General features: G+C 41.2%; 3 long non-coding RNA genes, 13 other non-coding genes and 2 pseudogenes across 18 annotated transcripts; all 18 read left to right on the top strand.

Annotated features, from left to right (window-relative positions):
- Positions 1 to 7,212: 7,212 nt before the first annotated feature.
- LOC118908794 (uncharacterized) lies at positions 7,213 to 21,661 on the top strand. The gene is made up of 4 exons (XR_005023344.2): positions 7,213 to 8,331; positions 11,736 to 11,776; positions 12,914 to 12,946; positions 21,574 to 21,661. It is a non-coding gene; the product is annotated as an uncharacterized LOC118908794 (long non-coding RNA).
- On the top strand, positions 12,401 to 12,467 carry LOC118908843 (small nucleolar RNA SNORD109A). Its single transcript, XR_005023387.1, has one exon. It is a non-coding gene; the product is annotated as a small nucleolar RNA SNORD109A (small nucleolar RNA).
- A 266-nt stretch (positions 21,662 to 21,927) lies between the features above and the next one.
- On the top strand, positions 21,928 to 22,019 carry LOC118908827 (small nucleolar RNA SNORD116). Its single transcript, XR_005023375.2, has one exon. It is a non-coding gene; the product is annotated as a small nucleolar RNA SNORD116 (small nucleolar RNA).
- Positions 22,020 to 24,574: 2,555 nt separating this feature from the next.
- Positions 24,575 to 24,668, top strand: LOC118908831 (small nucleolar RNA SNORD116). The gene has a single exon (XR_005023379.2). It is a non-coding gene; the product is annotated as a small nucleolar RNA SNORD116 (small nucleolar RNA).
- Positions 24,669 to 27,216: 2,548 nt separating this feature from the next.
- On the top strand, positions 27,217 to 27,310 carry LOC118908833 (small nucleolar RNA SNORD116). The gene has a single exon (XR_005023381.2). It is a non-coding gene; the product is annotated as a small nucleolar RNA SNORD116 (small nucleolar RNA).
- Positions 27,311 to 30,171: 2,861 nt separating this feature from the next.
- On the top strand, positions 30,172 to 51,170 carry LOC130681471 (uncharacterized). Of its 2 annotated transcripts, XR_008994649.1 has the most exons (6): positions 32,774 to 32,898; positions 35,552 to 35,662; positions 40,744 to 40,874; positions 43,340 to 43,470; positions 48,455 to 48,565; positions 51,048 to 51,170. It is a non-coding gene; the product is annotated as an uncharacterized LOC130681471 (long non-coding RNA). The 2 variants fall into 2 exon arrangements; XR_008994650.1 differs by lacking the exons at positions 32,774 to 32,898; positions 35,552 to 35,662 and adding an exon at positions 30,172 to 30,242.
- LOC118908829 (small nucleolar RNA SNORD116) lies at positions 30,491 to 30,584 on the top strand. Its single transcript, XR_005023377.2, has one exon. It is a non-coding gene; the product is annotated as a small nucleolar RNA SNORD116 (small nucleolar RNA).
- On the top strand, positions 33,146 to 33,239 carry LOC118908832 (small nucleolar RNA SNORD116). Its single transcript, XR_005023380.2, has one exon. It is a non-coding gene; the product is annotated as a small nucleolar RNA SNORD116 (small nucleolar RNA).
- On the top strand, positions 35,907 to 35,999 carry LOC118908828 (small nucleolar RNA SNORD116). The gene has a single exon (XR_005023376.2). It is a non-coding gene; the product is annotated as a small nucleolar RNA SNORD116 (small nucleolar RNA).
- LOC118908826 (small nucleolar RNA SNORD116) lies at positions 38,496 to 38,590 on the top strand. The gene has a single exon (XR_005023374.1). It is a non-coding gene; the product is annotated as a small nucleolar RNA SNORD116 (small nucleolar RNA).
- Positions 41,104 to 41,196, top strand: LOC118908848 (small nucleolar RNA SNORD116). Its single transcript, XR_005023392.2, has one exon. It is a non-coding gene; the product is annotated as a small nucleolar RNA SNORD116 (small nucleolar RNA).
- LOC118908830 (small nucleolar RNA SNORD116) lies at positions 43,713 to 43,807 on the top strand. Its single transcript, XR_005023378.1, has one exon. It is a non-coding gene; the product is annotated as a small nucleolar RNA SNORD116 (small nucleolar RNA).
- LOC118908835 (small nucleolar RNA SNORD116) lies at positions 46,369 to 46,463 on the top strand. Its single transcript, XR_005023382.1, has one exon. It is a non-coding gene; the product is annotated as a small nucleolar RNA SNORD116 (small nucleolar RNA).
- Positions 48,812 to 48,904, top strand: LOC118908847 (small nucleolar RNA SNORD116). Its single transcript, XR_005023391.1, has one exon. It is a non-coding gene; the product is annotated as a small nucleolar RNA SNORD116 (small nucleolar RNA).
- Positions 51,171 to 51,420: 250 nt separating the features above from the next.
- LOC118908825 (small nucleolar RNA SNORD116) lies at positions 51,421 to 51,514 on the top strand. The gene has a single exon (XR_005023373.1). It is a non-coding gene; the product is annotated as a small nucleolar RNA SNORD116 (small nucleolar RNA).
- Positions 51,515 to 54,130: 2,616 nt separating this feature from the next.
- On the top strand, positions 54,131 to 73,082 carry LOC118908798 (uncharacterized). Of its 2 annotated transcripts, XR_008994642.1 has the most exons (8): positions 54,131 to 54,251; positions 55,400 to 55,492; positions 56,511 to 56,633; positions 57,823 to 57,937; positions 62,405 to 62,534; positions 65,866 to 65,995; positions 66,721 to 66,823; positions 67,509 to 73,082. It is a non-coding gene; the product is annotated as an uncharacterized LOC118908798 (long non-coding RNA). The 2 variants fall into 2 exon arrangements; XR_008994643.1 differs by lacking the exon at positions 57,823 to 57,937.
- LOC118908837 (small nucleolar RNA SNORD116) lies at positions 54,463 to 54,544 on the top strand (annotated as a pseudogene).
- On the top strand, positions 56,841 to 56,916 carry LOC118908839 (small nucleolar RNA SNORD116; annotated as a pseudogene).
- Positions 73,083 to 101,473: the final 28,391 nt, after the last annotated feature.

Raw genomic sequence — 101,473 nt, 5'->3', positions numbered from 1 at the left:
TTTTTTTTATTTTGGTATCATTAATCTACAATTACATGAGTGACATTATGGTTACTAGACTCCCCCCATCATCACATATTATGTTTTTGTTGTCACAGTTTTCATCTTTTTATACTGTATATGCATTAACAAATTACTATTAGTTATTTTTAATACTTTTGCCCTTTAACTTTTGTTCTAGAGTTATAAGTCATTTATCCATCACCATTACAACATTAGAGTATTCTGAATTTAACTATGTATTTTCCTTTACCAATAAGTTTTATACTTTCATATGGTTTCCTCTTACCAAGTAACATCTCTTTTTTTTTTCATCTTGAAGAACATAACATCTTTTAACATTTCTTGTAAGGCTGGTGTAGTAATGATAAACTCTTTTAGATTTTGTTTGCTTGGAAAGTTCTCTATCTCCCTTTTAATTCCGAAGAACCACTTTGCTGGGTAGAGTGTTCTCAGTTAGTAGTAGTTTTCTTTCAGCACTTTGAATATGTCATCCTGTTCCCTTCGGGGCTGCATGGTTTCTGTTGAAAAAATATTGATAACCTCATGTGATTTACCTTGTAGATAACTCTTTGCATTTATTTTGCTGCTTTTAGGATTCTCTCCTAGTCATGAACTTTTGACAAGTTAAATATATTATGCCTTGGTATGAGTCACTTTGGGTTCTATTTTTTTAGTATTCCCTGGGATTCTTTGATGTGGATGCCTATTTTTTTTCCCATGTTAGGAACATTTTCAGCCATCATTCCTTTGAATAAGGCCTCTACTTTTTCTCACTCTCCTCTGCTTCTGGGACCCTTATAGTGTATATCTTACTCTGTTTGATGGGGTCCATAAGTCCCATAAACTGTCTCCACTTTTTTAGTCTTCTGTTTTGTTTTGTTTTGGCTTATCTGGATGGATTCTAATGCCCTTTCTTCAGTTTCATTGATCCTGTCTTCTACTTGATCTACTCTACTTTTGAACCCCTCTATTGAATTTTTCAGTTCATTTGTTGTATTCTTTAACTTTGTGTTTTATATTTGGTACTTAAAATATTTTTCTCTTTGTTGAAATTCTCACTTTGTTCATGCATTGTTCTCATGACCTCAGCATCTTTATCACCATTATTTTGAACTCTTTATCAGCTGTATCCCTTCTCTTCATTCCATTAAGATCTGTTTCTAGATGCTTGTCTTTTTGTTTGTTTGTTTGGAACATATTCTTCTGTTTCTTCATTCTTCTTGCCTCTCTGTGTTTCTGTGCATTAGCTAAAACAGCCACCTCTTCCCATTGTGACAGAATGGTCTTATGTAGGAGATGAAATGGGTTGGTCAGCCTGCCCAAGCTTCTAGTTGTCTCTCAAACTTCTGTGATTATCTAATCCTCCTCCTTTGTTCTTAGTGGCTCCAGTAAGTGTGGTTGTGCCAAGATCCAGTAATGTTCCAAAGAAGAGGATCACAGCTATCTACCCTTCCAGGTAGAAACTGGGAAATAGATGTTTTGGCTGCTCCCTCTTTTGTGAGCCTGGGTGTGTAGCCGTGCCACACGGGGTTCTCCTGTGCCTGTCAAAAGCTATTTCTTTATTTTCTGTAGTCCCATAAGCCTGTAATGCAAGCTCCCTTGGCTGTTAGAGCCAGGAGATCTTGGGGCTGTTCCTCAATGGCCATCACAAAGGCTAGGGCACCACATATGTGTATAAAACCTCCTTCCAGAAATACTGGTAACTTGGTTTTATTATTGGAGTGGGCTGGAGGGAGAAGCTGTGAGACATGTGTGTCTGCTTCCCTGGTCTCTGAGGAAGATTGCAACGCGTCCTTAGATGCCTCCTAAATTAGAAGACTGGCCTTTAGACAGCGGCTTTTAAAGTACACAAATAAATCTCTCTCAGGCAAAGACTGAGACAGGCAATTTTGCGTTTCCTCTATGCTGATCCCTGGGATGACGGACTTGGTGAATGTTTGCACACCAGTTTTGAGAATTCTTTATTTGCTGTACCCTTGTGAGTCTCATGGACACAGGCTTCATTGGCTTTTAGAGCTCGGGGTTTTGTGAGCCCATCCGTTTTTATAGGAATCTTAAAAGTTGGGTGCTAGATATGGGATCCAAGCCTTTTGCTCTTGAGGTAGAAGCTAGAAGTTGGGAATTCCCTCCGTTATACGGTGCTGTGCTGGGTGTGAGGTTTATGGTAAGACTGTGTCTTAGCCTTTCCTGTTGGTTTCCTTGTGGATATTTTCTTACTTGTCTGGTATGTAGGAGCTTCTTAACTAGTTTCTAGATGTCTTTCAGAGGAAATTGTTCCATGTGTAGTTGTACATTTGGTGTGCCCATGGAGAAAGGTAACCTCTTGTAGCATCAACTTGGTTTACCCCAAACTCTAAAAATTTTGAATCTTGTTCCTCAGTCAAAATTTTAACTTTGCTCTAACATTGTTTTCCCAAATTTGAAGTGTTCTTTTTAATAATATTTAAATCTGGTTTTCTTATCATTGGTTCAAGTACTGCACTTTAATAACAGTAAAAATACTTTTGCTAAATTTCTTCCTGAGGTGTGGAACCATCATTCTAAGGTTACATTTTAATCCTGTGATTTCATTCTTTCAAGTAAGGAGGCTTAAGTTTAAAATTTAAGTAAGAACATATAATTGTGGAAAATTAGAGAAACTTTCATTCTACATGAATGTATAAATCCTTCACTATTTACTTTTTTTTTCTTTAAAGACATTTTATTGTATGGATTTCTAATTTTGCTTATGGTCAGTGAATATATTCTATATCAACTGAATGATCTTAAGGCTGGTTTTTGGCTAATTCTGGCTTATCTTGATGAATGCACCATAGCCACTTAAGAAAAATACATTAATTCTAAAGTTGTTTGCTATAGTGTTTTATAAATGTCTGTTAGGTTGAGATAGTTGAGACCATTATTCATATCCTCTATTACTGATAGTCTATCTTGTTCTATAAATTACTGAAATAGAGTTTAAATCACCAACTGTGATCTGGATTTGTCTCTTACTCCTTTCATTTCTCTTGGTTTCATTTCATGTAATTTGAAGCTCTTTTAGTCACATGAGTATTCATGGTTGTTATGTTTTCCTTAAATTAGCCTTCTTATATTAGTAAATGTCTCCTTCTCTGGTAATACACTCTCTTGAAGTTGATATTATCTGAAGTGTATAGCCATTCTAGCCTTCTTATACTTACTGTTTGCATGGTGTAATTTTTCATCTTTTTTTCTTTAAAGTTTTGTCGTTTGAGATACTGAATAGCCAGGATATGTTTTAATCTTTAGCAGTTGAGTGTTTATTCAATTTATATTTAATATCATTATTGAAAAGGAGGATTTAAGTGTATCGTTTTTATTTGTTTCTTCATAAGTGTGAACTCCATTCCATGTCTTTTTTTTCTATCCCTTCTTATTGCCTTCTTTTTGATTGTTTGGAAATTTTTTGCAGAATTCTATTTTCTTCTGTCTTTTAAATTCTACCACTTTGAATGTTTTTAGTAGTTGTTCTAATGGTTTAAAAATACATATTAATTTTTTCAATCTTTTAAGAGTAAATATTATATCACTTCATATAAACTTTAGACTCTTACAACCATATATGCCCATTTCCATAGTCCCTGCCTCCTTTTTGCTAGAGCTGTCAAATATGTCTACATGTACTATAAACCCAATAGCCAATTGTATAATTGTTTTAAGTATAATTTATTTTAAATTATTTAAGAGGGAAAATAATATTTCATATTTACTGAATATTAACCAGTTTCAGTGTTCTTCATTCTATCCTGAAGACCCATGTTTTCTTATGCTATCATTATCTATCTTCCCAAAGGACTTCTTTAGCACCAGTTCTACTGATGATAATTTTTCTTAGTTTTATTTTATCTGACAGTATCATTTTTTTTAGTCTTCTTTTTTGAGGGACATTATTACTGAGTATAGATTATGGTTTGGCTTTTTTCCCTAGTACTTTAAAGATACTGTTTCACAATTTTCTGGCCTTCACTGAAAATAACCATTTCCTTATTTGGGTATGAGTATAGAAAACAGAAGTTTTGGCAAGTGAAGTAGAATGTGATAAATACTTCAACAAAGGGTATTTATGAAGAACTGTTAACTAAACAGTTTGTTTTTATTTTCACTCTCTGTTTCTTTTTCACAGTTTTGATAAAATGAGCCCCTTCTGACAGGGCTATTTGTTTTGTTTATATTCTTATTTTACTTAGAAAGACAATAATGTAGTCTTTGTATGTAGTCAATAGGAAATACAGGCCCATATTTTTAAATGGTTGGTATTGCTTCAATGGTGTTTATAGTGAAAGAATAAGTTAGGGATTGAATGTGTGACTGTGTTAAAGAGAAAAAACAAGGCAAAAAGATTGTTGTGAATTGAAGATAAATATATAACTTGTTTAATTAATTGATAACTACCATTATACCAAACAATAAAAATATGGAATATTTTGTGAATTCTGATGTAAACATTTGATCTGAGTTCTCTTAACACAGTACTTATCCAGCTTTTGAAACACCGTATTTTTATTGAAGATAAGTAGAACATAGGGACTTTACAACCTCTAAATTTGGGAAAGATGAAATTAATCTTTCAATTGTATCTGTTTAATTTGAATGATACAGTTTTCACTTGGACTCCCACCTATCAACTCTCATAACAATCATACAGGAAAGGGGAGCTGTTTTAGTTTTTGCAGTATATACTATCACCAAAATATACTGTGCTTCTATGATTTTATAAGAACTTTAGAAGTAGTATTCCAATAGACATGTAAGATAAATAACTTTCTGTGGAACCAGAAGTGCTCAGTTTTGAGAAAAGACACTTTAAGAGATGCCATCATGTCTATATCGATTCTGCCCATATTCTATACTTATCTAATTTCTATTTATATATCTATTGACTTAACTTCCATAATTTCTATATATCTGATCTACCTATAAGTCATCCGTCTACTTATCTATCAATCATGCATCTTACTGTCTATTAGTTTGTCAGTCACTTACCTGTTCTGCCATTAGGCGTAAGAGGCAGAGGAGCAGAGCAGAGGAGACTGCGGGAGTGACCTCCCATATGAAAGGACAGTGGTGACAGTGGTCTTTGAGGTGATGATGTATAAAGGAGAAAGCAAGAAGGGAGCATGAGGACTGAGGGCCGGTAACTCAGGGACCCACCCCAACCAGAACTCTGGCCTTATTACTGTGCTTGCATTCAAAAGTGCAAAATAGAGCTTCTTACATCCTGAGTCATCTTAACATGAGAAAATTTAAACTAAATATGATGACTAGTTTTTTCAGGGTTCCTATACATCCGTATTTTAAAATTCAGTTTTAATTACATGGAGTTATCATCTGAGTCTTTGTTAAACTGAAAAGACAAACATTTTCTATAAAGGGCCAAATAACCAACAGTTTCAGTTTTTCAAGCCTTATCACCTCTGTGGCAGCTAATCCACTTTGCTCTTGGATGGAAGCAGCCAAACACAACATATAATTGAATGAGTGTTACTATGTTCCTGTAAAACTTTATTTACAATAACAAGATGTGGTTTTGAGATTACCAGCCCCTGAACTAGAACATTGGTTTAACCAGAACCTGAAAAAATTGCGTTAACTCAGCCACATGGTGAAAATATTCGAGAATGATTTCCCCATTTTATTTTCATGAAAATTACTTTTGCTCCTTTGCTAATTCTCATTCATTAGAAGTGATATAAAGGAGTACTGTATAACAGCATAACCCAAACAATGTAAACCCTTGCATTGTATAAGGGGTTGGAGTGATATGAACCCCTTTCCAGTATAACCAATAAATTATATTTCAAAATCGAATATATTTCTCCCACATTCCATCTATAAAGTCCCCAAGGAAATAGTGTCCAGATTATTGTCTGCCTTCTTTTCCTCTCCAGCACAGTTTAAATCAAAACATTGTTTCTTAGCTTCCTTGGTAGTATCCACCTTCCCTGTGCAATGACTTCAGTCTATTTTGACTTCATTTGAGCAATTGTAATTGTTTTAACATCTCAGAATAGGATTCCTGTATTCCAAGGCTGTTATTTAACCTAGTTTAAAAAAAACATGAGTCAACAATATACATAGCCAATGAATAAAATCTTTAATCCAATTAAACTGTACTCCAGGTTTGTTCTTGTTTGCCCGTTATCTACATTGCAGGGTTTACAGAAGAGGAAAAGAAAATCTAAAACCTGCTAACTTAAAATTAAATTTGGGCTATTTCTTATTTTGCAGTCAATTAAAAAAATATATGTATGCTTACTTGGAACTTATATGACCAATTTAATGTTAATATTCTATAAAAGACTCAAATTAATTAGAAAAAGACAAGCATCCCAGTATAAAAGTGGGAAAGCACATACATGAATAAATCATAAAAGAAAAACATTGTGAATGGCCAAGAGCATATACAAATATGCTCACCTTAACAATTTTTATAATTTGATAAATATATGAAATAATTTTAAATTATTATAAATATATAATGAAACAATTAAATATGTGTATATATACAAATATACACACAGTAAATAAATCAACAATTACTTTTTTCACCTATCAGATTAACAGGTACATTTGTGAACAAAGCGAGGAGAATTTGGGATTCCTGGTGTTTTACAGTCTTTCCAGAAGACAGTGGAAAATATGTATCAAATGGAAATCAGCACATTTTGACTGGCAATGTTATTTTTAGAAATTTATCTGTGGGTTATAATAGGAAGTGTTCAGATATATATGTAAACTCAAGGGCACTCATTGTGACATTAGTTATACTTGTAAAATTGTGAATAACCTGTTTATCAAGTCATAGTGCTAGAGAAATTAGTGATGATACATTTATCCAATTGGATTGTATTCAGTTATATATGGTAATGTATATATGATAATAATAGTGTTCAAATTATTTGATATGAAAGTCTAGGTTTTGCTGAAGTTCATTTATCCACCAGTTGAATACCAGCTATGTTCATGACATTAATATTCTATTTCATTCATGTAAAATGGTATACATATGTGCTTGTTTGTATATAGTCAATAAACCAGTTTTATACGAAGAATTTTTTAAATGTTGATAGTTCTGGTCATTATTGTACTGTTTCATTTGTGTGTGTCTGGTCATATATGTAGTTTCAAATATATATATATTTCAATTATATATATAGCATTTACTGAGTTCTCAGTATATGTACACATGCTGAGATAAACATCAGTTCATGGATTATCTCAGTGTTCATAATAACCATACAGAGGAGGATATTTATTCTTCTTTTAAAGATAAAGAAATAGGTGCTGTTTGATTTTGTAATCCATCCTATTATTCACAACTTAAAAAATAAAAACAGAACCCTATGGTGTAACAATTTTTGGAAGTTAGTTAAAATATTTATAGCTTGCTAAATACATTGAACAAAACCATGTTTTGGGGGGAAAATGTACATTTTTGAGGTCATGTTCATTTTCCCTGTGTCTTTAAGTTCAGAGCCATGAGAATTTTCAAGTATAGTTCCTCAAGCTAAAAAATGTAAGTGTTCAGATACTACAGGAATTGGAGAAAATGATGAACAGCACATTGGTTTGCGGAGAATCCCATGGCATAAAGCTACAAAGAATGACCTCTAGAAAAATGGGGTACCAGTGCTTAGGAGATGGGACACTGTGTGTTCAGCAGGAACTGTTTCATAGATAGAGCACTGAAATGCCATGGCGGCACAGATCAAAGTCCAAAGAGAAATGGCAAACAAGAGGAGGGCCACTGAATGGAAGAAATCAACTTTGGAATAGACCTGATGATAGGTAATATCAAGACAAAAATACTGCAGATATTCAGAAGTCCAGTTAGTATCTCTGAGTGATGAAGAACTCCCCACCTGGTACAGATTTAAATATCATAATCTCCTGTTAGAATATTAGTTTCCTATTATAATTTAGGACAATATGATCTACATTCTAAACCATCTACCTCCTTTGAATATGTATTACATAATCAGTTCACTCTTCCCCAGTTATTTGTATTCATTCTAATTATTTTCTAAAGAAAATATTTTGTCTTGAAAGTGTAATTAACAAAATGATAAGCAGAGGGAATTGTGACACATTTTGCCTGTCTGTGCCACAACAGTGGCTACAGTATGTTTAGAAATATGACTGGTTTATAATGTGAGTGATCTACTATGCTCTTTCTAACTTTGCCTTTTTATCTCCTGGTACTTTGAGGCAAAATGGACTGCATAAGATACTCGCTGTTGGTGCTCTAGAACAGTGAAATGCTGAAGGAGGAAGATAAGTACAGAAAGAGAAAACACTCATCGATAGGTAAGGCTGAATCTGTCAGAGAGGACCGCTGGGTACATAGCAGTGAGCTACCTCTGGTTTTGATCTTGATACAATTTGGGGATGTTTGGAGATGGCAAATATCTTTAAGGGTGAGGAAACTCATGATGATAAGATGTTTATAATGTTATTAAACTAGCTTGTGAAGGAATGGATGGATAAATAGGGTGGAAAGTAAGGTTCTTTAATAACAAAGTGTAATAAATGTAAGAATGATAGACTATAAATGAACATTTAGCAATAATCATAATTGTTTCAACCAGGAACCATAAAATGATGATAAAACTTTTTGGCAAAAATTTGAAGAAAATGGGATACTTTTATACTCTGTGATTATCTCCTCCATGGTATACTTGCCAGTTACAAAGAGAAAATAACTTCCTATGTTAGAGAACCTGGCAGACATCACCTGAGTACCTATCAGTAATAGGGCCACATGACATCACTGATTAAAAAGCTCTGAGAAGAACACAGCCTTATCTCTTTAGTATCTCAGACAAAAGTACATAAACCTGAATCTACTCATGATGAAACATCAGACCAAAATTAAGTGACATTTTATAAAAATAAAACTGGCATTTATTCTTCAAACATACTAATGTCACTTAGAAAATGTTCCAGACTAAATTGGACTAAATAGATGTGAAAACTGAATACAGCATCGATTCAGGATTTCCATAAAAGACATTAAGAGGAAAAATTGGCAAAATTCTAAGAAAGTCCATCAAATAGGTTATAGTATTATATAAAGCAAATTAATTGCCTAACTTTAATAGTGATTCTGTGGCTATGTAACAGGAAATTCTTGTTTTTAAGAAATAAAATGATAAGATTTAGGGGGTAAGGGTACATCATAGATGCAATTTCAAAATTAGATAATATGTGAATATACATATTTCAAAAAATAAGTAGAGAAAGTGAAAAAAGACAAATGAATATAGTATAACATGCTAGCAAATACAGAATTCAGGTGAAAATTATCCAGGAATTATGGATACTCTTGAATCTGCCCTTTAAGTTTGAAAGTAGGTCAAAATGATAAGACAAAAGAATATGTAAAACAAGCATGTGGCTTCCAGTGTATATACATGCTCAGGAAATAGGAAAATGTAGAGTAAGTGCATGAATGTGTGATACCAGTGGGCCTTATCTGTACCTGCCTTTGAACCATTTACATTAGAACAAGTCTTTTTGAAATTATCAATTTTTTCGTAGAAGAAAAATTTCAAGGTTCAAGGTTCAACCATGTTGTACCATTTATCATGAGTACTCCATTCCTTTTTATGAATGATAATATTCCATCATGTGACTGTATCACAGATTGCTTATCCATCAATCAGTCAGTGGGTACTTGGGTTGATTCCACTTTTTGTCTATTATGAATAATTTTATTATGAGCATTTGTGTAGAGGCTTTTGTGTATACAAAATTTTAATTCTTTTAGGGGTGAGAATATGGTTAACTTTAACATTTTGAGGAACTGTCTGATCAGAAATTTTAAGATTATATTTGCTGCATTTGAATAAATACAAAAGTCTGTGCAGAGTGAATATTCCACTGAATAGTGCCCATTGACTCACTGCTCGTTGATTCAATGACTGTATTTATTTTTTAACATTGCACATTTTTGCTTTTGTGTTCTCAGATAGTAGGATGGTTCAGATTGGTAGAACAGATTGCCACAGAAATATACTGATTTTCCTCATAATGTTCACATGGAACTACAATGAAAAACTTTCTCTTATGGGGTTAATACTAATGTAGCCTCCCTTGCTACATCATTGCCATCTTCATTTTCCATGATTAAATCAAGTGGTTCGGTATGTTTTAGGGTCATGAATGCCTGTGTGATGGGTAACTTCAGATTCTGTCCTTTCTCACAGCCAAGCAAGCAGAAGGTACCCTTCTGAGTGAGTGTGCCTGGATCATATAGTCGTACATTGTGAAAAAAACTGAAGAAAATAAGAAGCAAAAATCACTGTTACTGAACAGTAAAGTGTTAACATTCTAAGCAAATAAGAGTTGATTTCCACTTTTTCATTTTAATGCTAACCTACAGGTTTGGTCGCTTTGAATGCTACCAGTCTAGCAGGTATTAAGCATTTAATCTCTGAATATCTAATTCTTTGGTTAAATGGTATTCCTTTGAGTGCATGCCTGCTAACAAACATACAGGCTTAGTACCTGAGAGTGTGGAATGGGTGCGTGAATGCTAGCCCTAATGTTGTGTCCCAGCCTTTTTTCTAATATCCTTTTCCAGTAAAAAAAAACAATTTCCATTTATCATATGAAGTTTAGCACCTGTTTTTTTACCCTTGCCATTATTCCATTATCTCTTACTTTCAGAATAGAAGTCTCACAGCATCCTTGTCACTGGGCCCTTCATTTTACCCAGCACAGCATTTTCAAAGTCTTTATTTGGTGGAATATAACTTTAGAATTTCTCATTTAGAGAGAAGGTTGCTATGCCACTAATTTATATAGCATCGTACAGAGGATTATTGTCTACTTGCAGAGTGAAGAATTAGGAGACAAAATAAGTGAAGAAAGGAAATGATAAAGGTGATAAAGGACCAAGCAACTATGATTTGTGTAGCAAGGAATAGAAGTGATACAGTTGACCCTTAAACAACATGGTTTTGAAATGTGTGGGTCCATTTATATGCAGATTTTTTAAAATAAATGCATTGGAAATTTTCTTGGAGATTTGTGACAATTTGAAAACACATTTTCTTTACTCTAATTACTTTATTGTAAGAATATAGTATGTAATACATGTAACATATAAAATATGTAATAATCAACTTTATGTCATCTGTCAGGCTTCTGGTTAACACTAGGCTATCAGTAGCTTAATCTTTGGGGAATCAAAAGTTGTACGTGGATTTTTCGACATAGGTGTTACAGAACTAATGACTGTATTCTCTGTGCTGTACTTCATCCCCTAAATAATTTATGTTATGATTGAGATTTTGCGCCGCTCACCTATCCCGCCCGCCCACCCCAACCCTCCCCCATGGTAACCACCAGTCACTTCTCAGTGTCTATGAGTCACTGCTGTTTTGTTCATTTTATTTGTTTTGTTGTTAGGTTCCACATATCAGTGAAATCATATGGTAGTTGGGGTGAGCATTTAATAATGTACGTAAGTGTCAAATCACTATGTTGCATACTTGTAACCAATATAATGTTGTATATCTACTACAATTAAGAAATGTCAAAAAAAGTTAAGTGTGGATTTTTCACTGTGTGGGAGGAGTCCATGCCCCTAGCCCATGTTATTCAAGGGTCAACTGTACTATACAACTACTTATTGAACTTTATTTTAAAATGAATTTTGTGTATATTCTGATCTGATTTATATTCCTTGTGATGTTCTGCTGCAGGTCAAAGGCTGGAACAAGGTACCTCGCTTCAAGGAGCAAAGGTGAGAAGCTACTCTGGTGCTTCTCAAATTTTCTGTATGTGTTGTGGCCAGTGATGTTAGAAGTTCTATGGGCTCATTCTTTCTGATGATCAAGGGAGATTATTTTTATGATATATTTTTCACCCATAGATATGTGCACTTTGTTAAAGGAATCTTCATTATTGTTTCTTTCTGTTATTAAATAAAAATCTCTTTTTGGAGTAACCCTAATCACTTTTTGGAATCATTGATGTATCTCCTTTTGATACTATTCTATAGTGTATGAAAATAATCTTGTAATGAAATTTAAATATGCCAAAATATTTAATTATTTTTTATCACTGGCATATTCAGAATATAAATCTTCCTACTCCTATTTATTCTATAATCAAATCCTTATTTGCTACTTCATTTACAAATGTTACCTCATTATTCCTTGAAATTTTTGACTAATTTCTTCCCAATAGATTTCATTTAATTTTATTAGAACACCCCAAGGTCATGTGCCTTTTGTGCAATTTATATGAGAGTCTATTTACTCATATATGAAACAAAATATCTACTGTACAATTTTTGTTCTTTATTCATAAGGCAGTATATAAGCCTGGCTATAGAAATGCTTATTTGTTGGGAGGGTGCTCATCTGGATCAATGATGAGCACAACTGTCTGAGGATGCTGAGGGACTCATTCCAGATGTCAATCTGAGGTCCAGATGAGTGGCCCTTTAACAGGACAAATAAGACTCTCAGAGCCCGGCTCAATTTGGTGACCCCTCAGTGACAACAAAATACTGTTGTGAGCATGCCTCTTCTTCCTTTTGGAGCAAGGCATTAGGATCCTCCCTTATGAGGCAATATACAACTTTAGATATGCTGTGACCTAGACTTGCTTCATTTTGCTCACTTTGAACAGAGTTGTAGATAGATAATTGTGTACTGGAAATATGTTCTTGAGTAATGAGTGAGGAAGCAAAAGAAAGATTGAATTAAGCAACTCATGGGTACTGCAGACTCATTAGTGTGAGGCTAAAAGAAGGGAACACTGCATGCCTATGTATTAACTCTTGACAATGGGATCAATTTTAGTGCTTTTTACTGTTGAGTGTGTTCTAAGACTATATTTTTTCTTGTCTTTCTGTTATGTTTTTCTGAGTTAGAAGGGCTGGAATGAAGTCTTCAGAGAATCAGCAGTGAGTAGCTACATTAGGATCCTTTAAATTCATGTCATGTGCTTCATGTCGTATCCTGAGGACTCCATGTTCATCTTTTCAGTGGATATTACTGGATAATGTCTTCACAGTGTGTCCTTTTCTTTGGTGAGTGTTTCCACCCTTATTTCCAAATTTAAAATTTTATTTAATCTGAGTTTTGGGTGGACTGATGAATATAGAATTTTGGAAAATCGTTGATTTGTTTTACAGTTTCATATTGCAATGAAATATCATTTAGTGAAATTAATCTGTGAATTTCCTTAACAAATTATGATTTCAGAATGCTGATCCTGTAACTAAGATCATCATAGATCATTTTGGTCAGATCCATAAGATCATGATGGATCACTATTGCTACTCTTCTCATCATTGAGATTTAATTAGTTTTCTCAATTTTTTGACATGGAAAATTATGTTAACTTCCACAAGATCTTTATAAGGCCACGAAGGTTTTACATGATAAGGAATAATGAAGCATTTCATCTTTCTGAAACACAAAAATATTCAATTTTCCATGCTATGTTGGCCTCACAAAGGATATTAGGTTGGGTTAATCAAATGGGGAGACAATGAAATTTCATACATTAAATCATTAATCATTATTTGTTGTTAAAGTTAAAACAACTATCAATAAGAAAAATATCTTATCTGTGTATTCCTTGACTTGACTATATAGAAAGTTTTGTGCTACCTGGACCTGGTGTTTAATACTTTAGGAATAGATAAACTGTGATGTTCCTTGAAAAAGTTCTTATCACAAATGATTTCAAGTAGTAATTATTTTTGTGTTCTTTTTACACTTATTTATGTATATATTTTATTATATGTATTCATTTCTCCAGAACCTAGCAAAGTAATTCAAATGTGCTCAATAATAATGAATAAAATAGCCATGAACACTAATAGTGGTAGCTTCAGGGAGGAAAAGAGCCCTACCAGATACTGAGATGGGCTCTACACTCCAATCATTAAAAAACATTCGAGGATGAATATGAGTGACAGGAACACTAGAACGTATTTTGGTCTAATGAATAGTATCCTACAAATACCTACTTGTGTATCTGCACATGTCAGTGTGTAAGTAGATTTGTGGCATATGGCTACTGCCTCAATGTAAAGAAGTATATCAACATATAATATTCATGCTGTAAATGGCAAGTATTAAAAATGCAGAACCCAGTGCATTTTAAGAAGTGCTTTCTCTCTAAGATTAGGGACAAGACGATGATATATGTCCTATCACTTCTATTTATGTTGTTCTGCAAAGTCATAACCTATGTAATAGGTCAAGAAGAAGAAAGAAAATTACATAAAGGTCAGAATTTAAGAAACAAAAATTTTCTTGCACACATGATTGTCTGTATTAGAAAATCCCAAGGAATCTATATTAATACTCCTAAACTCAAAACTGAGTTTAGCATGTTTGTAAAACATAGGGTCATATGCAAAAGTCAACCATATTACTATATGCTAGCACTGAACATCTGGAATTTGAAATGAAAACTATTTATAATAGCACAAAAATGAGTTAACTCAGTATAAATCTAATAAAACATGTAGTATCCCTATGATGAAAACTGCAAAACAATGATGAAAGCTATCAAAGAAGACTTAAATAAATGCATTTAACATGTTCATGACTTAGAAGTCTCGGCGTCTTGTTGGTTACCCCAATTTCATGTGTAGATTCACTGCACTCCAAATAAAAATCACTATAGACTTCTTTGTAGGTATCAACAAAGCAATTCTAAAATTCGTATCGAAGGCAAAAGAACCAAAATAGCAAAAGAGATTCTGAGAAATTTCTAAAGTCAGAGAACTCACACTGTCTTATTTTAAGGCTTTCTATAAAGCTATATTAAAGAAGACAGTATGTTGGTTAAGGAATTGACACATAAATCAAGGAAGATAATGATATCTGTGGAAGATAGTCATGGAAACAAGATACCTGGGTGGTTTCTGGGATACTGGTGATGTTTCTTTCTTGATCGGCATGTTGATTAATTGCTGTGTTTGGAAGTTGCAGATTTATTGAACTGTATAATTTCATGGATACACTTTGCTATATCTATGATGAACTAGATATAGGGATCTTGAAAGTTACTTGGCGCCTGGTGATTGATGTCCTTAGGGTAGGTCAAGGGCGTTCTCTTTTTAATGCAGGCATTTCATTAAATCATATCAGAGAGTAATTGTTTATATATGCATATTTTTACATATTTTTGTATTTTGTATTTTTCCATGTGTTTATTTACTTATCCATTTTTCTCATGATAATGTGCTAAACAACTCAGAAGTATTAAATATTGAAAGTATTTTATTCTGGTAGTTTCCTTTGATATTAAAAATCTTTTTTAAAAGTTACTATACAGTAAATTTTACCTCTTTTTCTTTTGGTGTACACTTATTTGAATTTTAACACATGTAAATTCATGTAGCTATGACCATGACCAAGTTACAGAATTGTCCTTTAATACTCCCAAACTCCCTTGTGCCTTCATAGTCATCCACTCCCCATACCCTTAACCCCTGGTAATTGCTATTTTTTCTATCCCTATAGTTTTGTCTTTGGGGAATAAAAAAGTACAGTATGTAACTTTTGAGGCTGTTCCATGCAGCATAATTTCCTTGAGATATACTGATGTTGCTGCTTGCATTGGTAGTTTCTTTTTATTGCTGAATAATATTCCATTCTCTGGATATGCCACTAGTTACTTATCCATTCCTTCTTTGGATGGCATTTGCATTGTTTCCAGCTTTTGTTTATAAATAAAGCTGCAGTGAAGAATCATCTGTGGGTTTCTGTGTGAACCTGTTTTCTCTATAGCCAGATCAACACACTTTTTCTTGACGTGCCAAATAATACACATTTATATTTGTGGAACATATAGTTTCTGTCATAAGCTACTCATCTTGGCTACTGTAGCACAAATGAATGGGTGTGGCCGTGTTCCAGTCAAACTACTTACAATAGTGGTGGTTAGCCATTGGGACATATTTAGTCAACCCTTGCTATCGAGTAAGTACTCAGGATTGGGTTTGCTATATTGAATAGTGAGTGTATGTTTAACTTAAAAGAAACTGTCATGTTGTTTTCCTGAGTATCTGAGCCAGTCTACATTCCATCCAGGGATGAATAGAACATCTTATTGCTCTGCATCCTTATCAGAACTTGGGATAGTCATTACTTTTTGTTTTAGCCATCCTTATAAGGTATGTTTCACCCTAATGACAAATGGTGTTGAACTTCCTTTTTGGTGCTTATTTGTGATCTATATATCTTCTTTGGTGAAGTTTCTGTTTATATCTATATTTGAAAAATCAGTCTATTTCTTTCCGTTTAGGTTATCTCTGATTGTTTTCATCAACATTTCTTAGTTTTCAGTATAAAATATTTTCTATATTCTGTAGATTTATATACCTAGTAGTTCATTATTATTGGAGCTTTTTTAAGTGTTGTTTTAAACTTAGATTTCCAATTGTACATTGCTAGTATACATAAATACTTCTGATCTTTGGATTGTGATATCTATCTACATATATGTTAAGGTTATCTCTGTTTTTTAATTTTTTTTACTTTAACTCAGTGAATAAATCTTACTCCATCTATCCTTCTTCATAATATAATTGTTTTGAATGAAGTATTCCCTCTATATTCTTTGTGAACATTGCCAAACAATGATAGAATTTTTGCCTTGAGCTATAAAACTTTGAAAAACTCAAAAGGGAAAGTATTTATTGTATTTACTTAGATGCTTTCCCTTGTGGCTGCTCTTCATTCCTGAATATCCACATTTTCTTCTGTTACTATTTTTCTTTTGTCTGAGAAACATTCTTTAGCAATTTATTTACAACATGTGTCCTGGCAAAAAGTTCTCTCTCCTTCTTTTTTTCATCTGAGAATGTCTTTATTTCATCTCTATTACTGGAGAATGTTTTCTCTGAATGTAGAATTTTGGTATGATAGTTATTTTATTTCCACTCTCAAATTACTTTGTCACTTCTTTCTGGCATCCGCACTTTTCAATAAGAAAAGTATGTGAGCACAGCAGCTGATTTAAAGGAGAGCCCGTACTGCCATTCCCTGTGTCAGTGCCAAGTGAACTTGGTCATTAGGTGGCATTTGGTGGGGAAGGGTCTTGTCGCTGCAGGGTGTGGATGGGAAATGGGGCCCTGCCCACAGTCTTTGCTGGTGTACATGGTAGATGATAGGAGAGGTCCATGGCCTTTATTCAGAGTAGGGCATGTAGAGTAAGCAGTCTTCTTTCCTACAGGGCTGTCCATTTCACATAGACCTTTGTCTAGAGAGAGCAATTTTTTCTTTCTCTCTTTCATCATTTCTTTGACTTTCTCCATTGACATTTTCAGGTGTGGGATGCTGTAGTTACCAGGGTAGGCTATGTAAGAGGTCTAAAAAAAGGGTCTTAAAAATGCACATCTGAGTTGTTCTTCAAGCCCCACATTCCTAGTCAGTCAGCCTTCTTTCCTCACCCTTTCAAAATTTGTCAGTTGCTTTATATATTTTTTCTAGGTTTTTTAGTTTTAATTAGAGGAAGGAACAGGGTGGAGTGCATTTCATTTACTCCATCCTATCCAGAACTAGAATTCCTTGCCCACATTTTGATAGTTCTTAATTTTTTTTCATTTATTTGTATTTGTGTGCTTCCTAAAAAAGATAGTTTCTAATACTTATAGGAAAAATTACATTTTGTTTTAGCAACAAAGAAGATTGTAAAATAAAAATCATTTTTCTCTACTTTCCAGCCTAGTTTCCCAAAAGGAAAACTGTTCGGGATATGCTAGGCTAGACTCACTAAATTGTTTATGACACAGATTCTCTATTTGAACACACATACAAATATGCATAAACACACATTTTCATATAGTTGAAAGTTTTCTGGAGGACTGACTTGACTTAGAGTTTGAAATCTTTCTAAAATACTGTATTTGAAAAAATCTCTAAGTCCTTATTAATAGGTCAGAATCAGTATATTTAAAAAATCAGTGTATAGCATAATTATCAGTGCCATAAAAATATATATCTTATTTTAAGAATATTTATCTTTATTATATTTCCTGTTATAAGCAAGAAACCTACTATATAGGCATATGTTGTTTTATTATGCTTCACTTTATTGAGCTTCACAGATACTGCATTTTTTACAAATCGAAGGTTTGTGGCAACACTGCTTTGAGCAAGTCTATTGGCACCATTTTCCAACAGCATTTGCTGACTTCATGTCTTGGTCACATTTTAGTAATTCTTGCAATATTTCAAACATTTTCAGTATTATTATATTTGTTATGGTGATCTGTGATCAGTGATCTTTGATGTTACTATTGTAATTGTTTTGAGACACCATGAACCATGCCCCGTATAAGGCTGCAAAGTTAATTGATGAATGTGTGTGTTCTGACTGCTTCACCAACTGGTTGCTCCCCATCTCTCTCCCTCTCCTGAGGCTTCCCTATTCTCTGAGACACAACAATATTGAAATTAAGCCAATTGGTAACTTTAGAGTGGCCTCTAAGTATTCAATTAAAGGAAGAGTTGCATGTCTCTCACTTTAAATCAAAAGCTAGAAATGACTCAGCTTAGTGAAGAAGGCATGTCAAGGGCAAATACCAGCTGAAAGCTAAGCCTCTGGCACCATTCAGCCAAATTCTGAATTAAAAGGAAGAAATCTTGAAGAAAATTTAAATTGCTACTCCAGTGCACACTCCGTGATACTGGGATGGTTGGCAGAGGCATTAGGCTGTGGTGCTGCATTTGGAACCTCTTCTGTTTGACCTCACCACACAATCTGCATACTTCATGGCCAAACGTGAACTGTGCTGTATGTATCTATTGATGAAGTCAAGATGTGGTGGACATTGGCCTGGACAGGAAGGGAAGGGCAGGTAAAGGACAGATCATAATGTGATTCCATGGGTTTCCATGTGAAAAAACGTCTTGTGTTGTCCAACTGCTGTCATTGGCTTTTCCCCAGCAATTTCCCTGGGCTCTGATGGGGACAGCCAATGGTAGCTGCCATATAAGGTTTCAAGGTCCATGTATGTGGTGCTGTGGTAGTTGAGGTTTATTCAGTTTGTACATCCTTTCCAGAGAAGTGGTGCTCGGTGGTTCTTGTCCTAGTGCACCGGCCGACAGCTACCAGCTAGCAATGCCTGCTCCAGATTGCTTAGGTGAACATTCCCTTTACCCTTGGCCACCTGGGCCTGGAACTTCCAAGATGAAAGTGTACCCCAAGAGGACCCACCTTTCCTGGCACAGGTGGCTCACATCTACTTCAGAGGGTCTTAGGTACATCCCCGGAAGCCAGAGGGCATGGAGGTGGTGAGGCTATGATTCCAGGTGCACTGCAATGGCCAGATGTCCACCTTGGAAAACATCCATGACTTCCTGTGGGAAGATGTGTTCTATTTTTTTAATTAAAGTATTATTGATACACAACATGTTGGTTTCAAATAAGATGTGTTCTATTATAATTCTTCCTCTTACCTACCTAGATGAAGTGTTTGAGTTCTATGAGGATTCTTGTGGTATTACTAGTGGGAAAGGAGGGTCATATCCCACGATTGACTCATGACAAGTTGAAATCTTTTATGGTTGTTCTTCCTGACACTCACTGTGCTTCCCATGTGGGCAGTGTTTTAAGTTACTTCATGAGGGATTTGTCTTCCAGGCATGAGGATTCTATTTTGGACAAGACAGCTGAGTTGTTGACTGTTTCCACTGAAGGAAACCATGGGAAACCAAAAGTGAGGACTGTTGGATGGGAATGGGTGCTAATTTCAGATGGGATTCCCCTCAGTCATGGTGGCTGAAACCACAACTTTTTGTCAGGTGTCCTGTTGACCTGCTAAAGGAATGATGGCTTAGTTAGCATGAAAGAGCCCCTGAGCTGAAGTCTTTTGCCACTTTAGATTAAGTAGGCCATTTCTATTGTAGTAGCCAGCTACTCAAATGCCAGCCTTTATGTTGCAGATTTCATTGCTTCACTGTTCCCTGAGATTATGTCGAGTTAAGGTAACCACTGACAGTTTGCATGGACACAGTGTCGACATTAACATCAGATCCATGGTTTAAAAAAAAGGTGTGCATGGAGTATGTCAGAAAGAGTGGTTATGAGATATGACTTGATGGCCCATTTCAGTAGCCCTAGTGGTCAAAAGAACATCCCAGCTTTTGTAGTCACTAATCTGCTGTTGGGTGGCAGTACTTGAAGTCAGGGATCTATGAACAAAACATGTTTTTTCAGGTGCTGAGTTATCTGCATAGAACACGTACACATACTTGCATAGATTCCTGCATTCTTGGTGCCTCCCGTCAGATATAAATGAGGGATAGAGGCAGAAAACAAGCATATGAAAGATTTAATGTAAGGAAAACATTGGCATGGATCTTTATACCTGAGAACTGTGTTTCCTTCTCAGAGTGAATTTCAATTCTCTACTCTTCTTAACTGGACTTGGAATTAAGTCTTCTCATTGTAAAGGAAGAGAATTTATACACAATGATGGGTGGGGTTGGGGCATGGGAGTCCCAAAGGGGTGTGGACAAATGAAAAACTTTTTCTTTGCTAATGACAGAAAACATTATTTGCATCAAGTTTTCAATTAGATGTAAGATTTCATAGAGATAATGTGGTGAATTACATGGTCCACAAACCAACAATGACATGTGTGGTAATACTACAGTAGAAGATGGACTTGTCAACTGGCTCAGTGGTTGCAACTGGTTATGGGTAAGAGAGGTGGTGGAAGCCAAGCATACGCTCCTTTAGAGAAAGACACCATGTGTCTGAACATTTCCTTGGAGGTCCGGGAATGCAAAGCCGCTGGGTGTGGACATGCCACGTGCCTGGAGAGGAGAGGGTCCTAGTTTCAGTGGAGCTGTTTCCCAGGTCATGGCGGGAGAAGATACATCCAGCCGGCTGCCCTCCGCTCTTGCTTGAGGGCCTCATGGCTTAATGAGTATGAACGAATGCCTGACCTGGACCCCTTGGGGCACTGAAGAAGGGGCCAGGCTCTCTCAGGCCAGGAGCCATTCCCTCAGTGATCCCAGCCTGTATGTCGGGGATGACCTTGTTTCTCTGGTGGCTGGCTATTCTTCCAGTGGAGCTTTCCTGTGTGTGTGTGTGTGTGACAGCCTGCAGGGACCCAATGTTCATGCTGACATCACAGGCACAGCCTGAGTAAAGTGTGTAGTAGAGTCCATGTGCTAGTGTGAGAAAGTGCGTGTGAGAGAGGGAGTCTGTAGCTATTGTGGCAGCCCCTAGAGGTCAAAGGTGGTATCCTTCTCTTTGAAGTCACCAGTCTCTGGGCTTTGCAGGCAAGGCAAGGGGCCAGGATCTGTGCATAGCCTATGCTTTTTCAAAGGTGGAGGCCCCCACATTCTCATGCTTATGCTCACACTCACGAACAGACCTGAACAGCGACCACCTCTCGTGGCCTCATGCACACCTTCCATCCTACCTGAGGGACAGAGGGACAGGATAAGCAGATACAAGTCTACCCATGGGAAGCTGTCAGCAGCAGATCTTGTGGCATGAGATCCTGGGCAGGTTTCTCAGGCACGCATGTAGTTTCTCAACACTTCTCAGGTGGACATGCCATGCGAGGCTCACTGTTGGCAAAGAAGCGAAGTCCTTCCTTTCCTGCGAGGACCAGCGGCACATGGGAGTCTCAGGCAAACCGAGGCCAAGCTAATGAAGGTGTGTGTCCCTTTGCCCCAGCTTCTGCTTTTGGCACTAGGATTTGGTAGAGGTGCCAGAGAGGCTGCTTGCCAGCGCATGCCCAGGTAAGTATGGCTGTGGCTGTAAGACTGGACTGCATGTTCCTCTCTCAGTGGCTTTGTTGGGATGATCCAGGCTGCCACAGGGGGTCTGAGTTCACTAGCTGACCGGCTGAGCACCCAGCCTGGCTTGTTATATTATCCAGGGTCCCAGAATGGGCTCAGATCGATGATGACTCCCTCTAATGCATTCCTTGGAAATCTGAACAAAATGAGTGAGAACCCTCTTCGTCGTTCTCATCAAAACTGAGGTCCAGCACGTTAGCTCTCCCAGGGACCCGAGGAGTCAGGGACAGCTTCCTCAGGTCACACGCATGCAAGCACTGCCCTGCAGCTCAGCATAGGAGAGAGTGGCGTGTCCGGGTCAGGGCCTTCACGTTGTTAGTTTGGTGTCCATGAGTCTGTGGACCTTTGTGGAGTGGCCAGTCCTGGCTGGCATGGTGGCCAGCTCCCATCCCATCTCTAGGCTAGGCCGCAGGGAGCGTGCATTGGCATAGTGCTCATGAGCCCGGGGCTTGGAACTGCTGTCCAGGGCCCTGCTGCACACACAGCCCCTGTGGTCTGCGTGTGGAGCAGAAGGACAGAAGATTCCACTGGTTTCTGATGAGATCCCTGGCTCACTCCAGGAGCGATACCTGAGCTCCCCTTTGCCTAGGTGGGGAAATGGTGGTGTGCTGTGGGGTGTGGGGCCATGGGCAATGGACATGGTGTTGGCACATCTGGTGGCAGCTGCCCCCCTTCTGTCTCCTGCTTGCCCAGTCTAGGGGCTGGTTGCCCAGGCGTGGACTGTGCAGGAGACCTGGCACTGAAATCGTGAGGCTGTTTAACCTGGTGATGTGGACTGGGATAGATGTACACAGACAGGAGAGGTCACAATGTGATCACATGTGCTTCCATGGGATGTAAGCTCTCCTGCTGTGTTGAATGCTCTTCAAGGCTTTCCCGTCATATCTGTGGACCCTGACGGGCCTGCCTGTGGCTGTGTTCCAGGGAAGGCTTAGGGCCCTTGTGTGTGGGAATGGGCTGATGACCTGTGGTCACTTGACATTTCATTCCAGAGTAATGGAACTCCACAGATTTCTTCTTAGTGGCTTGAAACACTGCACTGGTCCTCGAGCACTATCCGGACATGGCTGGTGCTGACCACCTGTTATACTTTGGTCCTGACGCTCCACCGCATTGGCACTCGGATTTCACGATTTCACATGGAAAGGACTACTCGAGGACCGTCTGTTTACCCTGGCTCATGTGGCTGACGTTTTCTCGCGGAGGGGGTTGCATGTGTCCATGGAAGCCTGTGGAGTGGCATGGCGGAGACTGAGGGCTGCTGTCCCAGACTCACTGCCGTGGACAGATGCCTGCCTTAGAAAGTGTCCACGTCTTTGGATGCAGGTGATCTATCTGGTCTCAGTCTTGCGCTTGGGTGTGGATGAAGCATTTGTGTCCTGTGAGATCGTTTGTGGTGCCAGTGAGCCAAGGGAGGGGTCATTGGATGCATGCCCTGAGGCCCCACTCTTTCAAAGTCGCACTTGGTAATGGTAGTGCCTCCTGAGAGTCACTGGCCCCCATGGATGCCTAGTGGTGAGGCTTCGTGGTGGCAGAATTGCCTTGCATGCTTGGGGATGCTGCTTTGGTCCACAGAGTCCAGAGGGGTAACGTTTCTTGGCATCTCAGGGCCCCAAAGTGGCTGCCTGAAGGACTGCCAGATCCCTGACAGGGAAGGTGCCCTGCTTTCCCTGCATGTCTCCCTGGGTCTAGGGATGTGAATACATCCCCCCTCCAGGTTTCCCAATGGCCCAGTGAGGGCAGGAAGGCCTGGTCAGCATAAGCATGAGCAAGGCCTTCAGTCCTTGGCCCCCTGTGAGGGATAGAGGCTGTTACCAGGCGCTTGTGCATTCCCAGTGCCACGAGCCTGAATCTCGATGGATTCCTGGTTCCTGTGCTCTCTGGGCTTCCGTGAAGGTTCGGTTGCCCTGTCACAGGCCGTGGGGCACAGTGTCCATGTTGACTGTCATCCCCAGTCAGGGAGTGGTGGTGCATGGGGTCGGTGTGCTTTGGTCAGAGATGTGGCTGTGAGGGAGGCATGCCGTGGCCTGTGTCAGTAGGAAAGAGAGGTCAGCGCCTGTGTCAGTAGGAAAGAGAGGTCAGCAGTGCCACCCTCCTGTTAAGAACACTGGCCTTTGGCTGATGGTGGCAGACCATGAGGTCTGGCATCTATGCACGGGGCTGCCTCATGTCGGCACACTCACATGCTCACACACGCACCCACGGTCACACTGGCCCACACCCATGAAATCACATCCGCCTTCAGACATTCCTAAGGGACAGACGTGCAGACAGGAGTCTTACCCAGGGGAATCACTGCATGGGTGTGGTTCCCTGATGACCTGGGTCCCTTTGCCCATGGAGCACGTGATGTTTGTTCACTTGGCAGATGCATTGGCCAAGCAAGGCTCACTGTCATGAAGGAGGAAGACCTTCCTCTTCTTTGATGAGTGTCCATGTGCAGCAGCCCCAAAGAGTTGTCGCCCAGGGTGGGAACCACCCCCATTGATATCTCACGATGGTAAGCATTCCCCTCTGTGCCAGAAGGTTGAGTGGTTGCATTAGGATTCGGGGGATCTCCTAAGAACTGCTTGTTCCTGTGAGCCCTGTGGAGTGCAGGGTTCCACTCCAGGGATGGATGGTGGTTCTTGCTCAGGGGTATGTTTCTGGGTCCTCCAGGTGACTGTAAGTCTCCCAGGCCATCGGGTTGCCTGCTGAGATGCCCAGCCTGCCTTGCAAAGGCTCCAGCATCCCAGAAAGTGCTCGGATCAATGATGACTCCCTCTTAAGCATTCCTTGGAAAATCTGAACAAAATGAGTGAGAACTCCCTACCGTCGTTCTCATCGTATCTGAGGTCCAGCACTGTGTCTCACCCAGGGCAAGCAGGAGAGAGGGATGGCATCCCCGCAGTCACAGGGGTGCAGATGCCAACCTAGCTCGTCAGCTTTAGGGAGCCTCCCTTCTTTGGGCCAGTAGTGTTGCTGCATCAGTTGGGTGTCTGTGGGCCCCAACGTGGGGCGTTGGTGGAACTGGTCCACGTTGGTAGGCACTGTGGCCAGCTCACACTTTAGATCCAGGAGACTGAGAGTGTGGCCTTGGCAGAGTCCCAGAGAGCTCATGGCATGGATGTGTGCTGGCCAGGTTACTCTTTGAAATGCACTCCCAGGGTGGTGGTGTAGGCGCTGAAGGCAGAAGATTCCACTGGCTTCTGATCAGAGACCCTGGCCGGGCACTGAGCAATCCCTGTGCTTGGCTACCAGGCAAGGAAATGTGAATAGCCCCTGGGGTTCGAGGCAGAGAACAGATGCATTTGGCAGCAGGACTGCAGCAGATAGACCTCTCGTGTTTTACCTGGCCACCAAATGCAGGTGCCAGGTGGGCAAACATGGACTGTGGCATGAATGTGGCACCACAGCCTATAGCATCTGCTGGGCACAAAGGGCAGAGCATGGAGTGGACATGTCAAGAGGATGGGTTGCAGTGTGATTGCATGGGCTTCCATGGCATGCACAGTATGAATTGAACCTGGCGTAGTCCTCAGCTTCCCAGGGATGCGTCTGGGTCATGATGGGGATGTCAGATGGTGCCACCCAGGGGGTGCATGTGTGGGGTCTTATAGGAAATGAGTACTGCTCACTTGGTGTCCCCATTCCAGGGTAGTGGTGGATAAATGGTCCTCTTGCTAGGGCCTCGAAGAGATGCACTGGTTCATGGCTGCCAGCCAGCCACCCCGATCCAGAGGACTTAGAAGAACAGGCCCTTTGAGCCTTTGTGCCCATGGGAGGAGAGCTTCCCAGGTGAAGGTGTAACTCCAGGAGGGACAGCGTCTCCTGGCATTGGTGGCTTCTCCGTGTGGCATAGGGTTGTGTGGGGACACCTTTGGGCAGGTCAGAGGCCGTGAGTGCCACAGTCTCAGAACTGTTGTGTGGACAGACGTCCCCCAAGGACAAAAACTCATCTCCTTGTGCGGTGGATGTGTTCACTTGGTCTGCAAGCCCTTGTCATCCTGGGTGAAGTGTTTGTGCTCCTAGAGTTGGTCTGTGTTGTCATCACGTCACGAGAGAGGTGCCACGTGGCATCCAAAGCACTGGGCTCCTGCAGCCTCCCGATTCCTGGTGGCCATCCCCCTGATGCCCTCAGCCCTCGTTGTGAACTGTTTTGAGGCCACTTCTTGGGGACGACGCCTTGTGGATGTGAGGGGGAAAGTTTGCGAGATGCAGTAGTTGTGTGGTTGTTGCCGCAGATGTCAGCAGCCTGAAACATAGCGGGGGGGTGGGGGCGGGGGTGGAAATGCCGGGTCCCCACATGGGAACATGCCCTCGGGAGAATCGGCGTATAGCCGGTCAGGGTGGCTCCAGTCCACCTGCTCCTGTTGGCTCTCCTGCCTTCCCTCTCAGGGCCAGGTGTGCTCTCTCTGGTAGGGTGCACAGGCACCTGTCCTTAAGTCACTTGGCCCCTTCAGAAGGGACGGGCTGCTTCTGCCCAGTTGCAGGATGCCAGGGGTGCCAGCTCTGATTTCCGTGGTTGCTTTGCTGAGGTGGGCGCTCTCTCTGACTCAAGTGCAGTTCACTTGGGGCATCTGGCAGGGACACAGAGGGTCTTGGTTGGCTTCCGATCCATCATCAGAAAGAGGATGTACCTCATTTGGCTGTGTTTGGTACGCAGTGGCTGTGAGACAATGAGCACATGGCTCATTAGAGCAGCCCCTAGAGGTGAACCTTGGCCTTCTTCCCACCAAGGCACAGGTTGGTCTTCTGCCCTTAGGTGGTGAGGTGTGAGGATCGGGATCTGTGCACAGGGCTTGAGTTCTCAGGTTCTCTGGGCTCCTCCCATGACCACCCAGCCACAAAGGCATGCGTACATACCCCCACGCAATGTCTTGGTACCCCTCTAGGCTAAAGTCACCCAAAGGGTCAGCTATACAGGGTAAGCAGAGGAACGTGTCCGTCCTGGGGAAAGGTTGGCATGGATCTTGCTTGAGACCCTGCATATATTTTTCCAGCTAACAGGAAATTTCTCTACACTTCTCAGGTGGACTTGCCGTGATGGCTGCTACAGGCAAAGGGAAGGCGAACATTTTGTCCAGCATGGCCAGAGGCATGTGGGTATTGACACAGCAAGCCCAGGGGGCACCCCAAAGCTGTGGATCGCCCAAGGCAGTAAGCATCCCCTGGCCCCAAGAACTGCCACGCACTCTTGAAGGACACAGAGCCGCCTTAGACGCTACTCCTGTGCACTTGTGCCACGATGGGCGCGGTGCTGCCTCCAGAGTGGTCTGACAGCTCCTCTTGATTAGTAACGAGCGTCTGCATTGCCCAGGCTGCTGGGGGACCGGGAGGGGATTGCCAGGCCTGCACTGCCTCCCAGCCCGCCTTGATACACTTCCTTGCATCACTGGTTGTGCTCGGATTGATGAGACTCCCTCATAATGCATTCCTTGGAAAATCGGAACAAAATGAGTGGAAACTCCTTACTGTTGTTCTCACTGAATTTGAGGTCCAGCACGTTTGCCTACCCAGGGACCAGAAGGTCAGGGACAGTTCCCCTGAGGCCACACTTGTGCAGCCCCCACCCAGGGACCCAGCCTAGGAGAGCCTCCCCTTGTAGGGCCGGTAGTGTCACGCATCAGTTGGGTGTCTGTTCCCCAGAGGTCGTCGATTCACTGGCCAGGCTGTGATGGCCTGGAGGACAGTTTGCACCCTTGTCCCAGGAGTCAGAGATGGTGGCATTGGCCTAGACCCAGGAAGACGATGGCACGGATCTGTGTGGGTGGCGTGCCACTTCCCGCATAGCCCCTGGAGGTCCAACTGTTGGTGCTGAAGAGTAGAAGTTTCTGTGGTTTCTGATGGAAGTGTTCAATGCGAGGTGAGGCAGAGCTCGAAGCCTGTCCTTGCCCCAGGTCCCGAGGAGGAGAGCTGGCAGACCCGTGGGTGGGAGGTTGGAGGCCACGGGCTTCCAGGGCTACCGTGTGCTCCATGTGATGGCTGTTCTGTTTCCCATGCTCGCCCAGCTCACTCATACAGTGGCTGGCCCTGCACTGTGCAGATATCCCTGGCACTGAGGTCAAGGCGCTGTGGTGGCTGATGGCCTCGATGGGGCTGGAAGAGCTCAGGGACAGCACATTAAGATGGGGTTACATGTGCTTCCATGGGAATTACCATGTGGTTTTGAGGCATCCCCTGTCAGAGCATGTGGTCTGGACCCTGACGTGGCTGCAGTTCGCTGCCTACCACTAAAGGCTTAGGGTCCACGTGTAGGGCACTGCTCTAGTCGACACTGGTTCCCGTGCCCCGTCCATTCCAGAGCCAAAGCGCTCGAGCGTTCTCCGTGCAGTGGGTGGAAGAGGCCACTGGCGATGAGTGGCAGCTGGCCTCCCCAGGTCCTGCGGGTTTGGCGAGCATTCTGTGTGACCGTGTGACCCCCTGGGTCTTGGTGTGTCCTGGCCGAAGCCTTAATGAAGGAGAGCCTGTGTTTTCTGGCACCGGACAACCATCCTCTCAGAGAGCTGGCGGTGTCTCGTGGATACTCATGGGCATGGGTGAGACCTGGAGTGCGGAGGCCCCCGGCGCCCTGCCACAGACAGACGTCTGTCTGTCTAGCATGGTAAATGTCAGCTCCTCCAGGTTCAGAATATGGACAGAATTTCCCTTCTCCCGCTGGACATCATGGATGATGGCTGTGAGGGCGTTGCTGTAGGTACCCATGCGCCAGGCGGGGTCCTCACTTGAATCCCAAGGGTGCCGTCCAAAGAGAAGTCGAGCTCCACTGAGCCTTCCGTCCCGATTCCCTCTGCTCCCCTCCCCCACTGTGTGTGGGTGGAGCTGGATGCGAGGAGTCAGGGCCGCGGCCTGGCAGGGCGCTGGGATGCTCCTCTGAACAAGGCAACCGAGTGTCTGACTGTTTCCTTGGAGGTCAGAGAACCCAAAGCCGCTGGGTGTGGACATGCCGCGTGCCTGGAGAGGAAAGGGTCCTAGGTTCAGTGGAGCTGTTCCCTGGGTCAAGGCGGGCGAAGACCACCCCCAGTTGGCTGTCCTCCCATCTTGTTTGAGGGCCTCGTGGCCTAGTGATCATTAACAGGTGCCTGACCTGCACCCCCTTGGAGTCCTGAAGAAGGGGCCAGGCTCTCTCAGGCCTGGAGCCATTCCCTCAGTGGTCCCTTCTTGCGGAGGGGTTGGCATGAATCATGGAAGCCTGTGGGTGTGGGTGTGTCCGGGGGTGTGGCAGAGACTGTGAGGGTCGCCCTCCCAAGCTCACTGCCATGGAGAGACGCCTGCCTTGGAAAATGTCCACATCTTTGGACGCGGGTGATGTATCTGGTCTTGTTCTTCTGCTTGGATATGGATGAAGCGTTTATGTCTGTTAGATCATTTGTTCTGTTAGTGATCCAAGGGAGGGGTCATTGGATGCATGCCCCAAGGCCGACTCTTGCAAAGTCACACTTGGTGATGGCAGTGCCTCCTGACAGTCACTGGCCCCCATGGATGCCTGGTGTTGAGGCTACGTGGTGGCAGACTTGCCTTGCATGCGTGGGGATGCTGCTTTTGTCCACAGAGCCCAGTGGGGGAATGTTTCTTGGCATGTCTGGGCCCCAAAGCGGCTGGCTGAAGGCATGTCAGGTCTCTAACAGGGAAGGTGCCCTGCTTTCCCTGCATGTCTCCCTGGGTCTACGTGCATGAATACCACCCCCCTTCCATGTGTCCCTCTGGCCCAGTGAGAGCAGGAAGGCCAGGTCAGTGTGAGCATGAGCAAGGCCCTCAGTCTGTTCACTCCCTGTCCTCAGGCCCTTGTGCATTCCCAGTGCCACGAGCCTGTATGTAGATGGATTCCTGGTTCCTGTGCTCTCTGGGCTTCTGTGAGAATCACCTGCCTGTGACAAGCCATGGGGCACAGTGCCCATGTTGACCCGTCATCCACAGTCAGAGAGTGGTGGTGCGTGGCGTCTGTGTGCTTTGGTCGGAAAGTGTGGCTGAGACAGAGGTATGCCGTGGCTTGTGTCAGTAGCCATGAGAGATCCACAGTGGCACCCTCCCATTTGGAGCACTGGCCTCTGGTTGCTGGTGGCAGACCATGAGGCCTGGCATCTGTGCACAGGATATGCCTCGTGTCGGCATGTGAACACGTTCACACGCACACCCACCCTCACACTGGCCCACACCTGTGATATCACACCTACATTCAGACATTCCTAAGGGACACATGCGCAGACAGGAGTCTCACCCAGGGGAAATGCTGCATGGGTGTGGTTCCGTGAGGAACTGGGTCTCTGCCCATGGAGCACGTGATGTTTGTTCACTTGGCAGGCGCATTGGCCAAGCGAGGCTCGCTGTCATGAAGGAGGAAGACCTTCCCCTGCTTCAGTGAGCATCCGTGTGCAGCAGCCCCAAAGAGTTGTTGCCCAGGGTGGGAACCACCCCCATTGATGTCTCGCGATGGTAAGCGTTCACCTCTGTGCCAGAAGGTTGAGTGGTTGCATTAGGATGTTGGAGAACTGCCAAAAGGCTGCTTGTTCCCGTGAGCCCTGTGGAATACGGGATTCCACTCCAGGGATGGATGGTGGTTCTTGTTGGTCATGGGCATGGACCTGGGTCCTCCAGGTGGCGGTAGATCTCCCGGCCCATCAGCTTGCCTGCTGAGATGCCCAGCCTGCCTTGGGAAGGGTTCGGTATCCCAGAAAGTGCTCGGATCGATGATGACTCCCTCTTATGCATTCCTTGGAAAATCTGAGCAAAATGAGTGAGAACTCCCTACCGTCGTTCTCATCATATCTGAGGTCCAGCACTGTGTCTCACCCAGGGCAAGCAGGAGAGAGGGATGGCATCCCCGCAGTCACAGGGGTGCAGACGCCCACCTAGCGCATCAGCTTTGGGGAGCCTCCCTTCTTTGGGCCAGTAGTGTTGCTGCATCAGTTGGGTGTCCGTGGGCCCCGGGGTGGGGCCTTGGTGGAACCGGTCCACATTGGTAGGCACTGTGGCCAGCTCACACTTTAGATCCAGGAGACCGAGAGTGTGGCCTTGGCAGAGTCCCAGAGAGCTCATGGCATGGATGTGTGCCGGCCAGGTTGCTCTTTGAAATGCACTCCCAGGGTGGTGATGTAGGCGCTGAAGGCAGAAGATTCCAAAGGCTTTTCATCAGAGCCTCTAGCCAGGCACTGAGCAATCCCTGTACTTGGCTATTGTCCTGTCGAGGAAATGTGAAAAGCCCCTGGGTTTGGAGGCAGAGAACAGATGGTTTAGGCAGTGGGGCTGCAGTGGATAGAGCTCCATGTTTCACCTGGCCACCAAAAGTCAGTGCCACCTGGGTGAACATGGATTGTTGCCCCAACCTGGTGTCACATCCCACAACCAGTAGTAGCTGCAGTCCTGAGCATGAAGGGCAGAGCGTGGAGTGTACACGTGGAGAGGACAGGCTGCAGAGTGATTGCATGGGCTTCTGCGGCATGCATAGTCTGGACTGAACCTGGCGCAGTCCTTGGCTTCCCAGGGATGTGTCCGGGCCCTGTTCTGTTGGGGCTGCCAGATGGTGCCACCCAGGGTGCATGTGTGGGGTCTTATGGGAAATGAGCACTGCTCACTTGGTGTCTCCATTCCAGGCTAGCAGTGGACAAATGGTCCACTTGCTAAGGCCTTGAGGAGATGTACTGGCCCACAGCTGCCAGCCAGCCACCCCGATCCAGAGGGCTTAGGGGTGCAGGCCCTTTCAGACTTTGTGGCTGTGGGAACAAAGCTTCCCTGGTGCAGGTGTAACTCCAGGAGGGTCAGCCTCTCCTGGCATTGGTGGCTTCTCAGTGTGGCATAGGGTTCTTAGTGGACGCCTTTGGGCAGGTCAAAGGCCAGACTGCTGCAATCTCAGAAGCACAGTGTGGACAGATGTCTCCCAAGGATGAAATCTCATCTCCTTGTGTGGTGGATGTGTCGCTGGGCCAGCTACCCCTCATCACCCTGGGTGAAGTGTTTGTGCTCCCAGATGTGGTGTGTGTTATCACTGCATCTCAGGAGGGGTGCCACGTTGAATCGCGTACACTGGTCTCATGCAGTCTCCTGATCTGTAATGGCCGTCCCCCTGATGCCCTTGGCCCTCCTTGTGTGCTGAGCTTCTGAGGCCACTTCCTGGGAAAGATGCCTTGTAGAGGTGAGGGGGATGGTTTGTGAGAGGCAGCCAGTTGTGTGGGTGTTGCCAAGGAAGTCAGTAGCTCGAAACATAGCAGGGGTGGAAATGCCAGGTCCTCACACGGGAACATGCCCTCGGGAGAATCGGGCTGTAGCCAGTCAGGGTGGCTCCAGTCCACCATTCCTGTCGGCTGTCTTGCCCGCCCCCTGAGTGCCGGGCTTGTTGGCTCTGGTAGGGAACACGGGAACCTGGCCTGAAGTCACTTGGCCCCTTTAGAAGAGACAGGCTGCTTCTGCCCCGTGCTGGTTCCCAGGGGTGCCAGCTCTGAGTCCCATGGTTGTGTCGGTGCAGTGGGCGCTCTCTCTGCCTCAACTGCAGTTCCACTGGGGCATCTGGCAGGGAGACACAGTGTGTCTCGGTTGGTTTAGATCCACCATCAGGAAGAGGATGTACCTAGTGTGCCTGTGCTTTGGTCAGGAGTGGCTATGAGAGAGGGAATGCATGGCTTATTAGAGCAGCCCCTGGAGGTGAACCTCGGCCTTCTTCCCACGAAGACATGGGTTGGTCTTCTGCCCTTGGGTGGCAGGGTGTGAGGATAGGGATCTGTGTGCAGGGCTTGCTTTCTCAGGTTCTCTGGGCTCCTCCCTTGAGCACCCACTGACACACCCACGCATGTGTGCACACCCCAAACCACTGCCTTGGTGTCCCGCTAGTCCAAAGTCACCACAGGTTCGGCTGTACAGGGCAAGCAGAGGCACATGTCCACCCCTGGGAAACTTTGGCATGGATCCTGTTACCTGAGAACGTGCGTACATCTTTCCAGGGACAGGCGATTTCTCTACACTTCTCAGGTGGACTTGCCATTATGGCTGCCAGGGGCAAAGGAAAGGCGAACATTTTGAACAGCATGGAGAAAGCCGTATGGGTGTTGGAATGCTGCTTGCCCTGGGTGCGCCCTGTGGCTGTGGATCGCCCAAGGCGGTAAGCATCCCCTGGCCCCAAGAACTGCCATGCACTCTTCGAGGACACAGAGCCGCCTTAGACGCTACTCGTGTGCACGTGTGCCACGATGGGCGCGGTGCTGCCTCCAGAGTGGTCTGACAGCTCCTCTTGATCAGTAGCGAGCGTCTGCATTGCCCAGGCTGCTGGGGGACCGGGAGGGGATTGCCTGGCCTGCACTGCCTCCCAGCCTGCCTTGGTACACTTCCTTGCATCCCAGGTTGTGCTCGGATTGATGAGACTCCCTCATAATGCATTCCTTGGAAAATCTGAAGAAAATGAGTGAGAACTCCTTACTGTTGTTCTCATCGAATCTGAGGTCCAACATGTTTGTTCACCCAGGAGCCAGAGAGGTCAGGGACAGTTTCCCCGAGGCCACACTCGTGCACCACAACCACGGAAGGAGCCTGGGAGAGCCTCCCATTGTAGGGCCGTTAGTGTCACCGCCTTAGCTGGGTGTCCATTCCCCAGACGTCCAGGCTGTGATGCCTTGGAGGGCAGTTTGCATCACTGTCCTGGGAGTCAGAGACGGTGGTGTTGGCCTAGGCCCAGGAAGACGATGGCATGGATCTGTGTGGGTGGCATCCTGCTTCCCGTGTAGCCCCGGGAGGTCCAAGTGTTCATGCTGAAGGGCAGAAGTTTCTGTGGTTTCTGACAGAAGCGTTCTATGTGAGTCGAGGCAGAGCACGTCCCCGTGGGTCTTGGTGTGTCCCAGGCCAAAGCGTTAATGAAGGAGAGCCTGTGTTTTCTGGCACAGGGGACAGCCATCCTCTCAGAGGGCTGGCGCTGACTCGCGGAAACTCATGGGCATGTCCTTGCCACGGGTCCCAAGGAGGAGAGCTGGGAGGCCCTTGGGTAGAAGGTTGGAAGTGAGGGAGTCCTGGGCCCTGGCGTGCTCTGTGTGCTGGCTGTTCTGTTTCCCATGCTTGCCAAGCCCACTCATACGGTGGCTGGCCCTGCACTGTGCAGATATCCCTGGCACTGAGGTCAAGGTGCTGTGGTGGCTGATGGCCTCGATGGGGCTGGAAGAGCCCAGGGATGGCATGTTAAGATGGGGTCACCTGTGCTTCCATGGGAACTGCCTTGTGGTTTTGAGGTAGCCCTGTCAGAGCGTGTGGTCTGGACCCTGACGTGCCTGCCATTTGCTTCCTACCACTAAAGGCTTAGGGTCCACGTGTAGGGCACTGCTCTACTTGACACTGGTTCCCATGCCCCGTCCATTCCAGAGCCAAAGCGCTCGAGCGTTCTCCGTGCAGTGGGTGGAAGAGGCCACTGGCGATGAGTGGCAGCTGGCCTCCCCAGGTCCTGCAGGTTTGGTGAGCATTCTGTGTGACCGTGTGTCCCCGTGGGTCTTGGTGTGTCCTGGCCAAAGCCTTAATGAAGGAGAGCCTGTGTTTCCTGGCACCGGACAGCCATCCTCTCAGAGGGCTCATGCTGACTCATGGAAACTCATGGGCATGGGAGAGACCTGGAGTGCGGAGGCCCCCTGCACCCTGCCATGGACAGACATCTGTCTGTCTAGCATGGTAAATGTCGGCGTCTCCTGGTTCAGAATATGGACAGAATTTCCCTTCTTCTGCTGGACTTCATAGATGATGGCTGTGAGGGCTTTGATGTAGGTACCCATGTGCAAGGCAGGGTCCTCACTTGAATCCCGAGGGTGCTACCCAAAGAGAAGTGGAGCTCCTCTGAGCCTTCTGTCCCAATTCCCTCTGCTCCCCTCCCCCACCGCATGTGGGTAGAGTTGCATGGCAGGAGTCGGGGCCGCGGCCTGGCAGGGTACTCGGATGCTCCTTTGGACAAGGCAACCAAGTATCTGAATGTTTCCTAGGAGGTCAGGGAACCCAAAGTCACTGGGTGTAGACATGCCATGTGCCTGGAGAGGAAAGGGTCCTAGGTTCAGTGGAGCTGTTCCCCGGGACATGGTGGGCAAGCACCATGCGTAGTCGGCTGTCCTCCTGTGTTGCTTGAGGGTCTAGTGGCTTAGCACAAGCAAGTGCCTGATCTGGACTCCCTTGGGGCCCTGAAGATGCAGCTGGGCTCTCTCAGGCCAGGAGCCATTCCCTCAGTGCTCCCAGCCTGTATGTCAGGGATGTCCTTGTTCCTGTGGTCGCTGGCTGTTCTTCCAGTGCAGCTCAACTGAGTGTGTATGTGTGTGTGTGTGTGTGTGAGTGTGAGTCACAGCCTGCAGGGACCCAGTGTCCACACTGACATTACATGCATAGCCTGACTAAAGCATGTAGTAGAGTCTGCATGCTTGTGAGAGAAGGTGCATGTGACAGAGTCAGCAGTCTCTTGCAGCAGCCCATAGAGGTCAAAGGTGGCATCCTTCTCTTTGAAGTCACCAGTCTCTGGCCTTTGCAGGCAAGGCAAGGGGCCATGAATCTGTGCATAGCTTATGCATTTTCGAGGGTGGAGGCCCCTGCATTCTCACATTCATGCTCACACTTGCACACAGACCTGAACAGCGTCCTCCTCTCATGGTCAATAGACACCTTCCAACCTACCTGAGGGACAGAGGGACAGGATAAGCAGATACCAGTCTTCCCCTCTTCACCCGTCAGTAGTGGATCTTGTGACCTGAGATCCTGGGCAGGTTTCTCAAGTGTGCATGTGGTTTCTCAATACTTCTCAGGTGGACATGCCATGCAAGGCTCACTATTGGCAAAGAAGTGAAGTCCTTCCTCTCCTGTGAGGACCAGCAGCACATGGGATTCCCAGGAAAACCGAAGCCCAGCTTATGAAGGTATGTGTTCCTTTGCCCCAGCTTCTGCCGTTGGCTCTAGGATTTGGTAGAGGTGCTAGAGAGCTGCTTGCCTGCACTTGCCCAGGGGGAAGTGATTGTGGCTGTAAGAGTGGTCTTTGTGTTCCTCTCTCTCAGTGGCTTTGTTGGGATGATCCAGGCTGCTGTAGGGGGTCTGAGTTCACTAGCTGATCAGCTGAGCACCCAGCCTGGCTTGTTATATTATCCAGGGTCCCAGAATGGGCTCAGATCAGTGATGACTCCCTCTAATGCATTCCTTGGAAATCTGAACAAAATGAGTGAGAACCTTCTACCATCGTTCTCATCGAAACTGAGGTCCAGCACGTTAGCTCTCCCAGGGACCCGAGGAGTCAGGGACAGCTTCCTCCAGGTCACACGCATGCAAGCACCACCCTGCAGCTCAGCATGGGAGAGAGTGGCGTGTCCGGGTCAGGGGCTTCACATGTTAGTTTGTTTTCCGTGAGTCAGTGGACCTTGGTAGAGTAGCCAGTCCTGGCTGGCATGGTGGCCAGCTCCCATCCCATCTCTAGGCTAGGCCGCGGGGAGCGTGCTTTGGCATAGTGCTCATGAGCCCGGGGCTTGGAACTGCTGGCCAGGGCCCTGCTGCACACACAGCCCCTGTGGTCTGCGTGTGGGAGCAGAAGGACAAAAGCTTCCACTGGTTCTGATGAGATCCCTGGCTCACTCCAGGAGCGATATCTGAGCTCCCCTTTGCCTCGGTGGGGAAATGGTGGTGTGCTGTGGGGTATGGGGCCATGGGCAATGGACATGGTGTTGGCACTTCTGGTGGCAGCTGCCCTCCTTCCATCCTTTGCTCGCCCAGTCTCAGGGCCGGGTGCCCAGGCATGGACTGTGCAGGAGACCTGGCCCTGAAATCAAGAGGCTGTTTACCCTGGTGACCTGGACTGGAAGGGATGCGCACACACAGGGGAGGTCATGGTGTGATCACATGTGCTCCCATGGGATGTAAGCTCTTCTGTTGTGCCGACTGCTCTTCAAGGCTTTCCCAGCATTTCTATGGACCCTGACGGGCCTGCCTGTAGCTGTGTGCCAGGGAAGGCTTAGGGTGCCTGTATGTGTTAAGGGCTGATGTCCTGTGGTCGCTTGACATTTCATTCCAGAGTAATGGTACTCAATGGATCTCTTCTTAGCAGCTTGAAATGGTGTCCTGGCTCTCAGGCACCAGCCGTACATGCCTGGTGCCAACCACCTGTTGGACTTTGATATTGATGCTCGCCTGCTTTGGCACTCAAATTTCACATAGAAAGGATTGTTCAAGGAGCCTCCATTTTCCCTGGCTCATTTGGCTGATGTTCTCCTGTGGAAGGGTTTGCATGCATCCATGGAAGCCTATGGGTGTTGCAGAGACTGTGAAGGCCACCTTATGAGGCTCACTGCCATGGACAGACACCCGCCTTGAAAAATTGGGAAATGTCCATGTCTCTGTACATGGGTGGTGTATCTGGTTTCATTCTTCCACTTGGTTGTGGCTGAAGCATTTGTGACCTGTGAGACTGGTTCTAGCGAGCCGAAGGGGGAGTTGTTGGACACATGACCTGAGTCATGCAGTGTTGCACTTGGTGATGGCAGTGCCTCCTGACAGTCATTAGCCCTCATGGTTGCCTAGTGTTGATGCTACATGGTGGAAGACTTGCTGCTCTGGTTCTTGGAGCCCAGTGGGGGAACATTTCTTGGCATGTAAGAGCCCCAAAGCGGCTGGCTGAAGGAATGCCGGATCCATGACAGGAAGGTTCCCTGCTTTCACTGCGTGTCTCCCTGGGTCTAGGTACATGAACACCTCCCCCACTCTCCAGGTGTCCCGCTGGCCCTGTTAGGGCAGGAAGGCCTTGTCAGCGTGACTGTGAGCACGACCTTCAGTCCATTGGCCCCCCAAGAGGGACAAGGGCTGTTCCCTGGCCCTTGTGGATTCCTAGTGCCGTGAGCCTGTATGTCGGTAGATTCTTGGTTCCTGTGCCCTCTGGTTTCCATGAGGTTTGCCTGCTCTGTGACAAGTTGCAGGGCACAGTGTCGATGTTGGCCAGTCATCCACAGTCAGGGAGTGGTGATGTGTGGAAATGGTGTGCTGTGGTCAGAAGGTGTGGCTGTAACAGAGATGTGCCATGGCTGGTCTCTGTAGCCAGCAGAGGTCAAGGGTGACATCCTCTCATTTACAGCACTGGCCTGTGGCTGCTGGTGGCAGACCATGAGGCCTGGCATCTGTGCAAGAGGCATACCTTGGTCGGCACAAGAACATGCTCACATGCGCACACATGCTCACACTGGCCTGCACTCATTATATCACACCGGTTTTCAGACATTCCTAAGGGACAGATGTGCAGACAGGAGTCTTGCCCATGGGAAACGCTACATGGATATGGTTCCCTGATGACCTGTGTTCCTTTGCCTATGGAGCACGTGGTGTTTGTTCACTTGGCAGGCACATTGGCCAAGCAAGGCTTGCGGTCATGAAGGAAGAAGACCTTCCTCTACTTCGGTGTGCATCTGGGGGCAGCAGCCCCAAACACTTGTCACTCAGAATGGGAACCATGCCCATCAATGTTCACAACAGTAAGCATTCACATCTGTGCCGGAAGGTTGAGCAGTTGTATTAGGATTTCACAGAACTGCCTAAGAGCTTCCGGTTCCTGTGCACCCAGTGGAATGCGGGATTCCACTCCAGGGATGGATGGCAGTTTTTCTTGCTCAGGGGCATGGTCCTGGGTCCTCAGGCAGCTGTAGGTCTCCCGGGCCATCGGCTTGCCTGCTGAGATACCCAGCCTGCCTTGCAAAGGCTCCAGCATCTCAGAGAGTGCTCGGATCGATGATGACTCCCTCATAATGCATTCCTTGGAAAATCTGAACAAAATGAGTGAGAACTCCCTACTGTCATTCTCATCGGATCTGAGGTCCAGCACTGTGTCTCACCCAGGGCAAGCAGGAGAGAGGGATGGCATTCCCACAGTCACAGGGGTGCAGATGCCCACCTAGTACATCAGCTTTGGGGAGCCTCCCTTCTTTGGGCCAGTAGCGTTGCTGCATCAGTTGGGTGTCCGTAGGCCCTGGAGTAGAGCCTTTGTGAAACTGGTCCATGTTGGAGGGCACGTCGGCCAGCTCACACCTTAGATCCAGGTGTCGGTTAGTGTGGCCTTGGCAGAGTCCCAGAGAGCTCATGGCATCGGTGAGTGTTGGCTGGGTTGCTCTTTAAAATGCACACCCTGGGTGGCTGAAGGGCAGAATCTTCCAATGGCCTCTGCTCAGAGCCCCTGGCCAGCCACTGAGCAATCCCTGTCCTTGGCTATTGTCCATGCAAGGAAATGTGAACAACACCTGTATAGGCAGAGAATAGATGCATTTGGTGGCAGAGCTGCTGGGGATAGAGCTCCCATATTTCACCTGGCTACCAAACACTGATGCCAGCTAGGCAAACACGGACTGTGGCCCAAACCTAGCACTGCAGCTCTCGGCTGTAGCAGCTGCCATCCTGGGCATGAAATTCAGAGCGTGAAGGGCACACATGGAAAGGATGGGTTGTGTTGTGATTGCACGGGCTTTCATGGAATGCACAGTCTGGATTGAACCCAGCACAGTCCTCAGCATCCCAGGAATGTGTCTGGGCCCTGTTGGGCTGCCAGATGGTGCCACCCAGGGTGCATGTGTGTGGCCTTAAGGGAAATGAGCACCGGTCACTCGGTGTCTCTATTCCAGGCTAGTGGTGGACAAACGATCCCCTTGCTAGGGCCTCAAAGAGATATACTGGCCCATTGCTGCCACCCCAATCTAGAGGGCTTAGAGGTACAGGCCCTTTGTACCTTTGTGCCCAGGGGACAAGAGCTTTCTAGGTGAAGGTATAACTCCAGGAGGGTTGGCCTCTCCTGGCACTGGTGGCTCCTCCGTGTGGCATAGGTTTGTGAGCAGACACCTTTGGGCAGGCCAGACACTGTGAGTGCTGCAGTCTCAGAAGCACAGTGTGGACAGATGCCTCATGAAGACGAAATCTCATCTCCTTGTGCTGTCGATGTGATCTCTAGGTCATCTCCCCCTACTCATCCTGGGTGAAGGGTTTGTGATCCTAGAGGTCGTCGGTGTTACCACCACATCATGGGAGGGGTGCCAGGTTGAATGCCATGCCCTGGGCTCATGCAGCTTCCCGATCCATAATGGCCATCTTCCTGGATGCCCTTGGCGCTCCTTGTGCTCAGCTTTTGAGGCCACTTCTGGGGGAAGTTGCCTTGTGGACGTGAGGGTGCAAGTTTTCTTGAGGCAGCCAGTTGTGTGGGCATTGCCATGGAGGTCTGCATCCCGAAACACAGCAGGGGTAGAAATGCCAAGGGGAACATGCCCTTGGGAGAATGGGGTTGTAGCCTTTTAGGGTGGCTCCAGTCCACCCATTCCTGTTGGCTGTCCTGCCTGCCCTCTGAGGGCCACACGTGTTAGCTCTGGTAGTGTACATGGGCAACTGGCTGGAGGTCTCTTGGCCCCTTCAGAAGAGACGGGCTGCTTCTGGGCAGTTACAGGTTCCCAGGGGTGCCAGCTCTGATTCCCACGGTTGCGTTGCTGAGGTGGGCACTGTTTCTGCCTCAAGTGCAGTTCACCAGGGACATCTGGAAGGGACATACATTGTCTTGGTTGGCTTTAGATCCACCATCGGGAAGAGGCTGTACCTAGCGTGGCTGTGCTTTGTTCAGGAGTGTTTTTGAGAGAGGGAATGCATGGCTTATTAGAGCAGAACCGGAGGTAAACCTTGGCCTTCTTCCCCCAAAGGCACAGGTCGGTCTTCTGCTCTTGGTTGCCAGGTGTGAGGATAGGGATCTGCACACAGAGCTTGCTTTCTCAGGTTCTCTGGGCTCCTCCCATGACCACCCACCCACACAGCCACACATGCGTGCCCACCCCCACCCACTCACTGCCTTGGTGTCCCTCTAGTCCAAGGTCACCACGAGGTTCAGCTGTACAGGGCAAGCAGAGGCACGTGTCCACCTCTGGGAAACTTTGGCATGGATCCTGTTACCTGAGAACCTGTGTACATCTTTCCAGCTGATAAGCGATTTCTCTGCACTTCTCAGGTGGACTTGCCATTATGGCCGCCACGGGCAAAGGAAAGGACAACATTTTGTCCAGCATGGCCAGAGTCATGTGGGTATCGGGACACAGCATGGCCCTGAGTGCGCCCCACGGCTGTGTATCACCCAAGGCGGTAAGTGTCCCCGGCCCCAAGAACTGCCATGCACTCTTGGGCATCAGAGCCACCTGGGAGGCTGCTCATGTGCACGTGCACCACGGTCTGCTAGGTGCTGCTTCCAGAGTGGATACAGCTCCTCCTGATCAGCATTGCATAGGCTGCTATAGGACCGGAAGGTGATTGGTGGGCCCACACTGCCTCCCAGCCTGCCTTGATACACTTCCTTGCATCCCGGGTCGTGATTGGATCGATGATGACTCCATCTAATGCATTCCTTGGAAATCTGAACAAAATGAGTGAGAACCCTCTACCATCATTCTCATCGGATCTGAGGTCCAGCACGTTAGCTCTCCCAGGGACCCGAGGAGTCAGGGACAGCTTCCTCCAGGTCACACTCTTGCAAGCACCACCCTGCGGTTCAGCATGGGCCGGAGTTGCATATCCGGGTCAGGGGTTTCATGTTGTTAGTTTGGTGTCCATGTGTCCGTGGACCTTGGTGGAGTGGCCTGTCCTGGCTGGTGTGGAGGCCAGCCAAAAACCGATTTCTAGGCTGCAGGGAGCGTGCATTGGCATAGTCCTCATGAGCCTGGGGTTTGGAACTGCTGGCCAGGGCCCTGCTGCACACACAGCCTCTGTGGTCTGCGTGTGGGAGCAGAAGGACAGAAGCTCCCAGCGGTTTCTGATGAGATCCCTGGCTCACTCCAGGAGTGATACCTGTTCTCCCTTTTGCCTCAGTGGGGAAATGGGAGTGTGCTGTGGGGTGTGGGGCCATGGGCAATGAACGTGGCAGTGGCACGTCTGGTGGCAGCTGCCCTCCTTCTGTCCCCTGCTTGCCCAGTCTAGGGGCCAGGTTCCCAGGCATGGACTGTGCAGCGGATGTAGCGCTGAAGTCAGACTGTTTAGCCTGGTGACCTGGACTGGGAGGGATGCGCACAGGGGAGGTCACGGTGTGATCACATGTGCTTCCATGGGATGTAAGCTCTCCTGTTGTGTCCACTGCTCTTTGAGGTTCTCCTGGCATGTCTATGGACCCTGACGAGCCTGCCTGTGGCTGTGTACCAGGGAAGGCTTAGGGTCCCTGTGTGTGACGATGGGCTGATGACCTGTGGTCGCTTGACATTTCATTCCAGAGTAGTGGTATTCAACAGATCTCTTCTTAGTGTCTCTAAACAGTGCACTGGCCCTTGAGTACCAGCTGGACATGCCTGGTGCTGGCCACCAGTTGAACTTTGGTCTTGACGCTCACCCACATTGGCACTCAGATTTCACGATTTCACATGGAAAGGATAGCTCAAGGAGCATCTGTTTTCCCTGGCTCATGTGTCTGACGTTCTCTCATGGAGGGGTTTGCATGCATCCATAGAAACCTGTGGCTGTGGTGGAGACTGTGAAGGCTGCTGTAGAAGGTTCACTGCTGTGGACAGACACCCGCCTTAGAAAATTGGAAACTGTCCATGTCTCTGGACATGGGTGATGTATCTTGTCTTGTTCTACCCCTTAGGTGTGGATGAAGCATTGTGACTTGTGAGATTGTGGTGGTAGTGGGCTGAGGGAAGGGTCGTTAGACACATGACCCAAGGCAGACCCTTGCAGTATTGCATTTGGTAATGGCAGTGCCTCCTGACAGTCACTGGCCCCCATGGATGCCTGGTGTTGAGGCTACGTGGCGGAAGACTTGCCTTCCATGCATGGGGATGCTGCTTTGGTCCACGGAGCCCAGTAGGGGAACGTTTCTTTGCATTCCTGGGCCGCAGAGTGGCTGGCTTAAGGAAAGCCAGATTCCTGAAGGGAAGATGCCCTGCTCTCTCTGCATGTCTCCCTGGGTCTAAGAGCATGAACACCTCTCCCCTTTTCCAGGTTTCCCACTGGCCCAATGAGGGCAAGAAGCCCTGTCCAGCGTGAGTGTGAGCACAGCCTTCAGTCTATTGGCCCCCTGTGAGGTACACGGGCTGTTCCTGGGCTCTTGTTGATTCCCAGTGTCGCGACCCTGTATGTCAGTGAATTATTGTTTCCTGTACTCTCTGGTTTCCATGAGGTTCACCTGCCCTGTGACAGGGCAGAGGGGTCAGTATCCACATCAAACCGTCATCCACAGTCAGGGAGTGGTGGTGCGTGGTGTCGGTGTGCTCTGGTCGGAAGGTGTGGCTGTGACAGAAGTGTGCCATGGCCTGTGTCAGTATCTACGAGATTTCAAAGGTAACGTCCTCCCGTTTAGAGCACTGGCCTGTGGTGGCCGGTGGCAGACCATGAGGCCTGGCTTCTGTGCATGGGGCATGCCTCCTGTCAGCACAAGAACATCCTCATGCTCGCACACATGCTCCCACTGGCCCATGCCCATGATGTCACACCCACCTTCAGACATTCCTATGGGACAGATGTATAGGCAGGAGTCTCACCCAGGGGAAACCCTGCATGGGTGTGGTTCCTGATGACCTGGGTCCCTTTGTCCATGGAGCACGTGATGTTTGTTCACTTGGCAGGCGCATTGGCCAGTGAGTCTTGCAGTCACAAAGAAAGAAGACCTTCCTCTACTTCAGTGAGCATCTGTGTGCAGCAGCCCCAAAGAGTTGTCACCCAGAATGGGAACCACCCCTGGCGATATGTCATGATGGTAAGTATTCACCTCTGTGCCAGAAGGTTGAGAGCTTGCATTAGAATTCGGGGTACTGCCTAAGAGGCGCTTTTTCCCATGAACCGGGTGGAATGTAGGATTCCACTCCAGGGATGGATGGTGGTTCTTCTTTCTCAGGGGCATGGTGCTGGGTCCTCCAGGCTTCTGTAGGTCTCCTGAACCATCAGCTTGCCTGATGCCCAGCCTGCCTTGCAAAGGCTCCAGCATCCCAGAAAGTGCTCAGATCAATGATGACTCCCTCATAATGCATTCCTTGGAAAATCTGAACAAAATGAGTGAGAACTCCCTACCGTCATTCTCATCGGATCTGAGGTCCAGCACTTTGTCTCACCCATGGCAAGCAAGATAGAGGGACAGCTTCCCCATGGCCACAGGTGTGCAGTTGCCAACCTAACACATCAACATTGGGGAGCCTCCCTTCTTTGGACCAGTAGTGTGGATGCATCGGTTTGGTGTTCTTGGGCCCCAGGGTGGGGCCTTGGGTGAACTGCTCCATGTTGGGGGCACTGTGGCCAGCTCATACCTTATATCCAGGAGTCAGACTGTGTGGCTTTGGCAGAGTCCCAGAGAGCTCATGGCATGGATGTGTGTTGCCCTGGTTGCTCTTTTAAATGAACTCCTTGGATGGCTGTGTAGGCACTGAAGGGCAGAAGCTTCCAATGGCTTCTGATTAGAGCCTCTGGCTGGGCACAGCAATCCCTGTCCTTGGCTATTGTCCTGGCAAGGGAATGTGAGTGGCCCCTGGGTTTGGTGGTAGAGAACAGACACATTAGTTGGCAGGGCTGCAGCATGTAGAGCTCCCATGTTTTGCCTGGCCACCAAATGCCAGTGCTAGCTGGGCAAATATGGCCTGTGTCCCAAAACTGGTGCCACATCCCACAGCCTATAGTAGCTGCCATCCCAGGGCACAAAGGGCAGAGCATGGAGGCAACACATGGAGAGGACAGGTTGCAGTGTCTTTGCATGGGCTTTCATAGCATGCACAGTCTGGATTGAACGCGGTGTAGTCCTAGGCTTCCTAGGGATATGTCTGGGCCCTGTTGGGACTGCCAGATGGTGCCATGCAGGGTGCATGTGTGTGGCCTTATGGGAAATGAGCACTGCTCATGCGGTGTCTCTGTTCCAGCCTAGTGGTGGACAAATGGTCCTCTTGTAGGGCCTCGAACAGATGCACTGGCCCACGGCTGCCAGCCTGCCACTGTGCCACCCCGATCCAGAGGGCTTAGAGGAACAGTCCCTTTGGGCCTTTGCAACCATAGGGAAAAAAGCTTCCCAGGTCAAGGTGTAACTCCAGGAGGGTCAGCCTCTCCTGGAATTGGTGGCTCCTCAGTGTGGCATAGGGTCGGGAGTGGATGCCTTTGTGCAAGCCAGACACTGTGAGTGCTGGAATCTCAGAAGCACAGTGTGGACATATTTTTCCTGAGGTAGAAATCTCATCTCCTTGTGCTGTGGATGTGTTTGCTGGGTCAGCTCCCCTTGTCACCCTGGGTGAAGTGTTTGTGCTCCGAGAGGTGGTCGGTGTTGTCACCACATCACAGTGCCTCGTTGAATCCCGTGCACTGGGCTCATGTAGCCTCCCAATCCATAATGGCCATTCTCCCTGATGCCCTTGACCCTCCTTGTGTGCTGAGCTTTTGAGGCCACTTCTTGGTAAAGATTCTCACGGGATGTGAGAGGGCAAGTTTGCGAGAGGCAGCCAGTTGTGTGCATGTTGCCATGGATGTCAGCAGCCCGAAACATAGCAGGGTTAGAAATGCCAGGTCCCCACACGGGAACATGCCCTCGGGAGAATCGGCATATAGCCGGTCAGGGTGGCTCCAGTCCACCTGCTCCTGTTGGCTTTCCTGCCTTCTCTCTCAGGGCCAGGTGTGCTCTCTCTGGTAGGGTGCACAGGCACCTGTCCTAAAGTCACCTGGCCCCTTCAGAAGGGATGGGCTTCTTCTGCCCAGTTGCAGGTTGCCAGGGGTGCCAGCTCTGATGCCCATGGTTGTGTCGCTGCATTGGGCATTGTCTCAGCCTCAAGTACAGTTCACTTGGGATATCCAGCAGGGACACACAGAATCTTGGTTGGCTTCAGATCCACCATCAGGAAGACGCTGTACCTAGCGTGGCTTTGGATTGGTTAGGAGTGGCTTTAAGAGAGGGAATGCATGGCTCATTAGAGCAGCCCCTAAAGGTGAACCCCAGCATTGTTCCCACAAAGGCACAGGTTGGTCTTCTGCTCTTGGGTGTCAGGGCATGAGGATAGGGATCTACACACAGGGCTCGTGCTCTCAGGTTCTCTGGGCTCCTCCTGTGACCACCCACCCACCCATGAATGTGTGCACACCCCCATGCACTATCTTGCTGTCCCTCCAGGCTGAATTCAGTGACCCCAAGTCAGCTGTACAGGGCAAGCAGAGGCAGCTGTCTGTCCTGGGGAAACATTAGCATGGGTCTTGTTACCTGAGAACCTGCATACGTCTTTCCAGCTGACAGGTGATTTCTCTGCAGTTCTCAGGTGGACTTGCCGTGACGGCTGCCACGGGCAAAGGAAAGGCAAATGTTTTGTCCAGCATGACCAGAGTCATGTGGGTGTCAGGACACAGCAAGCCCAGGGTGCACCCCGAGGCTGTGGATCACCCAAGGCAGTAAGCATCCCCTGGCCCCAAGAACTGCCACGCACTCTTGGATGTCACAGAGCCGCCTTAGATGCTACTCCTGTGCACATGTGCCACGATGGGCGCGGTGCTGCCTCCAGAGTGGTCTGACAGCTCCTCTTGATCAGTAGCAAGCGTCTGCATTGCCCAGGCTGCTGGAGGACCGGGAGGGGATTGCCAGGCCTGCACTGCCTCCCAGCCTGCCTTGGTACACTTCCTTGCATCCCAGGTTGTGCTCGGATCAATGAGACTCCCTCATAATGCATTCCTTGGAAAATCTAAACAAAGTGATTTAGAACTCCCTTCTGTCGTTCCCATCGAATCTGAGGGTCCAGCACATTTGCCAGGGGCCAGAGAGGTCAGGGAGTTTCCCTGAGGCCACACTCGTGCACCCCCCCCACCCAGAGAACCAGCCTCAGAGAGCCTCTCCTTATAGGGCCGGTAGTGTCACAGCATCAGTTGAGTGTCTGTTCCCCAGAGGTCGTCGATTCACTGGCCAGGCTGTGATGGCCTAGAGGCCAGTTTGCACCCTTGTCCCGGGAGTCAGAGATGGCAGCGTTGGCCTAGGCCCAGGAAGACGATGGCATGGATCTGTGTGGGGTGGCATCCTGCTTCCTGCGTAGCCCCTGGAGGTCCATCTCTTGGTGCTGAGAGCAAAAGTTTTCGTGGTTTCTGACAGAAGCGTTCTATGCGAGGTGAGGCAGAGCTCGAGGCTTGTCCTTGCTACGGGTCCCGAGGAAGAGAGCTGGCAGACCCGTGGGTGGGAGGTTGGAGGCCAAGGGCATCCTGGCCCCCGGTGTGCTCTGTGTGCTGGCTGTTCTGTTTCCCATGCTCGCCCGGCCCACTTGTACGGTGGCTGGCCCTGCACTGTGCAGATATCCCTGGCACTGAGGTCAAGGCGCTGTGGTGGCTGATGGCCTCGATGGGGCTGGAATAGCCTGGGGATGGCACATTATGACGGGATTATATGTGCTTCCATGGGAACTGCCGTGTGGTTTTGAGGCACCTCCTGCCAGAGCATGTGGTCTGGACCCTGACATGCCTGCCATTTGCTTCCTACCACTGAAGGCTTAGGGTCCACGTGTAGGGCACTGCTCTAGTCGACACTGGTTCCCGTGCCCCGTCCATTCCAGAGCCAAAGCGCTCGAGCGTTCTCCGTGCAGTGGGTGGAAGAGGCCACTGGCGATGAGTGGCAGCTGGCCTCCCCAGGCTCTGTGGGTTTGGCGAGCATTCCATGCGACCGTGCGTCCCCCGGGGCTTGGTGTGTCCAGGCCAAAGCCTTAATGAAGGGGAGCCTGTGTTTCCTGGCAAAGGGGACAGCCATCCTCTCAGAGGGCTCGTGCTGACTCGTGGAAACTCATGGGCGTGGGAGAGACCTGGAGTGTGGAGGCCCCCGGCGCCCTGCAATGGACAGACATCTGTCTGTCTAGCATGGTAAATGTCAGCGTCTCCTGGTTCAGAATATGGACAGAATTTCCCTTCTCCCACTGGTCTTCATGGATGATGGCTGTGAGGGCTTTGCTGTAGGTACCCATGCGCCAGGCGGGGTCCTAGGTTCAGTGGAGCTGTTCCCCAGGTCATGGTGGGCAAAGACCACTACCAGTTGGGTATCCCTCCCATCTTGCTTGAGGGCCTACTGGCTTAGTGAGCATGAGCGAGCACCTGACCTGCACCCCCTTGGGGCCCTGAAGAAGGGGCCAGGCTCTCTCAGACCAGGAGCCATTCCCTCAGTGGTCCCAGCCTGTATGTCAGGGATGACCTTGCTCCTGTGTTCTTCCAGTGCAGCTCACCTGAGTGTGTGTGTGTGTGTGTGTGTGTGTGTGTGTGTGTGTGTGTGTGTGTGTGTGTGTGTGTGTGTGTGTGTGAGACAGCCTGCAGGGACCCAGTGTCCACACTAACATCACGCACGTAGCCCGAGTAAAGTGTGTAGTAGAGTCCACGTGCTCGTGTGAGAAGGTGCGCATGAGAGAGGGAGTCTGTGGCCTATTGCAGCCGCCCCTAGAGGTCAAAGGTGGCATCCTTCTCTTTGAAGGCACCAGTCTCTGGCCTGTGCATGCAAGATGAGGGGCCAGGGATCTGTGCATAGCTTTCGTTTTTCCAAGGGTAGAGGCCCCCGCACTCTCACGCTCACACTCACACTCATACAGACCTGACAGCGACCTCCTCTCATGGCCTCATGCACACCTTCTGTCCTACCTGAGGGATAGGGGGACAGGATAAGCAGATACCAATCTTCCCATGGGCAGCCGTCAGCAGCGGATCTTGTGACCTGAGATCCTGGGCAGGTTTCCCAAGTACGCATATGGTTTCTCAAAAATTCTCAGGTGAACATCCCATGCAAGGCTCACCATTGGTGCAGAATCGAAGCCCTTCCTCTCCTGTGAGGACCAGCTGCTTGCAGGAGTCCCAGGCAAACCAAGGCCCAGCTCACAAAGGTATGCATCCCTTTGCCCCAGCTTCTGCCATTGGCACTAGGATTTGGTAGAGGTGCCCGGGAGGCTGCTTGCCCGCACTTGCCCAGTGGCACGCAGCCCTGGCCTTAAGAGTGGACTGTGTGTTCCTCTCTCTCAGCAGCTTTGTTGGGATGATCCAGGCTGCCACAGGGGGTCTGAGTTCACTAGCTGACCGGCTGAGCCACCCAGCCTGGCTTGTTATATTATCCAGGGTCCCAGAATGGGCTCGGATCGATGATGACTCCCTCTAATGCATTCCTTGGAAATCTGAACAAAATGAGTGAGAACCCTCTACCGTCGTTCTCATTGAAACTGAGGTCCAGCACGTTAGCTCTCCCAGGGACCCGAGGAGTCAGGGACAGCTTCCTCAGGTCACACGCATGCAAGCACCGCCCTGCAGCTCAGCATGGGAGAGAGTGGCGTGTCCGGGTCAGGGGCTTCACGTTGTTACTTTGGTGTCCATGAGTCTGTGGACCTTTGTGGAGTGGCCAGTCCTGGTTGGCATGGCAACCAACTCCCATCCGATTTCTAGGCTAGGCTGCAGGGAGCGTGCATTGGCATAGTCCTCACGAGCCTGGGGCTTGGAACTGCTGGCCAGGGCCCTGCTGCACACACAGCCCCTGCATTCTGTGTGTGGAGCAGAAGGACAGAATCTCCCAACGGTTTTTGATGAGAGCCTTGGCTCACTCCAGGGGTGATACCTGTTCTCCCTTTTGCCTCGGTGGGGAAATGGGAGTGTGGTGTGGGTTGTGGGGCCATGGGGAATGGGCATGGCTGTGGCACTTCTGGTGGCAGCTGCCCTCCTTTCCATCCTCTGCTTGCCCAGTCTAGGTGCTGGGTGCCCCTGTGTGGACTGTGCTCAGACAAAGCGCTGAAGTCAAGAGGCTGTGTAGCCTGATGACCTGGACTGGGAGGGACGTGCACAGACAGGAGAGGTCACGGTGTGATCGCATGTGCTTCCATGGGAAATCAGCTCTCCTGTCGTGTTCACCGCACTTCAAGGCTTTCCTGGCATGTCTTTGGACCCTGACGGGTCTGCCTATGGCTGTGTACCCAGGAAGGCTTAGCGTCCTTGTGTGTGGGAATGGGCTGATGACTTGTGGTCACTTGACATTTCATTCCAGAGTAGTTGTACTCAACACATCTCCTCTTAGTAGCTCGAAACGACGCACTGGCCCTTGAACACCAGCCAGACATGCCTGGTGCCAACCACCTGTTGAACTTTGGTCTTGGTGCTCAACTGTGTTGGCATTCAGATTTCACATGGAAAGGATTGCTCGAGGAGTGTCCATTTTCCCTGGCTTGTGTGGCTGATGTTCTCTCGTGAAGGGTTTTGCATGCATCCGTGGAAGCCTGTGGATGTGGGCGTGGGCATGTGCATGGTGGAGACTGTAAATGCAGCCATCCCACCCAAACATCTCTGGACAGACACCCGCCTTGGAAACTGTCCATGTCCCTGGGTGCAGATGATGTGTCTGTTGTCATTCTTCCACTTGGTTGTGGATGAAGCATTTGTGTCCTGTGAAAATGTTTGTGGTGCCAGCGAGCCGAGGGAGGGGTCATTGGATGCATGCCCTGAGACCTACTCTTCCAATGTCATACTTGCTGACAGTCACTGGCCCCCATGGACGCCTAGTGTTAAGGCTACATGGCAACAAAATTGCCTTGCACGTTTGAGGTTGTTTCTTTGGTCCACCGAGCCCAGTGGGGGAATGTTTCTGGGCATCTCAGGGCCCCAAAGTGGCTGGCTGAAGGACTGCCAGATCCCTGAAGGGAAGGTGCCCTGCTTTCCCTGCATGTCGCCCTGGGTCTAGGTGTGTGAACAGCTCTCTGCCTCCAGGTTTCCCAATGGCCCAGTGAGAGCAGGAAGGCCTGGGCGGCATAAATGTGAGCAAGGCCTTCAGTCTATTCACCGCTTGAGAGGGACACAGGCTGTTCCCGGGCCCTTGTTGATTCCCATTGCTATGAGCCTGTATGTCGGTGGATTCCTGGTTCCTGTGCTCTCTGGGCTTCCATGAGGTTCGCCTGCCCTGTCACAGGGCTGTGGGGCGCAGTGTCCATGTTGACCAGTCATCCACAGTCAGGGAGTGGTGGTGCGTGGGGTCGGTGTGCTTTGGTTGGAAGTTGTGGCTGTGACAGAGGCATGCTGTGGCCTGTCAGGAGCCACGAGAGGTCCAAGCTGGCACCCGCCCATTTGGAGCACTGGCCTGGGGCGGCTGGTGGTAGACCATGAGACCTGGCATCTGTGCACAAGGCATGCTTTGTGTCGGCACATGAACATGTTCACACGCACACCCACGCTCACACTGGCCCGCACCCATGATACCACACCCGCCTTCAGACATTCCTAAGGGACAGATGTGCAGACAGGAGTTTCACCCAGGGAAAACCCCGCATGGGTGTGGTTCCCTGATGACCTGGGTCCCTTTGCCCACAGAGCACGTGATGTTTGTTCACTTGGCAGACGCATTGGCCAGTGAGTCTCACGGTCCCAAGGAAGACTTTCCTCTGCTTTGGTGAGCATCCGTATGCAGCAGCTCCGAAGAGTTGTCGCCCAGAGTGGGAACCACCCCCGGCAATGTCTCGCGATGGTAAGCATTCCTGTCTGTGCCAGAGGTTGAGAGGCTGCATTAGGACTTCGGGGAACTCCTAAGAGCTGCTGGTTTCCGTGAGCCTGGTGGAATGTGGGGTTCCACTCCAGTGATGGATGGCGGTTCTTGTTGCTCAGGGGCGTGGTTCTGAGTCCTCCAGGTGGCTGCAGGTCTCCCAGGCCATCAGCTTGCCTGCTGAGACATCCAGCCTGTCTTGGGAAGGGTCCGGCTTCCCAGGTCGTGCTCGGATCGATGATGACTCCCTCTTATGCATTCCTTGGAAAATCTGAACAAAATGAGTGAGAACCCTCTACCGTCGTTCTCATCAGATCTGAGGTCCAGCACGTTTTCTCACCCAGGGGCCAGAGAGGTCAGGAACAGTTTCCCCGAGGCACATTCAGTGCCCCCGAATGTGCTTGGATTGATCATGATTCCCTCTTATGTGTTCCTTGGAAATCTAAACATCCTTTTTGTTGTCTCATTCTGTATGTGATACAGTTGTATCAGTGATCATTTTCCATTTGTTTGCCCTTTTTAGCAGCATCGAATGTGTAAAAGTAGGAAGTTATCCTTTTGTTTGAGAAAGAGTCACTGGGAATTGTGTGTCCTGTGTACACGGAATCCTCTTTGGAAGTGCACATTCCGAGTTCAGATAGCCAGATGCTTTCTCAGTTCCCTGTTGGTGAGATGCACATGATTTATGATTCGCAACTTTACGCTGGCCTCTTTGCTTCCATCGAATCCATTAGGCACACCTCTTAGTTCCTTTGTCTCCTAAAGGGAAAAGATTTCCTTATCATCAGGTTCATGGCATATGCTGTGATGAGGCATTTCTTTTTTCTCTTATTCTCAATTGAAGAGGCAACGTGGATTCTCGTATTTATTGAATCAGTGGGTCAGTCCTTGCTGGAATTTAGCACCTTTTGAATCTGAGGCTATGCTCACTTGCAAAGACACTTTGGTCTATGGCTTTAATGGCCTTGTGTTTGAATTCATGTGTGCATTAGCATTTCAGTCTATAGGTGGGTCTTCCAGTTGTGCACCAGTGCATGACACGTTGGTCTAGATGGACTTAGGATTCTTAATTTTTTGAAAGCACAGCATTGAAGGTACTTGTTTATTACAGTGCACAAGCCCAAGGTGAGTGACCTTTCTCTAATAAGATTTTTACCCTGTAATTATTGACACTGGAATTTTCTAATCTGTTAGAATTTTCTTTGTTCAAATGTAGGAATTTTGCCTTGACTGTGAGAGAGAAGCATGCTTGTGAATCCTAGCGGTCAATTAAAGTGAGCATCTTCTGTCCTTCCCTGAGGAGCCACCTTTGGTGGCAGCAGCCTCACGTTCTGGTGGTCTTTGTTTCTCAGACAGTGCATTTCTTCTCTGAATGCTTCCTGATATCGTGTCCATATTTTATGAAATCTGTTGAAAGGAAGGGTATATGCAGAGTCATTCAGTTTTCACTGCAGGTACTCCTTTTACTGATGACACATCTGTGTTAGTTACGTACCCCATGGTGTCACAGTTCGCATTTCTGTTTTTAGTCATTGTTTTCAGAAATGTGATTATCCAATGTAAATCCAGGAAGGTTTACTTAACTAAAGAATTTTAAATTAATGAATTGTACCCATATTTAGCTGCCTGCATACATACATATATCTTCTTGTTTTGATTTCCTATGCCAAATTTTTCCCAAAAGGTATAATGAAATTGGACATTGCTATGTTCTATTCGGCATAACAATGGACACACTTTTTTTCTTTCCACTTTTTACTTCATTCCCATGGCCATCGTGGATCAAGTACTAGGTTTCATATGAAAGAGAGTTTCGTTTTTTTTATATCTGTCAAAAATTTTTTTAAGTTTATTTGATTTGGAAAAGGTTTTGGGGGCTGACAACTTAAATGCATTTCATGTGTCTCAGAAAGGCTGGGTGTTTACCGCATGGTTTGTTTCTAAGGAAGTTAGTAAACATTCATTAAAAAATTTTTAAGCTGCATGTGCTCCTGAGAAAGACACAACTGCAGGGAAAGAATATTGAAAACAAGTCGGCATTCCCATCATTAAGGTTTTCAAATTGGTAAACATCTTGTCCTGAAAATACTGACATTCTTCTTAGGGATGATGTAATATTCCAGTAACACCAACTCTCTAGCTATGCTGGTCAGCCTTGAACCTTGGGAATTGAATGCTGTGCCTGGTCTTCCTGACTAAGTAGGGTGGGTCAGTGTATCTAAGTGCCTTTTTTTCATGTGCCATCATTGTATTTCAAATGTGTTTAAGAGAGATACTAGTTGTAATGCATGGTTCTGAGGTGTGTATGCTTGGGAACTTCGAGACGAATGTCTTAAAAAATTAATTTGTATACCATCATGTCCCAAGGAGTAAACGTAACTTTTCTGGTAATACAGCTTGTCCAGTAAGCATCCAGTAAATGTCATATAGGTTTTTATCACTTCACTTTCCATTAGATTATTTTTTCTCAACTTCCCTAATTTCTCCTTGTACTTTGTGGATTGGAAGTGATGTTGAATGGAAGGTGCATTTGGCTTCGTGGACTTCTCACCAACAAAGAAGTGATGTGTTGTCATTGGTAACAGGTTTCTCTTTTGCAAAGGATAATAATGATTTTACTCCACAGATAACATCCCAATTTTCAACACATTTTTACAGGATTATTTTTATTATCATTTTAAAGAAGGTGGGGATTCACATGGCTTTTCAAAGGCTGTATTAATCTAAATTCTGTGAGGCATTAATAATCTGATGAGTTATTCATGCTGTCTTCTTTTTTACAGCATTTTGATTCTTTCTCTGCTTGGAATAATATTTTAAACATCTAAGTAAATAATGTACTTCAATTCAGATAAATAATGAACGCTGCCATCTTTTCTTGGTTGATAAACGGACATTACTACTTCTCATGTGCATGTATTTATTCTATTATTGCAGTTCCAGGTGGACCAAGAACTGGGGTTATATGAAAGAGTTTATTCCCTCTTCTTGAGCAATGAAGGTACATTTCAGGAATAATTCTGCCAATACATTTGAAAGGGCCAGTGGTAATTCTCACATAGGTAAGCATTCTGTTGAAGATATTGACTTAGCACATTGATTCCTCTTAGCATATGATATCATTTCTCTGACAGTGAGGCTCTGGTTATGCTAGTCCCCCATGGGACTGAATCACTGTCTATAATGCTGGTCTCCATGATTAAGTAGAGTGGATTCCTGAATGCTCAGTGGCTGCCACAGCTCAGGATCAAGGTCCCTTATACAAAAGTGCCTGGATCGATGATGACTTCAAAAATGGATCTCGTTGGAATCTGAACAAAATGAGTGACAAAATCACTTCTGTGAGCTGAGGTCCAGGACAGGGACCATGCTAAGTAGTAATGTGGAGAGGGTTCAGCTGGTCAGGTAGTACTGTAGCCAGGACTGGGGTATCTAAAATCTACTCTGATTGTATACATTAAGGGAAATGAATTGTATAGGTATCTATAAACATCTAATTTAGGGATACCATGGAAACTCTTCGAGTGCTGGCTGGCAGCGTCCACACCCTCATAGTAACCAGGCCCTGGAGAACCAGCACATGAGTAGGGAGACCAGTGGTATATGGTTATACCTACCCTTGAGCCATTCACACATTTTTCTTAGCTGCCAAAATCCTCAGAGAAGCAGTGTATTGAAGTCAATTAGGTAATCAAAGCTAAAGATACGAGTGTTTTCTTATTTATCTCTTAAGTAAAAGAAACATGGCAATTGAAGAGTTCTTATTTGTCAAATGTCTTAAATGACATTTCATTTCCTTGCCTTTCAAGTCCCAAGAATTGGAGCAGTTCTATTTTTTTCTGTTACCCAGAGAGGAACTTTCTGGACATTTGAGTCATGAAATCATTAAACATTATAAATTATAAAATGATTATATTTCCAATTCTGAATATTCTAGGTCAATTTGTTGCCTAATATTCATATTTTGTTTGTGGGTTTCATAGTTAGTGATGAAAGGGAGACCCTAGTTTAAATGCCTGGTGCTGAGGGGTACATTTGGGGAAACTTGAAGACAGAGATCATGTGATGTTCATCGCTACCTTGTTCCAAGTAGTGAACATAATCTTTCTTATTGTACAGTCAAGTAAATACTAGGCTTGTTCCTTATAGCGTGTTATTAGAAAACTTTGAATAATGATGCCTTTGTCAAATTCCCCAATACATTTTGTAGATACAGGATGATACACTGCTCCAGTGAGTGGCTGATTTTGTCACTTGTACCAGCTTCCTTCTATGGGAATGACCAGAATAATGAACTCTAGAGGTAATATTGCAACTTTTAATAAATATATTTCCCTGGGTTGTTTCTATTATTTATTTTTGGCAAACAAGATTACAAATGATTTTGAAAAGAGTCTGTTAATCCAATATGAGACCTTAATAATTTGGGTGATCTGAGGCTACTGTGTATTTTACTCACAATATTTTTATGCTTCCTTTCTTTCAAATAACATCAGAAGATTATGCTAGAGAAATAGTATTTTCGTATATGTGTACATAGTAAACCTCTTATGTTGGGTGTGGATAACATATGGACATGTATACTCCTCTTTCAATAATTTTACTCATTGCTAACATATCAGCATGGACCAAGATCTTGGTTTCATATAAAAGGTTTTATTTCTTCCCCTTGAAACACAAAATGAACAAAAGTATTGGTAATAATTCTGCCTCCCATTTTCAAGGGCCAGTGGGGGTTTTCATTTCAAAGGAACAAGCATAATTTTATAGTTATATAGACAATCAAATGAGTAGCTATTGTTAATTCCTTATTATCTCATATCAGTAAATGTTCATTTGGGAAGGTTTTGTTTTACAACTTCTTCAATTTCTTCTTTGCTTTGTAAATGAAAGTGATTTTGGAATTGCATGGAATGCTCACCACCATAGCAAAGAAGTACTAACTTCACTTCTACCTGTTACCTTTTCTGGCATGGGGCAAAACAATGCATTCCAATAGTAATAACAAGCTTTAAATAAATTTTCTTCTTATGGATGTTTTTATTAGATTTTCTGTAATCAGGTACTTAATTAGTTTATGAAGTATCTGTTAATCCAAATAATGTGAGTCATTAATTTCCTGGTGAGCCATCCAGTATTTTGTCTCTTTTACTTCTAAGGCTTTTGTGCTTTCTCCCTTTGAATAACATCAGAAATATCCTAGTAAAATAATATGGGCACATTGATATGAAGATACCTAATAAACCCTCCTGTCTTATGCATGTTTGATAAATGGACATGTATACATCTCATCTTTCCTTATTTTTACTCTATTTACACAGATGGACATGGAGCACTGGCTGGGTTTCATATGAAAGAGTTCATACCTTCTTCTTGACATGAAAGAAACTACTGAAAATATTCCTGCTATTTCATCCTCAAAAGCCAGTAGGAATTTTGCATCAGTAAGCATTTTGTCCTGAAAATACTGACATTCTTCTCATGACACTGTAACTCTCCTATAATAATGACATTCTGAGTAGCAAGTCAGTTATGAGGCTGGTCATTGACCGAAGTGGCTGTTCTCCATGATAGAACAGTGTGGGTCAGTGTGTCCCAGGGAGACGGACTCCTGAGTGCTCAGGATCGAGGTCTCTTTTACAAAAGTGCCTAGATCAATGATGACTTCAAAAAATGTTGGAATCTGAACAAAATGAGTGACAAAATCACTTCTGTGAGCTGAGGTCCAGGACAGGGACCATGCTAAGTAACGATGTGGAGGGGGTTCACTTGGTCAGGTAGTACTGTAGCCAGGACTGGGGTATCTGGAAGCTACTCCGACTGTATACATTAATGGAAATAAACTGTACAGATGTCTATTAATATCTGATTTAGGGATGCCATGGAAACTCTTTGACTGCTGGCTGGCAGCATCCACACACTCATGGTAACCAGACCGTAGAGAACCAGCACATGAGTAGGGAGACCCAAGGGATGTATTTAGTTCAATTAGATAGTTCAAAAGATATCAGTCTTTACTTATCAATTATTATTCTTTTGATATAAAATATTTTGTTAGTTATAGGTGTACAACAAGGTGATTTGACATTGATGTGCATTATTAAATGCTCACCAAACATGTAGTTACCATCTATTGCCATACAATGTTATTGCAATATTAGTCAATTATATTTTAGATAAAGGAAATATGTGGAAATTGAAGAATGGATTCTATCTGTGGGAGTGTTTCTGAGTAAGTTTTAATTTGCTTGTTAGGCCAGTCACAGGAATTAGTATAATTCTTTCTTCCTGTTACCAGTGAGAAATTTTCTAGGCATTTCAGTGATGGACACAAGTATATGCTGCATTACATATGTTTAATTGTAAAAATTACTGTATTCCTAATTCTTTTGGTTAATATTTTTAAGGAAGTGTCTTAAGGAAGATGCCAGTTTTAATGAGTGATGCTGAGGGTTCATTGGAGAAACTTTTATCAGATCTTTCTACACTCTTCTGTTCCATGAAGCAATTGTATTTTTATTATTATTATCATATAGGTGATCAGTGAATGTATATAATTAATTCTATATAATATCTTATTCAATTCAGAAGTTTTCCTTTCTCATCTCCTCTAATTTCCCCTATAGTTTAGAGGTTGGAAATAATACTGTAATTGCATGAAATTCTTACCACCTCACCAAAGAAGAGCTAATTTTGTTGTTTTATCAGCTCCCTTATCTGAGAAGCAACACAATACTGGACTCTCAAGGTGACATATAATTTTTTATAAGATTTTTGCTTGGTTACTTTTATTGTTTTTCTAAATAATCTGAGCAGACTGATTACCAGTAAAGAAAACTGAATTGGTAATCAGAAAACTCCCAGAAAACAAAATTCCAGGACCAAGTAGCTTCACAGGGAAATTCTACCAGACATTCAAAGAAGAGATAATGCCATCCTTCTTAAAGTATTCCAAAAAATAGAAGAGGGTATGCTTCCAAACTCATTCTATGAGGCCAGCATCACTTTAATACCAAAACCAGACAAAGAAAATTAAAAAAAAAGAAAATTACAGACCAATATCCTTGATGAATGTAGATGCAAAAATCCTCAACACAATATTAGCAAGCCAAATTCAAAAATAGATCAAAAGGATCATCTATCATGACCAAGTGGGATTTATTCCAGGGATGGTACAATCCTAATGTGGCACACAATTAAAAAAAAGGAAAGATAAAAACCGTATGATCTCAATTTGATAAAATGCAACATCCATTAATGTTAGAAACTCTCAACAAAATGGGCATAGAGGGTATGTACCTCAACATAATAAAGCCCATATATGACAAACTCACACTATACTCAGTGGCGAAAAGCTGAAAGCTTTTCCTCTAAGATGAGGAACGAGACAAGGATGTCACTTTCACCACTTTTATTCAACATAGTACTGGAAGTCCTAGCCATGGCAATGAGACAAGAAAAAAGATAAAAGTCATCCAACTGGTAAGGAGGGAGTAAAACTGTTACTATTTGCAAATGACTTGATACTGTATATAGAAAACTCTGAAGACTCCACCAAAAATCTATTAGAACTAATAATTGGATTCAGCAAAGTTGCAGACATAAAATCAATATACAGAAATATGTTGCACTCCTACATACTAACAACAAACTAGCAAAAAGAGAAATCAGGAAAACAATTACATTTACAATTGCATCAAAAAGAATAAAAGACGTAGGAATAAACCTAACCAAGGAGGTGAAAGATGTGTACTCTGAAAACTATAAGACACCAATGAAAGAAATAAAGAAGACAAAATAAATAGAACTCTATCCCATGCTCATGGATAGGAAGAATTAATATTGTCAAAATGGCCATCCTGCCCAAAGCAATGAACAGATTCAGTGCAGTCCCTATCAAAATGCCGATGGCATTTTTCAATGAACTAGAGGAAATAATCCTAAAATTATACGGAAGCACAAAAGACCCCATATATATATATTTTTTTAGAGTGAGTATCTGTGCTGGACCTCAGTTTCACAGAAGTAATTGTGTGACTCATTTTGTTCAGATTTTTTCAACAAGACTATTTATTATGGTGGCACTGTGTTCCTCGGAAAGTGAAAGACACTGAGCCTTCTGGAGTTCATCACTCTGGAACATAGTTTTTCACCCTATGAAGTCACGGATATCAGCCCCCATGTCAGTGATCCACACCTTCCTGTTAGGGAAAAATGCTTACCAACCTGAGGATTTCCACTGGCCTTTGAGGATGGGCCTCTCCTTAATATTTCAATGGGAAGGAATAAACATCTTCCTATGACACCTGAATTTTGTCCTTATCACTCTGTGAGAATACAGTTGTGGAAAGATTAGAAATAAACATGTCTATTGGTATGCCAGGCACAAGATAGTGGGGTTCAATAATAGACCCACCTATTAAATAAGCTATATATCACTCTCCAAGGATACTTCTGATGTTATTCCAACAATATGAATTGTGTTAGTGTTTAGCCTCCAACAGAGCAAATATTATCCAACGTTTTCTGTCAGACAAATTTAAATGTGCAACCAGACTATCTGAGTATACTTGCAGTTCCAGGAAAATGTTGACTGAACAATTTAGTCATAAGATATTCATATGTATTTCTGTCAATCACAAAATGCCGTGATAGGGGAATAAAGAACAATCGTCTATAAATCAGAGTACTTAACTTGCTTGAGCTCAAGAACCTGGCAACTTGCAGAGGATACACAAGGTTATGTTACACATGATTCCACACAGTATGGTCACAGCAGTGCTGGAGGTTCTCACAGAGGCACAGCACCCATGGACATGTGACTAGAGGGGCTGGGAGTGTGCATGGAGGGAGAGTTGGACGTGGGGCCATGAAGTATTTCCCATCCTATTTCCAAGGTGATAGTCCCCAGGCCACACTGTTGGGGCCTCAGTGGCATTGGGGAATACACACTTCTCAGGAGAAACAAGCTTCTGTAGCCACACTGTGAGGAACAGCCTTGCCATTATCCCCATGCCTACTCTTCTGCATGAGGCATCAGCACGAAAACTGAGAAAGTGAAAAAATTCTGGAAAAGAACAAATGCCTTAAAGAAGACCTCATGCTGTTGAATTGACAGGCTCTACACAACACCAATGAAATTCTTTTCTTTAATTGAACTATAGTTGATACACAATATTATGATGGTTTCATGTATACAATATAGTGATTAATAGTTACATACATTATTAAATCCTCACCCAACTAGTGTAATTACTGTCAACATAGAAATATGTTACGGAACTGTTGATTATATCCTCTATGCTGTACTCATCCCCATGACTAATTTATATTATGATTGAGATTTTGTGCTGCTTTATCTCCTTCACCTATTTCTCCCACCCACTCCAACCCCACCAGATGGTAACTTCTCAGTGTCTATGAGTCAACTGCTGTTTTGTTCATTTTGCTTTGTTTTTTTTTTAGGTTCCACATGTAAGTGAAATCATATGGTATATGTCTTTGTCCACCTGGCTTATTTCACTGAGCATAATGCCCTCTAGTCCCTCCATGTTGTTGCAAATGGCAGGATTTCTTTCTTTTTTTAATGTCTGAATAATATTCCATAGTGTATATGTACCACATCGCCTTTATCCATCAGATGATTTGACTGAACCAGTGTATTGACAGACACTCTCGTTGCTTCCATGTTTTGTCTATTGTAAATGATGTTGCAGTAAGCATAGAGGTACATATATCTTTTTGAAACATGAATTTTTTTTCTTTGGGTAAATTCTGAGATATGGAATTAATGAGTTGTATTTAGTGAGTTGTATGGTATTTCTATTTTTAGTTTTTTGAGAAACCTCCATACTGCTTTCCACAGTGACTGCACCAATTTACATTCCCACCAACTGTGTAGGAGGGTGATAGTGGCTGTTCTGACTGGTGTGAGATAATATCTCACTGTGGTTTTGATGTTCATTTCCCTGATGACTAATGATGTGCAGCATCTTTTCATGTGCCTGTTGGCCAACTGTATTTCTTCTTTGGAAAAATGTCTGTCAGGTCCTCTGCCCATTTTTTAATGAGGTTATTTGGGGGGTTTTGGTGTTGAGGCATATGTGTTCTTTATATATTTTGGATGTTAACCCCTTATCAGATAGTTCATTTACAAATATATTCCCCCACACTATAGGTTGCCTTTTTGTTTTGCTTGATGGTCTCATTTACTGTAGAGAAAATTTTAGTTTGATACAGTCTCCCTTGTGAGAGATGTGTCCAGAAAAAATTGCTCATGCTTATGTTCAAAATATTTTTGCCTATGTTCTCTTCTAAGAGTTTAATGGTTTCATTTCCTATATTTGGGTCTTTAACTCAGTCCATAAGAGACTGTTCTCCATTGTGCATTCATGGCTCCTTTGTCATATATTAATGGAAAATATATGTATGGGTTTATTTCTGGGCTCTCTGTTCTATTGCATCGATCTCTGGATCTGTTCTTGTGCCAGTAACATACAGTTTAGGTTACTGTACTTTTGTAGTGTACCTTGATACCCCCAGCTTTGCTATTCTTTCTGAGTTATTTTGTGGTTCCATACAAATTTTGGGATTATTTGCTCTAGTTCATTGAAAAATGCTGTTGGTATTTAACAGGGATTGCATTGGGCATGATAGCCATTTTGACAAGATTACTTCTTCCTATCCATGAGCATGGGGTAGAGTTACCAGTTACATTTTTTTACTGGTAATCAGTCTGTTTGGATTTTCTGTGTCTTTTTGGGTCAGTCTTGGAAGGTTATACATTTCTAGGAGTTTGTCTTTTTCTTTCAGGTTGTCCAATTTATTTGTATATAGTTTTTCATACAATTCTCTTATAATTCTTTGAATTGATGTGGTGTCAGTTATAACCTCTCCTTTTTCATTTCTGATTTTGTTTATTTGTTTCCTCTTTTTTCTTGATAAGTCTGGCTAGGGGTTTTTCTGTTTTGCTTATCTATTTTGTTTGTAAACAACCAGATCTTGGTTTCAATACTTTTTTCTATTGTTTCATTCTGCTCTATTTATTTCTTCTCTGATCTTTATTATGTCCCTCCTTCTTCTAATGTTGGGCTTTGTTTGTTACTCTTTTTAGAGTTCCTTTAGGTGTGAGTTCAGGTTGTTTATTTGGGCTTGTTCTTGCTTCTCGAGGTAGGCTTACTTCTTATCTTGCCACATATTTATTCTGTTCCCACAGGTTGATGTGGACCAGAAACTGTGTTTCATTTGAAAGAGTTTATTCCTTCCCCTTGAGATGTGACTTGAAGGAAAGTATTGGGAATAATTCTGCCTCCCATTTTCAAGGGCCTGTGTGAATTCTCACAAAGGTAAATATTTTATCCTGAGAATACTGATACTGTTTTAGGTATTTATAATGCTGTAGTGACAGTGAGAGTCTTTCTATAGTAGTCCATCATAGCTGGGTCACTGATTGTTTTTGCTGGTCTCTATGACTTAATAACATGGTCATTGTTTCAAATGGTGATGGAATCCTATTGTTTAGTGCCTGTCACCTATCTAAGGCTCATAGTTGCTTTTATAAACAAGCCTGAATCAATGATGACTTCAATAGTTGATCTCTCAAAAAGTCTGGACAAAAAGATTGATAGAATCACCTCTCTGAAACTAAGTTCAAGACTCAGTTGAGTCTTCCTGGCCATATAACGAAGTTGGTGTTAATGTGAAATAGATTGTGATAATTTATGTTTCATTTTGTAATCCCTAGGACCAGTACTGAGCAAATGATTTTTAAAATACCAAAAGAACAACCAAAGAACTTAAATTGTATAATAGAAAAATATCTACCTAATACAAAAGAAGGCAGCCCTGAATAAACAGAGGAATTAAAAAAGTGTAAGATCTAGATAACAGATAGGAAATTGGCAGACATAATCCAACCATGTGATAATTATATTTAATTAAAAAAAACAAACTGGGCGAGTCTATTAAAATATTGACTACTATACACTGTTTATAAGAGATGTACTTTACAACCAAATACACAAATACTTTGAAAATAAAAGAATGGGGAAACTGTATCATGTAAAAAATTCCCAGAAGAGAGCTGGATTGTCAGTTCAGTATAAGAACATCAAAGAATATAGATTTTAAGATAAAATATTACTATAAATGAACAAGGATATCATATAATGATAGAAGTGTTAATTAACCTGGAATGTGTAATAAACATAATCACCTAATCACAGTGTCTCAAATTATATAAAGCAAAAACTGACATGATTGAAGAGATAAATGGACAATTAAGTGGTAATAACTGGACTCTTAAGACCTTCTAAGATATACCACTTAGCCAGAAATTCAGTGTGCTTATATCATACTTGAGCAATCTTATCAACCAACTTGACCATATATATATATATATATATATATGTATATATAATTCCAATCAATAGAAGAACACAATTGTTTTTAAACACACCTAGAACACTCTGCAGCACAGATCATTTGCTAAATCATAAAACCAGACTCAATTTAAAAAAGATTGAAATAATGTAGAATATATGACCACAAGAAAATTAAATTAGAAATCAAAGCAGAAATAAAACTGTAAAATTGCCTAATATTTGGAAATTAACATACTTTACAAAACCCATGGATCAAGGACAAAATAATAAAAGAAACCAGAAAACATTTAGAATTGAATAGGATGCAGCTAAAGAATGACTACGGGAAAATTTATAGTTTTAAATGGCTGCATGAGAAAAGAGGAAATATTTCAAGTAAGTAACTTATGCTTCTACCTTAAGAACAAGAAAAAGACTAAACTACAAATTGAACCAAATAAACTGCAAGGAAGTAAGTAACAAGGGTTTGAGCAAAAATCAATGTCATAAAAATAAAACCCAGGGTAACTATAGAGAAAAGCCATGAAATGAAAAGTTGGATTTCTACAAAGATTAGTGATATTGACAAGCCTTTAGTTGGACTTACCAAGAAACAGAATGAGAAGACATACATCACGAAAATTAGGAATGAAAGAGGAGGCATCACTACTGACTCTCTAGATTCCATCAGGAATGTTGTCTGTCTCACTGGGTTTTCTCAAGGGGATGTGACTGTGGAGGAATGCAAGGTTCTAGTTGCACTTAAAACTCAACACACCATTGGTATTTAGAGATTCTCAATGACATCAGTACTTATCTCCATGAGGTTTCCAGAAGATCCCTTGGAAATATACTACCACACATTCAAATTTAACTGTTTCTAGCCAGTTTTTTTTAAGTATAGTTGATATACAGTATATTGGTTTCAAGTATACAACACAGTGATTCATCAGTTACACCCATTATTAAATCCTCACCCCAACTAGTGTTGTTACTATCTGTCAACATAGCAAGATGTTGAAGAACCACTGACTATATTCTCCAACATGCTGCCCTTCCATCCCCATGACCAACTTATATTATGATTGAGATTTTGTGCCTCTTTATCCCCCTCACGCTCCCTACCCACCCACCTCAACCCCTCCCCCATGGTAACCACCAGTCACTTCTCAGTGTCTATGAGTCTACTGCTGTTTTCTTCATTTTGTTTTGTTTTGTTTTTAGATTCCACATGTAAGTGAAAACATACGGTACTTGTCTTTCCCCACCTGCCTTATTTCTCTGAGCATAATGTCCTCTAGGTGTATCCATGTTGTCACAAGTGTCAGGATTTCTTTCTTTTTTTATGGCTGATTAACAGTCTATTGTGTATCATCTATCGATAGACACTTTGGTTGCTTGTCAGTAATTTAATCTATTTCCAGAGGCCTCGTGTACTCACATCAGATATATACATTAATAATGTAGTAAATCCTCCATGGTTTCCATTCCTGTAGAATCTAGGATTTTTGACATTTCTGTGCTTAGCTCAGAGCATAAGGCATAATTCCTTGAATAGTTATTTCCTTTTCAGGAATGAAGACATTGACCAAAATGAGGTATGTGATTGAGAGTATGTCCCTGGTGCCTCAGCATGTGTGTCCTGTTGAGTAAGAGCATTAGAGGAGAATGAGAAACGGCCCCCAAACGTAGTTTGTGACAGGCTAGAAAACTATGCACTTCTTACCTGTGTAGTTATTTTTCTCAAATTACTGCACACTATGATTGAGATTGGCTTTTTTTGTTTTTTTAATTAAAATAGAGTTGATATACAATATTACATTAGTTTCAGATGTACAACATAGTGATTTGACAATCCCATACATTACTAAATGCTCACCATAAGTACAGTTAACATCTGTCAACATACAAAGAAATTACAATATTATCAGCTATGTTCCCTATGCTGGATTTCCATTCCCGTGGCTAATTTATCTTCTCATTTGAAGTTGGTACCTCCTTATCCACTTCACCTACTTCCCCCAGCCCCGAGCCCCCGCACCTATAGCCAGATGCTCTCTGTGTCTTTGGACCTCAGAGGGAAGGGAGAGCTGTTCATGTTTGAAGGTTGTACACATGACACACAATGGAATTAGTAACAACCACTCTTCCCAGTCTGTATAGCACAAAATACCCATGATTCATGGTATTTTCTTTTTAAATTAGATTTTTTCACATGTTTATGTATATTTTATATGTAATATAGATGCATTTATATTTCTATCTGCATATTTTTTTCTTAAAATGTTCTTTTTCTTTTTTTTCTTCCTGTCAGGTGTTGATAGAGCCTAGAAGGGCCCTGTGCCTTTGCCTTATCTCTTGGATGCTGTCTCCACAGAATGAGCTCACAACTTCTCAGTCAGTGGTTTTCCATCTCTACCTGTGGTCTTTGGACACCCTTTTAGGTATGACTGTATGAGCATGTTTATATGAAAAAGACCTAAAATGAATAGGAGTTGATAGATCTTGCTCTCCTTAAGCTTTATGTCTTTTGGTTGTAGCTAAATAGCGTTAAAAATCCATCCAAGAGCCAGATGAGATTGGGCACAGATATTGGGAGTTACAGCTGTGGGTAATAACAGGTCTCCCTAAATGGTGGTACTTCCTCAACAATCCTATCCTAAAACTAAATTTACCTCGATAAGACAATTTACAAAGTTACTTTTCAGTTCTTTATTTGTATGACTGGGCTTTTAACTTCTTATGTTCTGATGTTTCAGAGTGATTTTTATGACACAAACACCTTATGGATTGCCAGGCATGGGATAGGTTCTCCACAAATTTCTATTGAGAATAGATATATGAGTAGATTATTTTAAAGTACTGTTGTAAATTACCCTGTCAACTAAGCACCAAAAAAATGATGTAAAAAGAGAGATGTAATTTTCAGTAGTATTCAGGCAATCCAGTTGGTTTTGGAAATGTGCAAGGGGAAGGGCACTAATGCAATGTGCTGACAGTAATGGGTAGTGTCATGGAGCAGCTGACAGTAGTTTCAGAGCTGTATAACAGAATGAGAAGCGGGTTCCAAAAGAAATTAATATGAAAAAGTACGAAGAGTGTCTTCTCAGCTTAGAGCTGAATTCCCTTTTTCACTGGAAGTGGTATTTCTCATTTGTTTTTCCCTCAGAAGATGACTTCTTGGGAACTCTTTGGAGTAAATGATACCAATACATCACTGAAACAAAACTTTCCAAACAAAAAGCCTGTTATCCAAGGGGCATCTTCTGAAGGTAAGGTTTTTGTCAGAACAGTGCTTGCTTTCTAATATCTAGATAGAAAAATTGGATGTTAATTTTCTGAAGATTGATGATTTTTTTTGCAATCTAATTGACTCCAAGGGCCATATTGCATAATGAGTTAAGTGATAGTTTTTCTTATATACCTACATAGCTTTTCTCATTTTAACTAGTACATTTACTGTTAATGTGGAAGATTTACTTAGCTTTTATTATTATCCAATAAACTGAGCTCCTTCTTGGCTGGATCCATTATGTTACCAGAGAATTGTGTGCCTGAGATAAAGTAATACTCAAAAACTATTAGACTGGAGGGCAGTCAAGTAGTTTTGTCTGAAATAATTCATCAAATGAGTGAGTGATCTAGAACTTAAAGGAGCCAAATACAGAAGTGAAGAGACAGATTAAGATCTGAGGTGGTAGGAGATGTCCATAACTTTTTAGCCAATGAAGGAGAAACTGCAGCACCCATGTTTGGCATCTTTGATTTTAGGAAGTTTTAAAGTCATTTTTCTGGCCACAGCATGGCCCCAGATGCTGAAGATGTAGGTTTCTCTGCAAACTCCGAGTAGATGGTTCAGGCACATATAGGAGTGCACGAGGATTTCATTTCCTCTGTCAGTCTCCTTAAAACACGTGTTCTTCACCGTTGCCAATTTTCCCCACTGTGTCCTCACAGGTGATGATTGCAAAGGCGAGGTGGATTTGGTGCTGTGGCTGCCATCACTTCTACTGCAGGCTTCAGCAAAACAATGATACAGTCTTCCTCATGCATGGCGACTCCTCTCTGTCCTGTGTTGCAGTGGACACCTCCTGCAGATAAGAAATGCTTAACTGAGAAATGCTCATGTCGGGATATCATCGATGAGACTTTAATTTGGGCATGGCGGCTGTTTCCCTTGCTGCCACCTGACTCAATCCCAGGAGCCTCAGTAGAGGAAATATTATTGCACAAGAAACTCAAAATGATGGAATTGCTTAGTGATCCCATAACTATACATTTATAATTTTCATTTGCCATGTGGTAAATTTTTTAAATAGGGTATATTAAAAAGAAACTGAGTAAATTTTTATAAAAATTCAAAGCATATCTAAATATCTAATATATAATTAAGTACTTTCGTTAGTCGCAGTCTGTTCCCCAGTTTTCTTCTGTTAAGGGAGTTGTGTGCATTTTTTAAGTGGATAGATATGCACACACACACACACACACACACGTACTTAAAAGCTATATTGTGGGGTTCTGGAAGTGGGGCCCTATTGTACACATTTTTCTGAAAATTGCCTTTCCTTTAACAGTTTTTTCAATGCCATTTTTCTATTTCAGTAATGCACTTCTGTGTCATTTGTTGAATGACTGCATGACTATTTTATAGATGAAATATAATTGTTTTAAGCATTTCTCATTCGTAGATATTTATGTTAGCACCAAATTTCTGTGCAGTGAGCCTCCCTATATATCACTAATTTTGCATATGTCTATTATACCATAATACTTAGCAGTTGAAATACTGGGATTAAGGATATGCACATTTCAAATTTTGAAAATTATTACAAGATTTCCTTAAAAATGTGGTAAGAATTTTTTCCTCATATGGCAATGAACGAGATCGCCAGCTTTCCCACACCTCACAGATAATGGATTTTATAAATACTTAAAATCTTTGCCAGTGTGATAGCCCAAACTATTGTCTTAAATTGTATTTCTTTTGTTTTGAGTTTGATCATTTTTTCATGTTTACTGGCCATCTGTACTTTTAATTTCCTCTTTATGTCCAATTTTGAGGGTGGAGGGAAGTCTTAGTCTCTTCATGATTTTGAAGAGCTCATTTATTATTGGGAGAATAAGCTTTGGATTGTCAAGTATTACAGATATTTTTTACACAGTTTTAAACATCATTTTTGTTATAAGAATGTGTATGATTGTTATATGTCCAAGTTAACCATGTTTGCTTCTATGGCTTCTGAGTTTCATGTCATTTTGGAAAGATATTTATATTGATTCCATAAAACCCTTCACCTATGTTAACTTCTAATTCTTTTGTGTTTTTTTAAATTCAAATTAGTTAATCATGAGAAATTTTTTTTATTTGAAATCTTAAAGTTGCCAAGTTATTTGCCATTACCTGCGATTATTTGCCAATAATTGCCCATTTATCTGTAATGCCACACCTTTGCACATATGCTGTATTCTCATCTGTGACTGGCTCCATTTTTGTTCTGTGGATCTGTGTCTCTTCTGCCTCCTGTCTCATGTGTCTTCTCATTGGTGGAAATTACAGTTTAGACTGCAATTTCATCAACTTTAATAAATAATATAGGGGAGAATTGGCTTTTAAAAATATAAATCTTCCTACACAAGGACAAGGTATGTCTTTTCTTATCTTTTATTTAGTAACTTTAACTACTGTTAATATGTTAACTTTGTGGTGGGGTATTTTCTTTCAATTTATTTTCTTCCTTGATAATTTTTATGTATCTGAAAGTTTGTTTTGTTTTTATGGGTTAGTGGTCAACTTACTCTTTCCCATTACTTCAGATTTTTCAAAGTATCTACTAAATCCTTTGTAAATACTGATAGTTTTGATTCTTTCCTTCCAAATGATCTGGGTTTAGTTATATTGATAAAGTTTACTGACTGGTACTTTCACAGCACTTAAAATTACCCACCCTTGACTTAATCAGGTTTTGCTGGAATGGTTGGATTTGACCAGCACATTGTTGCTTGTCTAGTATCCAAAAGACTCCCAGAAAGAGCAATAATCAAGCAAAGCTGAGTTTATAAACCTACTCCAGCAATGGAAAACACCACTTTGACAAGGGTTAGTAGTGTTTTAAAACTAGGAAATTAGAGCTTTGGATCTGGGATGATATGGTTTAAGGTGGGCTTTTCAAGTCAGAGAATGGGCAAAATTTGCCATGCATAGTTTAAATGAAAACGGAATGTGAGGCTAGATAGGCTAGATAAAAGTTTTTGTCTTAAATTAGATGTTTGCCAATGTGTGTAAGATGTTATCAATGACAGAAGAGTGATTTGCTTAGATGAGCAAACTGTGAATTTATTTATTTGTTTACAGTTCTATCTTGTTTATAGGACTCTGCTGGGGGTAGTATCAGATCTTAGTCCTAATAGGTAAGTTATTTTGATAGAGGTTGTCTCAATCATCAATATAAGATGCTAATTGTAAATTTGAGATATTTTTGAGTATCATGTTAGAAAGTCTCCTATGTTTTATATATTTCTAAGGAATTTTAATCAAAACCAGGTGGTAGATATAATCAAGTGCTTTTTGCATAAGCTGTATTAATTTTTAATTAAACTTTTATCAGTGTGAAATAATTTATTTTCTACTACTGCACTTTTGTTTTATTCCTTGAATGAGAAAACACTATTTGGTGATGAAAAAAATGTTTTACTCTTTAATTTGATTTGGAATTTTTACAAGTACACTGTTAAATTAATCTGCAATTTTCTCATTTTGTCATGCTTTAATATTAGATTTTCTGATTGTGTTAAATAGTTCTGAGTGTTCTAGAATGTCTTGAAAAGCTCTAGTGTTAACAGTCAAGTATACGCATCAGTTCAGTCTCTGAGCTCGCCTTTGTTTTTGGTGGTTTTGAGTAGAAATGAGACTATCTAGAAAAATCTTCTCATTTATTTCTATGGTTATTGTTTGTTTCTTATTTTATATCATATTTAATTTGTTCTCCTGGAAAATCACAACCCAAGCAAATTTTCAAACACAGTATCATGAGGCTATGCAACATGTTCTTTCATTTCTCTTTTAAGTTCTTGTTTCAATTGATATCCATGTTCGTTCCAGTTTGGTTATTTTTGCTATGCCTATTTTAGTGAAATAAGAATGACTCATGAATGTTTAGCATCACCAGTTCCCTCTCCCACCTCCCCCAAACAGCTCTTTGGTGTAATTTGTCTGTATGTGTGTGTGTGTGATGTTCAGATTTATGTATGTTTTTTCCTGTATTCCTTTAATGATTTTTAAAAATAAATTCTTAGATATGTTATCCACTTATTTTCACTTGTTATTAGTAATGAAAGATTTGCTCCGTTGTGAATTTTATAACACTTTTCGTTATGAATACAGTGGAAACATTCAGAGTATAAGGAGAAAAGAACAGTCAGCTTGCAGATACTAGGAAGCCAAGTTCCACCATTATCAGCATTTTGCCATATTCACCTCATGTTTTCTTAAAGTATTTTCAAATAAAGTTAGGGAAATCCTAACACTTCTTTCCCCCAGATGCCTTTATAAAATTTTATTTTTAAGTCATAGTATACATTATAAAATTCAGAATTTCCAAAAGGATATTCAGTGAAAAATAATTCATTTCTCAATTATGTCCTCTATAACCACCATTGCAATTTCTTCTTCCTGAAGACAATTCGTGTTATAGATTCTTGTTTTCCTTTCAGACATATACACATAAACACACATACACATCCCAAAATGTCTATGTATAGATAGATACATACATACACACACTTTTATAATGTTCTGTAACTTCTTTTATATATTTATATAATGTATAAATATTTTAATATTTCTAGCAAATCATTTCATATCAGCATATGAGGTGTTTCATTACTATCTTTAATACTTACATTTGTGCACAGATAATGCATGGACTTTAGTTGTTTAATTCAATAAGTTTTCTTAAAAGTATATAACCATGTAACCCATGTAACTATAACATATTCAGGAAATGGAATCTTTTTATTATTTAAGAACCTTCACTACTTCCTCCTTCCATCCAAGCCTAATTCTCATAGGAAACAGTGTCCTGATTTCTATCAGCATTTGCCTGTTTTTGAAATTAATCTAACTAGATTCACATAGTATATGTCTGGCTTCTTCCATTCATCATAATGATATTGAGATTCATCCATGTCACTTCCTATATTAGTAGGTTCAAATTTTTTTTAAGTTGCAGAGTAACATTCCGTTGAATGGCATATTACAGTTAATCCATTTGCCTGTTAATGGACATCTGGGTTGCTTCTAGTTCTTAGTTATTTTAAATGTGCTAGCAGATCTTTTATGTGATTACATAAAAATGGAATTTGCTTCATCATAAGATGGACTTTGCTTAACTTTATAAGAAACTGCCAAAGAGTCTTACAGAGGTGGAGACTTTTTACCGCTTCAGCCAATGATATTTTCTTGTCCTACACATCATTATCAACATTGAAAGTTGTTATTTTTTTAAATCTGACTTGTTTGGGTGTGAAGTGGTATCTTCTTGTGACTTCAATTTATAAGTTGTTTACTTGAGAAGCTAAACAGTGTTTCATGAGGTTAGCTGCCAGCTATAAACCTTCTTTAGTAAAATTTCTGTTTAATTTTTCTCAACATTTTATATTTTATTTTGAAGTAATTTTAGACTTACAGGAAAATTTCAAAAACAGTACAGAGATTTCCTATATATTCTTTACTCTGTTTTAATATTAACATCTTCTATACTATTATTATAACATTAATACACAGAAAAATTTTTGAAAACTGGGAACTATTATCGATATAATACTATTAACTAGTCTGAAGATTTGAATTTTGCCAATTGTCCCACTAATATCCTTTTTCTATTCAGGTCCACCTTTTTTCTAGTTCAGTCCAATGTAAGATCCCATATTAGATTTAGTTGTAATAGTTTCTTATCTCTATATCCAGCCCCTGTTCTTGGAGTGTTCTTCTGTCATTCTTTGTATTTCACAACCTTTTGGGCACTTTTGAAGATTGCTAGAATAATTTTGTATGATAGACCTTAATTTGGATTTATCTGCTATTTTCTTGTGATGAGATTGGGTTATGCACTTTTAGTAAAAATAACACAGTGATAATTGTGTGTGCTTTTCAGTGGATCATTCAGGAGTGCATGATGTCTTATTTTTACTATATTAGATATGACCATATGGTTAAGGTGGTGTATGTTAGGTTTCTCCACTGCAAAGTTACTATTTTTCTCTTTGTAATTAATAAATATTTTGTGAAGAAGAAGTACTTTGAGGCATTCAAATATTTTATCTCACTGAATTCATTCACTCATTAATTTTAGCACCCACTGATGACTCTTGCCTGCAGTAATTATTATTATGGTGTTTGCCAAATGCTGACTTCCTGTTTTCATGATACTTTCTACACTTATTCACTAGATCTTGACTGCAAGGAAGAACTGTCCTTTCCCCCATTTATTTATGTGTTTGGTTGTGTATCAGTATGGATGTATACTATTTATTGTATTCTATGGGTTTTCATTTATTGCAATAATTAATTTTTATTGCTAAAAGTTTCCGATATTTCACCACTAGGAGCTTTTTAAAGTTGATCCCTATGTCCTTTCAACACTCCCACACAATTTTTTTGAGCACTTCCTTATTTTCTGATTCATTCTAGGCTCATCTTCTGCTTTCCTTCCCTAAACCCAGAATCACAAGGAGCTCTGGTTCTTTGTATTAGAAAATAGTATTTAGAAACCAAGATCTGAGTATTGCATGTATTCATTACTATTAGAATATCATTATATCTAAGCCCCCCTAGTGCACAGAGTTGGAAAATACATATGTTTACTCATGCACGTATTTATTTCTCTCTCTGTCCATTTGTGTGTGTATAGCTCCGTACTGTTATTTCTGATTACAACCCAAAATCACAAGGCTCATTTTATCCCCCCCTCCTTCATTACTGGTAACTCCTTTCTCCAACAGCAAGAAACCTACCTTTCATTATCTACAATATATTTTCTTGTTTCCTAAATCCTGTATATACACGAAGTAGTTTCACAATTGCCATACCTTACCCTTTTAAAAAGAAAATCACTAACTAAATCACAATATGTAAATATAATTTTTTCTTTACCTTTATAGTATCCAGGTGAACACAATTCCCCAAACTTAGATTAATTTTTTTCTCCTGATCCACTACCTGTTAATCATAGAGTCATGTACTTTCTCACTGTTTATATTCTATTTTGAGTTCCCCCACCTCATGGTTGATTTTAACTATTTTTGCATTTATGAAACATTACACTGGTTCCAAGACTTAGAATAGTGAGAATTGTCACTCTCCCCTCACTACACTGGTCCCATTCATCCCATCTATCCACTCCATAGACCCTCAGCCTCTGGAGGTAACTGTTCCCACTAGTTTCTGGTTTAACTTTTCTGTTTTCCTTTGTTCACAAGTGGGCAAATGCATGTATGTTCTCATAGCCCCTTCCATCTTAATGTGAGTGGTAGTACCCCATAGATGCCCTTTATAGTTTGCCTTTTCCACATGGAAATCATTCCGTCAGTATGGAGATGTGGAGAGATCTTCCTCCATCTGTTTTGGTGGGATGCTTAGTTCTGTTTATGTACCACAGTTTAGTCAATCATTCTGCTGTGTGAGAATTATTTGTAATATTTAAAAATTGCATTTAAAGTGGGTTGTTTATTTACTCTACATTTTTAAGTGTTCTTTATATTATCATGATACACATTTCTTTCCCCATATGTATATGGCAAATGTCTCCCCTACTAAATAGTTTACATTTTCTTTCTTTATCTTTCTTTTAAGTGCCCATGTGGCCTATAAATTTGCCCAGTTTTCTAATCATTCATCCCTAAATGCTACTTATTCTCATTCTCTTTCTTTTTTCTTTCTTTTTTATTGAGATTAAATTCACATAACACAAAATTGAACATTTTAAAGTATACTACTCAGTGTCATTTAATACAGTCACAATGATGTACAACCATCTTTAGTCCACAGCATTTTTAGCACCCCAAAAGAAAACCGATACCCATTAAACAGTCAGTCCCCACTCTCCCCTACCTTTTTGCATTTTTGATAAGCAGACATTATTAATTTTAATGCGTTTCAGTGTATCAGTTTGATTATTTCATTTTTAGTGCTCTTTAGGAGCTCACTATTAAATCTTTGCTTACACCACGTTTGCAAATGTACTCTTCTAAGTGTCCTTCTAGAAACTTTATATTAACAGCTTCCAAATATAGCATCTATCTGAAATCATGTTCAAGTGTGGTGTGATGTCTGGGTAGAGGTTCATTTTTTTCATGTGTTCCTCCAGTTCCAAAACAATTTGCTAAAAAGAGTTCTTTTTCTATTGAATTATCTGATGCCTTTGTTGAAAATAAATTGGCTATACATTATGCATCTCTTTTGAACTCTGTTTTTCCCTTTTTATGTCATTCTTTCTCATTGAAGTGTCATAGTAAATCCTGAAATAAGATAGGGAAAGCCCAACCCTTTGTTTTTCTATTTCAAGGATTCTTGTAGGGGAGGGAGCTGACTATACTGGGTCCTTGGTATTTTCACTTAAATTTTAAAATGACATTGTCAAATTCTTAAAAGAGAAACTCTGGTGAGATATTGATTTTGATTACATTGAACTTGTCGATCAATTTAGGGAGAATTGACTTAACAAAATTGAGTCATCTGATCCATGAAACTAGCATATTTTCCATTAGGTCATCTTTAATTTCTCACAGAAAGCTTTTGTAGTTTTCATTGGAGAAAAATACTTTCTAGTTTTCTGTAGAGGAACATCATTAAATGTATTCCTTTGATTTATGTTTTGTGATAATGTTTTAAAATAAGTATTTTTCCAGATTTTGTTAATATTATGTAAAAATAATACTGATTTTTAAAAATATTAAGCCTCTATCCTTTGCTAGGGCAAGTTAACTTGTTAGTTCTTGGTATTATTGTTTATATTCTTTAGGATTTTCTACATATATAGTCCTGTCCTCTGTTCATAAAGTTTTTTTACTTTTGAATTTTTATGTCTTCCCTTCCTCTTTTTGCATTATTTAACTGCCAGAGGTATCTAGAATAATAATGAATAGAAGTTACGTGACTGAGCATCTTTCTTTTTCTCAGTCTTCAGAGAAAGTATGTAGTTTCTCACTGTTAAGGAAGATATTGGCTGTAAGGTTTTTGTAGATGGCCTTTACCATACTGAACAACTTTTCTTTAGTTTGCTGATAATTTTTACATTAAATGGGCATTAAATTTAATGACTGTTTTTGTACACTTATTGGTATAATAATTTTTTCTCCTTTATTCTCTCAGGGGTCATTATGATTACATTGATCAATTTTTTAGTGTTAATCCAACATTGCTTTCCTGAGTCAAACTTCATTTGATCACTGTTATCCTATATATGTATTTGTATATTCAGTTTCCTGCTAGTTCTTTAAGGATTTTTCATCAGTATTCTTGATGGTCTATTGCCCTGTGATTTTCTTCCCTTTATTATTTTTGTCAGATTTTCTATATCTTTAATGATGAGTTTCTTATTCTGTCAGTTACTAAGAAAGCAGAAATTTTTCTGCCTGTGATTGCAAATTTCTCTCATATGCTTTTCATGTACTTGAAGATTTTTAATTATTTATACTGTTATGACTATCATGACTTGATGAATTTTCTCTTTTCCTAATTTGCTGTCTCCCTTTATCTTAGATATATTGTTGTCTTGAAGTCTACTTTGTCTGATACTGGGAGAGTAATACCAGCTTTCTCACAGTTAACAGTTTGTTTGATATATCTTTTTCCATCTTTTACCTTTCAATGTATCTGAGTCTTTATATTCATTGTGTTTCTACTGTAGATAGCATTTAGAGATGGGTGTTTTATCAGTTAACTACCACTATCTAAATTTTTAGAGTCTTTTGATCCATCTACATTAGATATACATATTGACATAATTCTATTTATACTTACTATTTAGCTATATTTTTCCTATTTGTCCATTAGTTCACTCCTCTCCCCTGCTTTGTCTCATGTTTTTGACAAAGAATTGACTAATTGACAAATTATTAAAAATTGAATTAATTGAATATATTGTAGTATTCTATATCAACCTTTCTATTTACGTTTTAGCTCTACTTCTATGTATTTTTGTTTCAGGGTTCCCATACAGATTATAATAGGTACCTTTACTTTATGGCAGTCTTACAATTAATATTGTACACTCCATTTAAAGGGTAAAAGACTTGCAGCAAAATAATTACATTTAATCTTCCTTTATCCCTTGTTCTCTTATTTTATATCTACATATGGTATAAAATATATATTAAAATTTTCTTTCTACAATTTTTTTAATAAATTGAGAGGATATTTATTTGTATTTATCCATGTATTTGTCCTTTCTACTTCTGTTCCTTCTTGTTTCCATATTTCATTCTTTCCCTTCAGCCTGAAGAACTTCAACATTCTTGCAGTGGAGGTATTTAACAGCAAATTCTCTCACCTTTCATGTATCTGAAAATATATTTTACCTTCACTTTTGCTGAATATAAAAATTATGGGATACAGTTTTTCTTCTTTCAGCACCTTGACTATATATTTCATTTTTTCTGGCCTCCGTTGTTTTTCATAAGAATTCAGTCACATCCCTTGTATCTCATTTATGTGTATCTAATTTATCTTGTATCCTCTGCCTAACATTCAAGGTTTTCTCTGTATTTTTTGTATATGAATGTGGATTTCTTTGTATTTATCTTGTTTGGTGCTCACTGAACTTCTTGATGTGTAGACTGATGTTCTTCATGAAATGGGGGATATTTGCAACTCTCATTTCCAGTACTTTCTCTCCTTACCCAATCCCCTTCTCATTGGGAATGCAACTATAGTTATGTTGGAGCACTTTCTATATTTACACAGATTACCAATGCTCTGCTCATTTTTTAAGTCTTTCTTTCTTTTTGTTTTTTTAGTTTGGTGATTTCTATTGAGCCAGCCTCTGGTTCACAGACTATGTCTTCTGAGCCTATCAATTTTACTTTAAATTTTTCACTTTTCTTCATTCCTTTTTAGTTCTAGAATTTTCATTTGGTTCACTTTTATAATTTCTATTTCTATTTAATATTTAATATTACCTATCTATTTATTCATTATGAGCATCTTTTCCTTTAATTATTTTGAACATATTTGAATGAGTTCTTTAGACTCCTGATTTGTTCATTCTACATCTGTGTCATCTTTGGATAAGTGTTTATTCACATACATGTAATTAGAGTCTTGGAAGCAGAGAGAGAAAGTGGGCAGAAAAACTAATTTAGGAAATACCTTAGATAATATAAGATGTTTTTATCTTTTCTTTCAATACTTGAAAGACAAATTATATTAAAATATAAAATACTGGGTTGTGGGTATTGCACATATGTAAAAATAATCTATATTGCAACAATTGTACGCAGGATGGGATGAGGATAAATATAACCATGGCAATGCATGGCTCATATTTTACATGAAGCTATATTAATTCCAAGTAGACTCTGATGATTTAAGTATGCATACTATAACCATACAACAATCACTAAAAATGCAGAGGACTATAGCTAAAAGCCAATAGCAGAATTAAAATATAATACTTTTTAAAAATTTGATTAACTCAAATTAATGCAAGAAAAAGTTTAAAAAGGAACAAAACAAATAGGTATATATAGAAAACCAATAACAAAATAAAGCCAACCATCTTGATAAATAACTAAACTCTTGTTTTTCATTGCTCCAATTGATCAAATACTGGATAATGTGTGTTTAAGTGCCTTTGTAGTTTTCTTTTTATCTCATGGATTTTGTGCAATTTGCTTTTAAAATTTGATGCTATAATAATTACTCTTAATGGGATCAATTCAATTTTGTCTTCTTGTGGATTATACTTTTGACAGAGACTATATTTCTTTTGAAAGTCCTTTTTAGTCTCAGATATGCCTTTTTTAAAAACCATTTTAATTTGTTATATTTTAATGTAATATGACTTTTTAAACTAAATACTATTATCCTATTATTATTTATATAGAAGGCAGTGCTGTTTTTATTTTCCTTTGCCATTTTATAATTTTCCCTTTTTCTTAAGTGGCTTGTGGTGTTGAATTTAACTTCAAACTTTTTAAACATAACTTGTGTTTCCTCCATTCCACTCATTTAAAATATATGTTCCATGTATATTTTGATTAGTGTAGATTATTTACATATCTTTAAATTATATGTTGAAAGAAACATTTTTTATTTGATAACTTAATAGGAACTTCCTTGTTTGAAAGGAGAAAATAACACACGTCTACAAATTCCTTATTCATGTAATAAAATAATGAATGACTATGATAAGTGTTTTTTTATTCAGTGCACACTCAAAAATGATAGATTCTGGTCTGAAATGTTTGTAAATTTTATATTTTTAGAAGTTTCCAATTACCCCATGAAATATCTATTAGAATGTTACAAATTTGACCCACAATATATATGTACCTAAATAATGAGTCTAGCCATACTGCCTCCTTAGAATGCTCTTTTGATTATTAAATGACTTCATATAGATAAAGCATCTTGGAAAGATTTAAAACATAATGCTTCAGAATAGCATTATAGTGACTGCAATATTTGAACCTGGATATATCTTAATTGCACAACTGTTTGCTTAATCATTACACCTTTACACCATCCATACCCTTGCTTCACTTTTTTTGCATCTGAAATTTTAATCCCATGGTTGCATATTACATTTGCACAATTATACTCAGTTACAGTATATCTGTACAGATAATTTACACAAATTTTAATTATTTCATCATAGCATTCTGTTCTGCAGCACAACATACCATATGACCAACAACTATTTGTATATGGAAGAGAGTATGGTTGTCATCCCTTACTCCTTGATACTGTGTTCACATCACTCTTTATCTCTTTTCTTCCTTTGGCAGTATTATATTTCCAAGAAGAATTGGTCAAGAAGCACTCTGGAAATATTATAATTCCTCAATCAGCCCTTCTTTACTTTCCCTCATAATTGTCTTGATCAGTCATATCTCTCAGTTATCAATGAAAGATAAAAACAATACTTTAAAGAGGGAAAAGAGAATTTATAAGCTTCTAGAACTATGATAGGTCTAGCTTCAGTCTCAGCGGAGTCCATGAGTTCAGGATCAAAGGAAGAATATGGCCTTATATTCCCTTACCATCTGTTAGGTTTGTGTTTCTTGGCTTTGCTTAATTCTGAAGTCAGTTTTCTTTTTATGTGATTGGCAGAAAGGCCATTTGAAGCCCTAACTTCAGGTACCTGCTTTGTAATCTTAGTTAAATGTGAACTTTTCTCTTCCCTTGTCTATGTAGAATTCCAAGGATGGCGGGTTGGGCCTGACTTGAGTCATTTAAGATATTCACTGACCCAATAATGGAAACTGTGGGCAGTCTGGTTATATCCCCAGTGAAGGTATGGTACCCCATAATTATCAGTTCTGGAAAACTGATAATTTTCCCGGAACCTCATAGTCTGGAAAAGAATGTCCCTTAAGAAAAAGACAATGGAAAAAAAAAAAAGAAAAAGACAATGGGAGTTAGTTGCAAATAAGGCCAGGTAACTATAATGTGTAAGTGCCACCACCCACCACGAGTGTGCCAAGTACTCTAATATAAGTCCTTGTGACCATATATGTCTTTTTAACAATTACTGCCCCTTATATTATCAACTAACCACACAGACCATCAAATGTGCATTATAGCCTGATAGACAACAGGAAAGACTTCCTACTGGGGTGGGTTCAATGTTCATTTAATCCAGCTGTTCTTCTCTTGCATTTGTGGAAGAACTCCGTTTTCTAAGTGCCTTGGAAGCTATGTGATGATAGTGGTAGAGAGTTCCTTCTTTGTGGACTATTGTGATTTAGGAACTGCTTTTTATTGGTTAGGCTCTAGGATTCTAATTTGTATATACAATTTCCTTGAAGTGCCAGGCTAACAGGCAGTTGGATTGAGGGAACTCCTTAATCAAATGAATATGAAACATTATCAGTCACCATTACTAGTGATGATACTTAAGTTGTTACTCCACCTTTGGGAAAATAGGTTCTTTCTGTCTTGGCCTCAGGCTGCAGAGGTGGGAACTAGAGCATCTCTTGGTGTGTACCTGGAAAGGCATGTATAGCTGGAGGTGTTAGTAAAGATTTCTCGTCTCATTCTGGCTTGAGAAGAACATGGCTACTGCAGATTTTCCAGTCTGATAACCATTTTACCCTCAGGCTCTTTACATTTTATAGACATAAAAGTCTGTTCCCTGCTTTTAGGGGGTAGCTTGGAATGGCACTTAATTCTGTATGGAAGCACCATCATGAATAGCTACCACACCCTTAACATTATATTTTTTATAGACCCTAAGATGCCAGGCCATGAATAGCCAAAAGGCTATGGTAATATTTAAAAATGGAATAGTTTCATCCAGATAAATGAAAGTACCTGTTGCAGGAAAATGTTGGAGGTCATCCATTATCTAATTGCAGTCAGAACACAGATTTTTAGATTTTAGTCACAGGCATATAAATATAAACACTCAACTTGAAAAGCAGTTACTGGTGACCTGGGTGTACCACAGGAGATACGGTACCAACCGCCTGTTACATTTAAAAATGTCAGTGCTTGGTATTTTCTGTCTCTGGTTCCTCTCCTAGAAATTCTATGATGGCCATAACTCAAGTGAGATAATAGAAAACTCTCCTTAGCATGTTCCACACTGTTCTGGGGAAGACCAACCTTCCTCTGCCCTGTTTTGGAGGACAATTAGATTCATCAGTAACAAAATTAAAGGCAGGTAATGGGAAAAAAATAGAAAATGCTATTCTAAATAAAGTTTCAGGAAGAAGTTGTAACATTATTCTTAAACCTGTTTGTAATTTCATCCAGTTATTTTTATTTTAATTACTGTCAATGTTTCTTTCACCTTGAAAAACTATAAACTTTTTGAGATCGCCCTTTTCACATTCTGATATCAGTGCTTCCCATACTTTCTGATCATAGTATGTACTTAATAAATGCAACCTCAATATTTTGAATGACTTATTGAATAATTGAAGGGTTGCCAGGCAATCCAGTCCAGTGAGATCTCCCTGTGTGCGTGGTGAGACCTCAACCTGAGAGAGGGTTCTTGACTTTGATTGAGAAAGAATTTATGAACAGGTAGGACAAATACAGGTAAGGAAGGGATTCATTAAAGTGAGAGTAGTAATGAATGGCAGTTTTCTTGCAGGCAGCAGAGAACAAGAAAGAGCAGAGGGAGGGGAGGGAAGGGAATCTCACTGAAATCCCACTTGGCATTGGGCATATCCCTTGCCAACTCCTAAAGCTAGGGTCACTTGGCATCTAGTGTCTGCTTAGATCTACACAGCATGGGGACTAAGCCCCTACTACCCAGTATATGGGGGAGCCACAGAGCACTGGATGGAGTGACTGTGTTCTGAGAACTTCCCAAAGGCAAAGAAAGGAGATTTTCAGGAAGGCCACTAAGGAGCAAGGTTGAACAGCTGCAGTTCTATCTGGGTCACCCAGGTGATGGGAACTTCCAAGCCCAAATCAGAGATCTTAGTAGCCTCTCCCTGCTTATCTAGAGTAGAACAGAGACAGAGTGAAGACTTGTGCTTAAGTCTGGGACACAGAATGAAATAACAGAGACAAAGACATTTATCACTGGAAGAGCGCAGAGACAACAATAAATCAAGCAGTGAGAAGGCTTTATTTAAAAGTACACACTCGAAGAAAGGGGAGTGTGGGCAACCTCAGAGAGGAGGCACACTTAAAAATATGTGGATTCTGTCTTTTAAGTATATTCAGGAACGGGATAAAGGGCCAGGGGGTACGTAGGCTTTTCATGCAGTCTGAGGATGTCTATTTCCAGTGAGAAGTGCTATGTCATTCTCCCTAATCAGTCCTCCAGATAATTCTGTAAGATAAACTTAACACAAGGAATTTATTGATCTGGTTCCTCTCCAAAATGGTGGCTTCCCTCAAGCACTGGAACATATCAGTTAAGACTGCTTGTTTTGCTCTGTAATAGGTTGTTGACTGATTACCAAGGAATATGTTAAGAATCTTGCTTTCCAACTCCACTTTTTTTTTGGTATCATTAATTTACAATTACATGAAGAACATTATGTTTACTAGGCTCCCCCCTTCACCAAGTACCCCACACATACCCCTTCACAGTCACTGTCCATCAGCGTAGCTCAACTCCACTTTTTAAAATAGAATATTAGCCTTAAGATGGAGTCCCTCCTGTTCTTACTATGCTATTTATGTCTCAGCTTTTTTGGAAAATTAATCATGTTGCTTGTCCCATGTGTCTGCCCTATCTCAGAAGGAATGGGCAATTATAGATATTATATATACAGTCACATGTATGTAATACATACACATATAAAAAGCTATATATATGCTGATATTCAGGAATGTTCAATTGCATACATAAATACACTCATATATATATATGCACCAGCCATTCTTTCAATCTGGTGTGAGTTTTAATGAGTTTAAACAAATGTGTAAAGGTCAAAGTAGAGAATAAAGAAAACTTACTTGAGGTGAGTGTCAGAGATGCAGGTGGATATGATACATAGGGCAAAAGAGCACCAGCAACTTCACATCAGCCACCAGCACCAGGCTGAGTCCCGTGAACGCAGCCAGAGGACGGGTTGCACTCTTTTCATGTCTGACACAATACCTGGCGTAAAGGAGATGCTAAGCATTTGTCTATGAAATGAATCACCAAAAATATGAATGAATGAATGAGAAAAAGGATTTTTTCCCTGTCTGCTGTGGGAAGTTTCTTCAGTTATTACCTCCAATAAAGAGAGAGGTGGATCTGGAGGGAGCTCATAGCTAAAATCATGAGATCTAATTTTGGAGGGCATGATGGATCTTTTTTAAGTGCCATGAGTGAAGGTTACAAACATAATGCTGTATGTGCTTAAACTGACACAATTCTTTCCTTTCGAGGGATTATTTCTTTGATTTATTTTCTGTATTGAAGGAGCAAACAGATGCAGAAGTAAATGTGACACTACTATCCTATCAGTACCGTTTTTTTATCTGTATCAATACCTCCTTCTTATATGCATCTATACTTAACTGAGAAGAAATTTCAGTGTTTAAATGTAAAGAAAGTGCTTTGGGACATACACTGACTTAGTGGTGGAACAACTTACCTCCACAGCGTTTGAGCAAAATCCCTATTACAATAAGAATACTAGCTTACTCCACACATTTACTACTCTTCCTGTCCCCTTTCAATCCCTATTTCTGGGTGGGATGTGTTATGCATTAAATAGGTATGATCCCCTTTCATATGTAGTCTCCAGACATTCAGATAGAAAACTCCATAATTAAGAAAAAGAAACAAAACTATAAAACAGCTTCTTTTACTTACTAAATAACCAGAGACAGGCTGAAGTGTAACAAAGGGAATAGACCACTTATATTCAGGGATGAAAAATACTGAGGTGAAAATTATAAGAATAATAATCATCATCATCATTCTAATAGACATTTTAATAGTACACAATCTATTCCAGCCCCTGTGGTTGCTGCTTTATACAATTCTACTGTATAATTTTTAGAGCAAACCTAGATATAATTTCTTCCATTGTAATGATAAGAAAACCAAAATAAATAATTACCAAGTAGCATAGTATTAGTCTAATTCTGAATTTCTGGATTTAGAGCCCAAGTTCTAGGATACTATTCTGTGAACCAGCATGGAATATGTTTTAAGTTCATATCTTCACCCTAAAAAATACTTGTGAAACATGTAGAATGAGACAGGAACTGTTCTAGACAGTGGGGAAATAGTTATGAGCAAGAAAGTGAGGGTCCCTGAAATCATAGTAAAAGAATATACTGGTAGGTACAACTACATACTCATTGAGGAAATGGATGCTGGAATATATTGCCTGGACTCAAATTCTTATTCACCGTGTTTCTTAGTTGTCTCTGTGGTGAGAAGAGGTGAGATGTACCAGACGTTTTCAAAATTAAATGAGATAATGTTGGAGAAAGTTTTACTTAGTGTTCAATAAATATTGTGACTTGTTGAGAAAACATATTTAAAAATCATTGACCATGTTACATAGGTCAGATGCTGGCTCCACAAAAATATCACCAAAACTACCTTACTCTCCAATAACAAGAGAGCCCACCTTGGTAGAGTCTCAACAGTATATAAGAGAGGGGAAGACATTTTGAAATTCCTTTAAGGTGGGTCTTCCACTGGGGGAACTTGAGGAAAGAAGATAGAATCCCCGCTGAGTGTTAGAGATTCAGTTATAACATCAAGGCCCAGTTTTTCTTCTTTTAGAATTAAGTGATATGAAAATCTCTTCTTCTTAAAGGAGAAATTAATGGGCCAAAACAGAACCTGGGAGATGATGACACTATACTGAAGTCAGACTTTACCAAAGTAATAAGTTCCTGCCCAGTTTACAGGATGTAGCCAGTAGACCTGTTTCATTAACACAATACCAGTCTTTCAGAGCTACCCAATGATATGTTCAAAGCCAAAATATCCCTATGAGACTGTCACATAGTGTTGTAATGTTTCAATGTTTCTCATCAAGAACAGTTTAGTGGCAGACGGTGAATTTTGTAGTATCAATATCATTAGCAGGTCTAAAGCAAAAAAGAAGCTATGGGTCTTATTAGACCCATGAAAGTTAGACACCTACTATATGCTCTCTATTACTAGCTAATAGAACTAACTCATGCAAGTTCTATTTCTGTGGACATTCAGTTGCAAATCTGAATTCCACAGAAGATCCTCCAGTGTTGTTTTGGTAGGCATAGGAAACTCCCTTTCCAGATACGACAGGATAGGGGTTTTAGATTTCTGGCTGTCTTCCATGTTGTTGAGTTTGCCTTGTCATCTGTTGTTTGAGTTTCAGTTACTGGGGCATTTCAAGGAATTGGAACCAAGAGAAATTGGATAGCTCACAAGGGAATATGTGTGCAAACCCAACAGTCAGTTTGACTGTATTTTTTAACCACTTGACACTCAAATTGTAACCAGGTATTAGATTCATACTAAAGAGTAATTAAAATGGTAAAAAATATATAAAGCAATATAATAAATGCCTTATAAGTAACATAGTTAAATGTAACCTTAAGCCAGAGAGGTAAGAAAATAAACAATAAAGGAATACAGGTTAAAACATGACAATTTATGGTATTGTTCTGTGAATCTTGAGTGGAAGCCACCTAACATCATGTACTTGCTTAGATGGTGTTAGATAGAAGTCATTTCTTTCTAAAGACCACCTGCTTCTAAAGGGTTCTTAAGATTTCTCAGCTTGAGGTCTCTAGTATTGACCTAAGATGATTTATGCCTCTTTAGTTGAAAGACATTCCTCTATTAAGTCAACCTCATAGAATTTTATTTCTGAACTAGTTTTAACAGTACGAGTTTTAGGGTCATTTAAGAGTATGAAGGCTGTCTTTCTCTCCCAAATTTTAGACCAGTTCTCCAAAATTTAATGGTTGTTTAGGAGGATATTGAGAAAAGGCTATTTTTACTTCTTCATTGAAGGGAGGCCCTGCTCTAAAACAAAGTCAACAGAAGTTTCCACTAGTTTAGCTGCTGTGGTTATTTCCACTGGGCCAAGAAAAATACTTTGGTAAGCTGGTCTCTGAGGATTCTAGTAAAGTTGAGTCAGAACTCTAAGAGCCTGTCCACGTTACTGTAGTACAAACTGGCAGAAGTTTTTATAATTACAACTGGATGAACTGCCTGAGTCACCTGAAATATTTAGTCATGATTGTGCGTAATAGCGTAGCGTATAGAAGCAGAGCTGATGTTCCTAGATTTATAGGTTGTCATTTTATTAACTCAAAAGGAAAAATTAAATGAATCCCTAAAGGAGTTGAGTTCATTGTTACTAAAACAAACCTTACTCATAAGAGTTTGAGAATCTCTGAGAATGCTGCTGATACAAGTTTAAGGTTTTCTCTTTCTTGAAGATTGGAACAATATGGACAATAGGGTTACTATGTAACTGTAGGAGTTGTGCAAAGTTCTTTAATTACAGTCTTGTACAATGGTTATGCCTAGTACTATAGAGATAGTTTGGAAACACAAAATCATGTAATATATTGCCACGGGCAAAGCTGGAAATTGCAAAGAAGGCTTAGTCCATCCCCCAAATAAGCAAGCAATTGCAATACATATTTAAAACTCTTACAGAAGGTATTTATGAAATCTGTTGGGAAGATTTTATAATGGTAAATTTATGTCCTACTATTTTGTTAGTAAATTAGGAAACCTTACAGGAGCCCTGAGGTTTGGGCTTTGTCCATGCCCCGTCTTTAAAGTTTAAGAATGGCAAATGAGACATACACCACGGGTACCCTCATAGTCTTAGTAAAGTTTTTCCACGAATATCAGTTGGGTATAATAGCCAATTTGTCCTTACTGTTGGGGATAATTTCATGTTAGATTTTGCATCTGAAGTCCTCTGGCTCTACTAAATGCCCATCCTGGGAATACCAGAGGTTATTCTCATGTAAGTTACCTGAAGATTTCACTCAGTAACTATGATGACTCTGGAGCAGTATCTGGTGCTCTATAACAACCCATTTGAATCTCTCAAACGCTCTAGTCCTGAGGGACCGGATCTCAGTAAGGGCTGCCTGCTGCAGCATTTTCTTCAGCTTCCGTGATATCCCCTTTTCTTTGTTTACTTTTATAATAGACACCTTTTTAGTAATTTTTTGAGCACTCAAAAATTATTTGACTTGCTGACCATTCTTAACTGAGGCTCCCAATGAAATCAAGAACCCTGTTTATTCACAAAGCATTTAAAAACCATGGACTACTCTCAAAATACTTGTAATACCAGTGCGCATAATCACTCTCTGGTCTCTGCCCGATCTGTGGAGTGCAAGACATTCTGCCGTCTGGGTCAGATTTTGCCTTGGGACAAAGTACTTGTATCCTGTTGATTTTCCTGGGTGGATAAACATGTATAGACTATTATGAGCCAAAAGGACACTAACAAAAAAGTAGAACATAAATTTGCCATCATAAAATATACAGTCTCAAGGACTCATTGATAATAAAATATTTGGGTATGGTATGACAGGGAAACAGGGAAACATAAAGTCCATTTGTGGCTCTGAGCTCCTGAGCAAATCTTAGTCCATTTGTGGCTCTGAGCTCCTGAGCAAATCTTTCTCTGCCAAGTGGGTTTTTCGAATAGGAGAGTAAAAGTATTGTAAGAACTGGTTCAGGTTTTGGGCTTTGGTTCTTAGTCCTTTTCTGTTCTGCTTTTAGAAGATATAGTGCAAGTTTGGATAGCAATTTAGATGTGTAAATATAAAAATTACTAGATTTATCCCAAACAATCCTACCTATATTCACAGAAATTTCTGTGCACAAAAATGTCAAGCACTTCCTTGAGATCTTTGATGTGGGCTTGATTTAGATACAAAAGTTTAGTAAATCAATGTCTAAAGTATGTGGGGCCTCTGTGAGGAGAGGAGTCCTCAGGCATATGAGGTCTAGACCCTCCAGACAGTGTTTAATTTGCATTTCCATTTGTATAATAAATCCCTGCCTATCAGGTGAGTAAATATGGTATTACAATGGAAGAAAGTAATGTAGTTGAAGTTTGAGGGTGATTTGTGATAGTCTGGAACTGGGAAACATTGAAGATTGTTGGAGAAACATAACACCTGAATTCTTTGTCAGTACTGAGGAAAAGGTTGTGTGATAGTGGTAGTTTAAAAGTGATATTGTAACATCCATATCAATATTTTAAATTGCAAGTTTATCCTTTAGTATTTAAAGGAAGTTTTTCTTCTTTTTCTACTTTAAGGGTAAAATAGGTGATTTGGTGCAAGAGAACTTTCAACTTCTTGCTACTTTAAGACAGAAACAAAATTACATAGAACTTTGAGAAAAGATGGAATTTGGATTAAACTTATAATAAGCAGTATTTTGGTTATATCAAAGCAAAAATGGAGGTGACTGGATGGGGCTGGTCTGCTCAAAACCAAAAAGACAGTAGGTCAGGTCAAGTAGTGGTTGCTTATTGTGGGGAGTGAGCTAAAAAGGTTTTGACCACTTTTGCAGTTTACTGAGTACGGGTAACCTTATCTTTCAGGATAGAGTAGAATTTGCAGCTGCTTTTTTGTACATGTAGATGATGTCGTTCAGGCAAGGGTGTCATTTTTCATCTCAGTATCAAAACCTGGAAAAACACAAGGGACATAAAAGTGGGAATATAGAACAGTGTTCATAGTCATCTGGATACTTTATTTGCCTTTGTAGATAATTGCAATTTTCCCTAACTTAAAATTTTAAAAATATAAAGAGCAGTTAAAGAGTAACTTTTTTTGTCAATTATTTAAAAAATATTGATGAAACGAGAAAATTTCTTAAAAACACAAGTGAAAAAGATCACAAAAAGAAATAGAAAATATAAATTGTTCTCTATCTGTTAAAGACATTGAATCCTTAATGAAATCTTTCTAAACAATAATACACCAGGCATAAATATTCTCACTAGTGGATTTTTATAGGTATTTAAGGAAACATGTATCATTTCATTCTTATTTTCTCAGAATAGCTTAATTCTAATAACCTGAAAATGACAGTATAAAAAATTAATTTACAGAATATGGCTACTATGAATACAGATACAAACATCCTAAATACAATAATGGGAAATTGAAATTACATAAACTATTTTTAGAAAGCATCAGAACCATTTGGGGTTTATTTTAAATAATGAAGGTTTTCTTTTACATTCAAGATATCACTCATGATTTTGGTCTCAACTCTGACTTGTGAAGATCTTGAAAATCATGGTTTCTGTCCTTACAAAAGATAAAAGACAAACTAAAAAAATCAATGATATGCTTGGAACCATCATGCAGACTTAATGCTAGACTCCAAAATCTAGAGAGAGAGATTCCTCCTCTGACACATGAGTGAGATCTGCTTAGCTGAAACAGAAGCCACAAATTGGTGGGCACACTTAAATGAAAATTTAGGTAAACTGCTGGACTGAATGTGGACTAGAGTGAAAGGGAGAAACTCCTGGGAGCTCCCACACTTCTGTTGGCTTTGCCTACTGCAAGAACCTCACAAGTTTCTCATGGTAAAGATTTGAGAAAGACCGCCCCTCCTGCCTCGGGAAGAAGTAAAAAGTAACCATTGTGAAATATACCCAGGGAACTTTCCATAACAAAGACCTAATCTCCAGGAGAAAGACTCAGGCAAAGTCTTAGCCCAGTTGGGAGAAGGGATTCCTCTCACTGCAGCCTTCCCTTGTCATCCCGTATCACAAATCAGAAAACACGCACACAAACACACACAATTACTAATAGAGGTTAGTCCTTAGAGGAAATAGACTGGAACACACCATACAGAAAAAAGGAGCAAGGAGAAAACCAGTTATACTCCTGGAGAAATGCTCGTGGAAGTCATGACCCCAAGACTCAGACACGCAGAAACAGACTTATTTAAAAAGTTATCATTTACTTAACTTCCCCACAACTTACCATCCCACCAATAAGCTTCAGTGCAACAGACAAATATAGTTGAAGGAGCTGCAAGACACCAACCCTCTACGTTAAGGAAGCCCAGAGCCAAACAATGAGACAGAAGCAAACATACTAAATAATTTGACACCTCTGATACCTCTAGCAACAGAAAACATTAAACAGAATACAATTCCTACTCAGATTACCATAAATTTCACACTGAAGGCTTATTTATCTCAATTCCTAATACCAAAAGCAACTCAAACAAAAAAATGACAGTGCATGCCATGTGGCAAGAAAAAAACACTGAAGAGACAAGGCAGTTAGAGGAATCAGACTCAGGGCACAGACGTTGGAATTGCCAAATGCGGAATTTAAAATAACTATGATTAATATATTAAGGTCTCTTATAGAAAACCAAGACATGCAGGAACAAAAGGATTATTTAAATAGAGAAATGAAAACTATAAGAACAAAAAGGAAATGCTAGAAATAAAAAACACAGTTACCTGAAAGAAAGTGACCGTTGAAGGGTCTGATGATGACCTCCAGCAGGGTTGACATTAGACTCAACACAGTAGAGGGAGAAACCAGTGAGCTTGAGGATAGTTCAATAGAAACTTCACAGAATGAAGTTCAAAGAGAAACAAAAAGGAAAACCAGAACAGAACATCCATGGACTTGAACAATTTTAAAAAGTGTAATGGACATGATTGGAATACTAGAATGACAAGAGGGAGAGAATACAGAATAGAAGAAATAGTCTAAGTGATAATGGCCTAAGATGTTCCAAAATGAATGACAGCACCAAATCACAGATGCGGGAAACTCAGAAAACACAAAGCAGGAAAAAGTGTAAAAAGGAAAAACAAAAAGACAAAACTAAAGGCTAGGTGTATATCATGTTCAACTGCAAGAAACCGAACATGAAGAGAAAATCTTGAAAGAAGTTAGGAAAAAAAACAACAATGCCTTACCTATAGAGAATAACAATGAATTATAGTGAACTCCTCATCAGAAATCATGAAAGTAAGAAAAAAGAGTGATATATTTAAAACGTTGCAGAAAAGGAAATCTACCCAGTTATCTAAATCTAAGGAAATTATCCTTCAAAAGTAAAGGAGAAATAAAGACTCTTAGACAAACCAGAAAAGAGGGAATTCTTGCCAATAGACCTGCTCTCCAAGAAATGTTAGAAGTTCTTCAGGTAGAAGAGCAATTATTCAGGTCAGAAGCTTGTATTTTCATTAAGAAAAGATATGGGAGAATGAATAGATGAGGTAAAATGAAATAATGTCCATTATTCTTAAGTAATCTAAAATAATTTCTAAAGTAATGAAAATAGCAATGAATATGACATATAAACAATGAAATAAATGACAGCAATGTCACAAGAGGAATGTTTCTAGGGTAACCAGTAGAAAAATAAAGAAGTGATATGCTAAGAAAGGAGATCAAGTGAAACCAGGTTAAAGCATCAACTAAAAGCAGAGAAGGCAGTAAAACAGGGTAAAGAAACAGTAATGTGATGACTAGAAAGCAGTTATAAACATGGAAGATAGTAGTTCAATGATATCCATAATTTTAAATGTGAATGGCTTAAAAGACAGATATTGTCAGAATGGATAAGGAAAACAAGTTTTAACTAAATGTCCACAAGAAACCTACTTTAAAATTAAATATTTAGAGAAGATAAATGTAAAGGAATTGAGAAAGATATACCATATACCTTTACCAATGTATCCATATATCTATACCACTAATCAAACTATAGCTGGAGAAGCTATATTGATTTCAGATGAGGCAGACTTCAGAATAAGGAAGATTATCAGGCATAAAGAGTGCATTACATAATGATAAAGGTCCAATTCATTAAAAAGACATGTAGTCAGTCATAAACATGTCTGCTCTTAAAAACAGAGTGTCAAGATACATGAGGTAAAAGTTGAAATAACTAAATGAAGAAATGGACCAATCCACCATTATTGGCTGAGACTTTAATACCACTCTAGCAACAATTGATCAAATAGGCAGAAAACAGTAAGGATACAGGTGATATAAACAGCACTGTCTATTAGTTTATCTGACTGATGCTTCTGTACTAATCCATCCAGCAACAGAATACACATTCTTCTAAATCTCACATGAAACATTCACCAAAAATAGATATTGTATGCCATAAAACAGACCTTAACAAATTTAAAATAAACATACAAAGAAAATTTTTAGACACACAATAAAACTGGAAATAAAGAAAGATGTAGCTGGGAAATCCATATGGATTAAATAATACACTTCTAACTAATAAATACATCAAACAACAAGTCTTTAGAGAAATGCAAAATTATTTTGAAGTAAGTCCAAATGAAAATGCCACTTATAATCTGTGGGATGCAGCTAAAGCATAGATCACAGGAAAATTTTTAATGTTAAATTCATACATTAGATGTAATACTGTGTGTCAACTACCCTTCAATAAAAAATAATTATCCAGAAAAAAAAAAATTCATACATTAGAAGAAAAAAGAATCTAAAAATCCACAGTCTAAACTACTACCTTCGAAAAAATTAAAAAAGAACACTCTAAGCTAAAGTAAATAAAAGAAGATAAATAACAATAATTAGAATAGAAATAAAAAGAGTAGGATAACATTAAAAATAAACAAAAACAAGACACAAACAACCAATCTCAAGAAAAAAAGAAGTCATTGGTTCTGATCTCATGGATATTAAAAGGACAATTACAGAATACTTAAGACAACTCTATGTCCCCCAAGTAGATAACTTAGATAAAATGGACCAGTTGCTTGAAAGACACAAACTAACAAAACTCAGATAAGGAGAAATACATATCCTGAATAGCTCTAAATCTATTAAAGAGATTTAATTAATAAATAATTCCAAAAAGAAAGCATCAAGCCCAGATAGTTTTACTGAAGCAAGAAATAATACCAATTCTCCACAACTACTTTCAGAAAATAGAGACACTTGCTAGCTCAGTTAATTAAATTATTATTACCCTAACACCATAATCAGATAAAGACTTTGCAAGAAAGGAAAAATACAGATGACTGTCATGAGATGACATAAAAATCCTTAATAAAATATTAGCAAATTGAATCCAACAACATATAGAAAAAAAGTATGTACCATGACCAAGTGGAATTTATTCCAAGTATGCAAGTCTTTTTCAACATTAACAAAATTAATCATTGTAATCCATCAGATCAAAAGGATACAGAAGAAAAATTTTATGATCATATTGATAGATGCTGTAAAACATTTGACAAAATTAGACATTCATGATTAAAAACTCTCAGCAGACTAGAAATACAGGGAGCATTTTCAATTTGATAAGGAACAAAAACACCTTACAGCCAACATTACAATCACTGGTGAGAGACTTTATGCTAATTTCAGGAAAAAGGCAAGCATGTCTTCTTGCACTGCTCCTATGCAACATCACACTAGAAGTCCAACTGGTACAATAAGACAAGAAAAAGGATTAAGAGGCATACAATTTGTAAACGGGAGAAAGATAACTGTCTTTATTCAGAAATGACATCATTGTCTATGTAGAAAATTCCAAAGAATATGCAAAGCAAAGTAAAACATAAACTTACTGGAGATAAATGAGTGTAACAAAGTTAAAGGATACATGGTTAATATAAAAAACTCAATTACTTTTTATATACCACTTATGAACAATTGGAATTGAAATAAATTTTTTTAAATGCCATGCACAATTGCACCAAAAAAGAAATAAAGTATAAATCTAAATACATATAGTTAGTATACATACATACATATGTGTGTGTGTGTGTGTGTGTATATATATATATAAAATCTAAGTACAGAAAGTACAAAATTCTAATGAAAGGAATCAAAGATGTAAATAATGGACAGATATGCTGTATTCATGAATTGTAAGACTCAATATTGTTAAATAGTCAGTTCTTCCCAACTTGATCTGCAGATTCAATGTAGTTCTACTCAAAATATCAACAGTGATTTTTGTAGATATCAAGAAACTGATTCTAAAGTTTATCTGAAAATATAAAAGAATTAGTCAACCAACACAATATTGAAGAAGAACAAATTTGGAGGATACATACTACCTTATTTCAAGACTTTGACAATAAATCTACATTAACCAAGACAGCATGGTATTGCCAAATGAATAAACGCATAGATCAATAATGAGGGAATCCAGAAGTACATAACACAGACATTATCTTTGATGTAAAAATACAATCTCTGACAGGAGCACATAGGCAATTCAATGCATAAAGAATAGTTTTTTTCAGTAAGTGATGCTAGAACATGGGGATGTCCATTTGCAAAAAGAGACTAGACCTTACATGTTTCACAGAAACTAAAATAGACCATAGAAACTGAATGTGAAATGCAAAACTATAAAACTTAAAGAAAAAAACAGGAGAAAATCTATGTGACCTTGGGTTTTGTGATGAGTATTCAGATACAATACCCAAAGTACAAATCATGAAGAAAAAAGTTAGGTTAGACCTTATTAAAGTTAAAAGCTCTGTTGTGGCAAAAGATAATGTTAAGTTAATGAAAAGACAAGACAGAATGGGAGAAAAATATTTTCAAAACATATCTGATACAGGGCTTCTATCCAAACATATAAAGAACTCTTAAAATTCAGCAATAAGAAAATAAACATCTCATTTAAAAATGGGCAAAAGACCTGAATAGACACCTCACCACAGAAATATATAAGTGACAAATAACTATAAGTAAAGGCACTCTCTATTATGTTCTTGGGAAATGCAAATTAAACAAAAAAAACATCTAAGAGAATGGCTAGAATCCAAAGAATTGACAATGCCAATTGTTGGTAAAGATGCAAGCAACAGAAACTATCATTCATCATTGGTGAGATTAAAAAATGGAATAGCCGCATTAGAAGACAGTGTGGCAGTTTCATACAAAGCTAAATGTCCTACAATATATCCAGCCACTGAGCTCCTAGGTAGTTACCCAAATGAATTGTAAACTTACATCCAGGCAAAAACCAGTACACAAATATTTATAACAGCTTTATTCATAATTGCCAAAAATTGGCAGTCACTAAGATACAGGTGAAGGGGTAAAAATGTTGTGGTGCATGCTATCTGCAAAAGACACAAATTAATCATAAATGTATTTTGTTAAGAGAAAGAAGCTAGTCTGAAAAGGATATTAGCAGTATGTTCTCATTTATATGACAATCTGCAAAAGACAAAACTAACGATACAATCAACACATCCGTGGTTGGCAGTTGGAAGGCAGGGACTGAATAGACAAAGCACAATGAATTTATTCTGTATGACACTGTAATGGTGTATATATGACACTATGCATTTGCCAAAACTCATAGAACTTTACAGCACAGAGAGTGAACCTTGATATACATGAATTTTAAAAAATCACTTAGGAAGTTGGGGGATGCCAGGATGGAATACAGAATGTGAAACAATCTATTGTGTTACAAATGTATGAAACAACCTCACTGTGAGACTGGGAGGAGAAGGTGCTGACTAAGTGACTAGGAGAATTAGCAGAATCTGTAAGACTAAAGGCAAAGTGACTGGACATAGCACTGTACTCGCTGAAGTTGTTTATCATGGGTGTATATAGGTTAACGGCTCTAAAGCCACCATACGTGATACTGGAATTGAACAATTAAGTAAATGGCAGATGGTTTGAGGTTTTTCATTGTTGGAGTAGAAGGTTACAGACAAGCAAGGAAAGGTTAGAATGATCCATGTGTTAATAGATTAGAGTTGTAATCATTAGGGTGAACTCATGTTTAATGTGTGTGTGTGGGATTATAAATATTTGTGGATATTTATTATACATATACATATTTCCTTAACAACTCTGTTAGCAGAAAAAGCCCAGAAGCACTGATGATCTAGTAATAACAGACACACCTAGAACCCATAACTTGTTTTCCTAATGCCAATCTCCAAAAAAGCCAAAACAGGGGTCCTTTCAAAATTGGTTGACTCTATAAATGGGCAAGAAAAAGAAGGCCTGGAGCATCTTGTAATGCCAGAGTGTAATGAAGTGCTAGACGCCCCCCCCCCCCCACATTAACGAAAGTGTGTCAAAATGATACAGGAGTCTGACAAAAGAGATTTCAGTGGTCAAAGCTGGAAAAATTTGAAAATAACTAGTGTAACACTGGATTATAACCCATCATGAATCCATGCCAACATGAAAATGGAATAAACTGGGAAGAATCGACATATTTCTCATGCAGAAGAATTCAAAATAATCTTTGTAGATACTCTGGCTTCAAGGAGGTGCAACCCAGCTCCTAGGGTTTGTCCAAGTGTGGACAATATGTGGACTGTGCATATTGACTTCCCTCCAAAGAGCACAGTATGAAAATAGCAAATGATAGGAAAAGTAACATTACAGTAGATGAATCTGGCAAAAACTTACATGGTCAAAGTAATCAAGGTTAAAGAAATACTGGGAAATCATGTTGATAGTATATATCCTTGATATGATGAAAATAGTACTTTACCTCTAGGGTCTTCCTTTCCAAAACCAATAACCCTACTATAATCATGAGAAAATAATTAAACAAATCTACTTGAGAAACACTCTACATTTGACCAGTTCTCCCCAAAACTGGGAAGATCATCAAAACAAAGAAAATCTGGGAAATTGTCACAGTCAAGAGGGTCCTAAGTAGATCTGCCAATTAAATGTAATATGTCATCTTGTATGGGACGCTGGAAGAGTAGGACATTAGGTAAAAACAACAGAAATCTGAATAAAGTGTAGACTTTAATGTATCAGTATTGATTCATGTGACAAACTATATTAATATAAGATTATATTATATAATATAAGATTATATATAATTAATATAATAGGCAAAATGGGATATTTGGGAACTATTTATGCCATTTTCACAACTTTTAAAAATAAATCTAAAACTATTCTAAAGTGTATTTTTAAAAAGAATTAAAAATCATACAATATAGCTGATCATAGTAACACAAGGGAGGGGAAAACATGTGATCATTTCAAACATAAAGAAATAGCACTTGATAAAATATAAAACCTACTCTTCATAAACTTCAGGGAGCTAGAACAAAATCCTTTAATGAAATAAAGGGATATTTATACATCAACTGCAAAATACTGGATAATGGATATATTGAAAATTTTCCTCCTGAAACTGGGAATAAAACCAGAATTTTCTGTTATCTTTTCTATTTAACACCATACTGGATATCCTAGTGCATTTAAGTCATGGAAAAGGAATAAAAGGCGTGAAAATATTAAAATTGGAAAGGTGCTGCTGTTGTATAATGAAGAAAGAATGGTTTGTTCAGTAGTTGGTGCTAGGTCTACTGGATATCAAAATTGAAAATAACTCCTTTTTCATACCAGAGAAATAATTTCTAGGTGTAACATAGATTTATATATTGTCAACCAAGAGAAGGCAAAGCTATAAAATAATCAGTTGCGTTTATTTGGGGCCTTAGCAAACTGGGAACACAGATCTTGGAGGAACCCCAAATGTATGTCTGAAGAGGAAAAAGGGTTTCAGGTTTTTAAAGGTAAAGAGGGTACTACCAGGGGACTTACATGAATTGTTTTGGAAAAATTATGATTGGCTAAAGCTATTGTAACCTACATTTACTATAGGTAATTGTTGCTAAGACTACCACTAAGCAAAAAGTCCACTTAGTTGCATGGAGCAGATGTTGTCCAGGATGTTTATGGTTAGGCAGAATGCAAAGTTTAACATTCTCTCAAGAACAGCAGTGTCAAAGGGGATGTATAGCTGTTTCATTAGTGGTTTCTTAATCCTTTTCAGTTTGCTGTCTGTGTCAGTGCTAACTCCCTTTTGTCTATACCTACAATACGAAAGGTAAAACAATAAAGCTTTTTGAATGTAACATAGGAGAGTGGTATCATGATTTTGGTGAAGGGAAATTATTAAAATTAAATACCAATAAGGAAACCATCCAGGAAAACCAATAAAGGGAAAACATTGATGAATTGTTTGCATCAAAATTAAAACTTTTGTTTATCAAATGTATATTCAATGAAAAGCTTACACAAGAGAAAATAAACTTCTCCTTATCAAAAAGTGAGAAAGAAGACATTTAAACAGGTACATCACAAAGGAGGATACCCACATGGCTAATAAGCATATGAGATGGTACTCAGGTCATTAGCCATGACAGAAGAGAATATTCAAACAAACACTCACCAGGATACATACATTTAAAAAAATCTAATTATATGTATGTTTAGAATACTCTTAGTGTCTACTAACAGACTCCAGATACATAGCAAAGAAAAATTCATACATGCATGCCCTGAAATATATGTACATGAATGCTTATAATGGCATCATTCCTAGTAGTGAAAAAAAGTGATAACAAGTGCCCGTCAAGAGTTAAATGTATAACTAAACCTTGGAATATGCACATGGTGAAAAGCAGATAGATCCTGGGGAAATGGAAATTGAAGGGCTAACAGAGCAGATGCGGGAAAGCCTCAGTAGGGGAGTGATCTTCAGTAGTTTCCTTTGCTCTGAAATATTAAATGATCCCAGTATTGCAGGGGACTGAGTATATAAGCTTTGCCTGTACAGGGGACTTCTGGGGAAAAGATGAATAACCATGCACAGAATGACCACATTCGTTGGAGCTGTACCAATAAGCACAAAACTACTTTACCAAATTCTAGGTTGCACAGTGCTAGATAATAAATACCTAAACAGTGTGGAATAAGAAGCTAAAGAGCTGAGCTAAACATTTCTTTAACACAAGAATGAATAATCCACAGTTTTCATAGCCGGGTTGAAAAAGGAAATCTGCAGTAGCAACATATATGAAACATAGGTAGAATGAGAATTATCAAAGATGAAAGTTAATTTAGATCCCCCTCAATGCTTATAGAGAGATGTAATTCCAAATAGAAATATGGGCTAATAAAGACTAACCTCTAGAATTTTTAGGTTCATTCTTTAGGGAAACCAGGATATTATTATGCTAATTTTTCTCCACGATTGACTTACACAGATGATATGAACCTCATGAGAACTTTATTTTATACCTAGCTGTGCTTTCATTGATGTTGAGAAATGTGATTCATTGATATTATTTCTATGGTGTATTATTCAGTTGGACCTAATTTCATATATAGGCAAATTCATTCCTGTTAGATTACTTTGACTTTTCTAAGATTTTTTGTGATATTTTGTGGATCATGAATGAACTATTCACAGCTGAAGGACCTTGGTGACTGTAGCCAGAGGTTTGAGATTCAGGTATATGCTTTGCCCATGATCTGTGAAACCGAATAAAATTATGAGCAGCCTGACCTGATGTCTATCTTCTGCAAATTATGCCTCACTTATTTTTTTACATAGTGTATTGCAATAAATTTGGCTGGAAGGATTTGCACCATTACATAGGTTAGGCCTGCCTTTGGTAACTGAGAAATTCCAAATAGACCTTTGAACTAAGTGGAGACTTGCTTCTAGGGAATTTAGGCTCATTCTTTCAGACAACATGAATATTGTTATGGGTTCTTCTTCTCCATGAGTGATGCATATAATGGTATGCTCATCAGAAGAATTTCACCTTTTACCTGAGCTTGTTTTAATTGGAAGTTGAGAAGGCTTTGTGATTCATCAGTATCATTTCTATGGTGCAATATTTGCTTGTTTCTAAATGCCCAAGGAAAGAAATTCAACCCTGTTATATTATTTAAGATTTTTCAATATGTTTTATTTGTGGATCATTTCGGGACTATGAGTATTCACGTATCGTGGCAATTGCAGCCAGAGGATTCATATCCAAATATTTGTTTGCCTGTAGTGTAAAAAATCAATTAAGAGCTTCCTGGAATCTTATTTACTTTTTTTGGAGTAGCATCCCTGAGCTACAGTTTTCATCTTTAACTACTGTTCTACTCCTGTCCTCTTGATAAATACTGAAGAAGATGCCTTTCTAGCCTCCTACACCAGGGACACAAGAAAACTACCCAAACTACTTTACTGAATCTGCTCAAATGCCAGTACACTTTGGCACAGTTAAGGATACCAACCCTGGTTAGAATTTTCAGGATCAAACAGTTGTACATGGGGAGTGCAATGCCTTAGGTCCTGAAGAGACATGATGACATAAAAATCGTGTGCTGACATCCAGCATAGGTGCCATTCTTGGGAGGGGATAGGAGAGTGTTCCAGCTGAGCAAAGCATAGTGATGGAAGGAGATACAATTAAAAGAACAAGCAGTCGTTGAAAATGTTGATGAAAAGTCCAAATCACAGAATGAAAGCATCAGATTGGCCTAGTAAATTGGTAGAAAGGTAATACAAAGAACGGGCACAATGGAGACAAAATGGTAATCCCCACATGAGGGAGTGCAGAGTCCTCAGGGACCCAAACACACAGGTCCTCCAAGAATTCAGGCTACTCTTTGTAACTTGGAGACTCAACATGAGGGACACTGACAGAGTCCTTGAACTTTTCTGCAGAAGGTGAACTGGAAGAAGCTAATGCTGCACCCAGAGGCTGAGTGAGGCCTCTATTGAACTGCACCACGGTTCACGGAGGCATTTCCTAAAGTCACAGATATAAATCCATGTGCGGGCCAGAATAGATCCTTGAGACTTCTCATTTTTATGGCACTTTTGTTGCAAGTAAAAGAAAAGAAGATAGGGTGATGGAAAGGACAGATAGCTTCTCAGATATCCATGGCAGCAACCCAGCTTTGGGAAAATATGTAGAAAGATAAGACAAAAAGAAACTTATGACTGCAATTTTCACCGCCTAGTTATAATTATTCACAGGGGAACACACCCTTATCTGGGGTCACCAACAGATAAAAAGGCATATCCTGATGGAAAGCCTGTAAGTGACTCTTGAAAAGTCAATATGTTGGAAAAAAGAATGCTGGGAGAGAATGAGAACACTGCAAGAAACGCAATCTAACTGAAATGTTACCACCTCCTCCAGAAGATCCTCCCTACTCCAGGAAATCAGGAAATAATTGGCAAGTTGTGCAAACTGATAGGCAGAAGGAAATAGACAAAAATGAGGGAACCTCAGAACTTGGAATAGGATAAACTTATGTGTCTGCTTCTTTTTCCCGTCTTAATACTTTCATGTTCTTTCTCCTGGATGCTGGAGTTATGAATAATGCAATGTACTGACCTGTCTTGTTTTACTCTAACCCAGAAAAATATCTAAAGTGTGGGTGTTTTTGAATGACCTATCTTCTATCTGTTCTTTCTCCTCTGAAGTTCCCATGTAGATAGATCCTC

This window comes from Manis pentadactyla, chromosome 18 (genome assembly GCF_030020395.1).
Source record: "Manis pentadactyla isolate mManPen7 chromosome 18, mManPen7.hap1, whole genome shotgun sequence".
Classification (NCBI taxonomy): domain Eukaryota; kingdom Metazoa; phylum Chordata; class Mammalia; order Pholidota; family Manidae; genus Manis; species Manis pentadactyla.
The sequence above is the reverse complement of the archived record's forward strand: the minus strand, read 5'-3'. Positions and strand labels throughout refer to the sequence as shown.